General features: G+C 40.7%; 2 protein-coding genes across 5 annotated transcripts; one reads left to right on the forward strand and one right to left on the reverse strand.

Moving 5' to 3' along the window:
* Positions 1–38,008: 38,008 nt before the first annotated feature.
* Positions 38,009–69,355, forward strand: LOC140236065 (RNA-binding protein 25-like). Of its 4 annotated transcripts, none has more exons than XM_072316039.1 (21): positions 38,009–38,068; positions 41,532–41,716; positions 43,151–43,206; positions 44,019–44,081; positions 45,076–45,135; positions 46,074–46,175; positions 46,992–47,141; positions 48,530–48,595; positions 49,159–49,261; positions 50,183–50,244; positions 51,471–51,554; positions 56,126–56,334; positions 57,070–57,301; positions 58,143–58,306; positions 59,015–59,165; positions 60,727–60,855; positions 61,293–61,455; positions 62,171–62,248; positions 63,705–64,036; positions 65,972–66,118; positions 67,017–69,355. In XM_072316039.1, the coding sequence occupies exons 2-21, from the start codon at positions 41,626–41,628 to the stop codon at positions 67,107–67,109; spliced, it is 2,535 nt and encodes an 844-aa protein (XP_072172140.1). In that variant the 5' UTR covers positions 38,009–38,068; positions 41,532–41,625; the 3' UTR covers positions 67,110–69,355. The 4 variants fall into 4 exon arrangements, with proteins under 4 accessions (XP_072172140.1, XP_072172154.1, XP_072172147.1 ...); XM_072316053.1 differs by having other exon boundaries at positions 63,708–64,036; XM_072316046.1 differs by having other exon boundaries at positions 57,073–57,301.
* A 2,868-nt stretch (positions 69,356–72,223) lies between these two features.
* On the reverse strand, positions 72,224–82,090 carry LOC140230451 (extracellular tyrosine-protein kinase PKDCC-like). Its single transcript, XM_072310608.1, has 5 exons — positions 82,067–82,090; positions 78,658–78,765; positions 77,820–78,060; positions 74,790–74,897; positions 72,224–72,495 (listed from the first exon to the last, which is right to left on the reverse strand). Exons 1-5 carry the CDS (start codon positions 82,088–82,090, stop codon positions 72,224–72,226), a joined length of 753 nt encoding a protein of 250 aa, XP_072166709.1.
* Positions 82,091–112,262: the final 30,172 nt, after the last annotated feature.

The following is a 112,262-nucleotide window of genomic DNA, read 5'->3' on the forward strand; positions in this document are numbered from 1 at the left end:
ACTGACCAAATACAATGTAAATACTATAGTAGGCCTACATTGTAAGTAGAATACTCAGTACTACATTGTAGTTTGCTGCACCGAATGAGGTCGCTCTTCTTGTACGGCAGCCTGTCAAATCTGCACTCGCGACACGACAACGTTGTAGAGTCTTTTGAATGTTCCGTTGATGAATGGAATTTATGTTATACATTGTATATTTTCCCGTTCATTTTAAACTTTTTTTTTTCCATTCAATCAAGAAATCTGGAATATGCCAATCCTAATTTCAAGTTCGTCTTTTGTCAATCGTTTTCGAACAAAGTCTATTCAATCTAGTCATTTGTCACACATTATCGCCATTTACAATTCAAATTCGTCCTTCACACTCGCTGCACGCATAACAGCAAAAGCAATTTCGTCTTTTAAAAATCATTTTCGTCAAATTTCCCTTCACAAATTATGCTTAGGACACAAATTATGCTTATGATTTATTCATGAGAAAATTGAATTCACTTTTAGATAAGTATGTTCCTTTAGTTAAGAAAAATAATAGTAATTATAAAAGATTCCCGAGACTCCCATGGATATCCAAGTCCTTGTTGCGGTCAATTAACCGAAAAAATAATTTGTATTACGCTGATAAAATTAAACGTACTGAGGAATCTCGTCATAAATATATTTCATATAAGAATGTTCTTACTCAAATTTTGCGTTGTGCAAAGCGAAAATATTTTAGTGATCAGATACATTATTTTAAACATGATATCCAAAATACTTGGAAAGTTATTGATTCGGCCATTAATAGAAACAAAGAAACATCCCGTATTACTACAATCAAACATAATGATCTTGCAATTGCTGATCCAAGGTCTATAGCTGATGTTTTTAATCAATATTTTTCACAAATAGGATATGATTTTGCTAAAAAGATTCCTAAGTCCCAGAAGTTATTTGTTGATTTTTTACAAACGCCTAATCTCAGCTCCTGTTTTTTTGCTCCCACTCACCGGAACATACTAATTGATATAGTTCGGAATTTAAAGAGTGAAAAAAGTGCTGGTTATGATAATATCGATTGTAAATGTCCTTTTAAAAAACATCATAGATTTTATTGTTGATCCTTTGGTTCATGTGTTTAATTTGTCTTTAAGTAATGGTATTGTCCCTGAGGCTATGAAAGTATCTAAGGTTATTCCAATTTTTAAGAAAGGGAATAGGGAAGACACCAGTAATTATAGACCAATATCTTTGTTATCTACTATCTCTAAGTTACTGGAAAAAGTTGTACATTTTAGACTTTTGGATTTTCTTAATAAGCATAACATTATTTCTAATAATCAGTTTGGTTTTCGGCAAGAGCGCAACACATCTCATGTAGTCCTTACTTTCTTAGATAAAGTCTCCAAGGCCATTGATAAATTTCATCATACTATAGGTGTGTTCCTGGACTTCTCCAAGGCCTTCGATACCATTGACCACAAAATACTATTTTACAAATTATCTCCTTATGGTATCCGAGGCATGGCCTTGGAGTGGCTCAGGAATTACCTTACCAATCGCAAACAATTTGTTTATATAAATGGTCATAAATCTGTTATGCATGATATCACTTGTGGTGTACCGCAAGGAAGTTTACTTGGTCCACTTTTATTTGTTCTGTACATCAATGATATTGAAAATTCATCAAGTATTCTTTCCTTTTTATTATTTGCTGATGATACAAATGTGTTCTTTTCTAGTCCTGATCCCGTGTTATTGATGGACACTATGAATATCGAGATAAAAAAGTTACTTTCCTGGACTAGAGCCAACAAATTGTCAATTAATCTTCAAAAAACTAAATGTATGCTTTTCAGTAATTCTTTGGAAAAGTTATCTCAGAACATTTATTTGGATGATATAGTTGTAGAAGAAGTTTCTTCAATTAGATTTTTAGGTTTGATTCTTGATAATAAGCTCACCTGGAATTTGCATATTGATTCAGTTTGCCGTACAATTTCTAGAAATGTCGGCGTAATCAATAAAGTAAAATTTTATTTCCCCAAAAATGTTTTATTAATGTTATATTCATCTTTAATTTTACCCTATCTGAACTATGGCATTCTCGCCTGGGGCAACACTTACTCCTCATATTTAGAAAGAATATTACTATTGCAGAAAAAAGCTCTTCGTATTATTTGTAGAGAATCGTGGAGATGTCATACTAATGACTTGTTTTATCAAAATAATATTTTAAAAATCAAGGATTTGTATTGTTTGAATCTAGGTCAGTTTATGTACAAATTGATAAATCATTCCCTTCCTTTTGCGTTTGACTCTATGTTTATTCAAAATAAAACTGTACATTCATACCCCACCAGACAAACCAATGAATTCCATTTACCACTGTTTAGGACGATTTTTGCAAAGTCTATATTCTCTTTCGCTGGACCTAAATTCTGGAATTCCCTTGACAGAAGCATAAAAGAATCTCTAAGTTTCAACACTTTTACTTTCAAATTAAAGAAAATGTTTGTTAATTCTTACATCACTTGGGATTTGCATTTCGAAAGCTCCTAACTGATTTCTTTGCTGCTAATGTCTTTACTTTGTTTAATTTATTTCATAACCGTTATAATATATCACTCGTAGATAGTCCACTTCTCGGTAAGACCAAAGTCTCATGTGCCCTGGCATCGACCCTTGAACTCTTCCTCCTTTGCCCTTTCCTCTGTCTTCCTGTCCCCTTCTGGCCTCTGACCTCCTGTTTATTCTTTCCACGCGTAGGCCCTATGTAAGAGAGCAGTTTTGTTTCTGTCTGTGTGTGCATTTTTGTGCGTACTCGTTTTATGTTCTGTTTCCCGTGGATTATGTCAAATTGTCTCGTTGCATTATTACTATAATTTTCACGACTCACGAGGGGTCTGCATTCTACAAGCTTGGCTTTTTAGCAGTCCCCTCCATTTCCGACCTTTTCTTTGTTATGACTCAGTCACATTTTGTCCATGTATTTCTTCAACTAGTATGTTTATTGATTCATGTAAACAAATGACGTATATCTAAATTTCATTTGGAAATGTAAAAGTTACATTGTACTTAATTTGTTTATATGATATTGTCATATTATATGCTTTGGCCGGAAATGAAATAAAAATGAAATGAAAATTAAGTGATACAAACGCACCCTAAAGTTTAACTGAACAACTTTTCAATGACGTATTGTATCTTGTGTATGAAATGAACTTTATAAAAACATGGAAAACGGAAAAAAAAATGTCTTTTGACTATTTTTTTTTAAATCAAAACGGGCTTAAAATATACATACGTAAAATTATATTTAGTCATAATGTGCCTGGAAATCGTGATCACTGTTTCGTTTGTGTAACACTACATAATGTTTGTCTTCCGTGTGACTCTGATCAGGGAGCACCTCCCTGCTCTGATTAGGATGTGTTTGAATGCTTGCACGTGTGAGTGTGTGTGTCTGTGTTTTTATATGTAGGGTTGGATTACACGTATATGATACTCCTAAATGTGGAAAAAGTGAACTGTTACAGGAAAAACGAAATAATCAAGAAATCACAACAGAACAGATACGAGATGAATCTGAAGGGAAGTTCGACGAGAATGATCGCTAAAAAGCTAAATTGCTTTTGCTGTTATGTATGCAGCTAGTGTGGAGGACGAAACTGAATTGTAAATGACGAGAGTGTGTTAGAAATGACTATTGAATTGAATAGACTTTGTTTTAAAATGATTGACAAATGACGAATTACAAACTAGGATTGGCATATTCCACATTTCTTGGGACGAAATTGAACTACAAATCTGTTCAACTGAGTGAAAAAATAGTTTGAAAAAAAGTTTGAAAAAGTTTTTCAGTTGTGTTACATGAAAAGTGATTGAGTGGACTCATATACAAGGCGCAAATGAGAGAGAGAGAAAAAAAAAACCCTCTTTGATATTCCATTGATGATGATGAGTTTTCCTTGTACGTTTGCATCGAGCAAAGAACAAATTTTATTAATAGGGTGTTTTTTGGTCATTCGACAATAAACCAATTAAAGAAATTAAATGTGGAAACAAACGATAGGAAGTCTGTGAGAAATAGTTTTACTACTAAATGGAGCAGTAGAAACATGTTTTGTTTTGTTTCGTTTTTGTATGGTGTGGAGCAGATTTTGTTCTGCTGACATGATTGAATTAAAGGTTGTTGCGGAGAAATCCGTATAAAAACTGAACACATGAGAGTCACACTTGCCTCAGCACAGCTCCAGTTTCCTGAAAAAATCTAGGCCTATGAGAGAAACTCTTTGTAATGGTGTCAGTGTAAGTCGATTCACAAATTAAACGTATAGTGTGTATGTAGAGGAAAAGGTCAACTTAAGAAAAAAAAGTTGTCATCCATCATTTTCTCCCCAGCACACACACACACACACAGTCAGCACACACACATACAGACGCACACACACACACACGCACACACACACATACACACATACCCACGCACACACACTCTCACTATTAAACATGTTCCCGGCGGCCACGACAGCCCCGTTTGCCCAAGACGTATTGCGTCGTGGATAGATGGGATTTTCCTGTTTTTCACCCTTTATATTCTAGTCTTGTTCGTTCCAGCACTCTCCCCGATGAACAGAAAGCTATCAGACGCTGTTATCAGGGCATCTGGTCAGGCGACACTACACAATATTTTTCGTCGAGTCCCATGCGCCTCCAGGGTTTGTTATGAGCTATTACGTGCCGGCGTTTTGTTTCGTTCATCCCGTTTTATTACGGCCTACATGGTTTCTGCCGTGGCATTTTTTTTTTTGACAGTTTAAAAATCTGACACGGCATCCACGGCACGGTCCAACCGGGTTGTCTCATGTTCACCCCGTTTTGTCCAGGGTGGCATTAAACGTGACTGTCGTGGCCGCCGGGAACAAGGTGTAAACGTAGCATTACTTCTCTTGTGTACTCGACTTTCTATTTATGTCCGCTATCTCATTCAGTATTCAATTCAGGTCCACAGTCATATGACAATGTATGAAAATTACATTCAATACACTTAACTAAAACATATACTTAAATAACTAACAACAACAGTCAGAATATAATTGACTATACATTTTATTTGCCGTTTCATATGTACAAAAGCTTTTATTATCAACATTGTTACGATTCCCATATATACATTCCTTTAAGAGTAATGTGAATCATTCTAAAAGTAGAACCAGTTTTAGCATTCTGATCTGCCAGAGTAAATTAGTTTTGATACAAGATTCTTGAAGTGGGCCCTGCGATCATTTCCAAAGGCGGCTGCTGCCCGTCGGACAGTTAGGCGCCAAGATGTGCGATCAAAGGCGGCAGCAGCCCATTGTCAGTGGTCGATGTGGCAGGTGCTCAAGGCTCTCTTCAAGCAGTCTCTTCCCGGGACCACCTCTGTCTCGGTGTCCAGAAGAGAGCTCACCGTACAACATGACCTTCGGAAGACGATGGTCTTCTATCCTTGAGACATGGCCAGCCCAGCGCAGTTGGATTTTCATCAGCGTAGCTTCGATGCTTGTGATGTCTGCCAGCTCAAGTACATTGATGTTGGTGACAAAGTCACTCCTGTGGATGTTTAGGATGGAGCAGAGACATCGCTGGTGGAAGCGTTCCAGGAGACGAAGATGGTGCCGGTAGAGGGCCCATTACTCAAAGCCGTACTCAGAGCCGATTATGGCAACTGAACAACAAAGGCACTCCCTCTACTTAGAAGCCCCTACACCCGGACCAGACCAGCTCTAAGCACAGTCTACTCAAGTACACGGGAGTAAATATGATAGAAGAATGAAGTTAAGTTAACCCGTCTGGTCCTGTAACGCAGTATAGGGTTACGCCTTTCCCGTCAACAAGAGGGTCGAAACCCTCCCGTTGACACCGGTGAAGTCTTGGCCTTTCCTGGGGGCGGGCGCCTTTACCCTACCTACTCACAGATATTTAACCCAGCAGACAGGAAACTCATCGAAAAGAGGGAGATAGAAGAAGAAAGAACAGCATTTACCTTCGACACCGTACATTGTTTTCTGAATTGTTTTATACGTATTTGTACAATACATATGCCACAGGTTGACTTAACCTGGTCCAGTTTGGGTTTATTTATCACCAACAGGAGATTTTGTAATCAAAAGAACTAAAGGAAACAACATAACAACTCAAATTATGGTTTAAGTCACTTTAATTACTCTTGAGGGGAGACAAATTGTTGCTCTCCCTTTTCAATTTTTGCTAACTTTATCTAAAACAAAATACACTTTACTGCTGTCTCTTATATTAACCAGGCAGTTCCTCTTTCCTCACTTTGGCCCGAATTCACAAAAATGGTACAACTGAAACCATGGTTTAAACCATGGACAATTTGTATGGAGCGCCAAGTGTCACATGGACTATTTCGTTAAGAAATCAGTCATTTCGAATTGACCATTTTGTTAACGAAATGATAATTTCGTCGACGAAATGACCGATTTCGTAACGAAATAGGCCATGCGACACTTGGCGCTCCATAGAAATTGTCCGTGGTTTAAAGCATGGTTTCAATTGTACCACCTTCGTGAATTCGGGCCTTTGGATTCGGCCAAAAAGAGAGAAGTGGACCCGAATAGTAATAACACTACTAACAATTATGTATAGCTGGATCACCCTGCCCAGCAGGGCCACCATAGCCCAGCGATAGTGGAAGCAGAGGAGAGAGAGAGAGGGAGAGAGAGAAAGAAAGAGAGGGAATGATAAGCCGGGCTGTGGGTGGCTCCACCAGTGGCTGGACATTAAGGTACATTAAACGTTAAAGGCATACCCTGTTATACCACACTGTACTGTCAGGTATATAACACACCACATTCCATGTACAGCATGTTGCAAGTTAACGCATAGTATATCGTCATGTAGTTGCAACTGAGAAAATATGCGATTGTGTTATCACATTAATGAAATACTACATAGATTCACTGGTGCATTGGGCATTATGATAACAATATATAGTATTTATCTTGTACAAAAAAGACATGATTCTTCTTCTGAGCACTCAATAAGTTCAGTTGAGTATCAATAATATTCTACAATTATTATTATTTTTTTTTATAATAAAACCCACTGAAGTGTTAACAAAATTGTACAGAAATGGTTCATGCAGAGTTATGGCCGTGTAACAGTTGCTCAAGTTGATTCACAAGTCATGTCATTTGACTTTGAGCTCAAGAAATATCGCTGCCACAGGTACGGAGCTCATACTACCTGATTGACACGGGCGATACTCTACTTTGTTTTTTTCATCCAAACAGCAAATTATTCTGTGACAATCAAAGTTGCCATGCAAGTATATATATCAGAGAATTTGGGGGATGAATAGTGGCACCACACGCAGCGGAATCATTCTGAACAACTGTTACACTGCCATGTACATATGCATCAAGTCAAAATGTTACTTCTGCACTACAACTAAATGATTTCATTCACCTTGATGGATTCCCGAATAGACATCGAAATAGTCTTAAACAATAAACAATACTAAATGTTTAAATCTGAAGTTGCCTTACCTGTGTGGGATGATTCACAGTCGGTGAGATGAGAGCATGAGAAAAGTATTTCTTAGGGAGAAATATAGGCATGTCTCTTCTCTCCGACAGCTAAAGTTGCTCTCACTGGGTGAGGGCAACTGGAACCCCCACACAGGCAAGGAGCAGCTGGTCAGCTGAAAACAACAACCTGGTTACGCAACTCAACATTCCAAAGAAAGCCCTGTTCCATGTTGGGTTAATCACCACATTTTGTATAGATTACTAGTACACAGCGAACAATGGCATACTGTGAATATAGTAATATAATGTAGTACACCTTACAACAACAACAACAAAAATAAACTGTCGCCCTTACTAGCAGGGACTATAACATTCTCCCCTCATAAAATCTTGGCGTCTTCGACATGATTTCGAATTTAGGGGCATGGGAAGCCTGAAGGAGGGAAAGAGTTTGTTTCTGGAGGGCTAAGTGCTCCTCAATAAGTTTAACTTTCTTGTTTCTCAAGGAACCATACAAAAGTCTGTCAGGTGGGGCCCGACGTCGGGAGGATCTCCTGGGCGGGGTGTTGTATCAGCACCTTCCTTTATGTCACTTGAGGGTGGCGATTCATCAGCAGTGCTTGAGCTACTTGGAAGTGTGGTAAGTGGGTCTCGTACGTCCGCTCTGACATCGCCATCTGATGACAGCGACTGCTGTAGGGACAAACTCCTTCTCATCCGGGTCCAATGTCTAAGTGTTCCTACTCCTATCTGTCGCCATTGTCGGGGCCAGATATGTGGTGATGATAATAGGGCCGATGTCTGATCGAGGCAGAGTCAGGAGTACCAGGAACATGCTGGCGAGATAGGGGCATGGGAAAACCACAATTAGCCAATCGCTGTGATGCCCTGGGTCTTGGCGTGGGTACTGGTGACTTTGGCGCGGGTAATGGTGGCCTTGGTGTTGGTAATGGAGGCCTTGGTGTTGGTGCTCTTTGTTCGGTGGGGAGGCAAGCGCACGGGAGGAGCATGTTGCGATGGAGGGTTCGTTCAGGGCCACCATCATATGGGGGCTTCACCACATACACAGGCATACCGGGACTGATTCTCTTTACAATGCGGTACTGTTTGCTACTCCATCTGTCGGCCAACTTACGTTTGCCCTTGACACCCATATTCTGCACAAGGACCCTGTCACCCGTGTCTAATGCATGGTCTCTCACTGAGGCATCATATCGGTTCTTTTGGGCAGCTGCATTCCTTTGGGCATGACTTGTAGCTAACTTGTGTGCAGCAGTAAGACGATCTCTGAGGTCCTGGACGTATCTGTGATGTGACTTGGAGGAGGTCTGTCTGTGCATACCAAACCGCACACCAATCGGCAAACGGGGTTCTCTGCCAAACATCAACATGCATGTACGGGGACATACCAGTGGACGAGTGCTTCGTGCAGTTGTATGCATGGTCTAACATAGAGCCTCCACTGTTGTTTCTTGTCCTCAAGGCCGGGTGCCGAGCATGTTGATGAGAGTCTGGTTGAATCTCTCTACTTGGCCGTTTAATTCCCTTGAGGATGGTAGGGAGTTGTTCTCGACTTTTGGACACCGTAGCTGCCAGCTGACATAGTTCAGAGATTAGGTTCTCCTCGAAATCCAGTCCCTGGTCCGAGTGCAACCTCTCAGGAAAACCATAGTGGATGAAAATATCCTCCCACAGCATCTTTGCCACACTCTTGGCCTTCTGGTCTTTCACCCGATACGCTTGCGCATATCTGGTGAAATGGTCAGTGATTACAAGTATGTTGGACGTATTTTTGACATCTGGTTCTAATGACCAAAAAGTCCATACACACAAGCTCCATCGGGGCTGTCGTGATTCTGTTGACAAGAGGTGCAGACTTTTGAGACATCTGTTTCCGTTGGACACATCTCTCGCAGGTGCGGCGCCACTGCTGTACATCACTCTCCATGCGTTGCCAGTAAGATCTGGATTGGAGGAGGTCGAAGGTCTGTTCATGCCCAATGTGTCCCACTTCACTGTGGAGGAGGTTGAAAGCTTCGGACCGATGGCTCCAAGGCCAAGGCAGGACGAGTCGATTGCCCTTGTCACCCCTCCCCCCCCCCTTAGATGGTGGGCTTTTTGTAGAGTACTCCATCTTTGAGGTGGAGGTTCGCGTGGTGCCTCATGATAATCCTTCTTCTGACATCTCGGACCATGCTTTGGTCATAATTGGCGCACCACTCTCTAAGAAGGCAATCACTTGATGGATGGCATCATCTTCGAACTGCAACTTTCTCCAATCTGAGGGACCCAAGGAAGGGAGTGCTCTTTCTCCAATCTGGTCTGAGACAAAGGCATCCGGAAGTACTGCTGCTGAATCAGTAATTGCCTGTACTAGGATCAGTCCATCTGCATCAGCGTCTCTTTCAAGGTTGAGAACGTTCGTCTGGTGGCTGTCACATATTGCCTGGAATGCTTCCTAGGGGCATGTCAAGGTGTCATCTCCAGGGTCCATGAGTCACTTTCACAGCCTTGATATCCTGTCTGTAATACCCAAGGACTCCTCATTATCACCGAGGGAACTCACACAGATTCGAGACAGGGAGTCGGCATCTGCATTCTTCCTACCAGGCCTGTATTTGAGTGTGAAGTCAAAGTTCGCTAAGGCGGCCAGTCAACGGTGCTAGTGGCATCAAGCTTTGAAAGGACGTACATGAGAAAGTTGTTATCTGTCGCTACGGTGAATGTGGCACCATGGAGATAGTCTATGAATTCTCTGTGACTAGCCATTTCACAGCAAGAAATTCCAGCTTGTGAGCCGGGTAGTTGGCTTCGCTCTATGAGAGTCCCCTGAAGGCGTAGGCTATAGGCCGCTCCTTCCCATCCACTTGCTGGTAGAGCGCAGCACCATGAAAGCCCACTCGTGCTTACATCCGTATTGGTGAGTCTATTGGTGAGTCGGATGTCTGATAGTTGGGTCTCGGGCTTCTCAGACATTTCCTGTACTTGTTTTAAGGCTGAGATGAGGGCGCTATCTATCTTGAGTGTATGGAGAAAGTTGACGCCCATTTTCTTCCAGCAACCATCAAGCATTATGCGAATGACATGAGAGTTGGTGCCAAGCAGTAAGGGTGCTCGTTTACTGGCGTCTCTGATTGATGTAACGTACCAGCCTCCTTTTGTGGAAAATGGAGGGTGACCTCGATACATCCCACATGTGAACCTTTGCCACCACTCGCACCAACCACAACGAGATCTTCCAGGGGCTCAAGAGGTCGATGCCTAAGATTCTTGGGGTAGAATGTTTCCGACAGGCATGTCACCTGGGACCCGTTATCCGTAAGACATTCGCATGGGATCCCGTCCAACTCGACCATGATCGCTGGCTTGCTTCCAACGAGGGATTTGGGCAGGACCTTGGTGGACCCAACTTTGCCATAGATGGGTGAGATTCTATCTGAACAGTTGTCATCTGCCTTATGGGTCTCTTCATAATGGTGGCCACCGGTCGTCCTTCTACTGGTGGCAGGACTTGTTTCCCGATGCTGACTTAACCCGTGATGAGATTTTCTGTAAGTTGCACCAATGCAGCATTTGTCTCCTTTTGACACTGCTCCTATGGCCATCCCCCTCACAGTTGTAACAGAACATCCTCCGTTTTTTGGATCCCCTCTTTGATGGTTGGTCGGTGCGTGTCTCATCTGCTAACTGTTGTTGCAATAGAGAGACCTGTAGCTGGAGCTAAGCAAATTTGTCATCTGCTACTGCTTGCTCATTATAGTTGTGGCTTTCTTTCTTCCTCATAATCGACATTCATCCTCTCTTCCTTCTCTGTCTGCTTATGTTCTTCCATTCTGACTTCTTGCAGAAGGGACACAAAGTCAGGTTGGGTCTCTCTGCCCTTTAGATCGAGTGCCACAAGCAATGGGTCGTTGTAAAGGCAGCCCTTGGTGAATTGATTCGCCATGACCTTGTGCACTTTGCTTTCCTCAATGGCACCCCTATCCTGAGCTTCGGTAATCAGGTCTTGAAGCCTGACAAGGAAATCAGATGCCATCTCTCCATGACGCTGGAAACAGGAGCACACTTGTAAGTACAACTTTTCTGTGTCTGCTGTCGTCCCATAGGCTTTTTAAAGGCCATACACACAGTCCTTGGCAGCGGCCTTCGATCCAAGCGCCCACACCACCTTGCTGGCCGGGGGTAGTAAGGCTTCAAAGAGTTTGAAAAGCTTTTCCGTCCCCAATAGCTCAGCATCAACTACCTGCCTTGCGGGGCGTCGCCAACTGTCATAATCTAGTTCACCAGCGGGTGTAGGGATCCGCCCAGAAAAGATCCTGAGCCGACGCCGGTTTGCTGGAGCAGTGGACAGGACGTGTCTTACAACTGTCTCCGGGACATTTGTTGGATCAGGGGATTCAGTTTGGGAAGGCTTAGGGGATTCTTTAATACCTAACGATTCAGTCAGGTCTGTCAACGTCTTTCCCTGAATAGAGATGAACTTTTCTAGCTCAGCTTGAAACTCAGCCATTATCAGCTATGCCAAGAACTTATGAAAGGAACATATACAACTTGCAAAAGTTATTGTAAGACGGATTTTACAATAGATCTACAAATGGCAGACCAGAATGTATTAACAGTATGATGTGATAATGTAACAAGTACTAAGGATGATGCTCAACAGAAAAACAAAATCAATAACAAACTTCAACTTAACAAATTATTGAATACTAGCTCAATTGACCTTCAATAACTCATAAACATATAACGTAAATTACAATCCGGGTAGTGCCTCCATCTTGTGTCACAAGTTGACTAAACCTGGCCAAGTTCGGGTTTATTTATCACCAAAAGAAGATTTTGTACTCAAAAGAACTAAGAAACAACAAAGCTCAAATTATGGTTTAAGTCACTTTAATTAGTCTTGAGGTGAGATTAATTGGGCGCTAAGAAATTTTTCAATCTTGCATAATCATTCAATACAATGGTATGAATATTAAAGGATAGATTTACACAATTAACAGTTAGAGAAAACCTCATATCCCTTAGATCATTACAATGACCCTGAAGAATATACATGAATACCACGAATACCACCTTTTCAGAGCTCTGCTGACTAGGCTTCTTAACTCTTGCTCCAAGGCACATGAATGTTTTATTGATAATTCATGATAGACTTCCCTGGGCACTGCTAGTCTGAATTCATGGCAAAGGGTAAAATGCGTGCACATAAAAAAAAGTAAGCACATGTTTCCATGTGCTTACATACACTACATTTCAGTATGAATAAAGACTAGCTGTGATAGTGGAATTTCTCTTGAATATTTAATATAGCATATTCCAATCCTGGTCATTGTTCAGGACCGTTGTCTGTGTGTTAATCACACACTCCCATACACACCAATTGACCCCTGTGGAAAATAAAAATTTTGTACAGAGGATTGAAAACAGAGCAAAATCTGAAACCTAACTTCAAAATCAATCTTGAATTTAATGAAACTGATTTAGGCTATCATTCTAAATTACCTCCAACAAAATTGCACACTTTACAGCTATTGCTCATATCAATGTCAGTGTTATCTGATTTATAGTTCTTGAACTATTAAGGATCAAAAGGGGGAAATGTTTTTTGTTACTCCTCGTACATAAGAAACCGAGCCTATCTCTCACTTTCGTCACATCAGCGAAATTTCATGATCCTCCTGAATGCTGTTTTCATCAACGTTCCCATACTTAGATGAAGTTTTACACACCTACTACGTATGTGATCTAATACAGCAGGCTATATAGTTTTATGGTAAGTTTACACTCACGAGAAACACAAATTTATGTGTGCATTGGACTGATAAAAAGCCCTGGCTCAACCTTCCAACCAGCTGCAAGCAACATAGACTGCACAGCGGTGAATACGAATTAATAGCGCGCGCTTCCACTCGTCTACCGTCAACCCCGAATGGAAGAGAGGCAAATACACATGCGCACTACCGACCAAAAAATCTTGATGTTTCGTGAAGCTCAAACTTGGCATGCTTTTGCGCAAGTGTAAACGGTGGAAGCAAAGTATCGCGATTTTAAAGATCGCGAAGTTAGTAGGTGTAAATGCGGTTATAGTCGGTTACGTACTTATCACCTACGACTGACTATTGTCGATACTCTCTGTTGATGATTCATTTTATCACAATGCAAATTCACGTTTTCTTCAGTCGAACAAACTACACTGAATTCATCAGGTGCTCACCCTAATTTGAGCCTCATTACTCCGATATTTTTTCGTCCTTCACGCCTACTGCTATATTCTATCGGCGTAAATATAAGCACTGGATTGATCAGTGTTTTAATAGTAGCCATGATAAAAGAAACAAAAAATCAAGGGTGTACATACTCGACCAGGATTCGAACCTACGACCTCCTGATCTCCGGACAGGCGTCATCTCCACTAGACCACCGAGCTTCCGCCCGACAGCAAGTGTTGGTTCTAATCCTTATAGCATGCAGCGGGTGCTGCGTAATTATTCAAATTCATGAAATTCTTCCGTCGAGATGTTTTCATTGCAACTGATTGACAAATTGCCCAACATCGACGTAAATAAGCACTGAATTGATCAGTGTTTTAGTAGTAGCCATGATAAAAAATCATGGGCGTACATACTCGAGCAGGATTCGAACCTACGACCTCCTGATCTCCGGCAGGCGTCATTTCCACTAGACCACCGAGCTTCCGCCCGACAGCAAGTGTTGGTTCTAATCCTCACAGCATGCAGTGTGTACTGCGTAATTATTCAAATTCATGAAATTCTTCCGTCGAGATGTTTTCATTGCAACTGATTGACAAATTGCCCTACATCGACGTAAATAAGCACTGAATTGAACAGTGTTTTAGTAGTAGCCATGATAAAAAATCATGGGCGTACATACTCGAGCAGGATTCGAACCTACGACCTCCTGATCTCCGCACAGGCGTCATTTCCACTAGACCACCGAGCTTCCGCCCGACAGCAAGTGTTGGTTCTAATCCTTATAGCATGCAGTGTGTACTGCGTAATTATTCAAATTCATGAAATTCTTCCGTCGAGATGTTTTCATTGCAACTAATTGACAAATTGCCCTACGTCGACGTAAACAAGCACCGAATTGATCAGTGTTTTAGTAGTAGCCATGACAACAACAAAAAATCAAGGGCGTACATACTCGAGCAGGATTCGAACCTACGACCTCCTGATCTCCGCACAGGCATCATTTCCACTAGACCACCGAGCTTCCACCCGACAGCAAGTGTTGGTTGTAATCCTTATAGCATGCAGTGTGTACTGCGTAATTATTCAAATTCATGAAATTCTTCCGTCGAGATGTTTTCATTGCAACTGATTGACAAATTGCCCTAGATCGACGTAAATAAGCACTGAATTGATCAGTGTTTTAGTAGTAGCCATGATAAAAAATCATGGGCGTACATACTCGAGCAGGATTCGAACCTACGACCTCCTGATCTCCGCACAGGCGTCATTTCCACTAGACCACCGAGCTTCCGCCCGACAGCAAGTGTTGGTTCTAATCCTTATAGCATGCAGTGGGTACTGCGTAATGATTCAAATTCATGAAATTCTTCCGTCGAGATGTTTTCATTGCAACTAATTGACAAATTGCCCTACATCGACGTAAATAAGCACCGAATTGATCAGTGTTTTAGTAGTAGCCATGAAAAAAAAAAATCATGGGCGTACATACCCGAGCAGGATTCGAACCTACGACCTCCTGATCTCTGCACAGGCGTCATTTCCACTAGACCACCGAGCTTCCGCCCGACAGCAAGTGTTGGTTGTAATCCTTGTAGCATGCAGCGGGTGCTGCGTATACGAATTATTCAAATTCATGTAATTCTTCCGTCGAGATGTTGTCATTGCAACTGATTGACAAATTGCCCTACGTCGACGTAAATTATTTCCTCTCAACATTTGGCAGCCAACTTAGCACTATGTTGCTTAGGCTATAGAGTCACAACTCAGAGCGGCGACCGACAGAGATTTAGCCTCTTCGGTCGCCGCTGAAATTTTGGCATCTCCCCGCAGTTTTTGGAAATGACGAGCAGGCTGTAAAACCCAGCGATGCCCGAGCGATTCCCTGTCGATTTCCAGTCGGTCACCCGTCGATTTTAGATAGAAATTTTGCCAAATATATGGGGATCTTCTCCGCGCAGAGTCCGAGCAGTCACCGAACGATGCCCCATCGGCAAATGGACGATGTCCTACCGGTCGAATTGTACGAAATTGCTCGGCGACTGACGGGTGATTGATGGGTCATTTACCGGTGTCGGTCTTACCGCCGGTCTCTGCTGGGAATTTCTCACGATCTACCTGCGTAAATGAGAAGCAGACACAAATCGAGTTTCCGAGTAAACAGTCACCTTGAAGGCATTTAATAGAACCCAGCTTCAGACCAGATAACCAGCAGTGTGTAGTAGAGGCTAACCCTACAGTCACCATAAGGTGGCGCTATGTAACAAGCTTGACTTGTAACATTGACAATCATAAACAACACTGGCGTGATTGCCTTTCTTCTTTACTCTTTCATTTTTCACCTGAATGATAAAGAAAATATAAAAGCTCTACTTGAGCTTAACAAACCATTACCTTTAAACTGAATAAGGGTGTAAACTATTATAACATACAAGTAGTTCATGACCTATGATACTTTCAAGAGTAAACTGCCATGAACTATAATAGGCTGGCTTATAAAAACACTAAGCTAACACCTGAAAATAACAATTACACTAACACCTGACTTAGACACCAAGAGTGTAATCATAAAAACTTATTGGGTACCGTACATTTAACAATAACACCAGATACTAGTACGCATTCTACCATCAATTCTTCTCGTCAACGTTAAAGAAAACAAAAACAATCACTAATTGTTACAAGCATATAACCATCACATCATACCAATACCTCTCTCAGACATGCTAACACTGAGTCATACAGTCCTGATTGACATGAAACATACCTTTCAGCAAAAACAACAGGTTTGACAATCATGTACGACCTGATAGGGCAAGCTAGGATGGCATGAAATAAGTAGCTCCTACAAAGGCATAGACTTACACAGTATAAACAAAAATATGAAATGATGTACAAAATGTTCATGCGGGGACACAGGAAATATACATATGTATATAAAATAGAATTACATATGCACGTAGCAGAAAACATTGATATGTACGAGTAAAGGTGCAATTAGGGACAGGCACCAAACAGACACCAAAGATGTAAATATATAAAGGTAACTGGAAAATATTAAGAAGATGAGGGTGTGGTAAAAATAAACCTGGTATTACACTCAGAAACAGGAAGGCGTATGCACCCACTAAGGATATAAGCATCATATGTTATACACAGCACAAAGGGGCAAATCACTGAGACATAAGCGGGGTGACTGAAAAATAATACACCTATAGAACATATCCACGACTAAATTACGATACGGAGAACATACCAAGACAGCTAGGTGAGAGACAATAAAGATAAACAAGGATGTCATACAAATACGGATTTGTAGAAATGAAGAATAAACATGATACAAGTACAGAGTAAAAAAAAAAACAACAAAAAAAAAACGCCAGTTTGGGACACCTCAGAAAAAAGGTTCTAATTAAGGGACATAATGTAATAAACCAGATGGGGGAAATTAAATAACATATGTTGCACCAGGATAACATGGCTATAAGAGAGGTACATTGTAAGGATACACGGTGAGTGAGGGGGGGGGGGCATTAGTCTGAGGTAGCCAGCAGTTCACACAGAAAACAAAATACATGTACATGGTATATCATTGATTAATACATCAAATAATCATCAAACCTAGGTGGGAGGCGTCGGGAGCGCTGAGGGCGCCCAGTGGGGGTCACATGGGTGGGGGGACAACCTGGACCGTTAATAGTCGGAGCAGTGGGGGCAGGTTCCTGGAGCAGAGGGGGAAGGGGGGCTTCAGGAGGGGGCTCCTGCAGGGGAACACACGGGACATCTGGCCCAGGAGGCAATGAGAGTTCCTGTGGAATATCTCTGCAGGTGTCTGGGGGGAGCAAATCTCGCTCGTCGTCTGGGGAAAGCAAGTCTGTCTCATCTTCGTCAGACATCTGGTGCTGGGGAGGAGCCACAAGGGGAACAGGGACCCTCATGCATTGCGATGTCTTTACACGATATGACGATTTCTGAGCTGAGAGCCAATGAATTTGCGAATGTTACACCACCTGCCATCTATCGATGTTACAAGGTATCGAGGGCGTGCGGAGGACTTGCTGCGATCTGACCGGAGATAAACAAGGTCCCCAACTGCGAGAGGGTCATCATTGGGGAGGATGCGGGAGGGAGCCTTGGAACGCTCGCTGTGGGGATGGTTCGAAAGGCACTGCTCATGTTGTGAAGAGATGAGGTCCGCATCCGACAGTGGAATTTGGCTGTGCGTGAATTGGTCGCGCTGAGTCCACATTTCACTTGCTGAAAGGCCACGCGAGCGAAGACGGCTATTGAGACGGGCAGTGGCGAGGGACAGGGACAAGGATGTCAGTGGTCCTCCGGAGGGCTCATGCCACAGGATTTCATCTTCGAGTTCACGAATGGCCTTCTCAGCAACCGGGTTCTTATTGGGATTCTTGGCATGACCTACTTCAATGGAAAGATGAAACTGGGCGAGCAGGGCATCATCTTGCAAGGAGGCGAAACCAGGGGTGGGGTCGGTGCGGATGACAGCAGGGGGCCCATCGAGCGGGCGAACTTCCACACAGAGACGGATCAAGGCATCACGAAGAGTATCTCTGCGCTCATCTGGAAGGAAACAAGTGGCGGTGTAGGAAGTGACACATTTGCAGAGAAGTAAAATCAGTTGTTTCGAGCGCTTGATGACATCAGCGGCGAACGACGTACCCACGGCCGCGGGGGGGATCGCCAGTGGTCTGAGGGACAACCGTGTGTGGAGCATTCCACAGGGATGCACACTGATGGCAAGTGTCGGTGACACGTGTGATGGCAGAGTCCATGTCCAGGGCAAAAAAATGCCGGTTTACAACGGTCTTGAGTTGGTGGTGGGTGGGATGATCGAGTTGGAGATGGAGTGAAGTAAGCAGGCCATCAAGAACGCTACGGGGGATGATGATGCACTCGCGAGGTGACAGGAGAGCCTGTTCATGGCGGACAACCAACAGCCCATCTGTAGCTATGGTAGCAACACAGAGATAGCGTTTGACATCTTTGATATTGGTCAGTTTCTTAGAAGGTCGGGTGCCCTGGAGAAGGTGAGCGTGAGTGCGTCGCAAGTCTGGGCACTCAGATTGTATGCTGACCCACGCTGGCCGGGAAGTGAAGGGTAACGTCCGTTCCCCTGTGAGCACGTCCGTAGGGGACACTCTGTGAACAACAGAATCCTCTGTCTGACGAATGAAGAGGCATACCTGACAAGAGGAATCAGTGCACTCTGGGGCATTCCTGCTAGCAAAATCTGACGGAACATTGGCGGATCCGGCCAGATGGAGCACGGCACATTGGAACCGGCTAACTGTGGACAGAAAGGTTGACACACGTGGGCTGGCAGAGAACTCACCACGACAGAGTTTTTCAAAAGCCTGTACACAGGGCTTGCTATCTGTGAGAATGCATGGCCGGTGCTTGGACTGCACAATGTACGGGCTGAAATACTTGCAGGATGCTGCAATAGAAAGGGCCCCTATCTCACATGGGAGCCAAGTAACCTGCCGATCATGAAGTTTGGAGCTAAAGAAACCAGCTACCTGTGGCCTTCCTTGTCATGTTATGTACAACGTGGCACCAATACCATGATCTTTGACAGCACCATCAGTAACAATCCAGAGCTGGTCGGATGGTCGGGGAAGGGTAATGGCACGGGGGGAGGCTAAGGCTTCCTGAGCGGTCTTGAAAGATGAACGCAGGTCATCGGACCAATCAATGCGATCACTCGACTGACCACCCGCAATTGCGGCGTCCAGTGGTGTGAGGAAGATAGCGCAATGTGGGAGAACACGGGCGAGCATCTTATATATGCCCCAATGAAGGAACGCATTCCTTTCACAGTACTGTAAAAGTGGATATTTTCGCGCGACTAATTTTTCGCGCTTGGCCGGGTAAGAAGAGTTTCGCGTGTTTTTAATTCCGCGGAATCAAGACATCACACACAGGAACATATGGCAAACAAAAATATTTGCATGCTTTTATTTTCATGCTAGTTTGTGGATGCGCGAAATGCGCGAAAATTTCAACACCGCGAAAATTTCCACTTTTACAGTAGTAGGGGGGGCATGAGGCAAGCGCCGCAATGCGATGAGGGCTCGCTTGTAGGGTCCCTTGGGACCAGATCCAGCCCAGGACCGTGGTAGACTTTGGGCAAATCACAGTCTTACGGGCTGAAAGATGAAGGCCTGACTTTCGGAGGGCATGCAGGACACGTGACCAATTCTGGAGGAGCTCCTCGGGGGTATCACCACCAATGAACAAGTCGTCTGCAAGTTTCACAACAATACCTTCCACAAGTAGATCCCCAAGCACACGACACATCAGCTCTTCAAGAGCAGTTTCTGAGCCTGGCATGCCCATGGCACAGCATGTATACACACGGACTCCGCGATAGGGGGTTGAAACACCACAATACTTCATCGAGGCCTTGGACAGGGGAATAGATAAAAAGCATTGGTGAGATCTGTGGCAATGAGATGTTTCCACTGACCAATTTTTCTGAGGGTGGAATCCACATCAGGCATAAGGGAGGGCTGAGGCTTGGCATAACGGCCTAATTCGGCAAAAGCTGTAACAAGGCGGAAGCCGCCGTTGGCCTTCTTCACAAGGAAGGATGGATTCAGGTACTCAACAGAGATGCCCACATCTTCTGGGGAGCAAAGACACCCTGTTGTTCTAGTTCATCGAATTTCCCTTGGAGATCAACCAAAGAGTTGCGGGAGTAAAGTGGCAAGCGACCCTTGCATTGGGGAGGCTGAACCTGGCCCATGTTGACAACGGCCTCAAACGGGCCAACAGCACCATTATACCCAGTGAAGGCAGGGTCAAAAACATCATCGAACTCCGCATGGAGAGACTGAAAGTCATGTTTTGTACCAATGGGGATAATGCAATCAGGATCGAGCAATATTGGGTGAGAAAAACGATGCTCAGTATCACGTGAGACACCACTGGGCACGGGCCTATTGGGTACAGAGGGGTGGTCATCAAACTGAGGCTCTGAAGGAACGTAGACCGGACGAACCTGGCAGAAATGTTCATGTTTACGGATCAGGCGGGGTTGAGGCGTAAGATTAGGGATATGCACTTTGCCTGCTACACTGGAGACCATGCACGGTTCAGGCCAAGATGGATCAGTTGGGGGAACACCCTTTTGAGGGACAATCCTGGGCTCAAGGGCAAGTGTGTCATGAGACAGTAGCTCATCAGGAACTGACAGCTCGACGAATTCACCAGGCAAAAGCACAGTAGACTGAGATGGGGCACAAAGGACATGAGCACGGCGAACTGCATGTGTCACATTGTCCGAAGGCCTGCGAGAACCATATGAAATGATCATGTCATCACCCACACACACTTGGCGTTTAGCAGGACGAACCGACACATCATTGTGCTCCATAAATGGGGTACCTGCGAGTACTTCTACATCAAAATTATCAATGACCAAACCCTCAAACACGAATGACTTGCCGTCACGAGTGAAGGACAGAGTGGTCTCCCCAACAACATCAAGGGGGGAAGACCCATCGGCTTGATGAGCAGACTGTGAGCTGGGTTTTATGACACCCTGGAGGGACTGGACAGTAGAAGCTCTGATCATGTTACCAGTAGCACCACTGTCGACAGTGATGCGAACGACCTGGTGCCCGCAAAACGCATCAAAATATGGAGACTGACGGACCTGGACTCTGAGGGCCGATGAAGAGTCGCTGGTAGCCGTATCATCCTTCAGAGGGACAGGCTCAGACAGGTGGACCTGTTCAACTTGGCACAAATCATCAATCTCATCATCAGACTCTAAAATGTGTGCAACCTGGCGGGCCTTAGCAATGAATCGCCTATCTGCTTCGGGTAAGTACGTACACTCACTTAAATAATGAGTGTCTGGCCGGCGCGCTTCACGACAGAGAGGACAGTATTTACTATTGCGCTGGGGGTGCGAGTCTGCAGATTGCGGCGACTGCGGGGCATTGGAGCACGCTGGGGGCGTAGGCCTACAGGGCGCGGGGAAGGGGAGGTCAGGGTGCGCATAGCACGAGAACTCTCTGTGGTGTGGATTTCATCCAAAAGACTATCTAATGCCTGAGAGATTTCAGGGTTTCAGTGAAGCTAAGGTACGAGAGCGCAATTCTGTCCCATAGCACTGCTTGACCAGGCGAGGAAGATCTGAATGAATGAGTTGGAGCCAAGTGAGGACGATAAGGTTTTCCAAGGTGGGCGTAAGCTCCTCATCTTCGCTAACACGCTTACCATGGTGAGTTATGCCACCGTCTGCGGATGTGAGCAGGTTGTCTTCGATAAAGGCCACCACCCTTTGGTAGAGGTCCTCAGGACGCTCATCCGGCTCTAGTTTGATGTCACTGAAATCAAGAAAGTGAGCGCCAGTACTTTGAAACCCATAATGAAGCCTGATCTTCCCCAAAATATCGTTGAGGGAGGTGGAAGTCTTGACTATGGAATTGCGTGAGATAATGGGACAATAATTAGCGATCTGTCCGAGCATAAGCTCAAGCATACTGGCTTTCTGGTGTGCTGATTTTCGAGACCCGGTCGGGACGCTTTCTGGGTCATCAACAAAGCCACGGAGTGGGCAAGATTTAGACTTTTGATCCCATGAGCAATCGTCATCTAGGAACTGCGCAAAATTTGAGTCTAGGGTGAGAGTGTACACTAAGTTTTGTCGCCAATTTTCGAACGAATTGACTGTTTCACGTTTGGTGAGACACCATTGCTTGGGTGCTCTTGGAGCTGAGGCCATCACTAAAGCCTATAGGTGGGACCGTAATGTAAGAGAAAAACAAGGAACTTACCCTTACACCAATTCTGGATCGTTGGCCGATTTGGAGCTCAGCAAGCTTATACGTCTGCTTGTGCAGGTGAAAACAAATCCTCAGGAGTAGGTAACGTTTCCAGAGCTGCCACCACGTAAATGAGAAGCAGACACAAATCGAGTTTCCGAGTAAACAGTCACCTTGAAGGCATTTAATAGAACCCAGCTTCAGACCAGATAATCAGCAGTGTGTAGTAGAGGCTAACCCTACAGTCACCATGAGGTGGCGCTATGTAACAAGCTTGACTTGTAACATTGACAATCATAAACAACACTGGCGCTGGATATTATTAGTTACCCCCTGCTTGTTCACGAAATACGGGCAAATATCTACCGTCATGTTACTGTTAAGCCGAGATCTAGCTAATTTAGATCAGAATTAGATGTTCTTGTATCCGAGATCTGAGACACAATTCACCTCACATCTACCGTAGATCGTGAAAGATTTACTTCAGTAGTACTGTAGTCCTATTACCTACTGTACTTAGTCACACATTATGCATACATGGAAGTGGCGGCGGCCGGCTACATATACAGGTATTTGTATATCGCGCGCGCGGGCTATAAGAGCTAGCAGTTGCGCTGAGCTGATCAATCGTCGCCTGCACAAAAAAAAATGCAACTTGTTTTCATCAAACCTAAATTTAATTTCCTGGTATGAAAGTGATATTTTGAAAAACTGTATGCAAAACAATTTCAACTAATTGATATATGAAATTTTTATAGACACAGAATTTTAGACTGAGAAACGATATTTTAGTTAATTAGTGATTGACCAATCACAGACGTTTTGACTTCATATTTCAGGTCATCTCGTATATATCTCAGCCAATCACGGTGCAGTTTATAAAAACTTTGGGGAATCCCCCTCTTGCCGTCCAATATTTTAAATATTGGTCCCCTCGGCAAAAAAATATTGGTCGAGTTCAACAAACTTTCTAAGTGGGTCGGAGGTTATGAGGTGCGTCGACAAAATAACACTTGTATTTGGGCTCCAAAAATCCTCTGTATGGATAATAATATACAAATGATGCACAGGATAGAGTGCGTTAGTGGAGATGTAGCGCACTCGAGGGTATTTACAATAACATTTTGAAACATGCACGAGGCGAAGCCGAGTGCATGCTGCACTACATTGTAAATACCCGAGAGTGAGCTGCATCTCCACTAACGCCACGAAATAATCCTGTGCATCATTTGTTTTATAAAATGGGTCGAAAACTAACAGCATTTTTCACGAACCTTTGTGTTTCAATACCAGTCAGGTACATGTAGCACTCGCTCAAGAGTCAAGATGTCCGAAGATGTTCGTCCCAAACATTTACGCACGTCGCACTCGGAAATCCCGCACATATAAGTACTGTACGTATAAGATATAAGAGTATACGTACGCCACACATGTTATGCACACAAGAAAGGCCAGCCGGCAGCCCGAACTAGAAGTTGTTTACAGGATTGACAGCGCGTATAGTAGCGCGCGACGCACTTGTAACAACTGATTGAGTGCGCACTGCTAGTGTAAACATTGTGACGTCAGGCCGTGCATGTTAGTTAGAAATTAATGTACGCACACGTGACTCATTTCAGCGCTTCCAATTGGCTACATTCTTGAACCCACTTTATAATATACAAATGATGCACAGGATAGAGTGCGTTAGTGGAGATGTAGCGCACTCGAGGGTATTTACAATTGTGAAACATGCACGAGGTGAAGCCGAGTGCATGTTGCACTACATTGTAAATACCCGACAGTGAGCTGCATCTCCACCAACGCCACGTAATAATCCTGTGTATCATTTGTTTTATAAAATGGGTCGAAAACTAACAGCATTTTTCACGTACCTTTGTGGGTCATACCAGTCATCTACATGTAGTACTTTACACTCGCTCAAGAATCGATGTCCGAAGATGTTCGTCCCAAACATTACGCACGTCGCACTCGGAAATCCCGCACATATAAGTATTGTACGTATAAGATTATACGTATGCCACACATGTTATGCACACAAGAAAGGCCGGCTGGCAGCCCGAACTAGAAGTTGTTTACAGGATTGACAGCGCGTATAGTAGCGCGCGACGCACTTGTAACAACTGATTGAGTGCGCACTGCTAGTGTAAACATTGTGACGTCAGGCCGTGCATGTTAGTGAGAAATTAATGTACGCACACGTGACTCATTTCAGCGCTTCTTTCTCAGTTGATTAGGCACTCCACGAGTTTTCAAGCGAGAGAAGGTATTTCAGCTTACCCGACGTAACAATTTATGGAATTCATCAGTCAAGTTCAAACAAAGAATGAACTTGCGTAGACCAGGTGACCAGAATGATCCATCAATTAGCACTTTGGAAAGCATCCATTTCATTATTTTACATTGAATGTATGAACAATCTTTTTCTATTGATATTGTCAAATACCACTTTTGCTGTCAGGTGGATGTGCTGGCAAGCACCACTCATAATGATCACTTGAATAATCATTACATCACAGATGCTTATCTCAGTGAATAAAAAACCAACATGCTCTGCCGGTACAGATGACCTTTTTCTGCTCATGCTCAAAGTGGAACCCCGAACTGGCTTATTGGCTACATTCTTGAACCCATTTTATAATACACTATGTTGTACTGGACTTGTTCGCGTGCTCAAAGCGCACTAGTTATACTTTACGGGACTAGGAGCCAGTCATCAACCAAACTCAAGGACATTTAAACTTACCGTTCAGATTTGGTAAAAATCAGCTTCTTGACAAGGGCAAACAAATCCGGCCGCGCGACATTCATCTTGTTTCTCTCAGGTTTATCAGTTCCAGCACGGTCCAACAGAGTGCGCTCATCCTGCCTGCATTTCGATATGATTTGATTTGATTTGATTTGATTTGATTAATGCTCTGTATGCCATTTTTTCAAGGAGGTACATCAATTTTCTGCAGTTTCATTATACAAAATAATTGTAATATAAATATTTTCAACAATTATCATGATTTTCATCAACGATACAATACGTCTGTAATATGATATAATTACATGATTTTCATCAACGATACAATACGTCTGTAAAATGATATAATTACATGATATACAATTCTATATTTGCAAACAGACCTTGCTCAGAATAAGCACAAAGTCTGCCTGTTTGGCAACCGATAATGAATAACATTACAATGAAGAAGGGGTCCAACATGATGCTCGTGGAATAAGGAATAGGGGAAGAGAGAGAGAGAGAGGGGGGGGGGTGATAAAAAAACTCCCGATACTATAGTCTTGCCAGATCAACTTGTCATACGTACATACATACACACATACATACAAGCACATAATCATACTCAAAGGTTACAGTGATGTATTCTCCACCTCCAGCTAGTTGTGCGCTTCTTCTGAGGTTGCAGCAAGCAGCTTTCTTGGACGCTGATGAAGGACCGTTTATCCATGTTATCATCATCCTTGTCCATGGCATTTTTTTTATATAAATTTCGAAAATATTATTATTCTTTATCCTGATTATAATAAATTCTGAAACTCTGTGTTCAGTATAACTAATTCATAGTCGTTCAAATGTAAAAATCTGAAAATCATCCGGAGGTCTCCTTTAATGCAAATTTGACATTTAAGGTGATCCCTTTGTTCATACGACAACCCCATAGGCGCTGTGTAACAGCCCGAACGCTAACTTGCTCGATGGATGTTCACTCGTTATACGATCCGCACGTAAAATGCGTGTGGATTTATTCATTTTGGTACGAAAATTCGTCATCAAATAAACTATTTATAATGTAAACGAAGTTCAGGCAAACTACTATGTGGAATTGTGCACAGCAGCAAACCTAGACACACACACACACACACACACAGACAAAAAATATACAGAAAATAGCGTACCAATACAATAACTCTGAGAGAGTGCACAGTATATGCAATCTGAACAAACTGTTTGGCACGATTTTCATCCATTACAACAAAATAAAAACACTTCCAAAGGACGTGGGATCTTCTTAAGTTTACAACAAGAGTAACTTGCTATGAAAAAAGAAAAAAAGAAAAAAAATGGAGTCCAAAGACATTAAGCTATACCTTAACCAAAATAGCAATGTACGCTTGCCCGAACTCATTGGGCCTTGGATATTTTTCGACGATATTGTTGATATCATCATAATATAATGCACCACCATCGGGTGTCACAATTACTGTAGTAAAATGACCGCTGTTAACGGTTTCTCCATGGTGGTTTATAGTACCAAGGAGCCTGTATGTGACATTCTTAATGGTAATGATCTGAGGGAATTTCACAGTACACATTATCTTCTTACCTTCACTGACTCGCTCAATGTTGAAGATCAGCACTCCGGGTAGCGATACAAATTCTTTATACTGTAATAGCAAACCACTACAGTTTTTCTCAGAACAAATATTTGAAGGTGCTATCTGACATTCATGTATCAGGTAAGCAAACTGGCAGGTTTCCTGTTTCCAATGGCGTGATAGATTTAAACACACATAATCGTTCGCTTCCTGATTTATGCTCGACTTCCCGCATTCTGTGCAGGTTTCCTTCTTCTCAAATAGAACTCTTGTGTCTATATTGTAATAGTGCATATACTCTTTTATCACAATTTTCATTAATTCCCATGCATCACCTAGTTGACATGATGCTATCCCAAGAGCCATCCGTGCTGCGCGGAGAGGTTGTATCACATAAGTGGCATCGATATCACTCACTGTATTTCCTGTTTCAAAGACTGAAAGCAAATGGTGAATGCTCTCTGCGAATGGTGTATCTTCATGGTACATCAGCACATCCTTACTTCCGTTGCAAATGAATCGTACCTGCGGTATATTTGCAGTGAGCCTGATCACTGAAGTAAACCAGCAAATATTCATAAATTCAAGATTTTCAAGATTTTCAACACCCACTTCAGGAATTGCATCCTTCGATAGGGTGCATGTGTCATGGCATGTGTGCTCTAAATCTTTGTTGTCGGGTATCTTTTCCTTGTCCTCTTTCCAAGGTTTTGAGGATGGTACAAATAACTTATGCCACGTTAAGTCCGTAAACATAAATACTGACCAGATTGGTCTCGATTGAAAGAGCACTTTAGTTTTGTAAACAAAATCAGGGTTATAAAAAGAATTGAATAATGCCGAATCGTATATCATTATATCTTTTTGCACGCATTCTGTAAGATAGTTTAGAAATGTAATAAAGCAAACATTGCTTTCTGTTCCAAAATATTCATGTCTGCTAAAAAGAGTTTCAAAAATTTTCTCGGCTGAAACTGAGAGGACCTGCCTTTCGTCTTCTGTTTCCATACTTGTTTCTTCATTTGAATTTACTTTGTTTTTCAGCTCCAAATACGCACGCTCAACGAGAGGTGTCCATTTTGCTGACATTGTCAAAATTATTATGTTTCTCAGTATGATAATGAACTCACAAAAAGTGTCTGCGTTCACAAGAACGCGTAGGAAAGAACCACAGCCCTGCTCCTTTCCTTGATAATATTCTCGACCCATTTTATCATGTATTTCGCTTGATGTGGTGACGTGCAGATAATCTTATGCGCAACTCTGTTCTTCAAATCCCCTTGGGTGCCTTCTCCTTTTACAATTTGTAATCGTCTATTCAGATAGTATTGATATCTCTCCCCAGAAATACCTTTGACAATATTGTCTAATGCAATCCCATGCTCTACTAGTTCTAGGACAACCCCTGCCTGGACAAATACCACAGAACCTTCCCCTGACCTTAATTTTGAACCTAATCCTAATCAAAATCCTAACCCTAATCTTTACTATATCAAATGATATCACTAGCCGGTACGTATAGGTCCTATTTAGCCGTGGGTAATTGTCCTGTCCAGTTCTATCTGCTCTAATTGCTTTTATAGGCCTAAGACCTACACTGAAACGAAAGTATGGGTGATTTCGGTACTGAGAATCTCACGAAGTGCGACTGTTCAGCATGGTCGGATGGGTCTTAATGTAATTCCTCCTGTGGTGGGAGCGTTCGTCAGCCAGTTGCTTGCGAGGAGCGTCGCTTGTAGACGTCTTATCGCTTCAGGTAACCGAGTGAGAAGTGAATTTTTGAATCGGAGTTCGGCTATTCATAATTCTTTCAATTTCGCGCAAATTCCAACGACCAGTTCACCCATTCATCAGGGCAAGCTCTGATTGGCTGCTGGTTTCATTTCATAACAACATTAATGAACCCAGGAACAAATCAGAACATCGTCCACAGGTGGCACCACTGTAGACTTTGTGGACTGTAAACACAAGGGAGGCGGGGATTCCCATCTCCCTGCACACACGCAAGCTGAGCGTGATCATAATATTGTTATATTGAAAAATAACAATACAAATATGAATATCCCGCGTTGGCTTGTTTTCCGGTTGACCAATTGGAGGCTAGGATTCAGGAGCTGAGCTCGGGGTTTTCCCCCTCGATCTTGCGCAATCTCTGTTTTTTTGTTTGTTTTTTTTTTGTTTTTTTTTTGTCCTGACCTATCAGCTTGTCTGTGTGGATGATGTGCGATACACAATAGAGTAGGCCCTATGTCTACATTCGCAACGAATGGTATAGTACAATGTACTTTCAACTACTTCCAGGGGCTTCAAGTTCAACGTCATGCATTGCTTTATCCAATGTGTCCCGGCCAAAGTGTACATGTACATCGATCGTTGGACTGCATGTACGATCAGATTTGGAAATTGTGTAGTCTAGTTTCGCAATCTGTTCGTGTAGAGGTATTAAATCACAGAATATTGGAAAAGGGCAACTCATAAAACCATTCACATTTCTTATAAATGGATGGTTATATTTATTTTCAAAGGAAAAGAACAGACCTCCATTGATAAGGGAATTTAAAGAATTAATAATGTTGGAAAGTCGAGAAGAAGAAAGGAAATTAGCACAGCAGTGAAACGAGGTACGCTGGTCTTGCACAGCTGGAAGTAGAATCATCTTACTCCACATCTAAAGCTACTTTTTTGTGTGCATGTTTGCTGTGTGGTTGATTTTTATTGGTGAACAGAATAAACTGATCCTATGTTCGTATGTGTGTGTTTATGTGTGTAATTATGCGCTTGTATCTGTGTTAGAGTGCGGTATGCCTGGATTAAAGTGGAAGTGTTGATAAGATGATGATGTTTACTCATCGTTCGCCTGCTTGCTTTGAGAGTCTGATGTAGAGATACCCGTATCTTTCTCTTTCGGAGTCCTTACGATCGTATTCGTTCTCCACTCTGGGTGACGATTTCCGTCTCCTGGCTCGTACTGGTTTTGAGACCTGGGCATTCCCTTGGGTGATGAGTGATTTGGTTAAGAAAGAGAAAGCGACTCTTTAAGATGGGCTGAAGAGATCAATAACTCCTTTCATGATCTTTGAGATTTTGCATGTAATCCGGACGAGAATGTTTGGATTTTTGCTTACCAGGTATTCGTGATATGAGTGACTTAACCATGAGAATATGACATTGTGCAAGTACGTCACCAGCCTGAAGCCCGGAAGGGCGCTGTGAATGAAGATACAGGTAACGCGACAGTAATATTTGCTCCTGCGACAATTGTTCCGGTCTTATGTTCTCCAGTGACTCGGGGTTAGGGTTAACAGAGTTGTGATATGGTTTTAGGGTTAATTTGATGTGATGATTAGGATTAGGCTCAGGATTATGTTTGTGAGTCGAATTCATGTTTGGCTTAGCGTGCACATATTTCATGAACGGATTGTCGCAGGAGCAAATGAAATGGAACCAAAGATACAACCTAAACGTACAGCAACTCTTATGTATATTATTACGTATCCGGGCAATTACCCCCGGAGGGCAATAACCCCCCCCCCCCCACCCCCCAGCCAAATACTCGTTGGTGGTAAGGTTAGAGTAAAGATTAGGGTTAGGGTTAGGTTTAGGGTTAGGAGTTTGGGTTAGGGTTAAGTTATAGGTTCAGGATTAGGATTAGGATTAGGGCCAAGGGAAGGGTGCGGGGTAATTGCCCAGGGGTTAATTGCCCTAGACCCGTATATTATTACGAGCTTTTCTGAACATTCACATCCCTTTCCCACCTTTCATATAGTTTTCGTTACTGGGTTGTTTGTTTAACAAGACTAACATTTTTATCAAGGGACCCGATGAATTACAAGTTCTGCTTTTTAGTAGGTCCCCCACATTTCGTGTTTGTAAAATTGTCTTCTTTTGTCTTTTTTTTTTTTACAATTATGACGCTGTCTAGTCTTATGGTCAATCGATTGTATCACGTTATACGTTACATGCACTTCAAAAACATCGGTGTTAAATTTAACACCACGGGTGTTTAATCTAACACCGATCAAGTGTCAACAGAGGACCACACCCACAGGTGTAGAAAGTATGTTGTGATGGTATTGAAAAGTGTTCACCTGGCACTTCATGGTGTTAATTTGACACTGCAGCTGGTGATATTTTCTGCGATACTTGACTCTTAGTCTAGATGCATTATGTTTATAAAATGTCTGCAACGTGGTAAGGTACTATGGTAACGTCACCTTTCCAGTGCCTTGACATTTTCAGTTAATGGACAACTCCAGTTTCCATAAGATATCATACTAACTAGCTAACAAATTACAATACGTGCACTTTCTCGCAATCGCGACGAGAAACATTCGGTATTTAAGGATAGACCTATACAACGTCAGTTATTACAAAGAAGAAGTAGGAAAGAAGAATGCCTAAAGTTAGAGTTGTAATAATCTTGGGATAATTTGTGTCTTTTATGTTAAGTGTTTTGGTTTTTACGAGAATAAACAATCAATGCACCTTCTGTTCTTCCAGTGTATTTCCTACTTTAATGTTGGATAAATCTGAACCTGTCAGTACAATTTACCAATCGGCCAGTCAATTTCTGCCAGTCTCTACAGACTGTCGGGCAAAAAAAGAAGAGAAACTAAAAAGATATAAACTTGATTTCCCTATATAGTGTTTGACATGAATAGAAGAAATATTTGTAATATAAGTATAGGACCAAAACATAAGCTATGATGTATGTACCCTCATTTAGATTATGCTTCAATACCTACACGGCATGATAAGATATTCATAGATGAAAAAAAAAAAGTAAATTGATATCATATTGCTTACCAGCAGCCAATAAGAGGGATTATTACCTATACGAGGTAGTTTTGCGAGGCAATTACAGTTGGTATTTTGCAGGGTCGGGAGTTCAGCGGCGACATTAGAGCATATCACGAGCATCCGGGGTTTTACATTATATATATACAGATGGACTCCCGTTATAACGAAATCATCGGGACCGGCAGTTTTCTTTCGTTATATCGGAATTTTGTCATAACCGAACAAATAAACAATAGAAATACATATACTGGATGACATTGCAGCCCAAATTTTTACTTCGTTATAACCAGAATTTTGTTATAACCGTGTTCGTTATAACGGGAGTGCACTGTAAAACAGGGAGGTGGGAAGAGAAGGAGTGGAATCTCTCTTCCCACCTCCCTGCTTTACATGTAAACATTCCGATCGACCACGAAGAGAAAACATTTATATAATATTGACTGGCCTCGAGGGAGATACCAGAAAATATTCTTTCAGTGCGGGCAATATTTATCTGGTATCTCCCTCAAGGCCAGTTAATATCATAATTATTACCTATCCCCTAGGTAAATTAGGAAAATATGTGAACACAGCTATACACTATTATATAGATCAAGCCACATTTTGACTACCTGTAGATCATCACCAACATGTCGAATAATTGAAAAATTGTTCATCAATGTATATCATTCAACTCCAACTTCAAAGATACATATGTAGTTGTATACAGGCGAACTTCAAACATCTGAACGCTTTTACACTTTATGTTTGCTTCTGTTTCAATTTGGTGAGTTGTAATAACTGATGGTCACTGTGCAGTTAGTCATTGTTTGACGCGTCGTGCTGCTGGAACTAGTGGAAGTGGTCGACCTTGTATGATGGTTGATTTATCGGCATTCTTCTGCGGTGCGTGTAATCGACACGCAGAGACGTCCGTGAATGTTTTCTCTTCGTGGTCGATCGGAATGTTTACATGAGGTGGGAAGAGAAGGAATGGAATCTCTCTTCCCACCTCCCTGTTTTACAGTGCACTCCCGTTATAACGAACACGGTTATAACAAAATTCTGGTTAAGTAAAAATTTGGGCTGCCATGTCATCCACTCTATGTATTTCTATCGTTTATTTGTTCGGTTATAACAAAATTCCGATATAACGAAAGAAAACTGCCGGTCCCGAGGATTTCGTTATAACGGGAGTATATGTAAAACCCCGGATGCTCGTGATATGCTCTAATGTCGCCCGCTGAACTCCCGACCCTGCAAAATACCAACTGTAATTGCCTCGCAACACTACCTCGTATAGGTAATAATCAAGGATGTCGCTGCGTGTCGATTACACGCACCGCAGAAGAACGCCGATAAATCAACTCATACAAGGTCGACCACTTCCACTAGTTCCAGCAGCACGACGCGTCAAACAATGACTAGTCCATTATACCTCTTGTGCTCAATAACTGCACAGTGACCATCAGTTATTACAACTCTCCAAATTGAAACAGAAGCAAAAATAAAGTGTAAAAGCGTTCAGATGTTTGAAGTTCGCCTGTTACAACTACATGTACATATGTATCTTTGAAGTTGGAGTTGAATGATATACATTGATGAACAATTTTTCAATTATTCGACATGTTGGTGATGATCTACAGGCAGTCAAATGTGGCTTGATCTATATCATAGTGTATAGCTGTGTTCACATATTTTCCTAATTTACCTAGGGGATAGGTAATAATTATGATATTGACTGCATGGCCTTGAGGGAGATACCAGATAAATATTGCCCGCACTGAAAGAATATTGCCCTCGTCTTCGACTCGGGCAATATTCTTTCAGTTTGGGCAATATTTTCTGGTATCTCCCTCGAGGCCAGTCAATGTTATATAATTATTGTATATCATATTGCATTTCTCGTGATACTATAAGACAACATTTCACGACAAAGATAGATTTGAGGGCAAAACCATGAAATCAATCTCGCCGAGTCTCTTCAATTTCCTTCTCTGTTGTCGTGCTGGGATCTGTTGGGTCTCCCAGCTCGGCCGGGATCGTGTCGGCCCAGATCATGGCGCTCAACTCGGCTGACATGGGCTCATCAAAATCAGTGATGGCGTCAAGATCTAGGGGTGGCAGTACAAGTTGATATACGGTGATTAACCAGGGTCGGTATGCAATGGGCTGTATGACTAATGGGCTGTAGTAGACCTATCTGGATCTGGATCTGGATCAGTACGCTTACCGGACCGGGTGGTTCCGTGCAGTGGGGAGAGAGGGCGCAAAACTAATTACAGGTGTTTTTATTATTATTATTATTATTATTATTATTATTATTATCATTATTATTATTATTATTCGTAGCGAAGGTGGCATTTTTCTATCTTACTTCTGAAGATTTCTGGAGATGGGCTGTTGATTACTGTTGCTGGGAGGTGATTCCAAGCGGGGGAGGGGGGGGGGGGGTGTTCACCAAAAAAAAAAAAAAAAATGAATGTTTATATTTCTCTGTGTTACAATGACAAATTTTGAACCCTTTGTCGTGGTTTGCCAATTGTCTTTCTAAAATGTTTTAAGTTTTGTAATCTTTGAACTGTTTAATTTTGATATTTATTTTAGGTCTTGTTCTGATCAGAAAATTATCAATAAGTAGACCCAGGACCAACCCCTTGACCGCTTTGAAGAAGGATTATAATTTGAGTACCGGCCTTTTTGATGCTATAGGGTGGGTAGGTTTAGCCTCTGCCTCATGCTGGTGATGCAGCCAGGGTTTTGTGTAGTCTCCTGTGATGAATCGGAGAGCCCTGCAAGGTTGTCGATGTCCTTTTGAAGGTGTGGATCCCACACACAGGCTCCATACTCCAAAACCGAGCGTGTGTTCAGGCAAGTTATGCTGTTCGTTTACATTACTCTGGACAGAATTGGAGGTTGCGACGAAGTAGTCCCAAGGAGGTTTGAGAAATGGAGTTCCAACTGGCTTTAAACATTCAACCAGCTGTCAGTTTTCTTTTGACGTACAAAAAAAAAAAAATCCACAGGTGCATTTGTGACTTAGATGACCGGGGTTCGATGCCACCGTCTTTCCGAGCAAAGAGATTATTCATTTGGAACGCTAACATTTATTATTGTCGGCTATATTTTGTTTGTTTTTGTATTGAAGGAGATTAAATTTCAGCTAATCAAGGCATATGAAAAAGAAAGTACCCCCTGTCCAGGATTACGTCAAAAAGTGTAAATCTGAGCCGTACGTTGTACAAAATATTTGAACTGCACCCTTAATGGAAAGTCGATTTTATCATCTTTCCGATCACATCCGACAAATGATATTGATTTGGTATAAGTGTAGTTCATAATATGTTTTTAGATTAGTGTAAAAACATGCTAAAGGGACTGTACAGTACTGTTTGAAGTGGGGATTCATGTTTTCAACATTCCCAAGTTAGATAATGAAAAGCCTCTTATGAAATATGAAAGAACATGTAACTTTAAGAAGGATTCAACGTTTATTTGATGAAAATTGGTTTTCAAATGGCTGAGATATCCAAAAAAAAGTGCTAATAATAAAAGGCGACATGCCACAACTTTATTATCATCTCTTTGTTTCACCTTGTTTTTGGATATCTCAGCCATTTCAAAACCGATTTTCATCGAATAAACTTTTGATACCCCTTAGAACTGCATGCTCTTTGACATCTCATAGAGTGGTTTCTGAATATCTCGCAAAACGTTAAAAGCTAAATCCTCACCTCGACCAGAAATGTACACACCCTTTAAGTCGGGTAATTTTAATTCTTATTTCATCAATTTTGGGGGAATTTTTATTCACACATCCATGTGTCTGTACCGCATTTGTTTCATAAGAAGGAACAGCGAAAAGTAATTACCATCATAAAGACATATCTTCCAGGGGTTGATGATGACGTCATGTGGCACGCTGAGCATTGTTTTGCATTAAATTATGACGTCAAAATCAATGACGGCAATTTCATTTAGAGCAAAAGAAAAAAAAAAAGAAAATGAATGCTCTTTGTTTTGCCATCCATGATTATGGCGTCCACTTTATCAATTTTGTCTAGCGATACTTCCGCTCTCCGTGCTTGGTTGAGATCTTTTATGTTTGATTCCTACAACTTTACTAATGTTTGTGTTTATCATTGTTTCTTTTGTTTTTCCCTTGCTGTATCGACACGTCACGCAACGATGGATTACCATAGTGTTTTTATGAAATTTATACGAATCTCAGTGCCTCTATGTTATGTTCGTTTATTTTATGACAAATTGATTTTTTTTTTAATTAGAAAATAACAAAATGCCATTGGAAAAACGAATTCTTGTCTGCACCGTTTACAACTCACACCCCATTAGTCCACACCCTCGGATTCAAAAAGCTGCTTATAACAAATCTATAATGGCCAAAGGCTACATGGATCTTCATTGCAGCATGATTTGCCAACAGCCGTATATCTTCTAGACCCATGGTACTTAGGTGAACTCGAAAAAAACAAAACGGAAGACAAATGTTCGTTTACATCGTGTTCAATATATAGTTAGAATAATCTCCATTAGTTGAACAGAGTACTAGGTCTAGTAACGTCAGCACTATCAACAAATTCGAAAGATATGGAAGTAGGCCTATGAGTTCCTAACGTTGTAATCAGCAAGCAGATAGCAAGCCATGATGTCATCAATGCACATCTACCAATCGCCTACAAACAAACCTTGCTACAGTGCACCACATTATTTATTTATTCATTTATTCACTTTATTTATCTATACGGGTGGTGGGGCAATGTTGAAATAACTTGCTATGACTGCCATGAAGGAGAGGATTGTAAATGCTAATTTAAGACAAAAACGTTACTTTTTATGAATTTAGGCCTAGTATACAGCGTGGAAACCAATGCGAGAGTCGTCATAGGTATAATCTTCCCCTCGGCTATAATCATTTGTACACCTGTCGCTATATTCGGTTAAAAGAATTGGAACTTCCATAACTCTTATTTTCATTATCCCCCCCCCCCGTAAGTCTATTAATAACTCTCCTACCACTGCGTGTGCAATTTACTCTTCAAAGACAAATCTTGACATGGAATGGTGTAGTTCTTAATGGGACCCTGGCAGTCAAGAGTGATGGGTGATGTGACCACATCAAAGTAAACTCACTTTTAACACAATATTCGTAAAGATCACTTCTGTTTGACCACTAGGTTCTTTTTTTTTTTGCTGTTGTTGCTTTGTAAAAAAAAAAAAGAAGTTCAAGTTAATTGACATATCAAAATAATTCGATATTCATTTTCAACTGCTATTTTAACTTTATCAGACACTCAAAGTTCGACACCAACTTTACCTGCAGGTGCCACAGGTAACAGGGAGTTCACGTTGTAGGGTGTATGGGGAGAGTCATTTTCCTCAATGCTTTCCTTCTTGGATGGCTCACATGTACAAGTACAAGACATTGTGGGATAGTGATCCGAGGTTCCATACAGAGCTCACACCTGTAAATATAGTGGAATATCCCTGATCACAAAATCGTACCAAAGAGACTAAAATAAATGAAGAAAAAAATAATTAAAAATCAGAAAAATACTTAATGCAGTTTGGCAGAAATTGAATAGCTGCAGATATTGAGTATGAATTCCTCTACAAACTGCATTTTGGTTGGAAGAATCAAGTTTTTCTCATGGAATTTGAAGGGACTAATTTTATTATTTATTTTGATTTGGTGGATGTACAGAAAATATGTGATGTTTTGAGTAAAAAAGAACTCGTAGTCTGGCTTTGCGAACACTTGGACAGAGTTTGAGCTGAAGAACCCCTCTTGGAAGAAAGGGTATACCTCAGGTTACCGAAGATGGAACACCTCATTTCTCCCAGATATTTTACAGAATTTTTTGAATTTTGAATTTTAACACACGTCTCTGTGGGGAAACATTTACCCGTGTGAGCCCTACAATCTCTTTGCTTATTCCGAAAGTGTAACTGTACACTAACACCAAGGACTAACACTGCACATCGTTTGTCTTTCTTCTCATCTAAACAACTCATCGTAAGCGTCAACGTGCGGGTGCGGGCCTCGGCTCGGCGCATGAGCGTGCGCGCGGGTGTAGCTGTACAAACGTATTGTACATGTGTACCTGCGATCGATCCTATCCATAGAGCTGTATTATGATCCTATCCTCCATCTCACATGCGTGCTAAATGATGCTGTGTTGAAGCTAGGTGTAATTAATCGTGCACGCGTGCATATTTACGTGTAATGTACAGTGTTAATGTATGCCGTATACGGACGTGCGCGGACGTCATGCACACAACGTACTACGACGCACGCGCGACGTACGTGTACGTGTACGTGTATAACGTGCAATTGTACATAGGAACGCGATCCGTGGGTGATGTCCATGTCCAGTCAGCAGATATTCCACATCTGACGAGAATATTTGGCAATGTAAGTCCTTATTGTCTAAAATAGAACCATATCATTTGCTAGACGAATTCAATGAGCATTTTTGCATGAATAAGCCAGTATACGTACGTGCTTAATAGCGTGTTAAAAAAAATGTGTGACTGCGACTATCATGGGTCTATGCACCGTGTGCACTGCTGTGCCTGTCTGCGCTAGCTAGACTCCATTACAACGTTAAATATATAGGGTTGGACTAACCCCGGGACGCTCCGTGTTCACAGTTACACACTGTGGGAGCGTCCTGAGTCAATAGAGTGCCATATCGGTAAGCTTGAAAAACATACACAGTCTGTCACAGATTTTCGCGCCTCCGTAAGTTTCGAATTTGGGGAAATTACAGAATACCGGTTTTGCCTCATATAAATTAGCATATTGGTGCGTATAAGAGCCGCCGGAGGCGGGGCCTTCGGCCCCGCCTCCGGCGGCTCTCCCTTAGAGATGAATTTCAGCCCGAAGGGCCGAAATTCGTCTTTCCCGACGTTTGGGGCCCCCAAAAAGGCCAGAAACGGAACGGCCGTCAAAAAGTAGGTTGACCACACAATTTTTATGAAAATTGAGTGGTTTCGTCGGAAAACTGCTCTAAATCGAGATAACTCGAGTAAATCGACGATAAAGAAAATCGACCCGATTTTGACGGAACTATTTTAATCGTGATGACGTCATCACAGCTGGCAGCCCTTCTTCCTTCATCTCTTTTCGACACAAGTCATCACGATACAATCACACTACACACTAGTTTGGCAAGGCAGCGCGTATACGCGTATTGTCAAGAGACATGTGCGCACTCAACTGCTATACGTATTGTACACTGTACTACTAAACATGCGCGCGTTCTGCAGACTCAATACGCGCTACCACTGCCACACGTACGCATAAGCTGTTATGTGTACTGTACTGTACTGTTGTATTTGTATTGAGTGCATAGAGTCAACATGGTGGGCTGTCAAGCGCACCCACACAGTGCGTAAGCTCTACTGTAAGCTAGCACCAGCAATTAGATAAGTGATTGTTTTCTAGTCTCACCTAAACTGCTATCAATTTCTAGGATATGGACTATCCTCGACTCCTAAAAACGTGAGTATACATCGTAAATTCGGGTAAATTTTAACGGATAGTCTAGACTAGCATCGTCAGGATCTAGAACTACATTATTCGGGGGACACCCCCGAAACCCCCGAGAACGACGTAAGATACCACACTTCTCACCGCACAGAGCAAAGAAAACACACGTAAACAAATGCAATCGTCGACAGCCGAATCACGGACCGTATCGCTGATCGGATTAATATTTTAATGGTTGCTATCGGCAAGCGTAATTACGCTCTTTTCAGAGCGATTTGCGCTCTCCGTGATTGGCTGCCGGTATTCTGTAATTTACCCTCGAATTTTACTAGAAAAAAACTTACTTTTATAGTATACATAAGATTCTTATCTAATTCCTACCATACGTTCACCTTGTTCTTGTTCACACTGGTCCAATGATCTTGAAAAAACGTTTTTTTTTACAGGTCCATCTCCTAGCTCCCCATCCTATTCACCATTTTCGAAATCAGTATGCAGTACACTGCGCACGTAAATATTCATGTGCTGGGCGGAGTCGCAATGCTTTTTAGCCTTATGACAAGGCCTGCGCGCGCGTACCCACCCAGAAAGCAACGCAATATACAGCGAGAGGGTTTGCCACAACAGTATGATACGGCCTTGCCATAAAGCTACAGCTGTACAGATGAATTGACGGCCAGCGCATGCGCACAAGTTTCAAATCCATTGACTGTATAAGATATCGTTCTCCCAACTTCCTTTCGACCGAGTCGTATTTAACTCATCAATTCGAGCAGAAATGGAATATTGGCAGGACCAAAAGTTGAACGCAGTCAGTCTTCAACATTATAACTTCACCTGTAAGTCTTCATATTACAGAATTTTTGCTCTTTCATACTGATATTTAGGCGCTATACTTCGCCTGTCATGATCATATCTGCTACAATGCGCAGCCCCAACACTGCGTGTTGGGGCTGGTCGCAGTTAGGGTTGGACCTACTACTAATCGACCGCCTAATGTTTATTTGCTTGATAAGAATATTTAACACTGAAATTCACGTAAAAAACTTGACCTACGTGATTGAGAAAATCCAGCTTTATCAAATGCCGTTGTTCCCTTTTCGATTCGAAGTTTCAGTGCAAAAATATCGCCGACGAACTTGCGTGGCCTCGTTTCAGCTCCCCGCGGTAAATCGCGTTTTTAGGATCGACCGCTGATTTTGCATTGACAATGCACGTAAACCGAGTTGTATTGAACACCGTGTTGTACGAAGCTTTTTAGAAGCCTTTTAGAAACTTCCATAGACATTACATTGTGCTGTCATTACGATTCGGTGAAAATATTCATTCGAAATTTTGTCCTTAATTAAAACCATTAATGATCAGAGAATTATCGCGTTTTCCCACACCATCCTAATCTACATTCAAAGCCAATCCATTTTTATGTGCTTTGCGCGCAGAAAAGTGCGTACTAAGTGTTCAGTGCGCGAATTATACGCGGTCGGTTTCAATAAGGGTGGTCGATATGTAGTAGGGCTACTATACACAGCCCTGTTGTACACATGCAGCACAGTGTATGTACGATGGTTGATCTCTGCGGCAGAGTCTGTCTGTGCAAATTAGCGACAGGGCTGTGTGTAGTTACTGCGTAACATCTAGATTTCTATGGGGTGGGGGTAAACTACCTAGATTCTAGTCTAGATTCTGTTTGTGTAGAAATCAGTCCGGGAAACCCGCTCATGCAGGGGGCTCCAGCGCTCTGCCTCCAGCTCAGGGGGGTTCTAAACTTCTGTTCTAACTAACGTTAGATTCTAAGAATAAGATGACGTCGTCCCTCGGCCCTCCTCCTCCTGAGCTGAGCCAGGGTTGGCTGGGGTGCTACGTGCTCTTGAGTCATATGAGGCCCCCCTGACCTGAGGGCCCTGTTCGCTTCTCATTCATCTCACATCTGACATATGCCTATGGCTATAAATAAAGCTTGCTCTAGCTCTGAAAATCCCACAGCTTGCATGGCTTGCGCGCTGTCTGCAGCGGGACGGACGCTTGCACAAAAGGCGTCCAAAGGCTCGTGGATGGGGGAATTCACGAAGAAAGTGAACCCCTATTCGCAAATACCTACAGGAAAGTGATTAGTTTTCTGACAAATTTGAGTACCCACCTTGGATTGGATTGGATTTATGTATTCAATACTCCATAAAAAAACTGTACAAACAAACAGAAAAAAAAAAATGTTGAGTCGGATCAGGCCGATAGGTGCATTTACAAACAACAACATCAAATGTGTTTGCTGATGAAGTTCAGTTAATGAGTGTCGCTTTAGTATAATATATTGATGACCTATTGTTTGCTGTGGATGTGTTCTTACATACTTTCTGTTTTTGTTATTTCTTTAATTGTGTCACAGGTTGTCAACGTAAAGGAGCAATTTTGATAGCAGCTTTTTGTGCCAATACCGGTAAATTTAGTCCAACATAAGCCTTGGGAGTAAAGAGGAACACATGTCGTTTGCTGGTGGAGGGCCACCTTATGGCATGCCTGGGTTTACTGGGACATACCCACCAGGTATACCACAACCGTATATACGGCCAGGTAAGAGCGGTTCACCTTATTTCATATGCTGAAAGTACTTACTGTACTCTGAGAATGTTACACTGTAAGTACATGTACATTATGTAATCAAATCATCCACTTTTTGCCATCTTTTGTAATGTTGCTATACAACGCAACACTGAGATATTTGGGAGAAAGGATGGCGGAACGGGGATGGTTTACAGCTCACATGGATCATGGATGTATGTTCTCCTTTTTTGCTGCAACTCAGAAGCTTGAAGAGATACCCATGAACAAATTGGTAGATTTTAGAACAATTGTCTAATATGCAAGGTACATGGTACATCCAATGTCAGGAACTGTAAATTTCAAATTTCAGGAACTGTAAATTTGAAAAAAATATGACAATTCATAATGTCTTTGGTGAGATATATTCACATTAACCTGCTCAGTAACTTCTACCTTACAAATGTGATGCAGTACACTACTGTAGTATGTTTATTCTTCCTACAGTGTAACTTGCTGAAACTGTTATTTGAGCAATCATGTAATTCCTATTGACACACTAGTTTTCATAAATCTGCTGCTTTTGCCTACACATCATACATGCTCATGTCCTGACTATTTATATGATATTTGCTTATTTGTTTGTTTATGAACACTTAATGAAAATTGCAGCTCAGCAATAAAAAAAAAAAGAGAAGCAAGAGCTGTGTTCAGACGAGGGCAGTTTTGGTCGGAGTAACTTGGAAGGGTCGGAGGAAGCTTGGTCGAAGTAACTTTGGAGGAAAGGTCGGAGTAGTGCCCATGTAAACAAGGTCATGGTAACTTCCTCCAATCGGAGGAACTTACCACGACCTCTTCCTCCGACCAAGATACTTCTGAGTTTTCTCAGGAATACCTCGCTACCACGACTAGCCGGTCGGAGTAAATTGCCCGTGCGGATAAGCCCTCGGAGTATCTATGACCTTACAAACCTTATATGACCTAGGTAAAACTTCCAGAGTCAAATGCGAGTGCATGTGCGCGTGTAGTACAATTCTAACCTATAGTCAGTCGCGATGGAGAAGCTAGCGCTCAGAAATTCTCATCAACAATTAAATGGAGAAGATAAATGGTAAAAAACAATGGTATGGTCGACGTGCGCGGCGCTACCATTTCCGGAAGTTACACCGACCCTCCATGGTGATCCCCACAAAGGCCGTGGTAAATTGGTCGGAGTTTCTTCCCATGACCGTCGTGTGGACACAGGATCATGGTAAGATGAGCATAAATTTGAATTCTATTCCTTGCTGCGCCATAAAATTTTACTCCAACTAGAAAATACATCTGAACATGGCTAATGCCAAGGGCTTTGTGGCCATAACTTTAACAGATACATGATTTCATGCATATTGTATAAATGTGACTGCATAATGTGTACTTGAATGCTTTTTATCTCCTTGTCCAATACCTGTTCTTTTCACTGTTCAGGTGTTCCAGTGGCACCTGGTGTAAGAATGCCTGGACTTCTACCAACTCCACCTGGGGTAATTATGCATCTATACTTGCCATGCTAACGCAGAAATCTTGTGTGACATGAATTGGGTGGTTTACTAATGTTGTACATTCAAATCTGGGGACAGTATTCCCAGGAGGACCAAGTTATAAGCTACACTGTATGTCAATTTCCTGTTTCTACAAATACTTGCTGTATTTCAATACTTTTAGAATCCATCTTCCAGCTACATCTTGTACATCTACACATGTTATGTTGAGCAATTTTTAGGGGAGCTTTCAGGCTCTTTCCCCAGAACAACTTTTATGTCTTAGAGTTGGACATAAGATTTGAATACCTACATCAGTAAACCAAGCTCTCTGAATATGTGCATGAATTTTAGCAGAATTAAATTCATGTATATATGCATGCTTGTGGGCACTATTTGAAACTTTGTGTGGTTCTTGCATGCTCTTCATAATGTATCAAATACATGTTTCCTAACTGAGAGGAAAGAAAGATAGCATAATGCATGACTGTTTAAACTGTATTCTCATCATTTGTCAGCATGCAAAGAAGTCACCACGCCGTTTGTTGTGCTCTTGCTACTGTACATGCTCTTCAAACAATTAATTGAGACCGATACAGAAAACTGCACTTACTTGTATAAGCACAGTCAAATAGAGGAGACATTTTACCCTCCGCCTGCGGAAGAGGTTGAAGGGCACCATTGATATAGGAGAAAGGGAGGAGGATAATGGTGAGACGGGGTTTAATTTGAGGCAGGGGCAATTTACTGTTAATAGATGCCCCGGTTCCTGTGCATTTCAAAGGTTTTCTTCCAATGATTTGCCCCGTCTGCAGACAGTGCCAACCAACATGTCGCAGCCCGTCATCAGGTCAAACCAGCCATCTCATGCGACCAAAGTAAGTGGCAAGGAGACTCATCATGTGATGGACATGTATACAATGTGTAGTAGTAGGCGGCAAGGCCTTGGTATTGGTTATCATCGTAAATTCCGGTAAAAAAGTCCGTCCTCAAATTGAAATGGTTTGCGGAAGGAAAGACACATGCCCTGAAACATATAGTACAAGCCCCCATGACAAACTTTGCAGAAATGCCAAAATGCATGGTGTAATAACTAATATGTTTACCCTCTTGGCAAGAGAAAGGGGATGTGAGAGGGGAGAAAAATGAAAGGTATAAGTTGGATTTTATTTTATTCAGATTGGGAGTGGTAACCCTGTCCCTTTCATTATGGTTAATTTTCACATGTTCCATGTATTGTCATTCCCTATGTTTATGTATCTGTGACAATATTTAATAGATAGCAGTCCACAATACTTTTGATTTGTATATAGCTTAGTCAATGCATACAGTGCATGTGTGTGAGTGTCCATGGTATGCTAGTGCAGTGAAGTATTTTTTTTTAATGCATATATATATAAAATGATTATTGCATAGTACACATTCTTTGTTTTCTTCAGTTTGAAATGGCAAGCAGAGCAATGTGGCCGTAGAAATGTATTGTGAGTGTACAGAGTGTGTGTTGCTTTTACTCTGCCCATATATTAATGTATTTCATGCTGTGATAATGCAATTTAGTGGAACAGTGTTGATATACTGTAAACTTGTTGTACATTTTCTATACATCTAACAGCTTGAATGAAGCATGTAGTAACCATACTGTCATATCGTCAGGTGAAAATGAGAAGGGCGTTAAGCTGCCACTAAAGCCAGAGTGTTCGAGGCACCTTAACGCCCTTCTCATTCTCATCCGATGAAATTGAAAATATTTCACATGGAAAGGGGCATTATGCTTTGCCTCTTGGTTGTTGTTTCTTATTTTTAATTGCCCAAAGCACTACTCAAGTGTCGATGTTACTTGGGATTGTGCAATGTCTTTTACATTCTTTTCAGATTCAAAGAAATTTTGGCAAACCGGGACCATTGTTGAAGAACAATTCCGCAGCAGATAAGGCTAGTGCAGTTAACATTGGTTTAAAAAAAATGATGTGATGACCTTGTTCTAATACCATACATATACGGACTTTATATCAAGTATTAGAGCAAGATCATTACACCATTTTTCTTACTCATGACCAGAGAGACTCCAGGACAAACAAGGGCAGTTTGTCAAGCGATATGTCAATCAGATGCGTAGGTCCCATCAACTATTAAGTCAGCTTTCTGTAGCTTTTTTCCCCATCTGTAGCTTTTGACAGAATGGCCAAATAAATCAATTACATATTTGCTTGTCGAGTACGAAGGAGCTCACCAACTGGGAATGATGATGCCTTATATGAGGTGTCCGTATAACTGGTATAGGTTTATACACGTAGAAAAATTATGTGAAACCAGCACAAGCTTCTTCCCAATAATGCTTTACCAGAATTAAAAATGACAAAGCTCACTGGAGGCTTGCCCTACCTAGCAACGACTAAGTAAATTCCTGCCTATGGAACTTGATGGGAGGGAGCGGGTGAATGAAATGCGTTGTTACTAGACTGTTGGAAAAGAAACATCCTTAGATTGTAATAGATTACAGAAACAGTTTATCGCAACTGCTGTGGCAACTTCTATCAAAGCCAGAAATGATTAGCTATGTACTCCTTTGCTGTTATCATGGCAGCTGTAATAAATCTGGAATAAATTTTTTTATGTGACGTTTTCAGAATCCTGAAAGTCAAATTGTGATGGCACAAGTCTTGGAAGCATTCTCTATGAGGTGCCTTTGGATATGCCTATTTTTATGACTTAGCTGTAAATGCATTGTGCTAACAGATGAAGGGTCTTTTTATTACTGCAAATGGCTCTTGAGGATGCACCTAGGGAATTCTTTGTTGCAGGTACGGTTGTTATTTGATATTTATCTGTGTATTTTCCTTCTTGTGCTTGCTGTACTTTCTGAAATACAGGATGACAAGCCAGCTGACGATGCCAGTAAGCCTAAGATGTCTGTCTTTGTTGGCAACATTTCAGAACGAGCTCCAGATTCCCTCATCAAGAGCCTCCTTGCTGTAAGTTTCTCTGCAAATGAAATAATTTTTGCAAATAGCGTTACTTTTTGTCGCTGGAAACATGGTACGACCAGAGGTTTCTTGATAATGCTGTTATTGCACACATGTGTGTAACCTTGTAATACAAAGTGCAAAGTGTGAAATCATTTTGATTTTAGCGCATGTCATCAGTTGATAATGATGACAGCTCCAAAGTTCTTGCTAGCAGACATACAACTTGAATTTGCCATGAAACAATTTCTTTTGGAATACCGGTACTTCAGATATGGAGACAGTTGATAGGCAAGGAAAACATACCAAAACTTTTGACAATTTTTTTCCCCCCAGGATGAGAAATATATTATAATATTTTGTTAAAACCTGGTGGAATTATGAAATAAGTGGTAATTCTGTGATGTGATAGATGTGATGAAAGTTGAGTGAGAAGTGAGGTCAGATTTGAAATGTCATTGTTTATGCAACAACTTGAAAAATACTGGACTTCATCAAACTTGGTTATGCACTGTTATTATTAGTCATTGTATTTTTCATAGTTTTTGGTAAGTATTGTGATGGCTTGGCGTGTGCCTCAAAATTCAGTGATTAGAAACAGCATTGATATAGACGAGTCAATTGACTCATGGTGATAAATGTTGCTATGACAGTAGTTTTCACTGTGAAGTGTCTACTCAATCTGCCTCTTGAATTAATAAATGAATGGCTCTTGGATGATGCACTTGGATGATGCAGAAAAAGAAAACCCAGCAACAAAATACAATGAAAAAGAACAAAAACTCCCCAAGGCAAACGTTAGTATTTTTTTGATCTGGCGTACAGAAATGTGGTGCGGTGCTAAGCTGGAAGAGAGTCCAGGGGGCGTCCGGCAAGTTGCAAGCATTTGGGTTCTGCGAGTATGCCGGACCAGACGCCAGCCTTCGGGCTATTCGCATCCTCCATGACCTGGAAATTGGAGACAAGAAGCTTGTGGTAAGCACATGCACCTTTGCATTTCCTTGTAAGGAGTCCTTTTACCCCCTACAGCAAGAATAGAAACAGAAAATGAGAGAGTGATGGTCCAACAATAAACAATATCTTATTATAGTTAGAAGTCTTTTGAAGATTTGAAACAAGCAAAGGAATGCATTCAGTTTTCAGATAAGGGTCATGTGATACTAGGATGTGAGTTATTCTGGGCATCTTGGACCCCGTTTACAGTGCGGGGCCGGGCTCGGCCGTGGCCGAGCCCGGCCTCAATTGCGCGGCCGAGCCTCGCAATTTTGTCCGTTTACACTGCCAGGCTCGTCCGCGCTTTTAATTCAAACCTTTCAATATTTTGTCGTAGTGGCGCTCTGCTTGTAAACAAACGCAATTTGGTATAGCCTGGTTTTCAGACCCTTTGCCAACTGGATTCTGTGGCGACGAAGTCTTCGTTCGGGCAAAGGCCTTTGCTTAAGGAAAAATCCTTTGCAGGACAAAACCACCTTAAACTATACTAGTTTTCGACGTTGAGGGGGTTAATATCGTGAATAGCGAAATAGTACGGGCAGAGGGTCTGGTAGCCAGACTAAAATTGGCCGCGCATTTGGCTGCGCATTTGGCCCAGTTTGCGTTTACACCAAGAAGAGGCCAGGCTCGGCCGCGGCCGAGCCGCGGCCGAGACCACCTCCAGAGCGTGGCCAAATGCGAGGCCAATTTTGGCCTCGCATTTGGCCTTTTGCGCGTTTACACTGAAATGAAGGTGGGCTCGGCCACGGCCAAGCCGCGGCCGAGCCTCGCACTGTAAACGGGGTCTTATATTGTCATCTGTGCTGGTGTTGTAAGGTGTGATTCAGTTAAATGTCAAACAGGAGAAAGTTTATTTTCAAGTTCATACTGAGATGTCTTGAGTGTATCCCCGCCCCACCATACTTTGTGATTACTGTATACGCCAAATATTTTGCGAATTTCATGAGTCGCGTGCTATTCACGAAATTAAAGGCACACGAAAATATTGACACTGTTCCCAATGTGAATGTGACGTACATGTACGCGTGTAAATTTCTCTGTTTAGTGCAGGACTGCAAGATCGCGAATTTAACCACTTGCAAAATCATCAGGAATTCCCGATTCGCAGAAATATAGACTCGCGAAATATATGGCGTATACAGTATGTATTTTATTCATGGTCTCAAGGATGGAATGAAACAGTGGAGCTGTTTGTAAGTGTACAATTTATGCTGTGTTTAAACAGCACAAATTTCAAACACAAGTTAAGGACTCTTTTGCTGTCATTTCACATCTACAGTGTATGTGCTCTTAAAAGAAACTGCAGCTGGATGACCAGCTTATTGTGTGGTTTCTTTCTTGCTTTTTATGAATGTTTCTTTGCATTGCAGGTGAAAGTTGACCAAAAGACAAGAACACTGCTTGATGAATACCTGCAAAAGAAAAACGGAGATACGGTGAGAAAAACAGAAATGTTCTTTTTTTTTTCTTGGAGTTTTTTTTTCCCCCATAGGTGACATGTGCATGCATGTCCAAAAAGCTTTTCTATACTTACTTATTGGGTTTTTGTCCACTGCAGTGCTGATAATTTCAGCCAACAACAGTGTTTGTTCAAGGTGTCTGTGTATATGAATTTCAGATGGTTTATAGTACCTTGCACTCTCTTTGTAAATGAAAAAAAGGTCTTTTCAGCTTAGAGGGAAGAACATTTTGTCATTGTCATTTTGACATTAAGAAGAACAGATCAGACTTTTTTCTAACCAAATGTATGTGTGAATGTGAGTACCAGAAAAAAGTTCATATTTCATTTCATTTCATTTATTCAATTTTCACACAAATTATACGGTGTTTTACTTGTAACGTACATCCATGACAATGAAAGGTAGCACATGAATTGTTGCCACATGTATTGTTAATGAATATCATGGAGTAATGGGATGGTGTAGGTTTAATTCAAGTCTACTTCGATGCCTTACGTCTGTTTATACTTCATGCTCCTTTTCATGTCCAATCATTTCAGGGTTCGGATGTCGATGATGTCACGTCAAAAGAAGACTCCGATATCTCAAATCAAATACGGCGACTGATCCAAGACTGCTCTGCACAGCTAAACAGAACAAATGGTACGTGGTTTATACACTATGTTCTTCAGATATTTCTATATATGCATGCTTTAGATTATGGGACAAAGGCAGCATAGAATGGCTCACTACTTAGATTATGTGTTTCTTAAACCATTTTGTGTTATGGAATTACACATTGTTTGGTACTATCATGGCAACATGATAAGTTTTCCACATTTTATATGGTTTTCAACTCAGTTTGGATTACCAACCTACACGTACTGAGAATAAATTGGTCTTAAAATGGTGGAGAGAAAAAACGGAGGAGAAAAGATCTGCATTTATGTGAAAGTTTGGCTTGACAGTGAATCTTAATGTAGTTTTGAAACCAGAGGAAAATGTAAACGTTGGTTTTTATATCATGACCATGTGAAAGATGTATGACATATGATGTTTGTGAAAAAGTAATTTACACAAGAGCATAGTCAGAGAACCAAACATGGTAGTGCATGATTTCTGACATATTGTGCAAGATTTCTGACATATTGTGCAAGGTTACACACTAAAGCCCCAAACGTGTTGGTACCACATACCCATGTCTTTTAATTTACAGATCATTTATGATCTGTAAGTGTTTAGAATTTGATTATTAATCTCGTCTTTATGATCAGGATTACGGGTGAATATGTACAATGAACCATTAGGATCAGTGTGTAGCCAGCTACGACTGGAAAGTTTGTTTCTTTGTTTATGATTTTTCTCTTCAGATTTTTTTTTCTTTTTAAGGTGGGCCTATTTTAAATTTTAACAAAACCTGTGTGTTGATACAGTTAAGTTTTGTCATGATGACTGCAAATCGATTTGCAGTCATTATATTTTTCAGCCAATCTGTGTGTGATCAAGCATGTGTGTCATGAGAAGCTGGAATGGTTTTATTTTCATTTTACCTTATTTTCTTATATTTTTTGTTTCAATGAACAGAGGAGAGGAGCAACTTCCTTGCCCAGAAGCAGAAGCTGAAGGATGAAAAGCAGAAAGCTAAGGTGAGTGCATCAATGGGATTTTTGTTTTCTTTTTATTCAATTCATGGGATTTGACATCCTAGCTCTAGGAATAGGTAGCAGCCAACTGAACTTGTTGGATGCATGAAACCAGATTTAGTAATGAGTGGATAAAGGTCAGATTTACAGGGCAAATCGAAGCGGAACTACTGTCTGTGTGCTCTGACATTAGAGAATGAGAATCTGTCAGAATAAAAGAAACAATATTCGGGAAGGAAGTATTGTAAGCGATAAAGCCAACTCTTGCCGAGGTTCCACGTGTAGACCAAACTTGACCTTTTGAATGAGGTTACGTCATTGGAATGTTCTCTGTCCTGGATCCATGATTGGAGGAAAATAGATGAAAAATGATGATACAGTATTCATCGCATAATCGGGACAGGTTGGGAGTAGCAAACACGGCCCCTTTAAGCGAGGTGCCCGATTTCGCGATGAGTACCCACCATACACTAACGGCATACAACATGTACATGTAGTGCACACACACACACATGCATACTGACGTACTGTACATGTACATGAATACACAACCACGCTACCCCTCGGCGCGACCCTCTAGCTCTCCCTGCACATGGCTTTGCTTATATGTAGGGGAGAAGAATGTTCGCGAAAGCATGTGTTTCGCAATGGCATGGATACTTACACACAGCGCTTTCGTGGCTATGCATGTACGTGTACCGGATGGACGGAGGTCAAAACACACCAGTCCGAAGCTTGCTTTGTAAGTTCGATGTAAACGACAACTGATAGGGAATCTTTGAAATATTGTTGTGGTATTTTGGTAGATTTTTTGTGTAAAATATCAACAAAATCAAAGATCGCTTGAAGAAAAATTGTCCCGTTTATCAGAGATCCCCGCCCGATTATCCAGTGAAAATAACATGCATTGGAAATGTTTCTGGGAAGCGTATGTCATTTAAGCAAGGTTCCCGATTATCAGATGCCCGATTATGCGATGAATACTGTACTTGAATTATATATGTTTAATACTACATGTAATCCTTGTGATGCCAAGTCAGAGAGATTATGGAGTTAGTACCAATGCTGTTTGCGATTCAAAGGGCACATGTGTTTTTTAGTGTATGGGACTGAGTGAAGTTGTTCACAGATACTGTTACTTAGTACTTCACAGTTAACCAACATGGATTGATATCTTGTGTGCCCTGTAAACTGACTGTGTTCATTGTCTGTCTTGGTTTGGTTTTCAGGACAAGCTTGACGACATGAATCTAGAGGAAGACAAAAAAGATCTCATAAACCGTGAGATCAATCGATTTAGACAGTCCTACAAGGTAGATTGTTCTTTTGTTTCACTTTATTTTCACTTTTTTCTCTTTTTTTTTTTTGCCAGCTTTTGTGTGTTCTCACTTTCACTCTGTTAAAATGAATGACTGTTACTGTATGATTGTTTTTTGTTGTTTTTACAGGAACAATATTAGCATTTCAACATTTCAGTGGAAATAGTTGTTTTGGATCCAGAGGCTTAAACACTGCAAGATTATTGTTCAGAGAGACAGTGACTTCTCCGAAAGGAGGCTGAGAAATCATATACATTTTTTCTTCTTTTTTTTTTAACATGAAATATACAGCATACAGACCTACAGATGTACAGTATGTGCTGATGAGCAATGCAATTCCTTCCAAAATGCTAAATTTGACAAACTTACAGTTTATATGAAAGGGATGTGGACGATTAAATGTCACATATTTTGATTACTCTCTTCTTTTTTTCCTAGTTGTAACTGTGGGTGTGGGTTGCATTCTAGTGATAGCTGACACAAATCTTCATACCAGAATTATTATATCACCATTACTAGCACGCTCATGCTCCTACACACAGCGTCCATATTAAAATAGTTTTTCTTAATACAACAATTATACCTCTGCCATGACTACTATAGTACTGCTTCGTCACAGCCCCCCTTGGCGCCTGGGGCCAAGGTGTCGCCACAGTGGCGTGATAGTTGCCGCAGCCTGCGTTCATTTCCTTTAAAATGTTGATTGAGATGGTAAGTACTGAACCATTTCCTTATATTTTTTTCCGATTGTGGTAGGACAAAGAAATGAAAAAAAAAAAAAACCCTTAGAAGTTTTCTCTTGCAGCAAATGGAAGAAAGAATGGGCCGTATGTAGTCTCAGGTATGTTTCACACATTTCTTTTCATTTCATATTTATTGGTTTGCCAAGTAGATAATTGTAAATGCAGGGTGTGGCAGTCACAAAGTAGATATCATCACACTTATGAGAAGTATTTGAAAGCTATCTTGAACTTAAGCCAATAAAGGGGTTGCTCCTGAAAAGAATTTTATGCCAAATAAATCATTTGCTCTAAGTAAAGACCAGCATACAAGTCTGAATCAGCTGAAGCATACAAAGATACTGGCTTCAATCTATGAAACAATAGCATAGTGCTACCCATGTGATTGTGTGATATATTGTTATCATTATTATTAAACCTCTAGGCCCATTATCCCAACAGATTTTCACCAAATGGACCAAAATATACGCAGTATTCTTTGTTTGTGATACAATGAGAGAGTGTAAAATGTATTGGGTTGAGTAGAGGCGTCATTACTATTTAGAAGCATTTAAACTTAGAGAAATTTACAGTGAAGACTAGACAATTTGAAACAAGAGGACACATTTGACAATAGGGCTGGAATGGAATTTCAATCAGATAGTGGGTAGGTGTTTTAGTTTCATTTTGAGATTAGAAATAGCACTGGTGATTGGCTGTTTTCCACATCATGTGCATAATCTCCAACTGCTGTCTCCAAAATGGCCTCAAAGAAAGTTTTAACTTGGGCATATTTTAGGCTGCCAGTGAGAAGAGAAAATCCTGGAAGTTGTTTTGTAACAGAACACTTTAGGGTGCATTTATATTAAATACACATGCACTGATGCTATACAGATGAGAATCGTTCCTGTTGACCTACTGTACTGGAAGAGCCAATTTTATGATCACATACATTTTCCTCAGTTGCGTTGGAGAGTATGTACATGTGTACAAACCACTGATTAGTGTGCATGATAGCAGTGGCAAGTTTGTTTGTCAGTCTGCAAGTTGTTCATGTGTGTATTGTCTTGTATTGTCTAACTACAACTGTAGTTCACACAATATTTTGGAGCACCTAAATAAAGCACCCGAAATGACTTGCCTTAGAGGAGCACGACATTTTGGCTCGTAGAAGCGAAGATCTCAACATTTTTGACTGTATGAAGTTTAATCATTGGTTCAGATTAGATTCTTCCTCCTCCCCCAAACTAGCTCCTTTAACATTAACAATCAGATGTGGTTCTAGTTTGGTATGACGACACTACCCGACAGAGTCAAGGAGAGCAGTGTCTCATGTGGTCTTAAGTGAACAGCTTAGTTGTTAACACCATTTTAGGACCTGTAATCTGTGAGTGTGTATAGGCTGTAGTTCTTGATTTTGTGCATGAACATGTTTTCAGTCCTATTCTACTATTGAGACTGACTGCTTGAGAAATTTATCCATTTTTTTTTTAACAGCCTCAAAAGTACTATGTCAAGTCATATTGTTACCTTACAAAGCATATTGACCAGATTTTTTTTTTTTTTTTAATGGCAATTATTATCTTGTCACTTGTGTAATCTGAACATGTTCTCCCATCAGCAGTTGAGCATGATTATGAAATCTTTGCTCATCCTCTTTCACCTTGCAAAAAATCTACACTATAACTGTTTTCCATTCCTGCTGTTGAGAATTACATGGCGCTAGCATTGTGCCCAGGCCATATTGTGTGCTCAAAACGTATTGGGCACAATCGAGGTCATCCAACTTGGGAGTTATAGGAGGAGTTTGTTCGGGTCTTTGCAAGCATCTCAGCGGATGTCAAAGGTCAACGGTCATGCGCAAGTCCATAATGTAGATGTATCGATATGTCTGTGTTCATAAATGTTTATATGGATGCCTTGTGTGAAGACAGAGTTGCTGATTCATATAGGAGTGTGTGTGTGTTGTTTTTGGTAACTCTGATCATTATGATATTAAAAGATACAATGGAAGGATTTTTTATGTATGAAGAAAATTATTTTTTGATTTCAAATTGGACATGCTTCTAGAGGAGAGGAAACGCAGAGTTCCTCAATTTTTCCATTCCATATATGTGTTTTTACTGTAAATGCAAGGCAAGTCTTCCTTTGCTTGTACACTTTGATTAGTATTACAAGACTTGTCACCAATATTTGTGTTTTGGATCAAAGGTATTACAGATTCGGGATGGCAGTGAATTTTCAATCCACACGTTTGATTTGTCTGTCTGTCCATTTTTGTTTTGTTTTTATCTCTGTTAATGCATGTTCCGATAGTTGGTGATTTTCTCTTTCTTATTTATGAAATGCTACCTTTGTATGACACAAGAAACGCAAGCCTATGAATGACCTCGTCCAACAATGATCTTCTCGCGCCCATTTCATCGTCTCACCGACACGGCTGTCATCATCTGTCCATCACCCGGAGGAGTGTATTACAGTGATCAACCACAAGACTTCAAAGACACACCCAGACTTTGCTGCATGCCTGTCAAAGAATGCAAGGACAAGCTGTTACCGAGGGAGGTGCAAGCCAATTTTGCTGCCACCCATGTTGGACATTGTTAATGTTTTATGCATTGGTATTTGAGCAACTTGACTCAGAAGTGTGCGAGGAGAGGAGGAGGAGGATGACTTTCAGGTTGCATTGCACGGCAGGTGTTGCAGCTGTACAGACACACTGGCACTCCCTTGCAGTGATTGTTCGATTGCAAGGAGTCCTTTAGCTGGGTGTGATGGTGCTTTCAAAGAAAACCTGGATCACTGGATGGATTTCCCAGCTGCCTGAAAACGTCTTCTTCCGACGGGGGAGCACTTCAGCATGGCAGATCACAGCATCGGTGGTGCGGGAGGAGATAGGTTTTGTAGTTGGACGAGGTCTTCATAGGTGGCTTCTTGAGAACAGGGAAAAAACAAATCTGCCCCCTTCTTTGATTTTTGAAACTTTAATATTAAAAGTACTTGTCCCTTTTAAAATGGTCCATTCAAGTGTGAGCAAAGTTTCGTCTTGAAATTGTACTAGGGACAGTTTTTGCGCAAAAATATCTCAAAAATTATGAAACTGCTGCTGGATTTGTTTTCCCTGTTCTGTGTCATGTGATTGCTAAAGGAAGTGTTGAATATAAAATGTTTCATAAACTTGCTGGTAGTTGTGCTGCACAGAGAACATTGTGTATCAAATGGTGCATACTGAATTGTCTTCACTCAGTCATGCAACTGCCATTATCAGTACTGATTATTTTACTGCATTTTGAGGTGCAATTCCATCTAATCTCTGGACGGTCATTTACCACACAGTGAATGTGTATGGATCAAATTACCTGTGATGGTTCAGGGTCATAGAGAATAGAAAAAACTTGGCAAATCAGGAAGATCATGCAAAAAGGATATCAACATGATGCATAACTGATTGAGCGGTCAGCATTATAGTACAAGCAAGTCTGTGTAACATACATGTTGTAATGGTGAAATTCTTGTGATGAGATAAACGGAAATATTCATGGAGATAGCTCAAATTTTCGCAGCATGTAAACATTTTAGAAATTCATTAACTGCATAGTTGCACAGATATCTTGAAAAGAATTTGAAATGCAATGTATGCCACTACTTGCTGGTAGATATTTTCCAGTATTATCTTCCCTTAATTGGGATGCCTCCTACATGCAGTCGTTTTGCACTACGTATGACGAACAATTCATGAATATTTCTGATTGTCTGCCCCCTACGTACAGGCTGTGTGCTTCCAACATGTGAGTCACTTTTATACTAATGCAAGAGCTCCTGTGTTTTTGTTGTACTTTTGTGCAGGACCAGCGGGAGGCCCTGGAGCAGAAGGAGACCCCCGAGGAGAAGGAGAAAAGCCGCAAGGAGCGGGAGAAGGAGCGGGAGCGGGAGCGCCAACACCGGGAGCAGCTCAAGGAGCGGGAACGCCGGGACCGGGAGCGGGAGCGCGACAGGGAACGCGAGCGGGAGCGGGAGAGGATGCGGGAAGAGAGGGCGCGTGACGAGAGGGAAAGGTGAGGGAAGGACTCCTTTGCTCTTTTTTTTTTTTTTGTGAACCATCATTTCTACATTGACCTGCTGAAATCAGTTGTATCTGAAGTCTAATCTGGTATACTGACAATTGAAATGAGAAAGAGACTTTTGACTGGTTACAGGATGATTTACAGTGATACATGAATGATGCACAGTGCACTTCTGTTAATGACAAATTTTCGTTACAGTGCAGTAAAGATTTGGGTCCAAAAATTATTTCATGTACTGTACGAGTTGAAATTTTTGCGTACAGATATTTTCGCGAATTGCTTCTTGGAGGACATTTGCGCGTGTTGTTAATTTCGCGGTTGCGACGGTCTAACTGAACGTAACTATTTGCGCGTTGTTATTTTCGCGATTCAAAGGCGATTCGCGAAATTCGCGAAAATAAAACCACCGCGAAAATTTCAGCTCGTACAGTACCCTTATATACTTTATTTGTATGGCTGTAACAAAATTTTGATGTAACAAAAGAAAACTGCCGGTCCCAAGGTTATTCATACAAACCGTGTAGCAACATATTGTATGCGTGTACATGCTTCAAGTGTAAGGAGTGTGAGCTCTAGTGGAGTGTGTGAACTATGATCTATGAAGGTGATGTTCTTGGTCGTATCAATGACCTTGGTGAAGGTGGATGTCTTTGGCATGTCAATCCTGCCACGAAAGACGTATTGATGCCATGCTTGGGCGGCTGTTTTTGTTTTTGTTTATTTCAGCAGAAGAGACCGCGACCGTGACCGCGACCGCAGTCGTGATCGTGACTGGGACCGAGACCGAGAGAGCAGCCGGGACCGGGACCGTAGCCGGGACAGGGACCGCGACCCGGACCGAGATCGGGACCGGGACCGGGACCGGGACCGTGACCGTGACCGGCTGGAGGAGGAGGAGGACTACGAGAAGAGAAAGCTGGAGCGCAAGTTGCGGGAGAAGGAAGAGGCCTACCAGGCTGTGAGTAAACCAGAAGATTTTTCTGTGATCCTGAAGAGTTTCTTCACTAGTCTTGTTCACGGTACCCAAAAATGAGTGATTTGATATCAGCTAAATGTTGATAATGTGATCAGTTTTGATATTGCAGTCTCAAATATGTTTGATACGTCATTCCAGAATTTCTTCTGTCAAGAAAGTAGTGTACCAGTGCTCTTTCAATAGATGTAGGGAGAACAAGAGTCATCAGTAGATACTTTGTTACATATCACTATAAATTATGTTTTCACACCTGATATGAGATGGGTCAATCTTTTGTGTGACCACATTGTATCTCTCTTTGTAATCTTTATACTTTCCCTTTGGTGGCATTGTCATAAATACAGCAGTAGAGACAATGGCACCAGCACTATGGTTTGTGTACATGTGCACACGTTTAAGCACTTAGGGTTATCCTCTAGCACCCATTACAATGATTTTCCATTGTAGGTATCCTATGTGTACATAAAGGGTATGATACCTTTTTTCTAGCCACATATGATGTGTATTTTCACTAGCTGTTGTAGATGGTTCCATGACATTTGCTCCTGCGACAGTTGCTCTCATTAAATATCTGCACGCTAAGCCTGACTTAAATTCTACCCACAAACATAACCATAGCCCTAATCCTAAACCTAAACCTCACATCAAACTAAACCTATGACCCTATCACAACCCTAACCCTAAGTCCATGGAGTAAATAAGACCGGAGCAATTGTCGCAGGAGCAAATATTGTGTCACTGTTGTCAATATCTTGTAAGTACAGAAAAGACATGATGTCGTATGTCTGACTACGAGTGACATGCATTTTCATTGACGTTGCAGAGACTGAGAAACTGGGAGGCAAGGGAGTACAAGAAACAGCGCGAGCACGACAAGATGAAGGAGAAGGAGGAGGTGGAGAAGATTGAGATGGAGAAGGAAGGCAAGCGTCTCAAGGAGTTCCTCGAGGACTACGAAGATGAGAGAGACGACCCAAAATATTACAAGTAAGGATGTCATCCAAGAATCCAAGGGAGACAGGGGAAGAGTGGTGTACTTGTCGCTACCGAGAAAAACTGAAAAGAAAGACTTCATTTGGGAAACTAAAATGACTCAATTGAAGAAAAAATGCCATGGATTCGTCTAAAGTATTATGTACTGTTGTATTACAGCTGAATGCTCCCTTATGATTACATGGGAAGTGAAGGGTATTATGTACTTGCATGGCAATGACCAGTAGAATACATTTGTGCACTGTTGACCTTTTGATCAATAAAAAAAAAGGGACAAGGTGAAATCTGAATTGAAGGACATATATTGGTTGACTGAAATCATGGTTTTCCTTTGAAGCTGTTAATAATATCATGCAGAGAAAAGTCCTCAGGTAAGTAACACGTAAAGATTGAAATGTGGAAAGAAGTTCTGTTTCCCCACCTTGAGTGATACGTTCACATTCTCTACAGTGCTTAAGGAAAGAATGACTGTTATAGATGGTTGTAAGCGGCACATTGCAGTGTACTGTAAAAGGCAGTGACTACAATCGTGTGAGTTGCAGCTGTATCGTGAATACCATTACAGTATGCCGGAAACTTTCAGGATTCACAGACACAATGGTACAGAAAAGAGAAACATTTGGTGAAGGAAGTGGTTGTGTGAACAACATCGCTGTGTCAGCCATATGTCATGAAGGTCTTGTCTCGCACTGTTGTCTTCAGGGGCAGCGCATTGGAGCGGAGACGTAAGGAGCGCGAGAAGGAGGAGGACAGCGACAACCGTGACAGGAGGAGAGAGCGGGAGGAAATAGAGGAGATCAAACGACGTCTGTTGGAGGAAGGAGGAGAAGATCTTGATGCTGAAATAGAAAAGGTAAGGCAAACCCCCAAGTCAATAAGCCAGTTCGGAGTTAGCTCATGGGCACATTGGTCCGAATGACCTTTCTTTTTTCTCAGTCGGTTAGGGGCACTTCACTCGTTTTCAGAGCGACATAATGTGTAAGTTTCACATAACAATTTTTGGAATTCACAGATCCTTTTCAAACAAAGAATGAACTTGTGTAGACCAGATGACCAGAAAGATCCGTCAGTTAACACTTGGGAAAGCATCCATTTCATCATTTTGCATTGAATGTATTAACAATCTCTTTCTATTGATATTGCCAAATTCCACTTTTGCTGTCAGGTGGATGTGCTGGCAAGCAGCATTTATAAGGATTACATGAATAATCACTGCATCACAGATGCTTATCCCAGTGAATTTAAAAACCAACATGCTTGTTGGTACCAATGACCTTTCTTCTGCTCATGCGCAAAGTGGAACAGCGAACTGGCTTATTCACTTAACCCATTGAGGACAAGTCCCGAGTATACTCGAGCAAGCGTCTATGGGAAATGCGTGTTGTAGCAAAATCAAACCGTCCTCAATGGGTTAAAAGGGAATGATACCCAAATATATATGTTGATTTAGTGATTGCAGCAGTATTAGTGGAACACATTAATGAAGGAAAATCAGATAGTCTGTTCAAAAGTTATACATTTTTGAAGTTTCAGTGCAGAAGCTTTGTCATGAACTGTTGTAGTCTTCTCATCCAGCAATGGCACTGAAACTTTAAGATTTACCAATAATTACTTTTTAACAGATTTTCTGATTTTCCTCAGACTTGAATACCCTACTAATATTACTACAATTGCTCAGTCCACATCTATATATTAGTAGCACTCCTCTTTCAAATATGCTCATTGAACTTTACACAGATTTATTCTGTCAAATGTCTTCTTTTAGAATAGCTCACAGTTGTTTTCATAATAACAAAAAACAAAAAAAAAGCAGGATTGACATCCACACATCTGCAAAATTGTTTGTTTCTTATAATGATCCACTGGCTATTGCCTTAATTTCAGTTTGAATCCAAATGCTGTAAGTCTTCAATCCAAACAGTAATTAAGGAAATATTTGGTGCCTTCCTAGAACAGTTTGTGAGTGAGAGTGTAAGCAAAGTTATGTGATTATATATTTAATGTGGAATTCAAAGAAAAATAATGATTTTTGCAAATGTCACAAATTTGTGAATGTATAACAATGAGTGGAGTGAATGTTATTGATTTGCTCCTGAAAAGTAATGAAACTATGCCAGTCGCACTTAAGCAATCAAAAGTGCTTTAGTCAAGAGAAAGTTGTATAGCAATCTGCTCTATTCAGTCAGTAGTTAGACAAAGAAATAAAAGGAAAAAAAAAATCCTTACGTTTAATGTTGTAGGTTTTGCTTGGCTCTCCTCCATATCACTTATAGTTAATAGTAATGATAATAATACTTCATTTATAAAGCGCATTATAAGCACATGCTTCTCTATGCGCTTTTAGTTACACATAAAACCAGCCTGATTGTGTAACGCTGTGCTGAACATTGCATTGTCACATTCTCTCTTACCAGTTGGAGAGTGAGAGGGACCGACACAAGCAGCCACAGCTGGACAAGCTCCTGACTCCCAGACAGCTGCAGATCAAGCAGGAGCCTCAGCCCACCCTCAAGCCGACCTTTGAACCTGCCGAACCCGAGGAGGTCAGTGCTCACTAGCGAAACACGTCCCATGGCCAAGACAGGAGTCTCAGTCTACTGAGAATCACTGATGCAGATTTGGTGTAGTTAGTGCCAGTCAAAAACATTGATAGATATTGCTCGAGTCTGTCAGCTGTCACTGTATGTATCTATACTGACACACACACACACATACTCACACATACACGTATGTGTATGAATATTCAAAATCTCCCAACTGTCATGGTGCAGTCCTTTCAATTTTAGTCGTACATACATTTGTGTGGTTGTAGAATACAAAGATACCGATGGTTGTCTCAAAGAGCATGTTAATTTTTATAGTTATACAAGCTTTCGCTGTCAACAGAGTAGCCATCCAAAAAAGGAAGATGGTAATAATTTGTGTGCTCAGCATGATAGTTACACTTGACAGTGTCAAATGTCAATATGTCATTCATTAGGAGGCCAACCAGGGACCCCAGACGCCAGCCAGCAGCAGCGACGATGACGACGGGGGCGGAGGATTCATGCCGGCCCAGGATGAGAGCAGCCAGTCCTCATTGGCCGAGGAGGACCCCAACACGGCGGCCGCCCCCAGGATGAAGTTTGGTGGCCTCAAGCTAGGTAGGTGCCTCTCCGTGACTTGGTTCTTACATAACTCTTTCCCTCCTCATGTGGCTCTGCCACATGTTATTGGTTGGATCATCACGAGTCCCAGGATACTAGTTGCTCACTTTTAGTCAAATGCAGCAGCAGGTTACTGTTACTTGGCTATGTAAATCAAGGGTCCTGCATCTTGTGTGATGCTAGGGTGGGGGGAAGGGGATGTCTTGTTTTTCAGAGTGGCAGTCAGTACTCATAGTCTACCATTTCTTGATTGTGGGATTTGAGTTTATGATGAAGTTATTTATTCACTAATTTGGAGAAATCCAATCAGTGTAATTTCTTACTGAAATATAATTATGGCAGTAAAAATAGAGTGTATTTTTTAATGATTGGGTGTAAGCTTTATAATTTTGTTAAATGGTAGGTAGAATGTGTAGATACCTTTCCTTTTATTCAGCTTACCTTCATTAGTACATTCTGAAAAAGAAAAAGAATGGTTTTGTTTGGAAGTGTGTGTTTTACACAATTGAGTGAAATAAGTTGAATGAGCATTTAAATGAAGAGACATATCGAATGTGAGCAATCATTTCTAAAGTTGGTCCTACGCCAGAAATGTGGAAATGAATGGTTGCGAGGAACCATTCTCCCCTTGCATGAATTGCCACCAGCCACCCCATGAAAGAGATTGGATTTTTTGTGAGTGTTGACCGCTAACCCCATCTTTACCATGCAGCCGGGGGTGCCACGGCGGAAGAGGCTTTTGCACACCAAATCACTGCCACCACCAGCAGATCAGACGGCCAGATTTCTGGTGACTATATGCCTTGTGTAGCCATCGCAAGTTTCTCTGCTTGCTCATGAAAATCGTGCAAAGCCAAATTTTAGCACTCAAATGTCTCTTTTCTCTGCCATCAATCATGACATTTTTTTGCAGACCACCATATTTGTTCACCTCAATTCCTTGTGTTCATTATCACGCCCTACGATCGAAATGCTACAGAGGATATGTTGCCATATGCCAAAATGATAGTGCATCAGAGAAATTTGAGAAAAAGAAAAGAAAAATGAAGAAAGTTGGAGTATTTGTCATCTTTCAAGAACCAGAAAGGGTGGGACTGGTACACAAAGTGTGTGAAGTTCGGCGCCTTTCTTGTTCTCGACTCATAATATTGTGACAATTATTGATTTGATTATTCAGTTGTGTCCTTCATACCAGAGTGTGATTTTGTAAGCTGTGAAAGCGTCGCAGATATTTCTTGTGTATCCATGCGTGACTAATTTGTGTGTATATGCCTTTTGTTTAATATGGTACGTATGTTCATCATTTTATGAATTTTATTTTTCTTCTTCTCTCTTAAATATCTCTACACTAATGATTCAAGAGGCATTAACTCTCTTTTGGTTAATTTCCCAGACAAAGGTTGCATTCTGTGTGCTGGTATAGAAGAGTATTAAACTGCTGTATTTTATTTTCAGTAATTATTATTTTACAATCAGTGTAAATCTTGACATTTTGAGGAGTCTGTGGTTGTGACTGCTATTCCAAAATGTGCTGTGTGTCTGGTGACAGTACAGGTCTGATAACCTCTAGTGCAGTTAACCCCTCCACAGTCCATATACCTTTACAGCTTTCTCAACATCCAGCAAAGCATTGATATTAAATTTGGGGAGGGCTCTCAATAGTGATAACAGTGTCTGCTTCATTCATATCAGCATGTTTGCTTCAGTTCACTGCAAAGATGTGACAGTTCAACTTTAATACAATTTTAAGCACTGTTGGAGGAAAGGCTTAACTAACATCAAACTTCTAATTCTGCAAGGACAGTATGCAGCAATTTAAACCTTGAAATGAGGAAAATGGCTGATGAGTCTATTTACAAATATGAGATTGTTAATAAGATAACAATATGTCGCATAAGGGTCATGTCACTCTGTCATGGTTCTACAGTGTATCATGAAGTTAATGCAAAGCAGACATGTTAGTTACTCACATGCAATGATGGTTTGCAATTATTTTTTCTGGCATAGATTTGAGCCAACTTGAGAGTAATTGATTTCATTTCTCCCCCCCCCCCCCCCCCCCCCGATATGTTTGTTGCATTTGCTTTCATGTTCATGCCCATGTATGATATTTCGGGTCATTTCTATGAATGGATGGGGAACAAGTTGTATATCTGTAGCAGTCTCGAGACGGACAAAAATCTTGTGAAAATGACAATATGTGATTACTGTCTCTTTGTCTCCATCACTTCCTACCCCACCTGCAGTAGGCGCCGCATCACCCCAGTCCAATGCCCGCCCAGACCACCACCAGCGCTCCTCAGGCGGCATGGCCCTGGTCGGCAGCAAGCGCAAGAAACTGACCCTGGGGGAGGTGTTCAACCAGGAGGAGGACGGGGCGGACACGGGGGGCAAGAAGAAGCGCAAGCTGGTGCCCATCGAGTACTCGGAGGAGGAGATGAAGGCGGTGGGCCAGTCGCAGAAGGTGGCCTCGGCGGCCGAGGAGAAGCGCAAGACCATCAAGAACCTGATCGAGAGGATACCCACCGCCAAGGAGGAGCTGTTTGCCTACAAAGTGGACTGGTCAATTGTGGATGAGGTCAGTCTCAAAGCTGTTAATTAGTGTCCTCGTCCTGTTTTTTTAGTCAATGAAAATTGTGTAATGAGTAGCAGAGATGGCAAAGCCGACAACTTAAGCCCCGTTTTCACCAAAGTAATTGCATTACCAAGGACGCATTTTTTTTGTTTTTTTGTGTGTGTGTAAATGCACGTGGGCCCAATTGCGGTACCAAAAACGGGGCCAGCCTGACGCCCGCCTTTTGTCGATGTAAATGCAAGCAGACCCACATGCACGGTCAAACCCACTCGGCTGTACTGTAGAGATTACTGGAAAAAAAGTGCACATGTATGTAGAGCACCACTACAACCAAAAAAGAACATGTGAAAGGAAGCTTCACTCCTCTGGCGCGGCTCGACAAGACAGTGTAAATGCATGAAATTGCGAGACTGAGTACTTTGGCAGGCCTTGGGCCGGCCTTGGGCCTGCCACTGTGAATGGGATTTTAGACCAAGTCTCCCCGATTCTGCAGGAGACTTCTTGGCTACTTCAATAGTTCTTTTTTTTCTGGATAAGGGAGTTAGAAAATCTCCCTGATTCAGAAATTATTTTTGCTCCACTGAGGTGCATGTAACACACAGGTACACGCATATCTCCCAGATTACCCTTTGAAATCTTTCCGACTTTTATGGGTGAATGTTGGCTGCTCTGAGAGAGGACCCTGTTTTGTGAATGCACCTCCATTGGTCAGTTGGAATACTTAGGCTACAATGACAGTAGCATTTAAGTGGAAATAGTGCATTGATTGGCAAAGGTGTAAAAGCTGACAGCCTGGTGACACAACACTTGTGCCAGCGACAATTGCTCTGGTCTTATTTTCCCCAAGGACTTGTTAGGGTTGTGATAGGGTTTTAGGTAGAGTTTGATGTGAGGAATAGGATTAGGGATAGGGTTATGTTTATAGATAGAATTATGTTTGGCTTAGCATGCAGTTATTTCATAGCAGCAATTGTCGCTGGAGCAAATGTCATGGAACTGAAGGCCTACATGCAGACAGTTTCCTGTTTTGTAAAAGCACTTTACATTTGTAAGTTCGAGCAATTGAAGACACAGTCACTGTAGGTATGATATTTTACAGGATTTTCATACTTTGCCTGCTTTTGGCATAAAAGCTGCAGATATTGAAAGATGTCATGGCCATGAGTACTTCATGAACAAAGGCCGTGACTATGCTGATGCACTGTACTGTTAGATACGACCATCGATATCAATTATCTGTTACCAGGAGGAAATTGTTGACATTTTTACAACATCAAACATATATAGTGCATCAAATAAGCTACGCTAGAAAGAAAATTCTTCAAACTTCACAGTCATACTGGCCCCACTATAAAGGTATATAATCCTACTTGTCTTGTATGCAAAATGTGGATATGATTAAAGGGACTGTACAGTACTGGTTGAAGTAGGGATTCATGTTTTTAACATTCCTAAGTGAGATAATGAAAAGCCTCTTATGAAATATGAAAGAGCATGTAATTTTAAGAAGGATTCAACGTTTATTTGATGAAAATTGGTTTTCAAATGGCTGAGATATCCAAAAAAGTGCTAATAATAAAAGGCGACATGCCCCAACTTTATTAGTATCTCTTTGATTCACCTTGTTTTTGGATATCTCAGCCATTTCAAAACCGATTTTCATCGAATAAACTTTTTATACCCCTTAGAACCGCATGCTCTTTGACATCTCATAGAATGGTTTCTGAATATCTCACAAAACGTTAAAAGCTAAATCTTCACCTCGACCAGAACTGTACACACCCTTTAAGTGTGGCAACATGACCTTGGTAATGCAAAATTTTCTTAGTTCTAAAAAGTGAATTTACAGATTTGCTCAATTGAAACACTAGTGAGTACCTTGAGCATGATGCTGGTATGCGTTTGTAGTAACCATTCTACCCGGGATTCGTTTTGCAGTCTTTGATGGACAGACGCATCAAGCCGTGGATCAACAAGAAGATTGTGGAGTACATCGGGGAGGAGGAGCCAACACTGACAGAGTTCATCTGCTCCAAGCTGCTGGTGCACAGTAGTGCTGAGAACATCCTCAGCGACATCACCATGGTGAGTACTGTATATGCCGTATATTTAGCAAGTCTAATATTTCGCGAATCATGACTTCCCGATAATATCACAAGTGGTTAAATTTGCAATCATAGAGTGCCACAATAAATGGATTAAAAGGTACTGTAAAACAAGAAATATCTGTGGCATGAAATTTTCGCAAATTGGAGCCGTCGCAAATTGGAGCTGACGGCTTTTTTTCGCGGCATGACGTTTTTGCGAATTGCCACTGGCATTCATTGCCTGTAGTGCAGACAAGAATGTGTGCATTTTAAGCTTGAGAATCTTTGCTGCTCGCAGAATTCGCTAAAATTTCATGCACACAAATATTTCTGGTTTTACAGTATGTGTGCCCGTCGCATTCATGTTGGGACCAGAGTTAATGTTTTGCCATGTTAAATTGGGGAATTGCATCTGATCGCAAAATTTACAGAAATGAAAAGCCCGCAAAATATATGGCATATGCGGTATCGCCCTTACAACAAGGGAGCCAATCTGTGTGTAGTTTTAGTCTATCATTATTGTCTTCTAATAGTGCCAATGGTATTTTGGATTAATTGCCCTGAGAAAGTCAATGAACTTCAAACGTCTTTTTATGTGCAGGATCTAAAGATCTTCCTGAATCATAGGCAATACCTCTTTGAGATAAGCAGTTTCTGCTGCATTCCTTTTTAGTACCAAAGAAACAGAATCATTTGATTGAATATATTGAGGAATGTTACATGGAGTTCTGGATGTTATAAAAGGTTTCTGTCACATTCAAGCATTATCTATAAATGATTGCAGCTCTTGTTTGTTCTGTAAAGTTTTTCTCACCACCTTCTTTATCATTTTTAAGCATGGTCTACCGGTAATAGGGATCCTGACTCTTGCATACCTCTCTCTCACCCCTGCTCAGGTTTTGGACGAAGAAGCCGAGGTCTTTGTTGTTAAAATGTGGCGGCTGCTCATCTACGAGGTGGAAGCGAAGAAGCACGGCCTTGTCAGGTAGTGGGCCAGTCCCCCACAGCCTGCCAGACAGAAAATACCTTGCAAACAAAAACTTGATACTAGACCGTTACTGTGAAGCACCAAGGAAGTGATTTGTGTGAGTATGAGGAAAGGAGAGGGATTGTGCAGAGTTCTGCCTCAAGCATCGACTCGCAAGCAGAGGAATCCGCGGTTTGGTCGGCATATTTGACCAGTGTCTCGCAAATGGGTTTTTGACAGTTGACAAGCTGTCACTTCCAGTGTATCAACTTCAGATTTTGCACATCTTGCGTCTTGGAGTCATCAAGCAATTGGCTGATCTAGATGTGCTTTGAAAGTGATTTTCTCTGTGACTGGGTAAAAAAAAAAAATCAAGTTCACCATCCATGCATTTAGTCTATAATTCTATGTTTGTGAAGTTCACAATACTGGCCCCAACCCCTACATCATGTGTTTGTCTTGTCTCGCACCGGCCAGCAGCACGAGGCTGTCTGTCCGTAGGGCTGAAAGAGCTTGTCCATTCCTTCAGTTTTTCCTGCAGAGGATTTGAATTAACATGTGCCACTCTTTTTTTTTTTTTTTTTTTTTTTTGATTGCTGGTCAAGATAATGTTCTTAGCTTGTGAATAAGGCATCTGCTCACAAAAAGGATAACATTGTTGGCCATTGTAAGTATGTGTTTTATGCGCTTCATATTTGTTTGTAACCTGCAGGAAAGTGTCATGAAAAGTGGAGAGGACTCTTGAGAAATGGAAAAGATGTTAGTGATGAAAAAAGTGACAGTCTGCATTTTGGATTTTTCTTCTTTTTTTGTTTAGTTGTGTCACCAAAATCTGGTCACAATCAGATTAAAATGGCATGAGTTACGTTTCAGTTTTGAAGGTGTCTATGAAGATTTTCGAATTGAAATTGTGTTTAAAGTTTGATTCATCTATGTCAATTGCTACTTCTGTCTGAATAATGTGGAAAACAGCACTTGCTTGGGGTTATCATTGTGCGAACATGTCTGAGAGATGTAAAAAACATGCGTGTAAAATTTATATGCCAACTGCACCTTCCGAGATGATTGGTTGACTGACCCACATCAAAGAAATCATCAAATACACTGTAGTTTACTCTAGAAATCTTATTGAGGAAAACTGGAATGCTTATTGATCGGTCAAAAGGGAGCTTTAGGTTTTCTCGACACGACATTCTGAGGAAAGAAACCTGTGCAACTTTGCTTATCAAAATCGACCTTGTGTCGTCTGAGTTTGCATGGTCGGTCCTGGGCCATGTTTGTCTCCACTCAAATTCACACCGCTTAGAGCACCTTGATGCTTTGATCATATGAGTGCGCCATTTTACTTCGTATAGGCTGCATCCTCGCATAATCTACAGCTACTTTGCAACACGACACAGAGTGACTAGAATGGCCAGCAATCATCTTAAATGTGCTCGTCACAAATCTAAAGCTCCTTTTTTTTCACACAAGAGTTCAGCAGAAATGGGGGATAAACATAAAGGAACACCGCTTTCTTTTTCGTTGATGTTGTTTACAAGCTGTGGGTATGCCATTGAATCTGCATTGTACATTTTTCATTGGGAAACCACACCTACTAATGAAATTTATGGTGTGTATAACCAAAAAGAATGCATTCCCAGAAATGGCATGTACAGGAACAGAATAATGACATAGAGGGATGCAGAAGGAGAGAGAGAGAGAGAGAAAAAGAAAAAAGGAAAGAGGTACAGTCAATACTAGGAATAAAAAGGAATATGCCACATTATTGCAAACTGTTATAATAATGCTGCTTCTGGGAGTACTGTGCTGTCTTTTAAAGAGAAAATCTCATTCATGTCACTGTGGATCATTGACTGTGTTCAATGCACCTTTTCAGAATCGGCAGCTCCTATGAAATACTGTCAATGCTTTTGTTTTGTTTTTGTGTTTTCTGAGAAAATGCATGTATCAAAGAGTTCCAATGGAATAGTTGTCCAAGTTAAGGTTTGGGGTGATTGATGACAAGCAAACCAATTAACCAACAAGCAAAAATTACTTTCCAAAACATGTTCTCATTTGAATTTCAATTCTCTTTTTTTTTTTCATAGTTTGCCATGGAAATAGAATAAACAAATTAATCCAAAGTGGAGTAATTGAATAATTGACATGCAGGGGAAGAAATTTCATCTTTTGTAATGTATGATTTTCTGTGTAAATAGTTCAATGTTTCCCTTTTTTCCACATAAATGAATAAATTGATGGAATTTATTCTTGAATATGACTGTATTTCTGGCTTGGAGTCATTCCTCCATGAGTGCCTGTTGTATGGAGTGTGATCACGGGGCTACTTGTGAGGTTATCCTGTGCTTATATGTTATAAGATTTCTCGTTACATGACCCTGCTGAGGGCATGTGTCTGTGTCAAAGAAGAAAGAATAATCCACATGTATGTATATATATAATTTATTTTATTTTATTATTTTTTTTTTTTTTGGGGGGGGGGAGATGGTGATAAGATTTAGTATAATGTACTACCATGTTACGAGTCAGATAATGTATGTGTATTTACACACACACATGTAGGTCCTATATACAGCAACCCACACTAGGTCGACCTCGCACAATATCATGTAGAAAATAATGTGTGTGTGTGTGTATAAATATGTATACAATATGTATAATGATATATATATGATATATATATGTTATACATATATATCATATATATTTTTGTGTGTGTATTTCATCATGAGTTAGACCAAATCAGGATATCAAATCAAGAAACCATGACAACAGTGAAATGAAGGACTGATTATTAGTTTATTGAAAAAATATACTTGTACATGTACACCATCCATATGATAAAGTGGAACTGTTCTTGCCAATGTGAGAACAATTTTCCTCAGGTTTGGTTTCAGATTTCATTTCCTGCAAAAATGCATACATACATAATTATTATTATTATACAGGCGGTTCAAATTGTAAATTTCATAATCTCTCACAAAGTCGGCATGTCACTCTATTGAGTCACGTGTCTGAGATTGAGCAAAAAAAAAAAAAAAGATTACGTCTTCATAGTTTCCAGAGCAATGAATATTTTCACTGCTACTCCCTTGACAGCAGATATTATCGTGACCAAAACAGTAGTTCTAATTTTCATTTTCTCTTGATTATCATATAGGCAAAAAAAGAAAAAAGGACAAAAGTGCTTTTGTAAAGTATGATGAAAAGTAAGTCTTGTTGGCTGGCCGATGAGAATAAAAAGAGGGAAAAAAGACAGAAAGAGCTGCCAAACACAACAGGACACTTCCATATCACTTTCTGTGCGGACTATGCGCGTGTTCTTGAGGAAGGCAAGACTATTGGACGATGAATAAGAAAAATACAATGTACAAAATATAATGTATTAATAATGTGAACCAGTGAATAAAACCAGGAAATGTCAATCATGAGGCGCCTTGATCGAATCATGATCGTTGTGCCCCTGTAGGTAGGGAATGTAATGCTCATTGCCTGGTCCGTCGGAGGGGACAACAATATAAAGAAGATTTAAGGAGAATTTCACAAAATTTCATTTTTAAAAATGAAAAGTAGACGTTCCATCAACTTGTAACTGACACATGTAAAGGCAATATCATACCCCCTGCTCTCTGAAAGAGGTAAGTCGAGTGCTCTTTCATTACGGTATAGAAAAGTGACAATATGTTGAAAGCATCTCGGCGGAAGAATTTCATGAATTTGAATGTTGAATTTTCTTTGTAATTCTTTATACTGTTGTCCACAATGACGTCATGAAGTGTAGAAGCCTCCTTATCCGGCTGTGATGGCACCGAAACTTTAAAACTTTGTAACTTTTGACTCGAATATCCGATTTTTCACTGATGTGTCCTACTAATATTGCTGCTTTCACTGAATCCGAATTCATATTTTTGTTTCTGGTTTCCTTTAAAGCCGTCGGGTCATGTGGTTGCTTGCTTCCACATTACTTCATTAGCGGCCACGTAATCTAGCTCATAATTTGAATCAATTTGATTCAATATATAAGGAACAACAGCAACTACAAAAAAAAAAAAAAGGAATGTTCTGGCAAGGTATGGCGTCTGAGTGTTTTTGATCTATATGATGACACAGTACGATGTATTCTTATCTCCTCTTCTCTCTCCTTGTGCAATACACATGAAGAAAAACTCGTGGCTCGATAGACAATTTCAAGATTCTTGAAAATTTGACAATTCCTATACATTAGAAGGTGTACATTATAGTGTATGCATTAAAGGCCAAAACGAGAGAAAACGAGCTTAAAGAACAATTACGAACCAGTTAAAAGTCTGAAAAGTAAGAGCAAAGTTTGATAAGTTTAACATTAAAAACTTTATCAAAATCGGATAAAATCGAGAGAAGTTAAATTGTGAAGTTTCTCTAGATTTTCACAAAACAGTTTTTGAAGAGTCGATATGAGTATCCAAATGAGTGAGCTGATAATGTCATCGCTTCATTATTTGTCATTTACAGGAGTTTACACACAAAATCTTCATTTTTTTGGGGGGGGGGGGTGGAGGGGGGGGGTTTCCCAAACTCAAATTCTAAAATATCAAAAAAAAAAACATAAATAAATCAAAAAGTGTGTGGTAATGACATCATCAGCTCACTCATTTGCATATTTATATCAATTGTTGTCGGACTGTATCGCAAATCTGTAAAATTTCATAATTTCTTGATTTTTTTTTAAAGCGATTTTGATAAAATTTTCATTGTAGTACTTGTAAATTGCTCATCCTTTTTTTTTATGACATTAAGATTTTCCTGGTCCGGAATTGTTCTTAACTGAAACGTTACGGTGTCTCGTAACGTTTTCATCATGTTTTTATGTAAAACTAGCCTTTATTGCCTCCTGCAGCATTTGAACTGGACATTGTATAGATAAAGCACACATTTTTGTGTGTGTGTGTGTGTGTCGATATGTCGACTATAGTTTGACAGCAGATGACGAAGCACACTGCAGCCCCATGCAGCATGAATAAAATTGACGTCGTATCCGATTCTCGTAAACGGCGTTCCGTGGTGTCGTAACGTTTACGTGAAGCTACGTAGGTTCCTATCTCTATCTAAATAGGCAAAACGCGTTCGTCGTTATAGCTCCGGATGTATGTTGTATCACCTCGGAAAAACATACAGGACATTTCCGGTGCTGTGCTGTGGAGACACCGATATGCCCTTTTTGAAGTAAACCAGCTGACGACCAGTCCAAGTGCGCTCTGAGGTCACGACGAACGCGTGACATTGATGTTCTCGCGCACAGATCCGCGTCGCTTCTTTCACATCGTACACCGACAGCACACACGTTGCGGCTTGCTGTCTACTTCCGGGGCACCAGTAGTCATCAGTTCCGGGTAGGTCTCGGTCGTGATAGACTTGCAGTGACATATCTGGAAGGATAAGGCAAGAGGCATATATTTGATATTGTCGGCAAAGGTGTAAGGGATACACAACACTTTTTAAGCTTTGCCGGTCATCTTCGATGCTATTTTCATGCTGAATTTATTGATTTATTTTAGAATCATACGGTTCACGACAAATGATTACTAAATAGGAAATAGGCTTTATGTATTTTTGACAAGTACAAGTGAAATATAGTGAAAGGGGAGACAGAACGAAACCGTCACATTCAATTTGTGGTAAAGATGGAAGTGAGTGAAACAAATGCCTGGAAATTTGAAAACTATACATCATAACCATTTTACACTTTCATCCCCATTATTTGTATGTTAGGCATGGAGTTCCATTTTTCTTTGTTTGGTGTTTTTTTTTTTTGCTTGTTTGTGTTTGTGTGTGTTTGTGTGTGTGTGTGTATGTGTGTGTTCATTTAAGACAAGCTATTATTCTCTCTTCACTCAGTAGCATGGTCATTATTTTTGAACCATTGTGGCATCTAATAACGCACTGGTATTCTAATATGGATGCAAAATCAAGTACAAGACTCTCATTTATGAATAACGTTGTGATGGAATATTATAATGAAACTTCACTGCCAAGTGAGTTCTCGTCCCTATAAACATAAAGTTCAGAGAGTACGAAGGTGGAAGCAACGCGCAGCCGGTCGTCAATATGGGCAAAAATAAAATCGCGCTCTCGAGATACGGGTAACGCGCAGGTGCTCTCACAATATGCAGGAGGCACTCTCCGCTAGATACATTACGTTGTGCCTGGTAGCTTTCTTTAATTATTCATCAACTGCCCATTCACGATACTCTCATTTCGCTAAACGGATGGATTTAGAGCGCAGCTCCTCCGAGAATTCATATGAGGAATTTGGAATAGAAGGAGAGAGAAAGATTATGAAGAAAAAACCTAAAATCTGACGTATTTGGGTCATTTCATCGCGGGACTCATCAATTTGATGACCTAATTATGTGGTGCTTACGAATTAAGGTGCGCTGAAATATCCTCCACCGCCGTCCTTGCTATAAAATGTGTGAATAAGAGATAATAATGCGCGCTTTTCATTCTTTAACATATTTTGGTGTCCGTGTCTTTGTGTTTTCATGTGTGTTTCATGTGTGTGTGTGCGTGTGTGTGTGTGTGTGTGTGTCTGTTGTGTGTCACGTGAGATTGGAATGCTGTATGGCGCCATTTCCGACACCTCATTCAATAGTCTGCCTGTCATAAAACTTTTTTTTTTGCCTATATAATCCATATCACCTTCACTTCACGTGATATTATATTGTATGTTTGTTGAAAATAATACTTCATAGTGAGAGGACTTTTATCTTGAAAGTTCTCTAACTGATTGAGACGTGTCATCTTTTTCGCGCGTTTTCTGAACACTGAATTTTTTCAGTTTAATTATCAATGAATGACGATGAATTTACATCATGTTTTAATCAATTCTGATAAGCCATTTCATAAACTCTCCACTCCAACTTTCTTTATTTCTTGAGCCTTTTAAGTGCTAATATATTGATATAGTTGACCAAAAAAAAAAAAAAATGAATGATCGCCATACACTCTTTTCTTTCTTGATTTTATTAATAGCTGAGTCAATGTCATCTAAATTCCCAAATGTTATATTTTCGACAACATTTTTCGTTCGAATGTGAGTCGCAGGGGTATCTTCTTTTGATCTACAAAGCCAAAGTATAGGTATACAAGCATCAACTATTCACATGTCGGTACACGGCATAAATCTATCTTTCCTCTTCCTATTGATATATTCTTATTATTGATAGTTCTGTGTTGCATATTTCTATGCAGCTTGCAGAATCCATAATAGTGGATTCATGCAAGAAAAGTTGTATACAGTTACATTCTACATACTGAACGAGCTGGAGAGGTGGAAGATGAAGAACAAACTTGGTATTTTGCATTGACGCATTAAAATTTATATCCCTCTTGTTTTTAAGAGCTATATCGTCGTTTGGTTTACGTCCATTTTCTCGTTGAAATCGACACTAGGATTCATGTGCTATACTTCTCGTAGAATGTACGTAAACAACAGATATTATACAAAAGGCTATATAACTGGTATAAAGTCGCCATGTTTTAGCTTGTACGTAAAAATGAGCATAATGCAAAATGATAAATTATGATTAGTTTTATCAAAAGATATAATCGATTATAAATTTCCTTACCACACGGGTTGCCATAGACTTAAAATTGAAATCAACTATATAATCAATTACAACTCTTCATAAAAAGGGCCCCAGAATAATAGAATGATTACTCTTAAAAGGGTATCCATCTTCTCCGTTGATGTACTTCCCGCCTTTGTAGTAGTCCAAGATGATTTCCATGTGCTGGAAAATCTCGCGTGCTGTCCACGTGGCACGTTCTGAAGTGCAAACAAACAAACAAACAAACATAAACAGAGAAACACAAAGTTAAAGTGGTGGTGAGAGTGATTACATTAGGCCTGAACCAAAAAAGTAACGTTTTAGCTTGTACGTAAAAATGAGCATAATGCAAAATGATAAATTATGATTAGTGGAAAGACAAGATACGATAATCTTTTTGTCCCCTTCTATCAAGTAACAATTATTTCCAGTTATAGGAGGTTCTAGCATATGATATTATTGTGATACTACTTTGATACTATTAGCTATGATTTCATTTCACGTCATATAATGTGGCCCAGAAATACTCAAGTAAGACTTCAATTACACTAACTATACATCAACTCCTCCGGACGGGTTGATTGCGAATTACGACAAATAAATGAAACAACAACAACAACAGCCACAACAACAACAACAACAAAGACAGCATTACACTAAGTCACTCAGTATAAAATACTTTGGTGCCGTTTTCATTTGACGTTTGCAATTGCGACCCCACCATTTACAGCTAGGCTAATGTGATTCAAAGATAGCGGTAATATCACAGTTATGACACTTTAAATAAAATGGGCTAAATATCTACAATAATTCACATTCAAAATGCTTGGGATGCCCACCTTTTTTTTTTCAATTACTGTTTATGTACACGAATTTAATCCGACACTACAGACACCACGCATTACGTTCTTCAGTCAATTTTGCATTAATACGTCAATACTACCACATTTATAAAGTTTTCTGCGGATCTTGTCATATTATGACATTGCAACAATGGTCTCACTCCAACATGTATATAACCATTCATTCATTATATAAATGAAAGCCCTCGATACTTGCATACAGCTTCTTTGTTGATAGTATCAGCATTTGAATATCAATTAAGTGTCATAATTAAGCCAAAGTCTGCCTATTCGCTATTTGGATATCAATGTTTTCTTTCAATCTTGCACCTGGCATTATCTGGTCGTCTTAACATGAACATAATTATTGTGGTATAATGTTAACATATTAACTTACGATTACATTATCTTGAATTGAATATTGTGAGAGGTTTTGAGCGATAATTATGATAAAACTGCTGCTCCGGTAAAGATATGCAAGCTTCAGTTTGTGGCCCTTAACGATGAAGGCTATACCAACGGTCATTCTATACAGTGACCATCTCCCTGTGTGTTTCCTCTCTCCCTTTTGTGTGGCACGAACAGCCTTAATTCCCACTTTTTCGTTCTCTTTCTTCACTTGCCGGCACAAGCTAAACACAATAATTAGCATGTCATCGCTTTTGTAGCAAGGCCCCCGGGAAGAATGACACGTGGGATAGGATAAAAGAGAGAGAGAGAGAAGGAATGGAAAGGATAGATAGATGGATTGAAACAGACAGAAAGAGAGCGAGACAGGGTGAGAAGGGGAGAGAAGGGAGTGAGTGATGACTTTTTCTTGAGTTCAGTAAATATTTGCGAGATTTCGATTCCCAATCGCAGCCCCTAAACTAGCCCGTAATTAGAGTGTTTCTATGGAAAGTTGATAGCAATGTCAAGTTTGAGTAAACATCATATGACCCAGGAGCAATCTTTGTTTATCTGTGCTGTCAAACAGTCCGCTGCTACCGGCCACTCCAGTTTTACCCAGCTGTTGTTTTTTTTTCCCTTCATCTTCTTTTTATTTATTTTCTGAGGTCAGTTAAGACCCATTTTATCAAATACCACGCGCCTAGGAGTACAGGCAAAGCCAACCTGTCAACTCACCGAGGTTGCCGAAACAATATTGACGGACACTTAATGCGCCAAATCCCCTCTCAATAGAAGATTGATGTATACTCCTCATTGGCATACATTATTTCAAAATAATAACATATACCACACTATATATCACACTTCCGCAAACTCTAAATTCAATCTTAACTCAGTACTACGTGAATTTCTCTCCGTCGCCCTCCCCCTCTTGTTGTGCCATATGAGTCTTGTAAATAATCATTTTCTGAAAGACTGCGTATCTGCAATTGAACTCGTGCTATAATATGATTATTCATCACTGAAAATTCCGATGACAAGGGTTTAGTGTCCGTTCAGGACGCTGCATGCATAATTGGAACTATTCAACACAGGTATACTTTTCCACCCATATGGGACAATTCAGTGGTTATTCTACTCGACCAGGAAATTCGTGAGTAGTTGGAGGGTCCATTGACCTATCGAGGGGGAATTTGTTTTGTTGCTTTTTTTAACAAGAAATACACAAGGACCTTTTCTTTTTTAATATTCGCCACTACTGTAAAAAATCTATCAAGAGAAATTCATGACATGCGGTCAGATCACTTGACTTTCATTTCGAGGTAACTCTACCCAAAAGATTCCATCCGGAACTACTTGGAGAACAAACTCTCATGAAAATATTCCCTAGTGCAGTATCTACATGACGAATTATTGCACGTGGATAGACATCTGATGATGTTTTAAGTCTACGTGTCTGCAGTGGGCAAATTACCACAAATATACTGTTTTCAGCTATGAATCTATCCAAGAATTTTATGACATAAATCATTTGCTAGCGCTCCACTTTTAAAATTATAGTCATATATAGAACATTTTGATATAGCAATAGGCCTACTTATAAGCAATCAGCATTCGTCAATTCACAGATTCCTACGAAAATGATTATGAAGGAGGCTTTGTAGCACCAGCCATCTTTTCACTTTTTCACTTTTTCATACCATTGTTTCTTCTTCCTTTCTGCTAATCATTTACCTCACATACGTAGATCTAAAGGTCCACCTCTGTTCGTGACACAATGTAAGCACAAATCTTCGTTAAGTGAATAGGCGCGAGCAGGGTAGGAATTAAGACACATCCCTGCTGCGAGCAGGCTCTGCTTTGCTTTTTTTTGTTTTTCATTTATATTCGGGCACATTGTTCACTTACTGGTGTGGTTCAACAGCCTCCCAACGAGTTCCTCCATTCCACGCGGTGCGTCGAAAAGGAGAAGCGCGTAGAATGTCGTGTGCGAATGAACCACGTTCGATATCTCGCTGTAGTCTACGCAGACCCCCTCTCTGCACGGTGTGAAGATTGTCTCATTGGTCCCGACCTTCAACGCGCAGTCGCTGGTCGATGAACACGACCGGAGCCCGTCGTCGATATCGTCCAAGTCGCTCAGTTTGAGCTGCGAATCGAGAAATTAGATACAATACACAGAAGATGTTAGTTCATGCTTTCCAGTAAATCTAGTCTTTGTGCGGCTGTCTTTGTCAAAATGTTAAAGGTAACATTTACTTAATTGCGGTATTTTGCCACAATCATGTCAATGTTTTAGTATCGACAGTTACTAACGTCAGTCCTTCTGGGCTACGTAAATGATACATCGTTGCCTTATTGTGATAAATGCAACCAGCGGCGACTGGTTGATGCGTTGTCTTATAAATTTTGAGTCTAATTGAACGAGATGAAAACAATAAGGAATTTACCCCAAACATTTCCGCAAAAGAAAGAAAAGAGCCAAAGAATGACTTCTAAAGAGGCTAGAATCAATATTTTTGTATGTTTTATAGTGCAGAGATGATGGAAAGTGACCTGTTTCTGTATTTTCACCACATTTACATGGTCGACAACGCAGTGCCCTTTATCTGGAGTAAAAAGGTTAATCTTTTGGTCTCTTCATTGTATTGGATAGCCGTGTTTTCACCCTTGAAGCCATCAATATTTATTCGTTGAAAAGTATTTCCCAACCATTTGAATTTTTAAAATCACTATATCCGCTGACCTCCCCGTTGACGAGCACAAACTGTGACATCTTGAAGTCGTGGATGGCCAGGGATCCCAGCGGAGACTCGACCAGGAAGCTGAGGAGGCGAGCGACGCCGAAAGAGACCTGGTAATGACAAGTGCAGACGACAGGATTGCAGGTTAGATGAGATTTCTGAAAATTATGGCGACATAGAGGAGTCCTTATCATTATCATTACTATTATTGTTATTGTTATTATTATTATCATTATTACTATTATTATTATCATTATTATTGTTATTACCATTATCACTATTATTTTCATTATTCTTACTGTTATCATCATCATCATTATTACTATTACTTTTATTATTATTATTATTATTATTGTTATTATCATTGTTATTATCGTTATTATTATCATTATTTGTCATTAATGGGAGGATAAGATTCTTGGTTCAAATATCAAACGAAGATTTCATCTTAAATGGGAAGGGCATTCATGTAGTACAAGGACTTTTTTATTTGTTTTATGTTTCTTAACGCGCGAAATTCCTCAGGGCTAGAAGAGGGGAAAGGTAAACGTGTTGGTACTGGTGACGACCCCGCATGACACATATTTCAAAGACAAAATGAAAAACAAAAGCGAGACCCTCAGTTTTGGTGACATCCACCTTTTCTACCCTTATTATCCGCGGTAAAATATTCCATATTGTTGACCTGCAGATTCATCGAGATGATGCATGTCCTTGTCTCTATATTCCTATTGATAAAATCCTCTTTCCTCTCTCATTTCCCTTTCCCTTCCTTATCCTTCTCCTTCGTCTCCATGACGTAAAGCTTCAATAATGTCATGACTCATTCTCACTGAATAAATCCCGATACCCTAGGTTCATGAATGAAGAAAGCGAGTAATTCCTGGTCCTTAAGTACTGTCACCTTCAGTGTACGATTTACATAAGTGGTGACATCAATACAACAAGCAAGACAAGGGCGGCGAAAGGGCAATTAGGGGAAAGTAACCATGACGACGGCAATGCTACAAAATTCAAGATATAACGGTCAACTTGAATGTCCGTGGGTCATGTTACGTGGCGTCGTGTGTTAAGACAGTAGAAGAGTCATCGTGGTCGAATAATTTTATCATACTCTTTCTTGAAAGACTTAATTCTCGTTTTACTCTCTGTACACGTAGAATGTCACAAAGTTTAATACGCTTATGGCAAAGCAGGTATGATTCCGGTTCATACACATCATATCTAGCGCATTCCCCTCAATGTCTTACCGAGTCCAGGACAAAAGAAAGACAGGCTCTTGTGCAACATATTGGGGAAAAACACAAAGAAAACAATAAGTTATTCCCTTCATATTTTTGACACGAAGCAAAAGAGTGAAAGGTGTTTCTAATTAGATATCACTTTTGCGTAATTGTATGGGAATGTTATTTCTAAAGTACCTGTACAAAATAAATGTCATAGCAGATGATTTATTGAGAGACTCACAATAATCTCTGACACGCGCCTGAATTTTAAAGAACAGAGGCATGTTATGTAGCCTTGATTTAAAGAAAGTTTAGGAGCCTACCTATTTCTTTGTTGCATGTAAGTTCTCCTTTAAGACGGTTGTTAATGTTCTAGGACTCACTGGCCGGAAGGACCCAATTAAGTATGTTTACATGAAATGGAAAGTGTTTGTTGTTTAAAGATTGCTCTTATCAATACGAATCATCCCCTCTTCCTCTTTCTCCTAGCCCTCCTGTTCCCCTATACACATGCACCATGAATGTCGTGACGTCAGAGGCAGAGTCGTCCTGTCGTGATAACGATGTAACATTTTCTCGAGAGGGTCACGTGCTTGAGCTTGAAGGAAACGCACGGGCTGATGGGTGGTCCTACTGTTGAATGAATCCATCATTGCTGTTCGGTGCTTTTGAAGAGCGACTTCTACAAGTCGATTTCAAACCTCTAATGATTCGTTCTTGTCCTGAGACTTGGTTTTTCTCTTATCCTCCTGCCATTAATGTTGTGCTGTAGTGGAACTGTTTCGACAGTACTAGATTGATTCAGAACTGTCTTAATAAAATCTCACAGATACAGCATGCCATTATATTAAAACGGCAGTTATGTAATGATGGATAAGTGCACAATGGACACTCATAAATGACTTTTATGCATGTTTTGATTCTCTATCTTTTTAAAGAAAAGTACAGAGATGATTTGAATTTGCGTCATGTTACATGCTGAAAAGAGGCAGGTATAATCTGAAAGATTAAAAATCAGAACCTATAGCAACCTTATTATCATATATCATAACTTTCCTTGTTATAATACATTATAACTTTCCTTGCGGGGAGATGAACAGTTAGAAATAATAGAATCACGTATTTGAATAGAACAAATAAACTTGATGGAATTTATTTCTAAACCTGATGGAATTTATTTCAATTGGTCTTTCGTTGACCATGTGGAAGTTTCAGTCTTTCTCAGTTTATAGCCTGCAGAAATTGGATTGCCTTAAGATGGGCTGCAATGCCCTTTGTTGCCACTTACTTGAATACTACATTTGGTAAAAAAAAAAGAAAAAGAAAAAGAAGGAGAAAGAACTTGCCTTCATCAACGTTCAGCTTAAACAAAGACGGCCTTATTTATTGTATTTTTGATGAACATACAACGGGATGCGATTGGAATGCAAAGGCTCGCCTTTCATCGAGTCAATTTACTAAATCTAACGTTGCGCTAGACTGTTCTTGTGATCTTAAAGTGTTAACCTACACAACGCGTCATTTGATAAGATGTAAAACGACATTGATGCTGATAGAAGTCATTGTGGTCAATGCCCTTCTGCCCATCAAAATATGGACGAACCAATCCCCCGTTTTATTGCAAGTGTTGTTTGTTTTTATTGAAAGGTATTTGTTGAAAGGTATTTATTGAATAACATATATTGCAGCCAGGAGGCTGAATTGCGGACATCTAACAAAAATCAACAAGAATACACTCAAATAAAGAAACATACAATGTACAATAAAAATACTAACTATTGCACAATAAAGTTAACCTTTAGCATTAACAAAACAAAAAAACAAAATAATACAGTTACAATTATTCACACCTCTGTTCTTGTTTTCATATGTCTTGTTTGTTGTTTGTTTGTTTGGCGTGGTTTGCTGTTGTTGTTTTTTTTTTAGAGAGAGATAAATGTCTACTGCAATCCACAAATCTAAGACTTGCAAGGTATGAAGCACAGGTAAATAAACCCTCAAAGGCCCTTGATGACTAAGAATACCAAAGGAACTCATTTTCCCACTCCGGTGTATATTCTATCTTAACAGGTAATCCCGAACGTGATGCTGAGCAGGTGAATCTGGGTAAAGTCTCTTTGCAAATTATCATTAAAACTTTAAGAAGGGAAGAGAAGATTTGGCTGTATCAGTGGCTGTGACTCACCCGAAGACGGTCTTCCCACGGCATCTGAAGGTAGTTGAGGAACGTGAGCGGGGTGCCGTTTTCCGCTATGATCACTATAGAGGGCGGCAGACCGCCGTCCGCCGCCTGCTCTCCAGCTTGCTCGCCATCGCTCACGCAGAATCCAAGTAGCTACGGAAATATAATTGAAAGAAAGAAAGAAGAGATGAGCAAAGCTGGTTATAGATTTCTTCATCTAATCGCTGATTCACGCAGCTGCATAACTGAGTCATTCATGGAACCAACTGAGCATAGATCTGTTGCTCCCAAAGTAATGAAAATCAACTAAAAAGATATTGGTCACACAAAGCTCTTGCTACAGATACGTGAAATCATCATTCGTTGTAGTCTGTTTTGATATATCGACTGACTAGAGGCGGTCTTGTGATTTAGACTAATATTTGTACGTCTGTACAACTTTCGGCACCTGGAGGAGGATTTACGCTTCGATACCGAAATAACGAGGACAAAATTGCATGTAAACATGACGAAATTTGCCCTTTGACAACCTGTCTGAGTTTCCAAATGCGTTATCATTTCCCGAGATGGTTGATCTACGATGTTTTCAAGCATGACGGGGAAAAAAGCGAGCTAAAAAGAGTAAGAGGTGAAAGGGCAGAACATTCCGAAAAGTCGATAGATATTTTCAATTCTGTTTACAACTGTCTGGGTCCCGTCAGAGACTTATGCAAGTGATTGACAGAAGGCGTGACAACAAAAGTTTGACATGACTGAGAGAGAGCAACGTCGTAACTGAAATTAAGATGGTTATCCTTTAAAAAAAATCATTCTTGGGTATACCATGAAAACAACAACAACAATAACAGCTGGAAACCAGTCTATTCAGCCAGTTCATTTCAGTCATGGAGTTATTATTATTATTATTATTATTATTATTGGTTATCTATCTCTTTATCACGATGAGATCTTTTTGTCAAGTTAGAATCTATTTTGATGGCGTCATTGCAATTTCAACCGCAACATTGATCAGTCATGTATATAATATATACGCTTGCAAAATACGCAGAGGATGTTTCAAGAACTCATTCATATACACGACATTATCCGGGACACATTCCTAACGAGTATATCCAGGCGAGCTACATCTGAATAATTTTATTGAGGTGTTGTGTGTGTTAGGTGAGTCTGTTTCCGTTATAGCTCCACGGTTCAATCAAGGCACACATCGTCAATCTCCTTCATTAGGTGTCTACTCATTAAAAGCGTCCAAACGCGCTCACCATATACTGAGATGCGCCCATTTTTAGGACCAGTGTGATTTCACCACAGTAACATTAAATGAGAATATTTGAATGTAAAAAAAAAAAAAATGGCAGACCGTTTTCATGGAATATTGATATCTGGGGTATTAAATGCAAAGTGACGATTTATCTTCACGGACAGAATAATGGGCAGAGTGGGGCTTTGATTTGGCCATGGACCTCCATGATTTGACGGATTGAGGAGGGAAAGACAGCGAGAATGAGACAGGCGAGAAAAAGGAGGAGAAGAGGAAGGATTAAATACATTCTGCGAATCATTTCGATTTGTTTCCTCACTTCAAACATTGCGCTTAAAGGGACATTCCAGACGATTCTTATAATGTCACATCATGTAGTACGTGAATCGATTGTGCCATTCATAGATTTGTGGAATTTATTGTGGGCCTATAGGGAAGTTAAACCAATATTCTGAAAAACCCAAAATATAAAACACTGAACAAGGATGATGGCATATGAGGCTCGGATATTCCAGTAATGTAGCAGTATAATTCCATTACACTGTCACCTGCTGAACAGCTTCACCCGTGTAGAATCTATGCATGCTTTTTTCTTTTCTTTTCTTTTTTTTTAACGCCAAATCATGCATTCTTATGCGAAGCTGCTATGTCATCATCCTTGTTCATAATGATTTGTAATGAATTTTGAAATCATTCTTTTCCCACATCCCAATCACTATAAATTCTGAAATTCTGTATCCAGTATGGCCAATTTACAGATATTCAAATGCTTAAGTCTATGAATAGAAATCATCCGGAAGTCTCCTTCGTAAGGATGCACAATGTCCTGCAAACAAACATAATCAATTCCATATACCACAGAGAGTCTCTTTATATACATGCTTTAAAAAAATTCGCGTCGTTCTGCGTCATACTTATCAATTTTTCTCTCCCTTTTAAGTGTAAACAATTCGAAAGTGATAAAAATAGTCAGCTGAAAATAATACAGACTTCGTGGCGAGTCAGTACACGAAGATGCAGCTTGTGCCATCTCATTGACTTATGGAAAAAGTGGTCTTCCTGGGTCCTATTTCCGACACCCTATCGATCGGTAAACTGCGACGAAATGCTTACGCTGCAGCCGATGAGGTGACCGTATTTCGTTTCTTTTCCGGTCAAAGAATATAATAAAGGGCAAAATGTCGAATTAAAATTTCATACGAGTCCTCCACGCAAAAAACAAAATCGTTCCCGCAGCGGAGATTCCGTCCGCCGCGCACTCAAGGCGACCACTGGGGGAAAGAACTGGGCGCTTGAAGTTTTTTCGCACCGCGGAGCAGTCGCACCACTATCGCCTTTCCAGAAAATTAGCAACAACTTCAGACCGGGGCTGCTGATGACTTTTCACATGAATTGGAAATGAGAACTGGCGTTAAGGAGCAAGAGCGGAGGAGGAGGAAGAGGAACGACAGGGAGATGAAGAACTGTGGGGTGCCATGGAGTAGGAGAAACGTAGACGCGGACTCATTGATCCATGGCTTTCATGAGGGTTGGAGTGTCATTGATTTCTGTTTTTAGAATATTTTCGGCGGCGCTGGAATCGGGATAACGAGGCGGAAGGTAGACAGACGAGATGGAGCGAGGTGTTTGATGGTTTTACTTTTGAACTCTCGAGGTGAAAGGAACAAAATGGAAAGAAGAGAAGCGCTAGAGTCAAAGAAGGGATGGATACACTAAGACATATAGTCTACCGTCGAGGCCGTTAAATATTTTTTTTCTTTAACCTGCGCTAAATATGCCAATGCAGGGAAATGTACCATGCCTGGTTGGAGTTATCTCGTCTAAATTCTTTGGAAGCACACATAAATGTGACTCGCCTCAGATGAAGGCTAACTCATATAAAGTTAAACTTGACAAATAGACAAAAAGGAGATTTATGAGACAAATAGTCATGAAGTGTTTGAGATGTAGAAAGATTAAAAAGGGACATCACGGAGAGGAAGAAATTGTCAAATCAAATTACGATGGTAAAGTAGAAAGCGAGGAAGAATCTAAAGAAGATAAGCAAGAGGGGTCTGGAGGAAAAGATGAACAACAACAAAGAATAGCACATGTATAGGGAGAGGAGGATGAGGAGAAGGACAAGAAAGGGGACAAGGAAACAATATGAATGATGATGTAGAAAAAACTCAAAGAGCTGCTAATTATTCTCCTCATAAATGCACTGCCTATAATATGTTGATATTTATTTACTCACATGTAGGGCCTCCATTGTGGATATATTGTATATGTTATTGATTATGTTGAGATGGAGAAAAAACAAAATAAAATTGAACTTGAACTGAGAGATTAGAGAGAAAGAGAGAGAAGGCGGATGAGGAAGGACACGTACGTGTTCTAAAGTCAATGTTCTTGAGGGCGTTCAGCACGGGTGCACGTCATGAGACCGACACCCACGAGTCATACAGCCCATGAGTTCGACACTAAGCAAACAAGGCCCACGAGACCGACACATTAAACCCCGTGTTGTATTTGTCAGACGCGTGGGCTGTTTTTACCTAGTGTCGGTCTCATGGACTTTATTTGCCTTGTGTCGAACTCGTGGGATGTAGGACTCATGAGTGTGGTCTTGTGGGATGACCCCTTCAGCATGAACAATGCAAGAGTATAGGAAAAAAAAAGAATCACAAGTGGGCTCCTATTTGACCGTTCACTTCGGCCACCATGAATTTTCCTCTTTGTCAATTCAGAAAAACAAAATGTCGCTATTTACCGATGAATAAAAAAATACAGAGAAAAGGATGAAGCAGCTGTGACCTGAAATGTACATATTCAGAATAATGATTTAAAAGAAAAGAAGATCGATGAGAGGCGCCACATTGCGATTTGCTGTGGACCGTTCGAGTAACTCCAAATTGACCGCAAGATATCACGGAGGACAGGCCAGCGGCGAAATGAAGTTAACAGCATAACAAGCACTTGACTTGGAACTGTCATCCGATTTGCAATTGCTATCGTATATATAGCTTCATGGGGTGGGGGGGGGGGGAGCACAACAATAACCACACAATGGTTTGAATTTCCAAGTCGTCCCCATTGGCAAAATCGTCGGGAGCTTTCCCGCACTTAAATCTACGTTTATTTGTAGCTTTGATTTCAAGTGAACAGGCACTTTATGTTTGCATTGACCTCACCATATTTGGTAAAATAAGTGAGGGAATGTTAACGTCTTTCATATTTTGAACGAAAATATAATAATGTCAAAAGTCATTATGTACTTTACCCGAGTTGATGACGTCATTCTGCCTCCAAAAGATTCACATTCGCTCTCACGAATCATTTTATTCACTAATTTCCCTATTTTCAATTCAATTCAATTCAATTCATTTCAATTCAATTTTAGAATTTTCCAAAATGTTACATTTGTATGACATATCAAATCTAAAATCAAACGATTTGAAATCAAGACTGCGACCTTCCAGAACAATTCTCTTCTGCTCCGTTCATCTCTCGAATGAAAAAAATAAAGTCACAACACTGACAAAGGTCACAAACAAAACAAGGTGCTTTTCTTTTCTTCGTTCTACAAGGGTGTCACAGAGGGGAAGCATGCCGCACAGATTCTGACGTAAATCTGGTCTGAAATCCAGCTCCAATTCATTTTTTTGTTTGCTTGGTTACTCTATTTCCCTCACCCCCCCCCCCCCCAGCCTCCACTCTCACTCTCAATGCTTGAACATGTACATTGTCTTATCTGGTTATTATTGAGCTGTTGTTTTCACACGCGCATGCATACACATAATTATTCATCATCACGCACAAACATACACACACACGCACACACACAGACACATACACACACACACACACACACACACATACACACACACAAATACATACACATAGACACAAACGCACGCATGTTCATGCACATCCAGACACATTCAAACATTATTACAGGTCAGTGCGGGGCTGACTTGATACCATCCATCATCTCGACGAAGCATCATTGGTGGCGTGCAGGCTACAGCGACGGCAGATGGTATACGAAAAAAAGACGAAAACAACAACCACACGCTAAACATTCACAATGTGCATCCCCAACGCACACACACACACACACACACACACACACACACACACACACACACACACACATTACAATGTACTACAAAGTGTAGTACTCCATTGGGAAGTCAGACTACGTTTTGATCACACCCATTTTCCGGTCCGACGATATACGATCGGCGGGGTTGTGCCCTCTTTGGGTTGTGCCCTCGTCCACCCTTTAACCCATCTCTGACAACACACTCGAGCCTGTCTAAACGTGGACCCATCGCATACGTCAAACCTGTCACACGCCGATAAGACAACTTCTTCAAGGATTCATGAGCTGCATAAAAGAAGTAAAGAGCGTGCCCCTATATTGTCCACCACAAACATACTTAATCAAAATGCCCTTGTGTATGCGGTCATCTGAGGACAATGACGAAGTGTCTGGTCAATGTTTGATCGAGAGTTGTCCCAAAAGAAATGATTCGATTAAATATAAATCAGGTTAGTAGTATAATGGCAACAAACAAAAAAAAAGCTAAAACGAACTCTTAAAGATGTCGAAGAAAATGATATATATCAAAATCATGCCATTTCATTTTAAATAGTTATACATGTTAATAAAAAGAAAATTTAATCTCATTCAGTGTACATAAGAGAGTCAAAGGCCAACATACCCACTGTGAAAGAGGAAACCATTCCATCTCTTCCTAAAAATGCCTGCCAGCTTCTCGACTCGCTCTTTCAATTATTCAAAAGGAAGTCCTAGTAGGGTGTCTGAAGTAATCTTTCTTACATATTGGCAATTTGCAATTTGATCTTTTTTGTTGCCGTTGCTGTTGTCGAATTGAGATGACACTCTTGTTTAACCATAGTAGCTCCATGATTTAACAGTTCCAGACAAATTTAATTTATTGAGTGAAAGAGCCAGTGCTACAAAATGAGAAAGAAAACTGAGGTGAAAGAGATGTGTGTGAAAGAAGAGGATGGGAAAAAGCGAGGGAAGAAAAGAGGGAATGAATAGAAAGTAGGACGCGAGAGGTTGCAGTCTGTGGCAGAAAGCATTCCACGTGACACCAGGACGTCAATCACAGGCGATGGGCCACAGCCATTTTTTAGGATGAGCCTGTATGACACCCTTCGCATTATCTCTTGAGTACCAATCCTGCGCTCCTTTCATTACTCATCGCCCGCGGGCGCAGTACGTGGCCGAGACTGAGCTCGCGCGGTCGCGAAGCTGCACGCAGAAGAGGTGCATTCACGGGTGCATTTTTAACGACGTGCGGGAAAGGGCGCGCATGCCGTCTGCCCTTTTTACGAAAAGGGAACGGTGGTCGCACTTTTCAGCATTGATTTGGGGTATCATTTCCTTCCTTGATACATTGATACCTCTCACTCCCCCCCCCTCCTCTCATGAGAAGATGGCAAGCTTCAACATGGTTACAAGGAAGCGGAGAAAGCGATTCTTTTATCTTCTTTTCAAGGAAGCAAAAAATAATGAACAGAGTATCTTACAGATCTCAGAGCAATTTGTGTCATGTTTCAGTAATCAATAGGTGACAATGTTACCAAACCTTGCTACAGTGTGGAGCAATGCAGGCCTATAAAGCTTCAAAGAATATCTGCTTTGGTTGCTGTTGTTTTAATCCTAGATGTGTTACACAGTGCAAAACTGTACACATGACAGAAAGGAAGATACTTTGGGTCTTTTGGTCATGGACTCTTCACATTATGTCCGTTACACATTGACCAATACGGGTGCTGTTCGTTATTCCGAAGGTTCGCTATTCCGAAGGTTCGTTATTCCGAAGGGTCGTTAATCCGAAACACGCAAATTCCCTATACCTAGAGGTTCGTTAATCCGAAAATGAAAAAGGGTTCGTTAATCCGAAAATTTGTGGCGTTATTCCGAAGGTTCGTTACTCTGAAGATTGGTTAATCCGAAAATGAACTTCGGAACAATGAACCTTGGGAATAATGAATCTTAGGAATAAAGAGCCTTCTGAATAACGAACCTTCGGAAAAACGAGCTGTAACCGACCAACACCGTGGAAGGTATGACTCTATGATTGTTTGACTGTTGAGCAAAATATCGTTTTGCGAGGTGTCGAAACAGTCCAAACAAAGTAAACGGAGAAATTGCACAGTATCGGACAACTGAATTACTCAGAGCGAACTCATCAGTGTTTTCGGTCTCACACCGAGTAGCAAATAGTGGAGACAAGTAATGACATACAGTCATGGTATTAGAGAAACCATTTGGGAACAGGAAAGTCGTGTGGGAGGAAAAAAAAAGATGTCTTATACTCCTTTCTTTCATACTTGGAGTGGATGTGCACTTTTCTCGAGGGGACGAGCGTGCGTCATTTTGAAACATCAGACTGCAAGCGGAGACATCCACAAATTCAAACGGTTGACAACGAAACGCTCTTGAGTGCGTGCTGGCGAATGTTTCACTCAAAACATCACACTTCGCGTAATGCTCGGATCAGTCCTTGGGAATTAACTGGCGTGCGCAAATGATATTTTCCATTTTAGCATTTCTGGCAAGCAGGAAAGCGACAGCATGATTCTATTTAATATCATTTGACCCTTCAGGACATTACGCGTTCATTTTAATTCCTGATCATGTCATCTGATCGTCTGTATGATCTGCGGCGAGTGCAAACCGATTCTTTTGAACTCGGGCAACCACTGTCAGTACGCGTTTACGATTTACCTATAGCGATACTGATTAGGTTCGACAAACAACAAAACCAAATAGCAAACATCACCGTATAACAAGCAAATGCTTCATCCAGTTTCCCCCAAAGCAAAACCATCTTTTTGACATGAAAGTCAGAAAGATTTGATAGAGAGTGATAGACTATTTTGTGGAAGCATGCTACAATGGTATATTATAATGGATAAGACTATTGACGTTGACACGGAGGTCCCGAGTTCGAGTCTAGCTGCTAAGTGCTTACATCCCATTGGACAAGATGTTTTTACCCACGGCAGCCTTCTCGACCCAGAGGTTAAAATGGGTATACCTGGCAACGCTGGGGTAATAATAATGGCAGGGCCCTCTGGAAGAGCAGGGCAAAGATTGAAGACGCTATACTCTGGGTAAACAAGAACATACTTCATTATAATATCATCACTATTATTATTTTGTAAGTGACATTACGACATACGAGTAATATATCATAGTAGCCACGTATTGATACTTTATAGTGACACTTATTTCATACATTAAATTACATGAAATTAATCTATATACATTCACTCTAAGCTCATCCAGTCGTGCTCTGTTGGAAAACCAGACATTTAGGAGAATGAAGTGAAAAAAATCACTCCAAATGATGAAGTCGTAGGTTTCGCGTCTCGAAGCTGTAAGGGCTTTGGCCATTTAGCCATTCCATTTGTCATTTTCCATAAGCCCCAGTGATTAGAGAAGTGTACAGTTCTGATCAGTCATGTCAAACGATATAATATACTCCTTTTTGCCTAGATTATCTTCATCAGTGTTGATATCATCATTTTTCTTGAACGTACATTCCAGCAGCATCACCCATGTATTTTCAGATTTTCTCTCCCATTCCTACTTCCCGTTCCCTGGGAAAAGAGGGACACGGAGGACAGAAACCTCCTCCTGCAGAGCGTATACGCACCAGACAGGGTTCGAACTCGGAAACTCGTATTCTAGAGTCCTGAGCACTCTCCACAGTATCACCATCGACTAGGGTGATGTTCTTGATTCTATGGACTTACCATTCCGATGGTTCGTTAATCCGAAAATGAAATGACATTTGTTATTCCGAAGATTCGTTATTCCGAAACACCCAAACTCCGTATATATACCTAGATGTTCGTTAATTGGAAAATGAAATCGGGTTCGTAAATCCTAACTTTAATTTTGTGGCCTAATTCCAAAGGTTCGTTAATTCGAAAATGAGAGGGAGAGAGAGCGAGGGAAAAAAAGGTGCGTACTTATGTGCCTTGCTCGGAATAACGAACCTCATTTCATTTCGGAACTACGAAGCTCAGGATTAACGAACCTTCGGAATAATGAAATGTACTAACCGCATCACCAGACTTCCATCGCATAGCTTTCCCCTGCTCCATCTTTCTTCCCATCGTCCATTAGTTCCATCTTGCATCTCTCCCCTTCCCCTTCTCTCCCTCTCTTTCTTTAATTTGAGGTGTTCATTTATTCAAGAGGCCACTCGTGAAGTTTCAGTCACAGCTTGACTGTAAATCCAGTGGGATCACGTCAACCAGAACTGTTTCGTGAGTTCCCTGAGCTCTCTCGTCACTCCGGTTGGGTTCGCAGTTTCAGCGACATGGCGCGACCCATTGCTGAGGACGAGGAAATCCATACGGCAGAACTGGACTGACATACGCAATGAATGTTTCATTTCGCTTCCTGACCTGATGTGTACAGTGTGCAAGTTTTTCTATTCTTCACATTCCGTCACATAAGTACGTTGTACTTTTGAGAGCCGTCACTATGCATTAACCGTCAATTCTCGGTTACGTTAGCCGCGTCATCAACCGTTCGAACTCGAACATGTAGTGAACACTTACAGGACGCTAAAAGGCGAACACAAACAATCAATCTATTCAATTCAGACGTCGCCTATTCGACTAACGAGTGTCCCTCCCTAGCGTCGAAGTTGGGATGGCTGAAGTGAGGCAAATTGTATTTGTCAGTTCCCCGCTCTTTTACTCCGATCCATCTTCCTTTCCTTTTTCCCTCCATCTGAAGGACTAAGGATATGTGGCGACGGAGGGGTTGATTCGATTCATTTCCAAATGCTGCGTCCAAGCATTCATGTTATAACATACTTGATCGAACCGCTCCGTTCTTTTTCTCCCACCCATTCCCCATTCATTGATTCTGTTCTGATAAATGCACTTTACAACTAACTTATCTTCCTCTCCGGAAGAAGAAGAAGAAGAAGAAAAAAAAAAAAAAAGAAACTCTTTCGGTGACGGAGTGAGATTGGTTATTCACTGAACTAAAAGAGAGACTGACACTGCAGAACGAGTGGTGAATTGATATGAATAAATAAAAACTGTGTACATTTTTAACAAGTTTAACAAGTTTAACAACTTTCTTTGCCTCTCCTTGATCTCTTTTCAGTTTTATATTCTTACTCTTCTTCTCCTTTTAATATATTTTTTCTCCCCCTCCCTCCATCCTTTGGTCTTTCTTCTCTGTAGTTCAATATTTTTCGTAGTCTTCCCTTTTCTACCTCATCATCTTCATGTTTATCCTGGTCACAAGTCTCTCCTGGCTCTCATCTTTCATCTTCCTCATCCCTCACCTCCACCATCATCTCTACCTTTTTCTTGTGCATCATCTTCTTCTCTAACTCCCCTCCTCCTCCTCTTTCCGTAATCCCACTCCTATTCCTCTATATTTTGCAACAGCACCTCCTTTTCATCCATCTAAATATGTCCCTTTTGTACTATGTCATACTTCTTTTTCCTCTTGCTCTTTTTCCTATCCCTTTCCCTCTCTTTTCATGCGCTTCCTTCATTCAGCCCTCTGCTGGGTGCACTCTTTCTCCTTCCCCTTTATCTTTATTTGTCTCCTTCCTTCTCCTCTTCGTTTTTGATATCATCCTTCTTTTTTTATTTCCCCTTTGCATGCTCCTCTTCCTCCTCCTTCTCCTCATCTTCCTCCTCCTCCTCGCCATTCCCTTCCACTCTCTCCCTTTCCATTCCGCACCATAGCTTCGCCTCTCTACGCGTCCTGACGACTCGGGGGCCTACAGCATATTATTCGTGTATGACGTTGTAGCCCAGATAGCGCGATCACTGAGAAGTTACAAATCTCATCATTCGAGGCTGTTAGCACATAATACGCCCAGCGCATGCACACGCAATGTACATCTACGTTTCTGATGGTTTTCCCCTTTTCTACTTTTTTTTTCTTTCAGCAACTTGGTGATGGGGTGTGGGGGGGGGGGGGTATTGACAACATTCCCACTGTCACTGCACTCTTCTGGCCTGCCCGTGACCTAAATGATGGGGAAAAGAAGTACAAGTGACAGGAGGTATTTTTCTTTGTTTATTTGTGTGTGTATGTGTTTGTGTGTGTGTGTGTGTGTGCACGCATCACTGTCTGCGTGTGTGTATACAAGCGAAGATTGTCGTGTGTGTGTGCGTGTTTACATCATGAGAGGTAAGCAAGAAACAAAACAAATTTCGATTCCTTCTAGCAGCCCGGCTGAACAGGAGAAATGTGTGGAGTATAGACCAGACACAAGTTTGATCTTGTTTCTCCCCAAGAATTTTAAATCGTGCATTGAAGCTATTGTGGATGAACGTCAATAATTGAAAACGTTTGTATGAGACAGTAACGTCCTACATAAAAATGTATCTGTTAAACAATTTGAAGACACATCAATATAAGCAAATGGCACAGACAGGGAAGTAATGAAGTTCGATTATGAGATTCTCTCCTCATCTTTTTACACACATACAAATGTGTGGACACAGAGTTTATATTTCTCATTCTCCTTAGATTCCTCCCCCTCTCTCTGTTCATATTTTCATCTCTCCCTCACCCCGTCTTATTCTCTTATTCTCCATCAATTCTGTGTATTTCTCTATTTTCCTTCTCTCTCCATATGGCCTCAACCTTATATCATTATAGTTTCCACCTGCAACATCTCATTCTTCACGTTCTCATCTTGGGGTGCATCGTCGCCATGACAACCCGATACCACTCATCATCACCCCGTGGAAATTGCCACTCCAAGGTGTCAGGGCCCGCATCCAACCCTCATCTCCCGGAGAGGCCTGGGATGACTTTTTTTTTTTGCTTTTTTGCTTTGCTTTGCTCTTTGGGCTGGAGCGGCAGAGAGGAACAAGAGTGAATGTCACTCGTTAATGCGCTGGAAATGAACGAAATCCGAATCCCAGTTGAACCCTACAAAACTGGGAGATGCACAAGGACAACGGCGGGGTGGGGGTGGGGTGATGGGGAAGGGGGAGAAGGCTGCACTTTTATTGCCATATTTTTTTTCCGCGTATTGTTTGAAATCTTATCCTCTATCGTGCAGCAAATTGACTGTGCAGTCAATGACTGCAGACTTTAGAGAGAACGTGGATGACGCGTTGTTTAGTATTCATTCCGACAAGCTCTTTGTGGTATCGGGTAAATGCAGTTAGAACGGGAGATGGTGATGACAAAATATGTCTCACTTTAATCCGGGAGCTTCCATTATTCTCTTATCGGATTATGCGTCTGTATTTGGCAGTCACGTGTAGGGCAGAATATACGGTTTTCCAACATTTTTTAAAAGAATTTTGTGTATTCAAAAATGCATACGCTTCTTTGCGGTTTCCTATTTTTCATCGCTAAGAGCAATGCGAAATGATATATTCATGAAGTGTATGGGAAGGCTGAATATTTGCACTTGTCTTATTTCATTCATGATTGTGAGTTCTTTGCTATTTTTTGTGTGCACGTTCACTCAGATTCTTTGTGCAATATTTCTTGTTTACTAGTCATGCTCGTATGTTCCTTGTCTATTACACCAGAAGAACAGCAAACTTCAAAGATATTCTACGGACTCGAAATATTACGTAAATAAATAATAGTGGGCTTAATACTGCTCAAAACAGTTGGTCCGTCTATTTAAGAGGAATCACTGTTTCAACTTTTCAGACGAATGTGGATTTCTATTCATACATCAGAGCTTGTACCTGACAATATTATGTATTCAGTCAATCAAATAATAAAGATTACAATCATTTTTTTGCTGTGAATGATTAGCTGAATCCTATATAATTGAAAGACGCATAATGATACACTGAAAAAAAAAAAACTCCCTAAAAACGAAAAATCATACAGGCGATAGCTTACCTGCTTTGAGTTTTTATCAAAGTATGTTCTTTACAGACATAAATCCCACTCTTTGATTTGATTTGATTAGAGTACTGTGTTTCTTTCTTTTTCAAAGTACAGTAACAAATGGATATACAGAATGAAATGTAAGAATTTTTAAAAACAAAACAAACAAATATAGGCGTTGTCAGTTCCGCAATACACCACTGTTCCTATAACAAAATACACAGGAAAAAAAGCGACACTGCATATCATATTATTATAGAATACGTATAAAACAAGGGAGAAAAAATACAATACGGGAGACCATCATCATAAGAGGAGAGCTTGACTTATAAACCTCCCCATCTGATACATCCACATTACTATATTGTTACTATATACAATCAAATTATCTTACAGTATACATTTAAGGGAAAGGCGACAAACTGTGGGATCTATCATTCTTGCTTTATAAGTGTATAGGTGCAGGTATGTTTTGTGGTGTGTGATTTGAATGAAGTCGCTGTATCCTTTACTTCATGTGAGAGTGTATGTAATCATGGTAATGGTGCAAGTATGGCAGCGTGAATTCTGAACGTGCATGTTTTGTCTTCTTTTTTTTTTTTAGGGGGGGGGGAAGAATTTGCGCCTGTGTGAATGTGATAGTATGTACAAATAGCTGCCCTTTTATAATCATGAATAAGGAGAAGAAGGGCAAGAATGTCTATGTCTCAAAAGATTTCTATCATAGCTGAGGAGTGACAAAAACTTGAAAAAACATATAATCAAGGACATTAGTGTCGGCTGTGTATATATTTCGACAACCAGTACTCTTTTAGATGTGTATTGAATGAGAAAGAGAAGTACACTGTTTTAGTTGATAGGGTACACGATGAAATGATAACATCCTCTGTCCCCGAGAGACAGCCTTTATTGTCATTGTCATTACTACAAATAATAAATGACGTCATTATAATGCATATTCATGACCGGAGGAGGATTCGGTTTCTTAGTCTATAAATCAGCGACGATGGACCGATAAGTTATTGATCCGTTGACTGCACTTCATCCGTGTTAATGCACTTTTATGTTTTTGTATTTGCTTTTGTTTTCTTTTCTGTTTCAAAAAAGACGGGACATCTCAATGTTTCATGACGTAATGCGAACGCTAATGAATTATTATGGATGTATGAACGCAGAGCTGATTAAAAATAATTGGCATTTGACTACAGAATATTTCCTACCTCTTTGAAGACCTTGTTCGTTGTCGTATAATGTATCAGCTTCCTGTTGTAATAAGACGATATTTTTTGAAAGGTATGTAACTAATTATACTCCTCAATCTTGTGTTAGATCTTTTCATGATCATTCTGGAATATAAATGTCCTATTTGAAACCGGCCAGCAACATCAATTCAGTGCAATTCAATTCAGTTTTTTTTTTCGAATATCACTTAAATTCTTTCAAATACATTAATTACAAGAAGAATTTCAATAAAATAATTGTGTTACATAAAATATACCAACGAAAAGGACAATCTCGCACAGATGTCGGCCATCGGATCAAGTCGAAGTACAGCACAAAACAAGAAAGTGTATTAATAAGAAGACACAGAAGCGCACACAAACACACTCAAGCACACGCACACACACACACGCATGTCCACAACGAATGTATACAACAAAGACTGCAGACAGGAAAAAGGAGAAAAAAGCATCAATATAATAATTATTATCAACATCCTAATTACACGAGCGCAGTTTGGTTTCTCCACACATCCCCGTTTCTCCGTCGGTAAAATTTTCAATAAAGGGAGGGTTTTCTTCTGTTCTTTGATAGGAAGATCAGTGAGTTGGGAAGAGAAGATCGAGGGAGCTTCGTTGCTAAAAGAAAGTGTGTAAGCCACGCCCTCGTCTTCCTTTCTCAGCCTAATCTCCTGTTTATTTATTGATGCAAAGGGCCCCTGAATGCTTCTGCATCAATGAATCAGGTGAACCTATGGAGCGATTGTCTCTGAAGGCCTTTGGATAATTCAGCAGACGACGTTGCCGTATCGATTTGGGAGGGGGGAGAAGAACGTACTTTAAATCAAGGATGATACATAGTCTTAAAAAAAGAATCCAAGGTCAAAATGATTCGAATCTACGGGGTCTTCACCCTTTTCTGGGTCGAAAATTACGGCAAATTGGGCCAATTTGAATCAATTTTCGATAGATTACAATTGTCAAGTTTACCAAACGCCGGGTCAATTTCGACCCGGTATCGGGTCCGACACGAGCAGATCCTTTGGGCTCAATTTGACCCGGGCATTCTTTTACTGCAGGCGGATCTAGGCCACGAGGAATTTGCGAGTATTTCTATACTTTCTTTATACCGCCCTTGAGCTCTGAAAAGTGGCAAAGCTCAGATTTCACTCTCACATCTGATGAATTCGGTGAATGTATGGATAGAATTCATCTATGAAATAGAGAAAGGGAGAGAGATTAAGAAGAAAAAAAAAAGAATCTGGTTGCGGGTTAATCATGCCCTCCTGTTCTTGAGGTTCTAAAATGCCCTTATAGTCGCATGGAGGCAAGGTTATAATGACTTTAACAACATCAGTCTTGGGTTTGCAGACAACACACTTTGCCATTTGCATGTGGAGAGTGAGGAGGAAGTCGAAATAAGGCGCCAAAACACAATTCTCTTTTTTCACAGCCCTGTCCTCAATTCAGTTCCGCCGCGGGATAGGTTGAAATCAAGACGCGATCTATCACGTGACTTTTTTCTTTTGCGTTTTTGCTTTTTCCATGACGAACGCAAGCGGCGCTGTATTAAATGACTACATGAAGAACATTATGATAGCAATGACTGCAGAGGATCAATTCCATGCATGATCAGTCTCTATTTAGGCTGTTGCCTCGAAATCCTGTGGCATAGGATGAAAGATCGTGCGTGACTAATCACAGGTGACTATTAACTTACTAGTAATCTTTTTCAGTGTAATTTGTTGATTGCACAAAATCTAAAGTAAATAGAATTTCTTTAGGCACAGCGTTTGCATGATGGTCAGCAGATACGCCAATGGAACTCTTCTCATTTACAAACTGAGCAATTTTTTTGTTTGCATTTTTTTTTAATACCCCAACTGCCTTTTGCTTTTCTCGCTGTGTAAAGTCATTTGTCGACTCGATCGTACAGGATTGCACAACAATGTTGTTTTCTAAATGATTTTTTGTTTTTCTAAATGGTTGCGTTTATAGTATGTACTTGTTACAGTGTGTATTGGGAATCACGCGTATCTATAAACGCATGTGCTGTATAGGTTAGAGAAAAAAAAAAGGTCATCAAAAATTCGAAAATCACTTTACTCTTTATCAAGGTCTTAAAATCACTTTAAGTCTTCACACCCTCATCAAGTTGATAAATGAATTACAGATGAATAGTACGCATTTTGTATAGGCAGCCGGGGACTCATATAGAACTGATAAAACGATTCTAGGCCCCATGCATACAGAATCATGTTGGGAGTGAGAGTGACTATGAATAAATCAGAAATGCTAAGGAACTAACGCCTTCAGTACCCGAAGAAGTGCAGCCTCTTCATGATTAGCGCTCAGTGATTTTCCAGTATAGATGGGCCTCGCCATTATCATTAACCAAGAATTGTCAGGTACCCATTTTATTTACACTTGAGTCAGACAAGACAAAAAGGATGAATATTTAGTCCAGGGACACAGATCTTAAGCCTAAACACCTAAAAACAAAATCATAAGAGTTTACAATTCGTTTTGTTTCGTTATTGCAATTTAAAAAAAAAAAGAAGAAGAAAGCAGGGTCTTATGTTGAGGGACCCTGTTTGACGTCATGAAATCTACTTTTTCACTGTCGAAGTGAATATCATATATATTGTGATCCTTTAAAACAAATCTGGGGGAAAAAGCACACACACACACACACACACACACATGGACTCTTTCATGTTTTTAAGCAATGCTAGTGATATGTGAGTCACAGACGCAACACATTCTATGCGCCCTCCGCCGAGTAGCGCTGGCGGCGTAAGTTGTTTTCCCCGACAATTGTCCTACCCCATTTAATCATGGTATTGTCTTACTCTCGACGATGTCACTCAAGTCATCCCTGTCCCCAAGCTAGGTTCGGCAATAGTCTTAGTTTCAGGAAAGATCCAAGCGAGCTGCATGATCACACCTGATAGGGACTTATGTTACAAATTGACAAATAATTACCGGTATTATCTGGCAATCCTTACCCCGTATCCTTGGAGATACACGCGTAGGAATGGAGAGGTAACTATGTGAGTTCTTCACTTTATACGATTGATTTGTTATGTTTGGGGTAAGGGGTAAGGTTTGGCTTCCAGCAAGAGTCAGCAGATGTCGTGCAACAGAACAATACCGACGACTTTGCGGCCAGCATTCTCGATGCCTTAGTGGTACAGACAAAATCTGCGATCATGATCATCGTGTTCATTGCATCCGACGAGACTTTGTCAGCTTAATTGCTAAGTTAAACATACGGAATAACTTCCTAGGATATCTAACCAATCAGCAAACGTGAACATCAGCATAACATTTCCATTATCATCCAGCTCTAACAGTTTGCACACGTCTAAATAGTTACGAATCATGAACCCATTGTCTCATCTTAATTATCTGTATCTGTCATTCTTCTCCGATTCTTTTCGAAGACAGTTAGCCTCTCGTCACACCGCAGATATTAACCAACCCACATCAATATTTACTGCTTTTCAGCGAGCTCTATGAATAAAATGGAATTGAAGAGGGCGGAGTAAAATAAATAGACGACAGTCAGTCAAGTCGTTGCCTCCGGTGACTGGCTTTTTGACTGTGATGACTATCACGTGATTATGATGGAATGATCAACCGCCAGGAGGCGGGACACTGCTTGTGCTTCGAGACATGGGTGCGGACCGGGGCACTACAGAATGTGTCTTCAGAAATAAGGACGAGTAAACATGTCATAGGGTTCGACATGGCACTCAAGCCCCCTGGCCGAAATTTGACAGACGATATCTGATATCCCCCTGCCCCGTTTTGTTTTGTTTTGTTCTATTCGTTTTATTTTGTTTTGTCCCGTTTTGTCGCAGAATGTCATGGAGCAATTAGGGCGAAGATGACGCCAATCGCCCGGGACCACAGCGGCTCGAGGTGCACTCGAGGTCATGGATGGGGAGACCGACATTTTGTGCTTAAAGGTATACATCAAGTTCAAGTATTCCTCTTCTTGTCTTTTCTTTTTTATCAAGTAAGCTTTCAATACTTTTTAAGCAGAATCAGTGTAATAGTGAAATAGGGTAACAGGGTTGGACACACGTGGTAATGGTATACTTGGTAAAGGCAGACGGATTATCAAACTCATGCATGTCATGTGTGAAATGATATCGATGAGTATAAGTCAATCAGAGAAAAATCATGGTTATCAACTTGGAGGGAAATCAGAATTTACATGACTGAATTCAGGGAGCAGACAAGAGAGTCATCAAGTAAATTTCCCCGAGAACATCACATTGTCATTTTAAAACAAGATGTTGTATCAAATAAAATTTTTATCTCGAAACCATCGGCCTCCATTATTTCAAGCTGTGAAAATGAATGAAAGTTACTGTACTTTCTCAGGGAGCATTTTTTTTCTCTTCTTATAGTTCCAAAGGAGTCTTCTCTACTCATTGCTTTGTTATATTTTTCTCGGTCTTCTTTCCGACTGAGGGTTGAAAAGAATGAGGAAAATGTCGGCATTGTCACAATGCATTACAACATCGCTTGCCGATCCATGTTAAGACGTCACGATCCATTATGACGTGTTTGATGATAAGAGGACCTCTGTACTTATTCGACACAAAATCGCATCGGCAACTTCCAGTCGGTATACTGATGTAAGTATATTCTTTTGCTATTATGATTTTGTCCTGTTGTGTATTTGGTGTTGTTACTGTTGTCGTTGTCGTCGTTATTCTTGTTGTTTTGCTTATTTTGTTATAATTATAGTACATAAAAATGAAAAAAGAAATAAAACAGGGGAGCTCGTGTTTTTGTTTTTGTGTTGTTTTTTTTTTTATTTGTGTCTTCATCAATAACCTTTTTTTTTGGGGGGGGGGAGGGGAGGGAGAGGTTCGTCTTCGTTCATTTATTTCTACTTGTCTGTGCCTACTATAGTGCATTGTATTCCCAAGTTGTCAGAACCATTAATCTCTGGTAACTCTCAGGGAGATGATGCTTACGAGTAATCAGGGAGGTGAGACGTCTTCACCTTCAGTGATGAAGTTGTGTAAATTTTCAAACGACTGTGAAAGTTGCAATACATTGTATAAATTTATTTCCTCGACCTGTTACTCTTTAGAGTGTCTCCTAACATGGCGACAAGATGAATTCATTTCTCGTATAAGTATGCCTATGTGGGTGGATGGGTTGGTGTACGTAGGTGTAAAAGTATACGATTTTGACAATGCAACATATGTTCTGCTATATAGGTCCATCACAAAAATCATTATCATAGACCTTAAAAAAGTATAGTTCCTTTTGCACGGTCCAATGGAGCTCCGTGAATGAGGATTACTAACTTAAACACCTCCAGGAGGGTTCAGCGTGAACAAAGAACGATTCAAAACAAAAATGAAATGAAAGAAAGATGACGAGTTGCGCCCTGAAGATAAATCTTGACCTTCGCTGTATGTATGACTTTGTTGCGGTTTAAGTTATCGAGTAGGTCTACATGGACCGTGTGTGCCGTATGTGTGAAACATTGAAAATTATTTTATCTCGGAGACAATGGCTTAACAACTCGGCTATGCCCGCGCAAATGGGTGGGACTTACAGGTTGGGCAACAGAGCAGCGGGGCTTTACGCGCGCGCATCCGCAAAGGTCTTCGGGTCTGTAGCCGGACGAGGCAGATGTTTGAATTAAGTGCTTTTATTGGGTTTAGCCCGTGTAAACAGGGGATAGCATCTGTTATTGTATCCAGAAATGTTTCAGCTTCTTTCGCCGGGGTGTTACCTTTCTAAAGGAGATCGGGACGTTGATGGATGTATAAGGAGTCGCACATTGCATTTTCCCAGAGGCTTCGCTTGTTGATCCACGCAAACCAATACCGGGATAAACCTATTCGGTTTCACAATGGGGACGTACTAAAGCAGCCTATATAGCTCGCGTTCTCCCCCTCTACCTACCCTCTCCTTTCCCCTGGCATGCACACTCTCAGACAAGAATGAAGAATGTATTACACTTCCCCTCCACTATTCATTGTTAAGGAAGTCAAGAGGTTATAACATGATGGACAGTGACTGAGGGAGAAAGGCGAGACGGTGTCTAACCCACACCTCGGATCGCGCGGCACAGATATAGGTATGCCACAGTGTGATGACCCGAGTGTGGATCTCGAACAGTTAGATCTTTATCAATATTTAAAACTGCAGCATACACACGCAGAGGTATATGAATAAATTACACTCTCCCTCCTCCATTCACTGACTGAAGGATACACAGAGGTTGTGACATAATAGAAAATAGAATGATCGAGGACAAACGAACTTGTCAAACGAAACCTATCTCAAAGGAGGACATATACTTGACACAGTGCGATCCCGAATAATTCAAAACAGTTTCCACAGTACGAACAGTTCATATTATATACACTTTTGTTACACTGGCCACAGTGTGTTTTATCACAGTTGACCAGCGTCATAGTGTGTATTCATGGTGCATCACAACACAAAACCCGGGGACGTGCACCCTTTTCCCCAACTCGCCATACTGTTTTCACTGTACACATAGTATGCCGAATGATGGACACTATAGCGGCTCACACACTTCGATTGTGCTATCTTGCGTAGATGTTAGGTGTCTTTTGTTTATTACACAACGAATCGAAGCAGTAGAATGCGTATTTAATTTCTTGTTAACAAAAGCAGATTTTTGGTCTTTTTGCGGCAGGCCTTACCCGGCGAGAACACACAGACACACATAGACACACACACACACACACACACACACACACACACACACACACACACACACACACACACACACACGCACACACACACACACACACACACACACACACACACACACAGATATTTGAAATTCAAGTCTCCTCGGTTGAAACCATCTTAAAATGCATGCTACTGAAAGAAACATCGTTTTACCCGTCGTGTATGGGCAAAGAAAATTTCCATAAAGGGTGCACGGAGTTTTAGATTCATTCTTTAGATCTTCGTTGTCTGGTACCATTGAAGTAAATTGTTTCATCCGTTTTGACACCATTCGTTGTTATTGAACAAAGGAAAAACAGACGAATACTTTATAATACTTATATAGCAGCACAGTGGTGCAACTGTCTGGACCATTGTGTCATTCTGCGAGTCACAGGGAGTTATCTGACGTTAAGGTACAAGAATGAGAAAACAAAACTACAGATGATTGAAGCTATAGGTTGTTGCTTGTCTGCCCTTTGAAGTCTAAACAGAGCAAGGAGCCTCTTCAAATTTGTCTAGGGTTTTAAGAGGAGTGTCCTTACAGAGAAACGAAAAGCCCCCGGTTTTTGTTTGCCGAGTTCGAACCACTTTCTTTGATCTACTGTCTACAGTAGCTTTAAGACGATACATTTTTTTTTTTTTTTTTTTTGCTACGGAGGAACTCGTCTTGTGATGATAATGACGCGCGTGTGTTATGTGGCAGCATTAAGTTCGCTCTTTACAGACAGTTTTTCAAGTAAACGACGAAGATATTTCGAGTTTAGTTAATGATATTCATTTCAATATTTGAAAAAGAAGGAACGCATTCACATCCATGTTTTCCCTATACTAACTGTATAGGAAATTCGAAGGTAATGTATACCTCAACTGTACTTTTCATACGCTCCATGTCTGTGAGTACACACGCACACACACACCCACACACACACACTCATGTACACACAGAGACACACACCACACATACGCACACACGCTTAAAACACATCAAGTATCATACTTGCGAATATAATGCATGTCGTATAAAATAGTAATATACACACAACACAAAAAAAAAGGATCTACAGACATCAAAATACAGGACAGAGGGATACAAAATTACTGTTAGACGTGTGAGTAAGTGTGTTCATGGGTGTGTGCATGCCTGTATCAATGTGTTTATGAATATATGCGCTGATCATGGTAACCAGTCAGTCTTGCCATCAGCAATGTATTTACGAAGAGGCTTTGCGTTTTAACTGGGAAACAATGAATCTATCTTCTCAGTGGAGGGGTCCTTGGGATTGCCTCAAACACGTGAAGGTGGTGAAGGGGAATTAACCAATGTTTAAGTGGATGGTAGCGGGGGATGCGGAAGAGTGCTCCTAATAGTTTGTCTATGAGAGTTAGCCCCCCTCGCCAAACAATATATAGCATCTCAAAGGGGTGGAAAGAACGTCTTTGAGTAGAGCAGACGATGTTTGATCTACGCGGGAAAACCTCGCCAAGTATGCCATCATCATCCCAAAGAGGTCGCATTCAGTAACAGTGGAAGGAGAATGCCTGCCCCTCAATTTACCTCTTCAAACTCCGCTTTCATTTACGTGGTAGTTCCATACATTTTTTTTTTTTTTGGGGGGGGGGGTGGGGTGGGGTATTAGGTTGGAGAAAAGGAGGAAAGAAAATGTTTCAACAATTACAATCTGCCTGTGTATTAAATTCAAACATCTAGAGTGTATAAAGGCAGCGCAACATTTCACCCTTTCTTATTCTACTTCGGCTTTTTTGAGTGAAGTACAGTCCGGATTTTAATCTAACCATCCTTTTCGATTTCAAAGATCGCATATAAGCTAGTTTGAATAAAACATAAATCAATTTCATGTGTGTACACGTGTATGTTAAAGGGATTGTGTACACTATGGAAGAACTTACCACTGCATGTGGCGTAAATTAGTGCTTTCTATAGTGCATTATGCGTAATTATTGATAATAATCAAGTGGGCATATATGCCATGAAGCGTCACGTATCTACAAGCATATACCTTTGTATCGGCACCCATTATCTATGTTCTACATTGTATCTAGTGTGTTTTATCATCATGCTTGGTATATATATCGTATGGAGTTCGCTCCACCTATATGGAAACAGGTCAAATCAATCTGTTCACCGTGTCAATGAACCCTAGGTCTCTGATTCACTCACCACTTGTATCGTCTTTTCTTTCTCTATATATATACCACTGCCTCCTCCTTCTATCACCCCCTCTCTCTCTCTCATTCATTCGTTCTCTATCCCTGATCTCTCTCCTTCTATTCTCCCTTTCTAACACAATGATTTCCTCTACATTACCGCTTCTCCTATCAGTCGATACCCCGTAATCTTGTTAGGCTTATACCTGTCACCAGTTCTCCATCAATGTCTTTATTCCCAGCTCCGATAGAGCCCTATATTAGTATGCTGATCCATTTCGCCTTTTTTGCGACTCGTGCGCATAACGTGGTGTTTGGATGCATGCAAGAAGAGCGGCATTAAAGGAAGACATTCCACTTTCTTGCAGGAAGAAATTGACCACAAAAAAAAAAAAAAAAAAAAACAACCACCAAACCTTTGCCATATTCTCGTCCATTTTCAGGCTTTTTATTTGGGTTTTGCTTCAGTAATTTTTACATTTCCTGTAGCAGAAAAGCTCGGGATTTGTCCCTGCCCAAAATCGAAACACTTATATTCAAATTCAAATTCAAATTCAAACTTTATTTTCACTTTCTTTCTTCAACAGAATGTATAAGAAACAATATCATGAACTTTACATGCGACTCGTTGTAAATATATATAACCAGACAGGATTAACAACATATTCTTGTCTACATGATCAGTAAAATAAAGATACATACACTCTATATATACACACTGAGGAGAAAAAAAGTGGAGGTACCCACTCAAAAGACTAAGCTTGTAACATGTGGATACCTCTGAGGGAAAGGGGGAAAATGGGGTGAAAACTTACAACTACAAAGAGTGCGGGAAACTGGGGAAGCGGGGAATAGAGAAAAAAAGAAAGCAAAAGTGTGAGAAAGAAAAAAAGAAACAACAAACAGGGAAAAGAGGAAGAGAGAGAGAAAAGAGAGAGAAACCAAAAATTTGTTGATGCATACACCATATACGTATGGCCTTGAATGTTTGAGATGTAATTGTATGAGTAAAGCAGTTAAACATTGTGTATAGATTATATTCTCTCAAGAGAAAACAAACACACTGTGGTCAATTCCTGAGATGAAGCAATGTTTTCCCATTCAAATTTCATTTTTCTTATAAATATACTTTTTATTTAAAAATCTCCAGGAGGAACAGTACATGTACATCGTTATCAAGATTAGGTACATACTGCATAACATATTATTGACACAATCTAACAATAGAACAATCATGCATCCTTTAAAAACGTTATAATCAAAGGAAACAATACGGTCATCATCTGCCTGGGAGAAAGGTACCCATGCAAATAGAATTTATGAAGAGGTAGTAGAAGGAGAAGAAGATGAAGAAGAAGAAAATGAAGAAAGAGATGCATGAGGATGGTAGAAGGAGAGATCAGCAAAGGTGCATACACGTCATCGCACAAAAACCGTCTTCGAATCACGGCAAGCTTCACAAATTCCATCCATCAGTAGCTCGCAACATCGCGGACTTCAAGAATGGTCTCCACTTTGTTTTTGTTTTTCCTCCTCTTTCCTCGTCCGGGACTGGCAGCGCTTGAGTAGAATTTGAGCTGGCATCGGCAAGACACTCGGCCGCGACTTGACGAGGAGGAGGAGGTGGAGGAGGGGAAGCAGGGGGTGGTGATGAGGATGATGGTGATGGTTGTCGCTGGGGCTTAGGCCTTCTTTCACGGTAATTTGTCCATCTTTCATCCATGCGCTCGATCATCCCGTCATATTCCGCTCCGACCGACCCGACCTTTGACCCCCCAACCTTGATCCGCCATCACGGCTCTCAGGCACTGGAGCGAGGTGGGTGAGATCCCTAAGGCGGAGAGGGAGGGGTTGGAGGTTGCCCCTCCGTTGACTACTAGGATGAGGTAGAGGAGTAAAGAGAGCACCTTTTCACAGCGGTCTGTTTATCCTTACCGCATCATCATGGTATTTTCCTTGGTGTTGCGATGGCTATGGGAGGAATAGAATTTGGTAAACCCTTCTCTTGAATATCTTAAATGACTAATTATCTGTCACCAGCGACACAATACAGCCGTAATGCTATTACCTATGCTTGTTTATGCTCTTCCGTGCTGCAGCATTTCTTGCTCAGGTATGACACATAAATGTCTCTCATTGTGAAATTCTCTTTCTCTGAAAAAGAAATAATGCCACCTTGACCTTCAAAGAATCACTGATCACAAATATGACTTGATATGATGCTTAACAAGATGTTCATATAATTTATGCATGTTTGAGGTAAGCGAGTATACTACTTCGATGAAGGTGAAATGTATGTTACGGAAAATCAAGTTAGGAGTGCTACATTGTACTCAAATGGGGGAATAAATTGGTGAGACCGTCACTTTGGCGATGGGATGATATTCATTTTCTCCTCCACTTATATCTCCATGGTGATTGATCGCATCCATTGTTTCATCGGAAAGATAAGTTTACGTCCCGCGTCGGAGATCGGTGGCGCCCGCTGCAGCCACCCAATGCCGCCAAAGTTTAGAAGGTCGCGCGCGGATGACGACGCCCTTTCTCTGCCATTGAAAGCTTGAAAGCCTTGGAGTACGGTGGTCTTAAAGGTCACGTTGTGACGCTAATTCATGAGCGTTATCAGTTATATTTGATATGATTTGATTCGAATCTGCCGGTCGCTTCACTCAATTTAATTTAATGAGATTAATACAAACGATTTTGTATCAACGCTGTCCTCAATGATTACGTACACGTACGAGCATAATGTGTAATATAGTACATGAAATATCTTATAATATACTTCCTGAACAATGTATTTTCTGAAAGCAATCTATCTTCAATCTGTGATTGACATGTTTTGCGCTTGTCCGACATGATTGAGGGCAGTTTTTAATTCGTTCGTCTCTGTTCTCTTGAAGCGTTGCCATTTTCTAGCCAAGGTTTAATATGACAGGCACAAATACAACCTCATTAACTTCATGTTGTCTTCGTGGGTTATAAAACAGACATGTGGTTGTATTTATGTCCTTTCCGGATTTCTCGAAGGATTCCTGCATGAAGAGGGCCTCGTAGTATGTCTGATTAATATGGTCAAACGCCTCAATAGTGGCAATCGATTAGTACCTTGGCGATGGAGTGTGTATAATGGGATTAACAGTCATCTACGATGATCCCATCAAAGATCAATAGCTTTCTCTAGTCTTGGTTCCGCTATTCCGGAGGGCTCTGCCATTATTACTACTCCATTGGGGTAGGTAACTAATGTCACATATGCATCGACAATGGACGTCTTGTACAAGGGTGCACAAACTGGGTCTTCTGTTCTCGAATTCCGTATCTCTGTTCAGTGTCCAGATGTTTAACCGTTAAACCACTATCCATTCACATATACGCACATCCGTACTTAGTTTAAAACGAACAAAACCACCTAACAAACAACGATATATACAAGAGTCAATTATACAATTATTATATGGAGATTCGTCTAGCGAGTAATTTGAAGTGTGTTTGTTTGTTGGTTTGTCTGTTGACGTTGAGAGCTATAATTGCCGTTGAATTCGAACACAGCCTTCATTCTGCTTAAGCTTGGCTCACGATGATTATCAAAATTTGCCCACATGATATAAATTTTCAGCCTTCCTGCATTTGCTAATACTATGAGGAAATGCGCCTCAGAATAGCTCACCAGGGCGCCATTTCATAAAAAGTTGATATGATAGCAATTCTTGCTAGAGTGGCAATTGTCATGGTAACGACAAGAATCCAGCTTCCTGATTGGCTGTTGCTATTGGAAGTTGTCATTCCAGCAAAAGTTGCTATCCTAATATATTTTATGAAATGGGGCCCAGATCGTATAGTGCATTGCACCATTATTACCCTTACTCTTCAAATCGTGGTGATTGTGTCAGATTGGACGGAATCAGAATGGATCCCAAAACAAAATCTCCAACGGTAAGAGCGAAGACATTGGAGCGAGAACAAAAACAAATCCATCGAAACCTCCAATAATAACCTGATTCTTTTCCTGAAATGGACTCTACAGACCAATTAGCCTTTACATATATTCCGGTCTGTTAGGATGTTCAATGTATTCGCGGCAAAACTTTTTCAGCATCATATGAGGTGCGGCTCAAATTTCATTCTAAATTCGCCTCTTGGAAGCATCTCAGAGCGAAATCAGATCCTTATCATCCTCTCCTCTAAAATGACTAAATGTTAGAAAGAATGTATCACATTCGAAAGGGGTAGACAAATCGTGGACCAAACGGGTCAGCACTTTGACTGGACGGAGAAACCTTCAAAGATCTTTGAAGGATCTTAAAAGTATAACGATCACAATAACTATAAACATATGCACTTACGGAAAATCGAAACTTCCCGTAAACATTGTCCATACCTGCAATAATCTGACTGGGCCAATTAGCCTATATAAAGATATGGGTCTGGTCTTTGTGGATTTTCAATTCATTCGCAGCACAACGCTCTGGCTTTTCAGATATGGAGCGGCTAAAATTTCCCTGCTGGAAAAACAAATATGTGAGCAAGATCAAAATAGAAGCACTGGGTTCTGCAAAGATTTACTGCTTGAAAGAATCACCTACATTCTGCAGGGACATTGGTTGGAAATGAAATGATCAAAATATTTGAATTGAGAAGATTGCGAAGAAATCCTCAGCGTCTTATAATTCGCTTTTAAGCACGAAATGTAAGAAGGACGATAATATATTAAGAGACACAAAATTGATTAGCAAAACTTATCGAAGAAATCTACACACTAAGTAATTTCCCAAACCAATTAGCCTCTTTATGGCCTGGACTCTGTGGATTTCAAAATTCTCTTTGGCAAAATTCGTTCCGCGTTAGACGCGGAGGGGCTAGTATTTCAGGCCGAATTCCCTACTTAGCACGATTCTTGGAGAGCGAAATCAGATAAATACAACGAGCCTCTTTCTGGAAAGCGGTCACCGCTAGAAATAACTCTAGCATTTTACCTGGGGATTAAAGTACAGATCGCCCGATAAAAGAGATATATACACTTTGGGGAAAAACAATTCGAGTCATATCGAGAGCAGAGCTACAGATAAAATGTCCATAACAAAATTATGTCACTATCAAAGTTTTATCAGACGAGGAAAACATAACCACTAATGTCTGGAGGATCCAACCTCATTCGATGAAAATGATAAGAAATATGACATCGAGGTTAACTTTCAAATCTGACCCATTTTTTTCTTTAACAATATTGTTAACTTGGAAAGTTGTAAGACAATGTTGTTTTAATGCATCCCCTTTTCTCTCTCTCTCTCTCTCTCTTTCTTTAGGAAATAACCTGTGTTTTTACATGTTTGTGTGTTTGAGAAGAGAATGTTAAGAACGTATTTCCGTTTTTAATTTTTAGTTTTAAACTCATTCTATTCAATGTGATCTCATGTAGTTGGTGTGCTTTGTATAAAATGGAGAACTGACACTTTCAAAACAAGTTCAAGTTGGTTGCTGTAAATAGATTAAACTTAGAAATAAGTGCCATAGAAATTGGACCTATAAGAATTAAGACTGAAATATATACAGTATATATATATAACGAGAGTAAGGAGGCGGTAGACGTTGCTTTTGAATCCTCACAAGTGATTTTACTTCAAGCTTTCGGGCTTTCTGCCCTTTGTCAAGACTGAGGACAAATCGGACAAAATACAAAACATGGATATCATATACAAAAAATAATGATGATCAAGACAATAGTGAAAATAATAACGACAGTGATAGAGGCAGAGACGGCAGAGAATAAATACACAAAATGGGAGTGTATATATGCATCAATCTTACATAATATAACTTGCATACATACAATCACAAGCAAGCATACATAATATTATAAGCATTTACAAATACGTATGACTAAACATCTGCGCACACACATGTACAGTGATATAGATACGGATTATACGCACAAACACACACGTATCATACGTATTTGTAAATGCTTATAATATTATGTATGCTTGCTTGTGATTGTATGTATGCAAGTTAAATTATGTAAGATTGATGCATATATACACTCCCATTTGTGTAATTATTCTCTGCCGTCTCTGCCTCTATCACTGTCGTTATTATTTTCACTATTGTCTTGATCATCATTATTTTTTCTATATGATATCCATGTTTTGTATTTTGTTCGATTTGTCCTCAGTCTTTACAAAGGGCAGAAAGCCCGAAAGCTTGAAGTAAAATCACTTGTGAGGATCAAAAGCAACGTCTACCGCCTCCTTACTCTCGTTATACACACTCCTAAAAGATGCGACGGCCCAGGGGTTTAGTAGCTGAAGATATACGACTCACACAGTATATATATATATATATATATATATATATATATATACGCATAATCATTTAAAAAAATAGCGAAATCCCACCATTTCTCACTCGTATGGTATGAAAAAGTACACACAAATCGCGGAGTTGTTCGACTTCCAATCAAGGTATATTCGTTTTTGATGTTTTTTTTTTTCATACAAGGGCCCAGATTATGACAGACAAGATCATATCACATGGGATAAGATCAATTCATATCAAACGGAGAAGTAACAGATACCTTTTTTTTTTTTTTTTTTTTTTTTTTTGTCTACTCGGGCAGCTAAGACGTCGAGTTGACGTGCACTACTCGTCAGTCATTGCCGTGGTTTTCGCGCCACATCCCCGGGGCCCGTGTCAATCAAAGGTGAGCATTTTTTCCTTCTTTCTGGCAAGAAATGATACAATTTCAAAGGGGGCATGCGATGTTTGGTAGTGATACCGGAGTTCGTCACATTGTGGAGATCCTTCTTGAGACCAGGGCCGATCTTGGGTTAGATAGAGGGGCCATAAGGTATCCAATCAAGGCCGTAATTGGGGCGTCTCGAATTTAATGCATGAAGGGGCTACAGGGACCGACATTTAGCC

Source organism: Diadema setosum, chromosome 1, assembly GCF_964275005.1.
Source record: "Diadema setosum chromosome 1, eeDiaSeto1, whole genome shotgun sequence".
NCBI lineage: Eukaryota > Metazoa > Echinodermata > Echinoidea > Diadematoida > Diadematidae > Diadema > Diadema setosum.

Coding starts and splice junctions, on each gene's coding strand:
- LOC140236065 (XM_072316039.1), top strand. CDS start 41,626: ATGTCGTTTGCTGGTGGAGGGCCACCTTATGGCATGCCTGGGTTTACT. Junction 44,082..45,075: donor AGCCATCTCATGCGACCAAA/GTAAGTGGCAAG, acceptor CATTCTTTTCAG/ATTCAAAGAAATTTTGGCAA. Junction 64,037..65,971: donor ACTGGTCAATTGTGGATGAG/GTCAGTCTCAAA, acceptor TTCGTTTTGCAG/TCTTTGATGGACAGACGCAT.
- LOC140230451 (XM_072310608.1), bottom strand. CDS start 82,090: ATGCCGTGGGAAGACCGTCTTCGG. Junction 74,898..77,819: donor GAGGCTGTTGAACCACACCA/GTAAGTGAACAA, acceptor TTTGCACTTCAG/AACGTGCCACGTGGACAGCA. Junction 72,496..74,789: donor AGATGGATACCCTTTTAAGA/GTAATCATTCTA, acceptor TTATCCTTCCAG/ATATGTCACTGCAAGTCTAT.